The sequence below is a fragment of the Thunnus thynnus genome, chromosome 11, assembly GCF_963924715.1.
Source record: "Thunnus thynnus chromosome 11, fThuThy2.1, whole genome shotgun sequence".
In the NCBI taxonomy this organism is placed as follows: Eukaryota; Metazoa; Chordata; class Actinopteri; order Scombriformes; family Scombridae; genus Thunnus; species Thunnus thynnus.
In genome coordinates this window covers 20,018,232-20,147,387 of record NC_089527.1, presented here as the reverse complement: position 1 = coordinate 20,147,387, position 129,156 = coordinate 20,018,232, and the positions used below count along the sequence as shown (strand labels likewise).

The 129,156-nt window shown below is 37.7% G+C and overlaps 2 protein-coding genes across 2 annotated transcripts; one reads left to right on the top strand and one right to left on the bottom strand.

Annotated features, from left to right (window-relative positions):
• Positions 1 to 22,191: 22,191 nt before the first annotated feature.
• Positions 22,192 to 114,644, top strand: LOC137192744 (glypican-6-like). The gene is made up of 9 exons (XM_067603665.1): positions 22,192 to 22,700; positions 43,345 to 43,503; positions 58,132 to 58,523; positions 65,956 to 66,121; positions 87,103 to 87,233; positions 87,890 to 88,033; positions 109,427 to 109,563; positions 110,700 to 110,875; positions 111,853 to 114,644. The coding sequence occupies exons 1-9, from the start codon at positions 22,550 to 22,552 to the stop codon at positions 112,056 to 112,058; spliced, it is 1,662 nt and encodes a 553-aa protein (XP_067459766.1). The 5' UTR covers positions 22,192 to 22,549; the 3' UTR covers positions 112,059 to 114,644.
• A 94-nt stretch (positions 114,645 to 114,738) lies between these two features.
• dct (dopachrome tautomerase) lies at positions 114,739 to 120,286 on the bottom strand. The gene is made up of 8 exons (XM_067603666.1): positions 119,630 to 120,286; positions 119,194 to 119,493; positions 118,361 to 118,461; positions 117,521 to 117,687; positions 117,211 to 117,390; positions 116,534 to 116,669; positions 116,236 to 116,437; positions 114,739 to 115,205 (listed from the first exon to the last, which is right to left on the bottom strand). Exons 1-8 carry the CDS (start codon positions 119,916 to 119,918, stop codon positions 115,030 to 115,032), a joined length of 1,551 nt encoding a protein of 516 aa, XP_067459767.1. The 5' UTR covers positions 119,919 to 120,286; the 3' UTR covers positions 114,739 to 115,029.
• Positions 120,287 to 129,156: the final 8,870 nt, after the last annotated feature.

The window sequence follows — 129,156 nt, the reverse complement described above, 5'->3', positions numbered from 1 at the left end:
TCACAGTCAGACTCTGAAAAGCTGTTCCGTGCATTTATTTCTAATAGACTAGATTACTGTCATGCACTTTTTGCTAGAGTGACAAAGCAGGTGTTAAATAAAGTCCAGCTCATTCAGAATGCTGCAGGCAGAGTATTAACTAAAACCAAAAGGTTTGAACACAAATTTAACTTCTTTTTGCTGGCTCCTAGTAAAACAAAGAATTGATTTTAAAATACTTCTTTCTTTTTTTAATCTATGGACGGCTTAGTTCCTTCCTATGCTTTTCTTCAATTAAACAAAGACAAATCTGAATTAATTGTTTTTGGAGCCAAAGAAGAACAATTAAAAGTCACTCAGCTGCAACCAGTGATGTTAAAAACCACAATCAAACGCGAGAAATCTTGGTGTAGTTATGGACTCACCTGAATTTCAACAGCCACATGAAGATAATTACAAAGTCATCCCACTATCACTGTAAGAATATACCAAGGATTAAAGGACTTATGTCTCAGCAGGATTTGGAAAAAATTGTCCATGCCTTTATCTTCAGTAGACTCGACTACTATAGCAGTGTCTTCACAGGTCTCCCTAAAAAGTTGATCAGACAGCTGCTTCTGGATTCAGAACACTGCTGCTCAAGTCCTCACTAAGACCAAGAAAGTGGATCATATCACTCCAGTTCTCAGATCATTACATTGGCTTCCTGTCTGTCAAAGAATTGATAAAATACTGCTGTTGGTTAACAAACCACCGAATGGTTTATTTCTGATCTTCTGCTACTTTATGAACCAACCAGACCTCTCAGGGTGTCTGGGACAAACTCCCAGAAAAATGCAGGTCTGCTGTATCTCTGAGTTCTTTTAAATCAAGGCTGAAGACTTTTCTGTCTGCTGCCTTTTATTAAATCAAATAATTATTCATTTCTTACACTGCAGTGTAACTTTTATTCTTGTATTTTCTCTGTCTTATTCTATTTTATCTTGTTTTATCTATTTTATCTATGTTTTTAATCGATTCCCTTAACTATTTAATGACTGATTTTAAATGTATTTAAATGTCCTTATATGGTGTGTTCCTTTTGCACTTTATCTCAATGCTTTTAGCATTTCATGTAAAGCACACTGAATTGCCTTGCTGCTGAAATGTTCTATATAAATAAACTTGCCTTGCCTTATGTTGTTGACATGCTCACTGAGGACATACTGGATAGATTCCTTAGATCATCAAGCAAAGGTCTCCTCACTATACTGGGAATAAATTCTAAAGCAGTTTAAAGTGCCTTCAGTCATTATGGTCCTACTCTCTGGAATTCTCTACCACATAAAGTCTGCTACAATAGTGTCTTCTTTTAAAAGCAGATTAAAAACATATCTGTTTTCACAAGATTTTAGTTAGGTTTAAAGTATGTAGTTAATGGGTAAAACTTTTCTTTTAGAATCAGTATCATTATTATTATTTGCTTTTTAATAATAATAACGATACCTTCTTATCTTATTCACCTTTTTATTGTAATACCTTCTTATCTTATATGTTTTTATTCTATATGTTTTATATATGTAATACTTTCTTATCTTATTTTTTTGTCATGAATGATGTTCGTCTATTTTTTTAAAATCTTTAAGCACATTGAGTCTACATCTGTTATATGAATTACACTCTTCTCAACCCTAAAGGAAGCTAAAAGACATTTCATGAACGTCCATAAAAGAAATTGTCAAAAAGTCTAATTGCGGTAAAGAATAGTCTCACTTGATTGCTCTTGTCAGCCATATTAGAGTAGAAATCATAAGGGATGAAGAGTAATAGAGTCATACTGAACAAATCAAAACATCTGATGGCATTCTCAGGTTACTAAATATTTCAATATGTTTGGGACATGTCATCATATTACATTTGCTATGAGATGGTGATAAGAGAATATCTGTTCATGAGCTGTTAGTCATAACCACAAGAGATGAATGCTTGTCTCTTTGCAGATGCCATTTGTCTCAAGTCACTCAAAGGCAGAGTTTAATTGAGACACAATCCTCCTAGCACAAAAGTGCTCTTTGGTGGATGTGTTGGGCTTTCTGCTTGATTGTATTGTCCTATTTCAGCCTACTCTGTATTCAGAGTTCAGCCTCTCTCTCTCTCTTGCTCTCACTCTCTCTCTCTTTCTCTCTCCCTCTCTCTCTCTCTCTCTCTATCTTTCTCTCTTCATCCAGGGATAAAAATTTTACTTGCCCCTTAACACATGACTGGTATTTTTCAGCTCAGGCTTATGCAAAACTGACCTTTTATTGTGAGCAGTTACTGCCCTCACTGTCCTCTGCATTAGTGGAGATGACATAGGACACCACAGCCAAATTAACCACTGACTGTTCCTTCGTTGTTTGGATGAAATGTGCCCTCCTTTCCTCTTAGTAACAACCAAGATTAAACAAGAAACAAAAGAATCAATATGTTATGATTCCTTGAGGATTGGACTTATGGTTGTCCATTGGTGCATGATTAAATTTGTTCCCAGGTACAATTTTTGTTACAAATTTTTCAAGGATTATAGACAAAGAGCTATGCTTAAGTTTAATAATGAGTCTTTCTTCATGAAGGTTTGGCTGTTGTTGGTTTCATCAGCATTTAATAACCACCAGTGCAGACAGGGTCAAACCCTTAATCAACACATTGTAAGTCCAGAGTCTCATCCTGATAGTAATTACATAACCCCCACTGTGTCCACTCATAACTACCAATAACATTTGCCACTCATGATGGCCACAATTGAGCAGATTAATTTGTTTTTTATTCTGAAGAGTCTTAAACCGAGAGACCTCTGTACAAGTACTACTTTCATGGTTATCAGTATGTGACTGCTTTTAGAGAAACCTGGTTAGCTCCTCTAAGTACTTGTAAAACTAATTGAATATTCAGAGGGGACCTTGTGTGTGTGGATGTTATGTCTCAAGGGATTGTTTAATTCTGCTAACAGACACAAAAAAGCCTATGTCAGCCATGCTGCTGAGGTTGCAATTCACCGCTGGCATTCTCTCTGACAGGGGTCTGTACCTTCAGCTGACCTCTGTGAGTTAACCATGGCTCTATCTCCGGGATCGTGCCCGACCGGAGAATGAACTCCAATTTTACGCATGCATATGGCACACCGCAGCTGTCAATTTATGCTAATGCACTTTTGAATTAGCCATGAAAAACAATTAATTTTCTGAGCAGGTTGATGAGGAGTTTTCACAAGGAGCTTAATCACAATCTTTTGTGCCAGAACACTTGCTGACTACAGTATGTGGCTTGTGAAGCGAGACATGGATAGAATTCAAAGAATGTCCATCCGAGAATACTGTAGGAAACAATCTCTTGCCTGCTTAATATACTGTACACACATTTGATCTGTTACGATGTCAAGATCTACCCTTGTGATTTATTTCCAGTATTAATAACACTATTAGTAATGCTGAGTTGCTAATACAAACATAATCGAAAATAAATGATCTCTTAAAAAGTTACAATAGAAAAGTTTGAAAACCCTTGATAGCAGTACTATATCAAATGCACTTTTATATTGAATAGCTTTTAGAATTTGTATGAACTTATGTCACTTTCATAGCATAAGATTTCTGGAAAACAAGAAATCAGGCAGATGTTGGCACTTGATTTCACCAGTATTCTGTTTTATGCACTCTGTAGTGTCATGCTGTCGCTCTGTACTTATATTAAAATTGCTTCCGCAATGGTATTACAGTTTAATTACACCTATGTTGTGTAATAATAGAGTGGAAACAGGAACTGGGAGGAGAACAATGGTTTCAAGCTAAATATGGACATTGTTACATACATCTCCAAAAAACGTCCTTGTAAAATATAGGCCAGTTTGGGGATGATTGTGTGAAGCTTCACTCTCAAATAGGGCCCCAAAGGCAATGTGCACAAGAAAGAACACTGCTGTGGTTATATACTGGGCAGCTAAATCACGTAAAATGTCTTTAACCACACTACTTCACAGCTACCAATCTGTGTCCTATTTTCACTCACCCCTACTGTCACCTGTCTCTCATTCCCTGTCCTTGGGGAGTCAAAGTTCCCTTTGGCTTAAAAAACCTCTCCAATCTTTTTTCATCTGCTAAACTAATTCCCAGTAGGCAGGCCAGTAAGATCGTACTGGCAGAGGTTTCAGCACTGCAGATGTTGAAGCACCAAATCCTCTACAGTTTTCTGGCCCTGCAGTCTGAGAGACAATTTCAGGGCTCCCTGCAGTCTGAGAGACAATTTCAGGGCAATTACAGAATAGATAGTGGTATCTAGTCTGTACTATTACAGTGTTTTACTGTATTTGTGATTGTGTACTTCCTAAGCAGTCTTTTGTCAAACACATCAAATGGTGTTTTTTCAGGATATACCTGTAGTGTTGCATCTGTCTCTTTTGAGGGTTCTCTGTACAAACTGCAGTATAGAGGAACATAATGCCTTTTTATGGATTTAGAAAGGCTGGATAGTTATGAAATTGGCAACAATCTCTTGGGTTTTGGTTGTAGAAAGGCCGCACAGGGCAAATGCTGGTGAAACATCTGTGTGTATTCCATCAGTATTATATGGTGTGAACAATCCAAAATGTACCATCTGGGGCTTATGGTCCCATTCATGGACAGTGGCACCACAAAACTATCTTGTGCTGTTCCCACATTTGTGTTTTTCTGATGTGCAATAATCTTAATCAGTAAAATACTTCAAATTCTTATAAGAACTGACCCACTAAAGCCTATATATGTTATCTTTATGGAATTATATGAAATGCCAACTTCAACTTATATTAGCATTTTTCTAAACAGTGAGCTGAAAACCACTACCTGCTGCTGCTGGAAAAAAAGTTGATAAGAGCAGTGAGACTGAACCTTAACAGTAAAGTTGTCAGCTGTAAAACTAAAACAATCAACTGAAAGACACCAAAATGCTTAGGGGGGAACTGCAGAGTCAGGTGATAAATCTCTGTGCACATAACCAACCCAAAGCATGATCTTTTCCTAACTTTATTAAAAAGTATGTTTTTAGCTAACTCTAGCCAAACCAGAACAATAGTGGTGGTAGATCAGACGACAACATTTATAGCAGTTTTGGAAGGTACTGAAAAACAATCAGTCCTGCCAATAGGGGTGCCAGACCAGACAGCAGTTATATGTGTCATTTTGGAAGGCAACAACAAACACTGTCGCCAATTTTGTCATTTAGTTTGGGAGACTTGCTGGATTTATCTACTTAATGTTGATTGAAGTTCCTAATAGTGAATTTTGTAAGGAATCCCATGAGTAGCATGAGGGAAATATTTGTGTTCCCTGGGTCATTCCATGGTCATTTTCTATCCTGGGAGCAGTAGGTCATGATCTGTCTCTGTCAAAGTGGTTCATCTATCTGTCTACTGAGGTTAGCTTGGGTAAGCAGCTGTCTTGATAAAGCTGGCTGGGTCCTATGGAAACCAAGGTCGGGTGGAGATATGCTGTTCTTTGTGCAGACAGACTGGTCTCCTTGTCGAATGGATAGCATGTGATGTATGTACAGACTACTTGACTTCAGTTAACTGTAATCAGCATAGTGTCTTGTTTATAGTTCAATACCCAATATAAGCATAGATTAGTAAAGAATAACCTTTTTTGGAGGTAGTAAGGGTTTAGGGATTTGGTGAGGGGTTTAAATACTCCTTGTACTGTAACTCTGTTCCCCTTAATTGAGCTTCAATTAATGTTCCTGTGTAAGACATCCCAGTGTCCTGAAAAGTTCTTTCCTTTGGGTTAACCAAGTCTCCACCAGTTCCTTCACAAGTAGATTTTTCACTCAGATCAAGAGAGCAACAGTCACAGATAACAGCCATTACTGTGAATTGCAGTTATATGTCACTGTATAGTAAAAAGGCCTTGCTTGACCGCCAGAAAATGGCCTTCACACACAGCATGTTTATAGTATTCTGCCACCAGACATGGATTACTGTATAACACAAAACAGGAAGCTGTTTCCAGAACAAATACTGCAAATGTTTTCAGAGATTTTCTGAATGACAGATGGCGGATCAAGCAAAAGCCAATACAGAAATCCCCTCAATGTATTTCTTCTTTAGAATAATGAATTAATAGCCTACTTTGAAGTGAAATTACAAATTAAAACCAATAGTAAATTGATTTGTGGTAAATTTGGTCTTACATTTGATAAACTATTGCCATCATGAAATGGACGTAATCAATTACCTCAAACACTGTCTGTTATGGTAACATCAGCTTTATTAATGCATGATTACCACAGTCACATCACATTTTCTGTCCTGTCTCTATTTATTTGACTAGTTGGAAGCGTAGTTTAAACTGTATAAATTGAAATGTTAGATAAATGACAGAACATTATGTGCCACTGTGGCAGAGTGTCTACAAGACATGAAGGACGTTTTTTAAAAATTACATGTTTTTATGTTCCAACAGACAAAGAAGAGAAGACTGCAGCTAAGTCATTCCAAGCCATTCTTGTGTTTTATAATGGAAACATGAAACATTGGCTTAGTCTTATCTCACTCAAGGCATTTCAAGAGAAGCAAAGCTTTCTCTTCAGTTCTGAGCATAAATCATTCCTCCCTCAAAGGACAACCTCTCTCCAAACACGTACTGTATGACGTCTGCTTGAAGAAATATTCCTTTTGGTAAGTTTTGCATTCAAGGACAATAACCTATTTATCTGTGTTGTTTCTGGAAGTGTAAGTTGCACATAGTAGTTATAGCTACAGTACTTCAAAGTTGCTCTCTTGCTCTCCAAAGCTGAGCACTGCCTTATGACAGTTTGGAGGAGAGTTGTGAAGCTCACCTGAGGTAACATAACCCATTCAGATCTATGCAGGTTTGACCCACCTTACTGTATTGGTCTGACAGTGTATGTGGTATACCTACATTGTAAATCTGGGGGCTAATGTTTGTCTGCCATACTGAGTGTTGACAGACTTTATACCATCAACCATGATCATTACTTTTACCATTAAATGAAAACAGTGTAATATATAAGAAGTGGTTGAAAGTTCTTTCTGTCATGTGTCCTGATCTAAGTTTATCTGTGTTTTCATGTATGTGGTGTAGCAGCAGTCTTATCTCTTCATTTTCTTTTGTCTTTTCGCACTCTATATGAAAGGTTTGACACAGGGGTCTGTGTTTGTGAAATAAAACCTTGTGGTATTGAAAGCTGAAATGACACATTGATTTTCTCTGAGGAAACCAACTGAGAGGTGAAAGACATGAGCCTCTTAGCAGCATCTCATTAACAAATAAATTGTCTCGAAGGGGAAAAGAAGTGCTCTTGTAACACTGCACCTCATCTACTGTTGCGGCCACTGTTGGCAAGAAACAGAAGACATTAATGAGTTACTAAACTACTGTCAACTATAATTAAAAGGGACATCTTATGCTTTTTGTGGTTTTCTGTTATTTATATACTGTTATGATGTCAGATATCTATGTTAAATGTGGTTGAATTTCCAAAACTTGAGGTTAATGTATGTAGAGATGTTCCCTGCAAGTGAAAAGCAAGTGGGTAGCTTTGGGTCTGAAAAGTGAAGCCAATGTGGAAGTGCCTTAAACCTGTATTCTCTCTAATGGCCAGCAGGTGGTGACTCCACTGGCTCCAAAAAGAAGTCTGTTAGTATTCTATGAGAAAATTATCCTACTTCTCACTTGATTTATTACCCAAGTAAACCCTTTCCTAATGAGTTTATAGTCTCAATCGCTAGTTTCAAGTCTTCTTCAATACAGCATGATGTTCATTTTGTAAATTATGGTCCCATTTAGAGTAAAATAGACAATAAAGCAGGGTGTGCTTTAGAGCGTGGCTACCTTGTGATTGACAACTCGCTATCGGTATGAGGTGCATAAGGTGCTGTAGTTGGACCATGGGGTGCTCCTCTCCAGCTCCATGCTCTTGTCCATATATGGTCACTTCTTATCACTTCTGTCTCCTAAAAACCAAGATGGCAATGGTCAAAATGCCAAACTCGAGGCTTCAGAACGGGGGTGCACAAATCAATGGGTGACATCATGATGGCTATGTCCATTATTTTTGTACAGTCTATGGTCAAAAGCTAGGGCTTCAACATGCTCTGAAAACTTTGTTTGTAACGTTTTTTTCTACCTTGCCAACATCTTGTTTCACATGCCCATAAAAATCCTTTCCGTAGCCTTTGTTGCTAAGATTGTTGCTAAATTTTTCCTTGTGTTGTTTGTGTTGTCCACTCGCATATTTCTGATCGGATTTTGACTCGAACATGTACAGGTGTATTTGAGAAGTTGATATTTCAAGTAAAGCGTGAGAAAAAAAAGAAAATCCCACTACTATTGTTCGTTTATGTAGCTGCTGGAAGTCAGCAGATTCTGGAAATTAACTAATCAGAACAGAGTGGGCTCATTGAGACGGGGCCTTAAGGAGACAAACGGCCTGTTTCAGACAGAGGTTGAACTGAAGGGTTGCATAAAGGACTAGGAAGTTTAATAAGGAGTTTTCTTAACTGTAAATCATGCAAAGATATTCCAGTAGAGCCCCAGATTAAAAATAGAGACCTGTAAATGTGCATAATATGTCCACTTTAAGCAAAATTTTAATAATAGGATGATGCTCAGGTCATTTTTAGCCTTCAGTTTAGTGATCTGATTTTATTAGATTAACATATGGTTGGCTTCTAAATGTAAACTGGTTCATCCCATGCCATGTCCCAACTGTCACTGTTGTTGTACAGTGTACATGTAAATGCATATTGCTGATGACAGGTGTGTGCTCTGGTAATCCTCCTCCTTCCTCGCTCACAGTGAAAAGATACATTTACAGCTCTGCCGTGGCAAATGAATCATATAATTTGTCATCACAGAGTGATTCCCCTTTGAGCTACCATTAGATTACTATGTCTCCTAATTACTCAGTCTGAATTAGCATAATAATTCAGCTCCATCCTCTGAAAGTTTACAAAGTAAAGCTGCAAGCAATTATCTGTCACCATCTTCATACAGGAGAATTGATGGTTTGACCCCACTTGTCTGAAAATCTCGCTTGACACTCGTACTCCTGCAGGCAATGTCAAATGAGACAGCTGGGGCTAGCTCTGGATGACACACATCACTGACTACTGCTAAAGATGTACCATTTGTCAGAAATAAACTAATATTTCCTTTTAGCAACAGCTCTCTGTTCCACTACATTTCCTAATTGCTGCAAGGCAGTTCAGAATGTACGCTAGATGGGTAAGATCTCCTGTGGTACTCACAAAACTATGATACTGGCATGCACTTTGTCCTAGATGTAAGAACCAGTCTTCCTGCTGATGCGAGTGCTTATAGAGTCTGGTTGAGATTTACTGTTCGAAGACAGTTTTGACACGGAACTTGGCGATGCTGCCAGACTGAATTCTGAAAGGACTTAAGCGACTTACCCACCAGAGAGACAGCCATCGCAGTACATTGGGCCAGATACTATGAATGTGAAGGGTGCAGTAAAGTTTATCATAGCCTCCCTGACTGGTACAATAACAAACTCTTTTCACAACATACCGGAAAATATACTTTATACAGTTGACTCCACCATATCATAGCATGTTAACATAGAGATCTGCATTGCTTTATTCATGAATTTCATTGTAAAGGATCAAAGGAAATCAATGAAGAATTCCAACTATAGAAATACGTGGGATTACATGAAAACAGTAAGCTTGAGGAGCTTTATTGATGGATTAGTGGGTGGATTGTATTCCAGGCATATCTACATCTACCTAAACTCATATAGCATGTTTTATTTCAATGCTTTTCATTAGAAAACAAATTGACTTTATAACAGAAAGGACATTTCTGTAGATAGGTTAATTCACTAATAGCAGCTCATTAAACAGATGAGCAGTAGTGTACATATACACAAAGGTGGAATCTACCTTAAGGGTATTAGGACCTCTTAGGGGGCTTTTTTATTCTTCTGAATAGGAAGAGCCTCTGTCTTAACCCTCATCATCCCAGTACAAGTAATAAATGCTTTGAACTCTGTAGCAGCGTCATCTTGGTAATGGAGCATGGACTCAGCAAGTCTAATTGTAACTGAGCAAAAGGCCCAGAGAAACCAGATAAGTTTGCAAATGCAAATTGCAAATTTAGGCCAGAGTGTTTGTAGGTGAGGTACCAACACCACAGAGTGGGAGGAAGAGGAGGAGGCAGGGCTGAGCACGAGATCTGTCAGGCCTCCCACCTAACTGGGTTTTATGCCGCTAAATAACCTCATCTCTATGCCATCATTTAGAGATGACTGTGTTTTATCACTCTGCCAAAATTCAACCACAGCTTCAAGTCATCATTAAGGTTGATGATTTGATAGGTAAGATTACTCCTGCTTCACAGCACATTACCTTAATAGGTGCTGATTGTTATGGCTTCAAACCTCACTTTCAGAAAATGGCCAAGCATGAGGTTGTGAGAAATTTTCATTAAGATGTACATGGCTTCTTCATTAGATCTCTGCTCTGATCCATTGATTCTCTTCTTTAATTAGCTGGCTTACTGACTGGCTTATTTATTTCAATTACAGGCCACTGTAAACTGCCAGAAATCTGTCTATTGCTGATGCAATTTCTTGGCCATAGATGGAGGTCGATTAATGTACCATTTACTTTTTAATTCTATTATCTTCTTGCCCTTGAGTTACATCATTTCTTATTTTTGACTGCACCAGCATTGATTTCAACTACCGTATTAAAGAATTCAACTCTAATTTGCAATAGCAGTGGTTGTATATGAATATATATGTATATTCACCCATGACTTTTTTATATTTAACCATTATACCTTAACCAAGTGGTTTAGTTGCCTCACCTTAACTACTCATTAATCATACTACTTGCCATGGCAAAGATGTTTCACTAACCACAACAATTATTTGCCTAAACATAACCATAAATGGAGCAAATACTGAGAGTTAACTAACTTGAGTTACTGCAGGGTTAAGCTTAATGTATGGCTGTGGGGAGCAATGAGCTCTATAATGTGCTCTCCTGAAAAAGCAGGGAAAGTTAAGAAACTCTTAAATGTAAATGTCATGCTTGACAACATACGTTGTATATTCATTATACTGAATCTTGCACTTTGATGTACATGTAACAGGGTTTAGCCAAAGGCAGATATGTCAGTTGAAAGAGTACCACAGCACATGATTACAGCAATACTTTTCGCCTTACACTATACTATATACCAGAAATCTAATTACTAATATTTTGCATTCTGTCCAAGCCTTCATAAGTTTTATGACCTCCAAATGAAACATTATTCTATAAAACAAAATTTCCATGAACACAAATAAATATAGCCTGAATTGTCCATCTAATTAATAATTTGGATTATACATAAGATCAAGACACTGAAGCTGATAGTGTTTCAAAGTTGTCAAGAGTGATTCCTTAAGGGTTTCTCCCCACATCCAACTTCCCATTCATTCAAAGGAGTATTTTTTTTTTCATTTTTGTTGCAAGCAGTTTGATGTTTGAAATTGAATATATTCTTGATGAGGGAAGCTGGGAATTGGCTGGCTGTCAGATCAGCACTATTATCTGCCTTTTAGGTTTGAAGGAAATTAGACTTGGGGTCCCCAAGGTGCCTGGACCCTTGCATACTGGTGGTGAATTCTCAGAGCGTGTCACTTCCTTGATGAAAATGCACTTTAATCAGAAGAAGATTCACAGCCCTTCTGGACTTGTTCACAGCTTTTTGATTTGTTTTTGGGGTGTGCTAGATGGCATATTTTTTTCACCTGAAACTAGGAAATGTTCAAGTGTATCTTTGAAATATCCTGTGACATTCTTGACTAATTATTAATCTGATGCATGTAAAATTCTTTCTTGGGCCATCACACCCAATGAGGCACACACACAACCTCAACCTATAACAGGCCCACAAGTGAAGTAGAAATACTTTGACGTTGCAACATGCATCAATATTATGACATTATGACAGAAAAGTGAAACTCGTCTGCATTTGCTCTGAAAATAAATGAGTGTAAGTCATACAGAAGTGGAAACTTTTCTTTCTTTTCATCAAAGTTAGTGTGTAGTCAGTGTATGTCAAAACAGTTTGATGCAGTGCCATGGGTTACAACAACGTACACAAAATTCTCTTGCTGGTGTGTCTGTGAAATATGCAATCAAGTTTTCAATGGTGGCCTTTGTTGAGGCACAGAAAGGTAGACAATTATATTTTTTATGACGATTCTTGCAAAGGAAAGAAAGATGCTGTCGCCCTCTGACAATAGAGTGAAGTTGTCCCCAGTGAAAATGTAGATATATCTTTGGATCTGAATTTTAATCTTAAACTTCAAGCACATATGCACTTTGACTTCAAAAATGAAAGAAAATAATATTGTTGATAGACGGAAACATTTTTATTTGTTTTCTAATACGACATTCAGTTTCAATTACAGGAGACCTTTTCATTGACCATCATAAATGTTTCTCATAAAGAAACAATAAATTCAAGTGTTCAGCTTCAGTTAAAACAGTGCCGTTAACAGAGGTAAGTAAATGCTTGTGATGGGCCGGTCTTGATTGTTGGGGTATAAAATACATGTTTGGACAAAAATGAACCCCAACCCCTCTAGACGCACACAAACACACAATCACTCATACAACAATGTACACATGCTCTCTAAACAGACATCATCATCAGTCTGCTTTAAAGTTTTGATAACATCAGAGCTGGTGAAAGATTTAAAACAGTTTAATATCAGTTTGTTTATTACATCCTAATACTCTAATGAGAAAAAGATCCTTGCAATGCATCATTAGTGGACAATGATGTACAAATGAAAATATGCACAAAAAGTGAATTTAAATTGAATTAAAGAATCATTTTCGAAGAAATTCCTTGATGGCTTTATTTTCTGATTTTTGTTTTGGAAACTACCTCGCTGACCTTGGTGACAAAAATGAAACCCCACCCCATGAACACACAAACACAAATACATGCACACATGCTGTTTTCCACTTTTTTTTCTATCCGGTCTCTGCTTTTTCAAAAACATGCCTGTGCTCTCTCCAACAAAGAAACACAACGCTATCAGTGTGTTAACTTGGACATTTCAGTAATAGCATAGTTTGGATCTCAGCGCTCCATCTCTGTTCCCATCCATCTTGCCTTATCTGTGTTTATAAGCCATCAGGTGTGTTGTGTCTTACTGATTCCCACAGGTAATTTGACTTGCAATATATTTTCAGAACATCTTCCAGGCGCAGAGAATAGTCCAAATCATTATGGTTTCTGGCAGATGCAGAACTAGCGAAGGATTAAACCAGAGAGGAGCCAAGGAGTGTCAGGATTTGGTTTGTTTGTCCCAGCTGTGTTGTTTACAACCCCCAGTGCTATAGTCTGCTCAGCCCAGCACAACACGCCTCAGACAGCAAAGAGGTGTCGGACTCCAGGAGCTTTGTCAAGCCTATCTCACACTCATTTGCAGGCTCTGTGTGTCCAACACTGGAGAGTGATTGACCACCATTCTTAGATTGAAATTGATTGCATAAGGGCTATAACAATGAAATGCCGTTGGTATTCTGGGAGTAGCAGCGGAGGACTGTCAAAGGATGGGATACTGCTGTCACTAGAACAACTGGGTTCTTTATTAACGTGTTGTCTAGTAGTCAGATTCCTAAGAACAGAGTAGGCCTTTGATCCGAGAGATACTGTGTTTCTAACTGGGTTGTATTGATCCATCCTGCTCCTGTTCATGACGGCACAGTCATGATGAATGTCAGTCTACTGTGCTGAAAGAAAAACTGGAGTAACCAGCCGAATGTTGCCTCCAGTACAGCTGGGTTGTCTGGGTGATGTGTGGTGCCAGATCCCAGACATTTAGAAAAGAATGAAGCTTAAGCTTCAGAGAGTCTGCTTTAAAGTTTTTGATCACAGTTGTTGGAAGATGTGTTTATTGTAATAACTCCAAATATTACATCCTAATGCCCTTATGAGAAAAAGTTGATCCCTGATCAACTTCTCATATCTATTGTATTGATCTGCCACTTTAAATGAATAAATAAAACAAAGAGTCTTATCACATCAATCAATATTTTGTAATAATATGAGGTATTTAAACAAAAAGGTGGCTTGGTTTGTTGGAAATATTTGTTGTTTTAAGGTTAGACAGCAGTAATAGGTTAGTTTTTCTATTTAAATAAAATTTAAATAGGCCATAATGCCTGAAAACCAAAACTGATTTTTCAGTCTAGTTTGAGTGTTTGTTTCCCTAAACAAACACAAAGTGCTTTATATTCTGTATTTCAGAACATTGAGTACTTATTGTATAATATAAGGCAATTATGACCAGATGAAGATGTGAATGAGAAAAGAAGGAAACCTCATCTTGCCCTCAAGCCTATTGATTATATGCATTTATTATATTGACATTTGTGTGCGAGTGTGGAGCTACACAATCATTTTTATGTTATGTGGCATTTATTGTAGTTTCTCTGAGCAAATGACATTAAGTAATTAGTCAGCTCAGTGCATAACATTGAAAATTCACCTGACATTTAGAACAAGGATCGCATCGGTATACAAATGCACAGCATGTTTTGGATCATTTATGAAAATTTTATACAGTATATCCATTGCATTGACGTTGACACAGGCTTCATCTAAGAGTATCTGCCACTGATTCATTATGCTGCATTAGATGCCCTGGGAGGAGGGAAGGGGCAAAGCTTGAAGGATTGCACTGCATATTAAATCTGTATTGCTGAACATCAGTAGCATGAAGAAATCCCATGAAGATCCAGATTCAGATATGAAATAACAAGTCGCTGGTTTGAAAACTTTTTTAACTCATATGCCAATCCCAGGAAATGGAGGGTAGCATAAATTGCAGGCATTGATATTAAAGCTGAAAAGCAGGTTAATGGATAATGGATGATTTAATTCATGTATATTTGTTGCCTGCAGTATTTTAAAATAACCTGTGCATGTTCTTCTGCAGACTTATGCATGATACTGAGTCACTATCCTGCATGTAGAAATAATTAGAGAGATGTATTTCTCATTGTTAAATTTAAATTAGTTAAATACAACAGATGTTTTAGAAATCAATCTTCTGATATAATCTGCAGCAACATAATGGGAAGTTCTTAATTATGACCAACCAAGTGTTTGTACTTGAAACAAACTGTGGTCTTTAAACGCCACTACCCATAAAAGACTCCAGACTAGACTGGGGCAGCCAAGGCCATCAGACAAGAGATAAAATCATTGAAATGGTCAGGTCTAATGACAGCACACTTATCTTTATGTGCTAATCTACCCAGCTTTATTGCTTTACCCTGGCTGTTTGCTAGTGTTTGCAAGCTCTGTCAGGTGGAATTCCTTTCAGATTGGTCTGCAACCCAATGTTACAAGAATGCTAATTAATTTTCTAAGTCAGCAAGCCCCAGGGAGGAAGGAATTTGATATTAGCATCGCACAAGACTGGAAAAGATAATGATTTAAAGCTGAACATTTTGTAAATGTCTGAATTTCAAATGTTTGTGAAACTGGAGAACATTTTCGTTTTGGTACTGCATGAACTGGGCTGAGCTACAGTCGATTAGAGCAAATGCGGGATTTATCACAGGGACAATTTGTTTTGTTGTTTGCTGTATTTGCATACTGTAACTGTTGATTGTTTTTTTTATTATATAATAGATTCATTTCTCATAGTCAGCCTGTGACATGCCCCAAAGTCATGTTTGTTTCTAATGCAATGAACAGTTGGTGAGGTGATGAAGAATGAGCAGTGAAAATATATTCAGCATCTTCTCTTGCCTCAGGCTTGTGGAGAATGTGTGGGACCTCTATGGCCATGCTTTACACAAAAGCTTCATTGGTGAAGCTTGTGTAAAGAGCAAGACACACCAGAGAGAGGAGTGATGATACTATAAGAGATTTTATCGCACATGCCTTGATTTTCAGACGTTCATATCTGCCTGTAAGGTGTTGCCAGGTATAAATGTAATATTTTATCTGCATCATTACGAGTCAGAAGAATTGACTCTTGGAGAATTAATAAACCACCTTAGAGTGCACAAGTATTATTCTTGTACCGGATTGTGTTGGTCTTTCTATAATGACTAATGTATTTCAGCAGCATTAACATATATACAATACAGACAATGCTACTATACAGCAGTTTCATCACAGCCATGTAATGAAAGATTTAAAAAAAGATGTATTCATCTGCATTACTATAGAGCTTAATTGAAATAGATGTCTTTCCTACTGTATCAGTTACAACTGCTTCAGGTGTCTCTTTCATTTTTCAGTCTTCTTCATATGAATGAAGATAAGGTAACCCCTGACACCTTTCATTCATGATAGCATGTTATTTTGCATTTCATATCAATAAGAAGCGTACAGTATGTGCTCGCTGAAGAGAAGCAGCCTCATATCATGCTTTACAGTAGTTACCGTGCTCTTTGTTTGCTGGGCTGTACTGGTTTTATGCCTTTAGGAGAGTGTCTTCTTACATAATTATGACAGGAATAAAGGTTCACCACAAAGCCCAGAAAAGAAGATACACATGGACTGGCTTGACTTTCTTCCAATCAATAGTGTATTTTAGGTTTGTAGGTATTTTTAAAGTTGTTATTTGGTCCTTGATGATAAGTTTCATCTTTGCACAGCCATCCATCATATGAGGAACAGCCTAATATTATCACAGGTCTTGTGCCCTCCACATATTTCCTCCACTTCATTATGGTTTTTATAATCAAGGTCTGTAAAATATCTTAATTTCTTTGTCCCAACCTGTACTTTTTGGAAATCAAACCATAAAAATCAGACAATAATAGATTATTACTCCTCTATGGAGAGTCTGTACAGTGAATTATGCAATAAGTAATCCCTCAGTGAAAGTTTAGACAGATTTAATTAGAATCACTTGACTTCAGGTGACAGCAATTAACTTTGCATCTGTTATTCAATGTGATCATTTTGTTAAGTAATTAAAATAAATGTGTATTAGTTTTCAGTTTTTTATGAATCTTGTTATCCCTCCAGGAATACTGTTAATACTGATAATAATAATAATAATAATAATAATAATAATAATAATAATAATAATATATAATATAATAATATATAATAATATATAATAATATATAATATAATATAATATAATATAATATAATATAATATAATATAATATAATATAATAATATGTTATATTATATTACATTATATTATATCATATCATATTATATTATATTACATTATATCATATCATATCATATCATATCATATCATATCATATCATATCATATCATATCATATCATATCATATCATATCATATCATATCATATTATATTATATATTATGTATGTGTGAGATACCTTATTAAAATAAACAAATGGATGGATGGAGGGATGGAGAGAAGATGATTCTGCTTAGTACAGTATTTTTCTAAAACAACATAATTTGCAAATTGTGAGTAATGAAAACTCATTGATGACATCTTGTATTTTGTGTGTTTTAGACACATTGGTGAGTCAGAATAAGACTAAATTAGTGTGTTTACACTGTTATTTTGTGTATGGTGTACTGTTGAGCCTCATGCTCCCAGGATGCTGAGAGTGAAGTGGTCTCAGATGGAGCTTCGCGGAACAACAATTCAAGAAGAGCTCTACAAGTGGTTTAATGAAACCTAAGTGAATCTCACTTGAAGTAAAGACACTGGTGCTCACTCCAGGTGAGGCTTGGGAGTGATTCACACAGTCAGGGGTTTGGTGACTGGGTAACCCCTTTATCTCAAGAACTGCCAATTTATTTGGATTACTAATTCAGCATTGGTGAAGCCTGTGTTTGTTTATTTCTGTCTCTGTGGGTCTGCCTCCCTGCTCTGCTGAAACACAGCAGCGTGTTTCACTGGGAGTGGATTAACAGTCCCTGTCCTCTGAGCATCTGTTCAGTGCAGCAGGAGATGTTATGTCCCCCCACAGCTCCAGACTACTCATGCGAAAGCCTGTTTTCACATCTCAGAGAGATCTGAATGGAGACACAGTCGCAAAAAGATATAGACTGATACAGACTATCTCTCCAAGGAAACATTTCAAATGTTCAATGCCAGAAAATGCAAGAAAAAAATAGACATCAAACAAGATTTTTTTTAGGAGACTGATAGAAAAAAACAAAACAAAACAAATGCAAACACTAAAACTTTTTCATATTCACTTATTTCCCAGTTCATAAATGTTCAGCGTCCCCCAGTGAGGGATGTAGCGGTTTGGCAGGTTGAAGAGTTCACTGCATAAAATATTTGAAGGAATATATATATTATATTAGAATTTACAACTGACTGTTCAGTGGCTCCCAGTTCAGAGTGGGTTGGTTTGTTGTGTTGTTCTGTCATTTTCACTACTTCAGAGTGAGATTGAAAAATATATTTTAATCTTTAAAAAGTATTTTTGGATTGGACGTTTAGTAGGAGGTTCACAGAGTTTGTTTTCAATTGAAAACAGGTTTTATATTACTTACATATATAATTTTTTATGGCTACAGTTGTTTATTGCTTAGCTCTCTGCCCCATAGTCTTATCTTTTATGAATGATCTCCAGGGCCAGAAATCTAAAGGTAGCTCAGGATATAATACTTCAACAATATTTTGCCCATAACGATGAAGATATTATGAAAAAGGAAGCACATATTATTGTCTATAAAACAGTTATCTAATTCTATTCAATTCTACCCTGAAATAGCGAAAAAAAAAAATTCAAAATAAAGAAACCAATGTCTGCATTGTGAATTTCCAAGTGTTATATATATATATATATATATATATATATATATATATATATATATATATATATATATATATATACATATGTATCTTTTAACTTATTCTATCTTTATTTAACCTGGACATCTCTTGAGATGCATTATCTCTTTATCTCAAGCCTATTTTAAACAAATTAATTTCACTGCCTGATGAAATGACAGTGTTTTCAAAGTATTTGTTTACATGGCTTTAAGCTTTTCCCTTGATAAATGACCTCTTACTTGTGTGAATAACAGCAACGGTCATTTTGTTCAAATAGCTGAACTCACTGTTCATAATCTGACACAAGATTCTGAAAATAATGACCATCTTCAGGTTCTAGGAATTGCCATGTCTCTTTGTATTGGTGTTGAAAAGATTTCAGAACAATACCTTTAGACTAGCAGAAAAAAGGGTGAACCACGAATGACTGAAAAATTATACTTGCAATTACACAGCCTCCTTTTGCACACAACTCTCTAGGAGATTCAGGCTGTTGAACCTTGGATTCAGGACTAATGTAAGATGGGAGAACAATACAGCAGGTTTTCACTCCATAACCAATAATTAAGGGATCAACACGGATAAGCTGACTTTTTACAGCCTTTTAGTACAATTGTTTTGTACAAATTTCAGCCCTTTTAGGACAAATGTCCCTATTTTTTAATACTTCCACTGCTGCTCAACAGGGAAACACAAAGGTGGACTTTTCTACATAAAGACTTCAACTTTGGAAGATATCTACTTGATTAGACTAATTATTTCAATGTTCATATGGATGCCTGTTGTTTTAAAACAGACTTGAAAATTGTGAATCTATACTTTAAGGGTTGGGTGAAGACACAAGAGTTCTTCTGAGTCATTTTGTCCCCATACATTCAGAGAACTGTGTTCTTTCATTCTTTAAGTCAAGTATGTTCAGTGCTGTATATGCCATTAGAATCAGATGAGTATGTCACATGTCCTCTTTTTTTGTCTGTGAATATATTCCAGGATATCAAACAGCAATAGAAGTTTGGAGTCTCACTGATGTGGCATTTTCTGCTGAAACATGATGTTCTGGTTTCATTAGATGATGATATCATCCACAACTCCAACTCTAACACCTTGTTTTTTGTCTTGAATAAACGTGGCTTTTTCTCATCCACAGGAGGAGTGAGCAGATGTTGTAGGTGGAGACATTCAGTTGGTGTAGGGGTGAAATCTAAGCCCATTAGGATGCCAGTCAGGTATAGAATATTTATACTTGCATTCAAATGTTCAGTAATTTACATGTTTCCGTTGTCTTGGCTCCAAGGAGGGGTTGAGATCAGGTGATCTCAGTGTGACAGTTTATATAAATTTTCAATTTATCAATCCATTCAATTTTTTGATCCATCAAAAAATGTAAATCCCTCTGAGCTTTTCTGAAAAAAAGAACATTGGTTTATTTCTCCACTCTCACTCTAACATATAAGCTGTGCTTCCAGCCAGCATCATTACAAGATCACCATCATTAACCACCAATTGAAGACTGATCATCAGCTGACAGTTAGGGATCTTAACTGCGGTGATACTTGCCGGACCATGATGGAGAATCAAAGCGCCTCTGGAAGGAGCCAGATGAGGTGGTTTACCTGGTAAGGATGTGCTGCTCTCCAAGGTGCTGATCAGCTGTCAGTTGTGAAGGAACTGTCCTAGGTACTCGCTCTGATTCATGCAGCTACTGCCAGCGGGAAGTTCCCACACAATGACTGTTTAATCATTGGATGTGTTATTTCTCAGTCTTGAGTCTTGACTAGCTGTTTGTGTCACAGCTCAAAGAATGTTTCCGTGTGTTTAGTCACCTTGATGGCAGCCGTGTTTACTGTTTTGTCAAGTAGCATAGTGTTGTGCTTTTGCCAAGACAATGAAACTCAATTTTAATGACTCTTCAGCTCCCCGCCTTTTAACTCCACATGAGTCTGTGTCTGACTATTGTTTACATCCTGTTGTGGAGGTGTACTGGTACAACCAGCTGGAAAGAGACACCAAGATAAACTCAGAACATACAAAAGGGAGTACATCTCTAGCTGGTGTTGTAGTGCCTGGAAACCCCAAAAGAGCTGTTCTGCAGAAAAAAACAACATGTCTTTGCAATTCACTGTATCTGAAAATGGCAAATACGTACATTATGACACACACAGGCAGCAGTGAACACACACATGCATACAGAAACCTTTAAAGTGCACTGTGCACATGAAAAAACACATCAACCAAGAGACAGAGATATGTGGGGGAGTAAGTTTGGTTCGTATACGTGTTTACTGATTCATGCATGTAGTGTCCTTTTGAAGTGTTTATCTTAATGCCAGAGCAGTGGCCAACAAGGATTCTGGATATGTGATGCCTATGACAGCAATGGTACATTTGAGTGATCAAGCGAAGACACTATTTATATATGTTTTAAGTCAGAATCATTGGCATCTTTTCATGTGTCTGTGAGGCAAATACAGAGCTGCTCATTTGACCTGTCAAAGGACCTTGAAACATCATGAACATACACAAGTAATTTAAAAATAACCCTACAACAATGACTGTCTTTCCAAAAATCAATACAATATTACCCTCATAAAAGCAGAATAAAGGTTCCCCTGTAGTCACAAAAAGGAAAACCTGTCACACTATTTTCCTCCTAAACCTGCACCTGCACCTGTGGATTTGGATATGTGATCCACAATCTCGCAGTGCAGTCAATGTCACGTTAACTCACCTGCACAAAATGTGGTATCCCATACCAATAGGATTCCTTTGCACGGTGATGGCAGCCATGTTAATCCACTGTTGAGCTACCCAAGGATCAAGCTGTTCCAAAATCAATAATGCCATGAAAGCTTGCCTTCTGTTCTTTATCACATCCTTTACATCCTCGACTTAATACAGTTTGATACTGTGTTGATGATATTTCCTTTTGGTGTCAAATGAATGTGGAAAAAAAAAAATTAAATGCACATTTTCTGGTTCAACAAAATCAGCAGTTTCATCACGATATAGGTGTAAAAAAAAGCATGGTTAATTGTTTTAAATCATATAGACACAGAAGGTAAATCAAGAATAATATTAATCTTATGTCAATGTATAACACTTAATCATAAATATCCCCTGATAAAAGTAATATAGCATAGCGAATAGATGTAATAGGGATAGTTATATTATATTACTAATACTCCCAAATATTCCCACGGGGCCGTACCACATGATGTTTTTATCGTATTTCATTTTATACTCCACAGTTCACCTGCCCACATATAATTCATTTATTTCCACTGGTAGGTGTTTGGCCTGCAGGCAGCACTCACTAACTGGATGAGACTGTATTCCAGTCCATGTTTTGTATCCTACTCTGCCTTTGCCAATGCATCTGATCTGAACACAACGCGCTCCCCTCCACACACGGCATTTCCACTTCAACACAGCGACCAGGGGCTCCGTCTGCTGAGCGAAGTTGAGTCAACACGCCGGGAAACGCGCTGCCTGGATTCATGTGGCACCTCAACACTCGCAGTCCTCTTTACTGCGGCGCCGGGGGACTTTTAATCATTCTCGGTTGCGATATAAACCCGTTTTCCTTCAGGAAATGTGTTGGTAGACACTAACACGCCGTAATAATTGAGTTGCAACCATTAAACGCCCAGTCATTAAGTACTACCTGCGGATCTATTGCAGGGGAGTTTTTTTTTTTTTTTTTTTTTTTTTTTTTAAACCAAGCGGGATACTGCAGAGAACATTTAACAATAAGGATCTTCAAACAAGTGAACAATGCTCAGACTAGAGACCATCATTTGCACTTTTTCCGTGCTGTCTGTTGCAGCGAGAGCAGATTTTAAAGCACGGAACTGCAGCGAGGTGAGAGAGGCTTGCATCGGGAAAGGCTTCAGCTTCGCACATGTTCCTGTTCAGGAGATCCCAGGTAAGGCTGGACTCAGTCAGTGCGACCCGTCAATATGGGCTCACGACCTGCGAAATACAGCGTCATAGCCTCGGGAATAAACACGAACTGTGGTGAAATAAACACATCTGTATTAGCTGTGGGTGAAGAAGTTAGACATTATAGCCTAATATCCCATTGCAACTCAATTATGATGCAAATGTATCCCTATTATCATTGTAGGTGTTAAATGCCGCAGGGGTAGCCTGACTGCAGATGCAACACATCACTAATATGTCACACAGCTCCTCAGCCACCTGTCACTCAAGTGAAGTTGCTGCGAGTCTAACTAACCAAAGTTTTAAACCTCACACGAAGGGATGCCAAATGCTCCTAATTGACTTGACTAAGGAGCGAGCAACATCTGGAGCAGTCTCCTGCAGAGCCTGCACCAATAAAGTGACAGGCCTGCTGTAATCAGGAAACCTGATTTAAAACGCCTGAACCCATGTGAGCTGGTTTACTGAATACATAGCCCATCCATGCCGCGATAACAATTTGGTATCAGAAAGCATCAATACTGAATGTAAAAAAGAGTCCCCCAAGGCAGCTGTGGTTAGATCTATTTGCATGTTGCCAGAAGTGGTCTCCGACTGTGCTAACCAAGCAGAGATAATGAATGGTCAACTCTGCAGATTAACTCCTGTCCTGCGAAAATCAAGTGATAGGGTGAAGTGGAACTGCTGGTCTCTCTTAAGTAAATCCTGTAGCAGTGAAAGGTAGGGTCATACATGCAAATTATGCTGCTTTAATAATGCTGGATTGCATAGTGGTTGTCAAGGCTTGGACACTGAAATAAGGTCTTTTAAATACCACTTTTAAAACACTTAGATGTACTTTAAATATATAGTTAATCATATGATACCAATAAAATGAATCCTGTAAAGTGTGTTTTACAGCAATAATACGCCTATTTAACTGACAGTTAATCAATTATTAAGTGGTACAGAATTAGTGTTAGTTCAGTTTTGTAATTTCACTGGATATTTTTCTGGTCACATATTAGCATAGTGCTATATTATTAATGTATAAATGTCTACATCTGAGGAAAAGTAATTATAGACGATGTATGCATATATTGTATATACACATATATTTTCTCCATATTATCTGAGCTGAGTTTTCACTCCAGGAAATCATTATTATGCTTCAGGGCCAGGTATTCTTTCTATAAAGCAGGAAATCTGGCACATGCAAAAGGCTGCATATTTGATAACAGGCACACCTGTTCAGAGATCGGTTGAATAACGAACTGATTAAATCCTTTGAATCCATGTCCCTGACATCACAACTAATCTACCAAATGAGTGAGAAATTCAGTCTCTCTCATCTCTGAATGATGTCACCCTGAATAAACGGCTTTTGATCTGGTCTTTGAATGAGTCATACATGTCTGCTGGAGAGACAAGGCATTATCAACACCTCAGCAGATTCACATGTGCCCATTCACATGGACTTGCCCTCCAGGCTTGCGATTTACGTGCCTCTCACTCTTGCAAATATCATTAAGAGCTGAGCCAATTCGTGGCTAAAGTGGAAGTGGAAACATCTTTATTTAAAAGTTAATTTAAAAGTATAAGAAGTGGAAATACAGCATATATTCTCTATAGAGATCTTCCATCTTTAATTTGTTAATCTTTGGAGATTCACATTATGTTGGCCTGACTGAGCTGACGTGATTTTGATTTTTATACTATTTTTATTGAAAATTGTTGCTTTTGTTTAATATTTTGTTATTTTACACACTATATTACTCTATCTTAATACAATTACTGATTATAGCTGCAGTATCTGTCAAAGAAAAAAAGATGATAATGCCTTATGATGTACTTTTTTCAGGGGTTTTTCTAACACGGCATGAAGACTGCACACAATGATTTGCATGGACTATATATTTGCACATAGCAGGTTTTTAGTATAAGCTGTTTAGCAGGTTTCAATGAAGGGGTTAAGAGTGTATGCGTGGCAGCTAGGGAGCATCTTCACTGACGACATTACCTTGGAGTTAATATTCCAGTACTTGTAGATTAGTTAGTCCTTGTGGGACTCTGTGAAGAGCAGCTCTTAAAGCTGCCTGTGTAGCTTATTGTTTCTGTCAGGCTTACAGCTGCCATCACACTCTATTAACTCACTGATGATTTGGGCAAATGGCAGCCTTCACTGGTTACTGGTCCCCGTCTACAAATGATGCTTTTCACTCCTTCAATGTAACGATTTGCGTTTAATGACTGCGCTTTGCGATTTGATTCCTTGAAATCTTAGTCATCATCTGACAGCCTTCAACATTAAATTGTAGTGACAGACGATTGTGTGTGCTCTTGCTGCTTTTGATGTAAGATGCCTTAGAGATCATGTTAGACAGCAAATAAGACAGAAAATGCAAGGTTTCTCTTACATATATGGCACATTTTATGACTTTATGATTCCAATGATCTTATCCAAAGTTTTAATCATAACTATGTTAATGAATACTATTTATTTCCATTATATCCTATTTGCCTTTTCAGATTTTACTGTTTTTTTAAATTACTTGATACCTTTCCCATTATGATCAAGTGGTTTTTTTTGGCCATTATAAGGTATTCATTATGACCATTACAAACATAATGGAGAAATAACAGCTGTATATTATTGCAAGAGTAATGTTCTCATCACCATTTACAATGATCAATCACAGCTTCAGCATGTTTTTACAGAGCAAAATCTGAAGATCTTGGAATCCCAGAGTTTTGCTGTTGTGTTTGGTCAAACAGAAGGAATCAGGTCAGGTGGAATGACAGCAGTGGAGTCAGTGTTATTGACAGAAATGTTGTTATGATCCAAAGCTTAAAGGCTCCACTGGTACAGTAATTCTGCAAGACTTTGGCAGTGACTCTGCCTGCTGACCTTCAGGCTGGAGGCTGTCAGCGGCTACGTGGTGAAAGTATTCTAAACCATGGGGGCACGAACTTGTGGATTGCTCTAATAGTCTCGGAGTGTCGGCACATCTGAAAATGCCCCGAGTTTCTCCCTCTCTGCACAGCAGACTTTCATAGTATGTATTTAGTAAGACTGTAAGCTAAATCCAATTCTTCATTGCTCTAGTTAAAGACCAGACCTGCCCTCAGTCTTGCTCCTGCTGTCTCAGTTTCCACTCAGTGGAGTCTGAGACTAGATGGGGAGATATGGAAAGTGACTCATATAGCAGACTGCTAGATTCAATGGAACTTCATAGCATGTCATATGCTATGGTATCATTTGACGTCCATCTCTGTTGACTCCCAGCCACGAGGTGGACACGGAACAGAAATAATGGTGCTGATATTTTATGTGGTCCTTGGCTGCTTGCATAACGAGGCAAATGAGCTGAAGCGTGTAATGTGCACAGTTTCTCCACTGTCATGTAATGGGATGGAGAGGATTAAAAAGGGCTAAACGGGAGAGCCTGCAGAGGGAATGGCCAGGTGACTTTGTTTTCCCCCCTGCAGCATACGCCAGTTTTGCTGTGACATATTGTCAGATCATTGTGACCTTCCTGTCAGTCACACATGTGGAGATAGATCCGGGAGTGAAGTCCATAGAAATTTGATGTTTATGTTTATGGTGTGTTTATGCTTTTACATTTACAGTAATTCTGATAAAATTGCAGATAATTGGACTTTTTGGGAATGGCAGTTATTGTCTGAATTTGTATATGGTAGCACCAGTATTTGTGGCTGCCTTCTGCTATATAATGTAATGTGAATGTGTCCCACTGCGAAGCAGAGGGGGGCACTATCAGGGAAGAAGAATCCAAACAAATCATCGTTTTTCCTGCGGCAGAGGGGATTTCTCAAACACTGCCTCCATCTCTGTGTCATCAATCATGCTCATGAATGCCAAAATGGCCTCATGATGGGCTCTCTCTGCGGGTGTTCCCTCTGAGAGCTGTAAGAAACATTGTGTCCTGCAAGTGTTTTTAGGGTTGCAGCATAGGGAGCAGAACAAAACAATGGCATTCACTCAGAGCACATCAAAAAGCCGAAGCCGCTTGATTATTATTTCTCTCTGTTTTCACTTTAAATTGATGAGATATAATTACCTTTGAATAAAGTTTTATGTGACATTGTATGAATTGGAAAGGTGTTTTAGGTACACTGCACAATCTAATGCTATCCAACACAGTAGTCCTACATTAAAGGCCTTGAAAACCTATTTTCTTAGTCACTCTCTTACTAGCAGGGATGTGGGCTGACATGATCACACAATTTTCTGCCAAAGTTTGAAGAGTTGTTATTTTTTTTCCCCGAGAGATTTCTGTACTCATGGTTTTGTCCTTGCTTTTCTCACTGGTTTGAAGTGGGCTTGGCTGAGTTGGAAAAAGGTGATGTCGCATATTTCTGCGCACCAATGAGTAACATTTCAATCAAAATCTCAATGACAGTTGTGGGGTTATTTGCTTATGTTGCCAGGACTGGAAAAATCTGATCAGGCAGGCTGTGTTTTTGAGTGTCAAGCTCCTAATAAATAATTAACTATAATGGAATATTTTGCCTAACTTTAACTTTTATTGTTGCTTATTTAGTCATAAATATTTAATGTCATAGAGACATCTGAAACTAAGTTTTCAGGCTTTAAACTCTATCATTGTGAAGCTTATAATATGCAGTTTTCATTGACACGTGTCAGAGAGGTGTCATTTTTAGGCTGCAATGTATAGGGCTCCATTATAATGAAAGATCTTTATATGACAGGGACAGGTGAACCTACAGTGTATGTTTCATTTGATTTATTATCAGCAGATGTTCACAGTAGTCCTGTTAGTTAATGTATATTCCCAATACAGTCCATTTAATTTGTTAAAATGCAATATAGAACTGGAATTGCCCATGATCGTCTCAATAGAGCAATGCAAATTAGCATTATTGAGTTATTTTACTCTACAAGTCTGGAAATGCAATGTTCCAGCTGCCAAAGGGGAGATATATTCAGATGTGAATATTGATGTGTTTGGGTATCTTTAGGAAGGAGGGAAACTCATGTCTTCAGGGTTACTTTTTTTTTTTTTTTTAACAGCAAAAGTACTTTCTGGATGATATTTCTAAACCTTAATCCTGTCTGTGGCCAAAGCTTTCTGTTTATTTTGTTTGTGGCCTTCAGCAAGATTTACATCCAACTTTCTGTTGCCCAAAACCATAGTTACTGAAATCTGAATACAGTCTACACATTCAACACAGACAGGATTTTAGCTGGCAGTTCGGCAGCTATTAACAATGTTTGTTTTGTTACATTACAGTGCATGTTATGTGTATTAGGCAATCATTATTTAGATATTTTTAGTTGACTTGCAATGTTTTAATGTGGTAACAAAGCTTGTTTCTTTACTTGCAAAGTGTAATTTGTGAATACATTAAGAAGGAAAACACAAATACTTGAAAGACAGACGGTGGGTTATTGAAGCTTAGCCAAATACAGTAAGCTTGATGTGCTTTGTTTATACCACTGATAAGCAGCTGTTGTCATATAGGATACTAAAGGAATGGTGCTGCTAACACAGCCATGAAGAATTAATGTTTGTCAAACTCATTTGAGATAAATCTAGTGTGAAAAATAAGGAAATGGATTGAAGTGATTCTCCTGAGACAGCATGGCACTAGCCGTTTAATGGTTTAGGAATCATTTGAAATGTGAAAGAATGAGTGCTCCTATTGTCGACAAGAGATTGAATAGATGTTATTTTGATCTAATAGTTCTTGTCAACAACTGTCCAATTAAATTCTAACCTGGAGCCACTGAGAACAAGCTTTTTCATTCCTCATTTTAGAAGCTGGCATAAACACACTTCCACTAGTTACTGATCATATTTTTTTTCTTTCTTCCTTTCTTTTTTGACCAGTAGTGGGACTATACAGAGTGCATATGCTGCATACTACATGCCTGATTTGTTACAAAAATAGAAACCTTCACCTCCTGTTGGTAGGTTACGTCTATGGTGCATCAGTAATGATGAAATAATCTCTTTCAACAAAATTGTATTGATACAGTGAAAATCATTCTGTTCCCATACTACCACTTTAAAGTAGCTCAAAATGGGATTATTCATTTCCTCAAATAGGAGTCTAAATAAATTGAGAGGTGTTATTTTGTCATATGTTTTTCTTGCCTGAAAATTCCACATAATGCCAACAGAGTTATGTTCTTCTGGATGTGTGAGATTATAAGATGTGTTGTTGTTCAGACATGTTTGGCACATATCTCTTACTTGATACCAAATACCATCTTGTCTGTTATGAAATATTTATATTTTCGGAATTGTTTACACAGTTTCCAGAAAGTGACAAATCTCCTTGTCTCTTTTCAAGCTGTCCACAAATGATCACTGACTTTCAGAAAACAATCTTCAGGATCTATGTGCTTTTGTTCATTGACACCAGGATCAGACTTTGGCTTTTGGCTGTGACGTAAAGCTGGTACTTTTTCCCCCCCTGACGCCTCATCTGCTTGTCAAAACCTAGCCATCGTGAAACAAAGCCCCCCTCGAATGCCTTGTTGCTGTCGTTGGATCTATCTTTAGCCACACGTCTGCCACTCCTGTCTTGTCGACAACGTCTGACTAGACATGATGTGCAACTGGAGAGGATGTTTGCACTTTACACTGCTCCTGAGGAAAGTTCAGTGTGGTGTGTCTCAGGAAGCCGCCGTGGGGAGCTTTGTGTTGTGTTGTGCAGCTCAGTTGTCTCCTCTCCTTCTCAGTAAAGTAGTTTGCTGACTAGAGGACACTTGCACTGTAACAAGCTATCAGGGCTAATAATGGCCAGTGTCTGTAAGCTAAGCTGTAAGTGCTTAAGTGAAAGGTAATGATCAGTGCAGGTCTCAGGGCCCTCCAGGTCTCCAAACAGCCACCAGCTTCTACCTGTAGTGCAGTCCCCTGCCACGCTCCACTTAGCAAGTTGACGCAGAAGAGAGTGGCTTGTCTGCTCACTTCTCATTCTCAGGGGCTTCTAAGCGTGCTGCCCACGTGGATCGAATATCCGCACTGGTCTTCTCATGCCTCCACAAGGATTTTTATTACATACTCCTCAATAAATATCAAAGCCAGACATAGTGCTACATATGCTGATTATGCGGTGCTTGTCATTCCTAAATGGGCTGCACATGGTGTTAGAGAAATCCATACATTAATCTTAGCCGTAATGATATTGGTGCACCTTGCAGCAGGATATAGCACATGAATATTCCATAGCTATTAATCTCTAGGTCAAACATATCATACTTTTTGTTGTATATTTATCTTCTTGGCAAAGACTTATACAGGGATAAATTCAGTCTTAGCCTCAATGTACAGTATAATGTAGGATTAAAACTACAGATTATTTTGATTGTAGATTATTCTTCTCTACTAAAACATTTGGACAATGAAATGTCAGATATTGGGGGAAAATGCCCATCAAAATTTTCCAGAGCTTAAGGTGACATATTCAAATTGCTCCAAAACCAACAAATAAGTCTGTTTATTATATGACAAAGAAAGGAGATAAATCTCCACATTTGATAAGCTGAAACCATAAAATATTTGTGCTGGAAAATAGACCAAAACAATTAATCAATTATCAAAATGGTTGCTTATTAATTCTCTGTAGATTGAGTAAATGATTAATCTAAAAATATGTTCAGCTCGAGTGGAATGCAATCACTTTTAATTTATGGTTATCTCCCCTGCACTAGAACACCTAGAAGTGTGTCTTTGAATCGAAAGGTATCAGCTGCAGCCTCAGACATTGTTTTATGTCAGATTTCAGTCAGTGAAGCCCAGTCTTGGGAAAGATCAATTTGAAAACGAAATATATTGTCTAAAAAACCTATTTCTCCACAACAGTTTCTTCAAAGCATCTTTAAAATAAATGTTCAGAAGTTGACAAAGGGCAGTTATGCATTTATATTTCTCCCCTGAAAGAGTTTTTTTAAAAGTACATTTAAAAAACATTTCCATATGAAACGCTAAACCGTTGAGTCAACACTTGGCTGTTTTATCATGCACACAGCCTTACACTTGGCATGTAGCAGTGGACTATCTTGACACATTAAAAAAAAAAAAAATACTGACATATTTGCTAGCAGTATGAAACTGTTCCAACATCTTTATTCCTGTCCTTTTTTTCCTTCACGCTGACTCTCCTGAGGATGAAGAATACCATCATACCATGTACTCTGCTGCTTTTATTGTAGACTGTTTTATGTCAGCGAGAATTCATTTCCTCTTGAACCTGTCCTCATTCAGCCAAGGACATAGACTCTTCTGTATTAGCATCCTACAGTTATTTAAAAAGCGAGCATGTCTTTCATTATGACTTCTGACATGACCCAAAATGCGATAGGAATAATGTCATTCAATTTTAATTGATGCAAGTTCTAACTTCAGGAAGAAACTTGGCTATTCTGTACACAAAACCCTCTAGAGACATTATTAAAAGTGTGAAGGAAAGACTTTGAGGAATACACAGATTTATGGAACCATACTGATGTTCATATCCATTGGAATGCATTCTCATGTACCTGAGGATATGACCTTATGTATATATATTAAAAAATGCAGTTTTCATGAAAAGGTTATCAGTCAGAGGACATGTTGTAGTGAAGCATAAGGGGTAAAAGAGAAAAAGTGAAAGCCTGTTACATTCAAACTACATACTGTACATTAAGTGCCTTGGTTGTATGAAAGCTTATGACATATGAGTGAATATGATGGGTGTTAGATAGAAGTGTGATGTACAGCAACTGCCTGCTAACCTCTTGATTTATTTTTAACAATTATATGAAAAGAGTGAACTAACCTCGTCTGTTTAGGATCAGATGTAATGAGATCCTAACAGTCTATTATTTCTAGATGTGATGCTCATGGATCCAGAAAATAATTAAATATTAATTTATTCATACAGTCTATCCACCCACTTACTTACTTGCTGTTAGACTAATACATTTATTCATTTGCAACAAATGCATTTGTTCATTTACTCATAGTTAGCCTTTCACTGCATATGTCTTGACATCACTATCAACCAGCATCATTAATCCATATCTTTGTAGCAAGATATTTGTCACTGAAAATATCCACTGAGAATCACTTGAGCCCAGCAGCTGGAGGCACTACAGATGTTTTATAAAAAATGTTTATATGATAACAGAAATGAGCAGCACTGTATTTTGGATGTGAATTGAGTGCAGTGTTTTGGGTGCAGGTCGGATTGGTTGATCCAACTTTCCATCTGGCAAGGGAAGGGGAATTGGATCAGGCTCGGATAGGCTTGGACAGCCTTTAGTTTGGGTTAGGCTAACTGAAACAAACCCAAGCAAATGTCAGCCGAGGCATTTCAGACCACAGCAAGCAAAGCAAAATTTAAAATATAAAATGGCTTTATCCCAATTATCTCCGTGCAGTTTTACCTGTTTTGAGACTTTGGATAATGGACTTTTGATAAAGTGACAATGCGCCTCGTGCAAGAACCACTCATACGGACAGATTTTTTGTGAAACTTATGAGTGATTGAAAATTGATTGATTTATGATTGAGAATATTCACCAATTTTCTCATACTTTTCTAGAAGGTAAGTGGTGACACAGAGGGATCTTCCTGATGAACTTTAGAGATAAACAGACAAAGCAAGAGTAATGCTTGAGGAGGATTTTCTACAACCTGGCAACCCAAAAGTTATTCTTATCAAAGGCTTATTTATGTACAATAAAGCATTAGCAGATGATTTAACCATTAATAAATCCATCAATTAATGCTTATCAACCTTTGTAAAAGGGTGACTTATTAGAAAGTGAATCCATATTGTCGAATTGTCTCTGGTCCTCTAATATGATATTGACTCTGCTAAATTTGTCTTGATTTTGTCTGCTGATACACGACAGCAGGACTTGGAGCTCTGCAGAGTGAAACTCTTTTTTTTTTACTCAATTGGTAACATTTTTGTGAATCAAACTTGCCCACAAAAGGAACGGAACAGGTGGCAATTTTAGGGGCGTTGATTATGCTAATGATTAAATTTCACATGCACGTACCTCCTTATGAACAGGTGGCTTACAACAGCCTGAAACGAGTGATTTACAACAACTTTGTGTGTTTAAAAGATGCTTGTTGAACTCTCGTACGAGGAAACCTCACAGAGGAAAGTAAGAGAAATTTAGCAGAAGAAAATGTTCCTGCATGAGGAACATTGTCTTTGTCGAAACATCTGCCAAAATAAAGACTATTTTGCGGTTGCCTTTTGGAGATGAAATGACATGACAGAGAAGAAGAAACTGCATTGACGCTAGGAATGTTGATCTCATTAGTACTGAGTATGGCTTCAAGTGTGAATCCATAAAAAGTTTGTCAGGGAGAAGCATGGGACACAGCAGATGGCAGAGCACATATGCTGCGGGTCTCTTTGGCCAGGTACACTGATGAATACCTCTGAAAGTAGGTCTACCTTGCTGGTATGCACAGGAAGTCGGACACTTTATTCTCCAAGCTGCTCCAAGGTTGAGTAGTGTCATATTAATTTGTGAAAGATGTACTGGTTATAATGTCTTCATATAGACTGGAAAAACAGACAGAGAATATTACAGATCTAAGTATTTCTTAAGTCATGTAGGCAGCAGGCAAGTATAAAAATTTGCTAAGAGGCTTTTTTTCCATGAGCTTTTAGCACAGGCACACTTGAGCCAAAACAGTTACCAAGATGTCTTGTGCAGTCAAGCACACCTTCCTACAGTTTTGAGTGTGTTAGCTACACAATGGACTTTTTGTAAAGTCGGGATGAGCTGATGTGTAAGCACTGAAAGTTGTTAAAATGGCAGTTCAAGTGTTAAGTACTGAAATAAGCTGGAGTGTGCTGGCAGGAAGTGAAGTATAAGTGAAATTGTGATTAGAGGAAAAAATGACTGTTGAATGTAAACAATGAAAGCAGCTGGGTTAAATATAACCACTGAAGTGAGCTGCAGTGCATGAAAAGGAGTTTGTGTCCATTGGATGGTATTAGCTGAGAGGAGATGATGAAGTATCAAAGCACTGAGAGTGAGTTAAAATTTAAGGGACAGTATAAAAATTACAGGAGTGGGGAATCTTGGGGCATTTTCAACCAAACATAAAAACAAGATGAAAATACAGCCACCCTTTTTTCTTTTTTTTTTTTACCACCAAATAGCCTAAAAATAAATATGAATTAGATCAGAGCAGGGGTGTTATTAAATCATGTGTTGTTTTTAATGTTAATGTTCGCACCAAACCAAGTTGGTGAACTACGTAGAACTATAGTTGAGTGAGACGTATTAACATTATATTGCATTTAATAGCAATATTGAACAAGAAAATGTTAGTGAAAAGACTTGGAACTCAGGGTTAATGTTAACTAGTTAGCTAGACAGCGCCACTGATTATTTAATGTCAGGAAAGAAACCTCACAAACATGTAAAAAAAACTGTCATGTGATGATTTTACTTCAAAGAACATGAACATGATAAGTATTTGGCAATTGCATCATAGCTATTATTGCCCTCCCTCTTTAATTTGTCCCGTTTCAGTTGCTTTACCTGTGTGCTTCTGCAAGACTGATCATGACAACCATATGGCACTGATGCTCTATATTGTTGTAAACTTTTTATTCAGCATCAAAAAAGTGGGAATATTTACATACAAAATGTTGTTGTGTTGGTAATTTGGGCTGGCTGAGGTGCAGGGCTGCGTCACCTGAGAGAAGACAGCTAAATATGTTTTGATTTGAATTCAACTTTGATCTGGTATTTAGAGTGGATAATCACAACATGATATGTTTGGTAGCTGTAAAATTAGTTTTTAAATCGTAATTTGCTACATTTGTTATTGTGGAATAGAAAGGGGGAACAGGGAAACTTGCAGTTTCGATATTAACACAGAATAAGACAACTCTTTCTTAGTGACACGGAACTAACATTAGTGCCTGACATTTAAAAAAATGAACATGAAACATATAAACATCAGTAAGTATATCTAAGACAGAAACAGAAATACAAATTCTGCTCTGTTTGTATCATTGCACAAACAAATCCCCTCAGCTTGCTGCCAGCAGGCCAACATGGAGAAGCATTACATTTGAAAACTACTTAACCCTGGTGAACGATGGGGAAAGGGTCACCATTGTTTAGAACATAAGAAATCCTGAACTTAGGGTGTTTGTAGTCCATGGGGAAAAGAAAAAAAATATTGCTAAAATACCACTATTAAATGGCACGTCTACATAGTAAAATGTGAGCACATCTCAGCAGAAAGAAGGTAGAATTTAAATATCTTTAGAGCTTCACTAGCAGTGACAATAAGCCAGCTGATTTGACTGACAGTACATTTGATTACAGACATGAGAGTTACATGAAGTAATTGCAACCTATGATGGCAGCTTGTATAAGTGATAGTAAATGACTGAGTGCATGCATAAACCTCTGTCATTAAAACTCTTTACATTTTTCATAGTGCTGGTGCATAGTAAACATTGGTGAAATCTGAAATCTGTTACTTGTTTTGCTGTCATTAAAATGTTAATGTGAGAGGGACCGCCTGCTCTATATGCATGTTAAACATGTGCTGTGCTGTGGCTAGATGGAAACTTAAGTTATGCATCTTCCCATTAGCCCTGGACAAATAGACGACAGGGAGTGGGTTAGTACAGCAAGGTTAGACTGGGACAAGTCTCTTTGTTTCACCCTCACGGTCCTCTTAATACTAAATGACTTGCCAAAGGCCAGTTTTTATACAAGGCTAATAGTAAGAAATAATTCTCCCTTAGCTGCTAAAGTGTGGCTTGTTCAAGATCATAGACAGCTTCAGGTGGAAATCATACTTGCCACCATAGCAGCCAAAAGAAAGCAAAACCCCCATCTGCATAAGACTTGGCTCAGTCAGCACAGATTCATGGAGTAAATAAACAAGGAAGGCTCTCCCAAAGCTGTGCTGAGACATTTTACTTGAAGAACTATTTTTGTTTTCACAAGTGTTTCCAAAAACCCATTGCAGCTCCCATGGACCACACTCATATCGTTCTATTTTTCAGTGGAAAATATGGGACATGGGGTGAAAACCTGTTAAAGGCTTAAAGCTAAAAACTTCATCATAGGAAATATTTTTAAACCTACATGCCGTTATACCACCCTCAAAAAGCTCACCATTTTATGATGTGTCTCTACATGTCTACATGTCTGTGTGTGTGTGTGTGTGTGAGTGTGAGAGAGTGAAAGACAGGAGAGAAGGACAGACAGAGAGAGAGAGAGAGCATTATTCTGACAATTTGTCATGCCAACAAGCTGTTTAATGCCTTACCTCTTCCCGAAGCTACAGCTACAGCAACACAACAGTAGATTATGTGTCTGTGTTGTACTTGTATACTTGAATGGTAGGAAATACAGAACTATGTCACTGCCAATTAACAGTTTATTAGGAGAAACTCGCTGAGTTCCATAGAAATGGCAGCAACGGAACTATATTCAGCTGATAATGAGGACACCACTGACTCAAATCTCCAACCGTAGGAAAAAAGGATGTGTTATATGTGAAAGGGAGTGTTATGAAGGCAGAAATGAAAGCGAGCTGATGTGTAAGCACTGGAAGTTGTTAAAATGGCAGTTCAAGTGCTGAAATAAGCTGCTGTGCTGACAGGAAATGAAGTGTAAGTGAAATTGTGATTAGAGAAAAAAAAATTGACTGTTGAATGTAAATAATGAAAGCAGCTAGGATAAATATAACCACTAAAGTGAGCTGCAGTGCACAAAAAGGAGTTTGTGTCCATTGGATTGTGTTAGCTGAGAGGAGATGAAGTACTAGTCTAAGCCATAGACTGTAAAAAAATAATGGATGCAGCCACCATGATGTCACCCATTGGATTGTGGACTATTGTTTTGAAGCCTCAGCATCTTGTTTTTTTGGAGCCAGAAGTGATGAGAAGTGACCATATTTGGATGAGAGCGTGGAGCTTGGGAGGAGATCCCCAGGGTCCAACCACAGCACCTCATGCACCGCTGTGGTAGCAACTTGTCAATCACAAGGTAGCCGCGCCCTAAAGCAGACTGTGCTTTATCGTCTATTTTACTCTAAATGGGACCATAAAATACTAAATGAACATCATGCTGTAGTGAAGAAGACTTGAAACTAGCGATTGAGACCATAAACTCATTAGGAAAGTGTTTACTGAGGTAAGGGAAGGCAAGTTTATTTGTATAGCACATTTCACCAACAAGGCAATTCAAAGTGCTTTACATAGAGCATAAAAGGCATCAAGACAGAATATAAAAGCAACATGAGGCAATGTGAAAAGACATTTAAATACAATTAAAAAGTGTTAAATTTGAACATAAAAAGTGGTAATAAATCAAGTGAGAAGTAGGGTCATTTTGTCATAGACTTCCATATAATCGGACCTATTTTTACAACCAGTGAAGTCGCTCCCGCTGGCCATTAGAGAGAATGCAGGTTTAAGGCACATCCGCATTGGCTTCACTTTTCAGACCTGGAACTACCTGCTTGGTAGGCATTGAGATATACGCACTTACACACTGAGAGTGAGTTAAACCTTAACAGAACATATGAAAATTACTGGAGTGGGCAATCTTAGGGCCTTTTCTCTAGAATTTGTTTGCTCTGATGTTAATATTGATGTTAATATTAATACCAAGTGGTTACCAATAATTATCTACTTTGACTTCTATGTTTATGATCAAATCAAAAACTGTGTAAACTAAAAACTAATGACACTTATTCACACTAATTTAATAGCAATATTGAACAAGAAAATGTAAGCAAAAAGGCTTTGAACACAGGAGTAATGTTACCTGGTTAGTTAACCAGCACTGTTGATTATTTAATATTAGGTAAACAAAAGCTCACAAACATGTAGCTACTGTTTTTACTTACTCTATAACTCTTGACTCCTTATGTGCTTCTCCTGCTTTGTAGGTAGCATTTAAGTGCGGCAAATTTGTTTTGACAAAAACAATAATTTAGCTACCAATAAGGTATCATATACACACGTAGATACCTCATTGTGTCAATGTTAATATTGATATATTATATATATGATTGGAACGGGGTAGTCACCTCTCAGAATGTGTACTTACAGCTATCATAACAGAGACTCAATATGTTCTTTTTAATTGTATACTTGACAATATTCACAATGCTGTTTTTTATATCTATACTTCCACACACACTCTACTGACATTTCTCACACTACTTACAAAAATTATGCTGCATGTTTGTGTATGAGAGAGATGAAGAGCTTAGTCAATGTAGAAATACTGTTTATTCATTGAGTCTTTGAGGGACATCAGCAGATAGGTGCTTGGGCACTGGTGGTTGCTCCTATGTGTGCATGTGGCTGTATCCAGGTTTGTCGTCAATATGGAAACTACAAGTTCTCACTCAAAAATTCACAATATCAAAGTTCTGCTACAATAATAACCTTGGAACAACACTACTTAGCATAGCTGTTTTCTTAAAATGCCACTCTGTAGTTGCAGAGTATGGACTTGGCTGCTCGCAATCAAAGGTATGAGGCTAAAGTGATGGTTGTCACTGCCATCCTGAGTTTCCACAATATGTTCACCAAGATCAAACACATCTTCCAAGGTGACAACCGCATATTAAATTCATCATGTCTGTGACAGTAAAATGTTATAAAATAACCAATCCGCCTCTGAAATGTTCCTCGTTCCTTTCTTTTGGTATTTCTCTCAGTAGCACATCCAAACGCAGCATTAAAATCTGGCAATCAGGCAGATCCATGCTGCAATATGGTGACGGTTGAGGCCCGTCCCACAGACCAGATGTGTGTCTATCTATGGTAAGGTATAAAGACAACAAGTTCACACTAATGTTAATTACTTGTGGGTTATAGTTATCTAAAGTCACTTTAAATAGGGAAAATCTGAAGCTTTAAGTGATTTATAAATTCATTCAAGTCTCCTGTTTTATGATGCCTCTGGATCAGAGATTGTTAGCCTGATGTGTATGAGATCAGATGTCTGACTGTCCATCATAATCAAAGCAATAACATGATGCTAAGTCCCGCGGCCATGCATATTGAAGACATTTCCTCCAGACAGCTGTTAACACCCGTTAACACCATCTGTAAATTAAAATAAAAGCTGCAGCATGCGCTCTCGCTCAGTAGATCAGCAAACTCTTTTATGCACAGCCGAGTTGGCTTTTTATGTCTGGTGACATAAAGAGTTGTTATCACTGTAGCTGAATGAGGGAAAGAGGCAAACACACCCTCACAATATTGTGTCCCTAGAAAATAGAAAATAAATTATATCAGATTATATTGTAGCATGTATGAGTTCAGATATTTAAATAAACCAATTACAGGATGCCTGAATTGCATAACTAGGCGTGTTGGAGACAACCTTGATAAAAAATTAATGAAATTTAAACAGAACATTAAAAAAAGATTAAATAGGGAGCAGTATATTAAGGGGCAATATGAATATGATTTTCTCCCTTTGTCATAACACATACTATTCCAGTGTCTCTTATAGTGCAATTGACAGTCAAATTTGAATCAGTACAAGCTGGCAACTGACCCACAGCCTCATATCAGATAAAAAAGAAAAACAGCACAATACCCAAGGAATCTACCATGAAGCTTCCTAAAATAACATTGATCTCAGTCTGAAACAACATTTTTTTTTTTTAACTGATCAAGACTCTGATCTATGAGAATCCTACTGATTAGCATTCATTTACACAGCCCACACAAGTGCTGTTGTTGATGGCTGGGATGTTCCAGATGTGTCCCAAACGATACATGGATACAGCAAGTTCACGCAGCTGGAGATGTTGTTTTGAAGACTTAAAAAATAGTTAATTGATTCATTTCAAGCTCCATGAATTGAGCAATGGATTGACTCCAAATAAGTGCATGTTCATCATATAGATAGAACATATCACCAGTGCAACATTATGGCTCACTGATGTGTTTTTAATAGTTTAATAGTTTTTGGACAACAATGGAGGTCTACGACTGAAAGGAATATGCAAAATCTGGCTATTGCTCCTCAGGCACTACTTGTTAGTAGAATTAATTTATTGTTGATTTCAGTCTTTTCATGCCACAGACAATAAAAACTATAAATAAAATAAGTTATTTTGCTATTAACCTTTATATTACACTACAGCCATCTAATGTGGCTGATGCAAAAGTCTGTTTTTCTTTGCTGTGAAAGAACTGTCTCCGTGCTGTCTGTTGCTGTTGTGTGGTCTGCGCTCTAGCAGATAGATTATCTGTGAGGCCACAGTGCTGTTTTAACTTTGGCTAGGAAGGTCATGGCACTTTGCTGAGTGGTGAAGTCCCTTGAAAGCTCCTTCCCATATGTTGATGTACGACAGGCTTATTTTTAAGTGATGTTTTGCTCTGTTGAGACTGCTGGAGCACACAGTAGGGTTGTTGTGTCAAGATGGATTTTCTCTCTCCCTCTCCTTGACATATCTGATGAAAAAAGGCTGCACTCAAAACTTGTAGCCCGAGAGACTTGCCACTAACATCCATCCTACCAGGTCTTGTTTAGAGACATAATGTAATAACAAGGAAATTCCTAAATCAATTATTTTTATAACTTTATTTTTAAATAAAGTTAGTGGTGATTTGAAATATTTCAGCTGCTTTCCAGTCAGAGCAGGTCTGATTGGTTGAGGAAGAGTGCAAAGAAAGAGGGGCTTATTGTGAGCTTATTGGGGGTCCTTATTCAACAAATGTCCATTCTCTGATGATGACCGTGAGATGTGTTTGAAAGCTCCAAAAAGGCTGATAAGGGGACTATGAGTTAAGATTATTTTGTCACACACTGTAGTTACCATTCTGTATGTATTTTCTGATCTATTCTCTGACCAGGTAGCACACGCTTGTCCATTGTCTGAGGTCAGTCTGCATTTGCAAATGCTGACCCTCTTTGGTGCTGATATTCACTATAAGGTGAACAAAAGCAGCTGCAGCATTCTTTGACAGCCATAGTAGTAGCAACTGGATGAAGTTATTATAAATAGTGCTATTTTCTGTCGTGCTTTGTCCAGAGAAACCACCTGGACACCTGCATGCTTTCTATATTTTCCTCTTTGGTCATTTTTGGGACAAAGCTGCTGACTGGGATGTTAACATGGGTGTCCTGGGTGCAGTTTGGTCACAACATATCACATGAAATCTGAGCGGTGAAGTCTACACTTTTAAAATGTTACCTCATGTCACCATTTGTAGACACCAATATGCAAGACTATTTTCTGCTCATACCGTAATGTTGCTCCCTCAGTGTGATGATGACTCGGTGAAACCTATTTCTTTTTCCGATGCTGTGCAATCTATCTGTTGCATGCGGTGAGAATTTTACAGCTGCCATCTGCTCACAGCTGCTTGCCTGATTGGAGGCTCATACTCATTGTAGACAATGTACAGCACTGAGGAGAAGGAGAAAAGAGGGGAGCTGAAATCTGGTTTTAGTGTGCCTTATAAGGGGACGAGAAATCAGAGTGTTATGTGTGTGCAGGAGACACAGTTGAACAATAGGGAAATGTAATCCAATTACAGTTGCGGATTTTAATTCCACTTGTAAAGAGAACTTCGGGGTCTTGTTGAAATGCACCAAAACTATCAGCAACACACATGCACGTTGCACACTACATGACATCCTCTCTAGAAATGATTTCTCTAAGTCTTACGGGTTTGTTTTGAGAAGTCGTGTCAGTTTCTGTTCACGGTTAGGCTGAATTTCAGTAGCTGATCTCTTTCATCATGTTTATCAGCGGTTGATCATTTTATCATATGATTGTATTTCCATTTGATTTCCTGTTGTGTTCACCCTCCCGCAGTGATATTGGCTTTTAGACTGTGAAATGAAGAAATTAATGCTGTTATAGACTGAGTCTGCATTATCTGTGGCTCTTTTTAAAATGGCTGCTTGGGAAAATGGAATGATGTAGATCATTAACTTTTGATTCACTCCAGTATTTCCCCAATGTCATCAATTATGTAATGAGTGAGAATATTTTAAAGGAATGTATTATCTGTTCTCCCCACTGATTCAGCTTTGATAACCCCTAGTCAATGAGACTCCTTATTGTCAGACCAAATGGAAAAACACCACTATTGTTCCTCTTCTGCACGAAATCATGTTTTCTTAAAAAAAAAAAAAAGCTCATTGTCTGTACAGTGGAATTACAGTGAAGATTCAGATCTCATTCCATGTGGGGATAAATGGTCCCTGACTGGAGCTCCATGTTGGACAGCTGACACTTTGAATGTCAGTTGCTTAATGAGCTGCAGTTAGAAGAAATCAAAGTTATGTAGAATAGGACTAAATAATCAGTAGCTTTAAAAAAATTGATAGTTTACTGATTTTAACCATTTTAAACACAGACTGTGTTTTAAGGTGTTCAAATCAGTTTATTATTCAAGCATATTGAAATCATGTTATCAGTTTTGTGTAGTATTGTCATGACAACTTACTACATAATTTTTAATGATACTACTGTATGTGCACAGTTCATCTCAAAATGGTTGTTAAAAGATACAATATTTGTTTGCTATTTCATTACCAGCTGTTAATATTTTTCAAGGGACACTAAATTTTGCACTACGTTTTTGATTTCACTGTATATTTAAGCAGTTTGAATATGTATATGGTAATAGTTACAGCTGTTTTAAATGCTGTGCTGTTCATTTAGACCTGAGGCTGAGATTTTGGAAGTGCAGTCCCACACACCTTTCTTGCAACATAGAAGGCTATATGGGAGAACATAGCTAATGTAATCAGCTCAAATGATTATGGGACTAAAACACAACCTTCCTTTAAGCACCCTTCTTACTGGAGTGAGAGCTTGATTGGGATTTTTGTGTAACTGCATTTCCTGTGAACTTCCATAACAGTCAGAGCTTTGAGGTGAATGCTAACATACTACAATGCTCACAATGACCATGCTAACATGTTGATGTTTAGCAGTTTAGCATGTTCACCATTTTAGTTTTGCACCTTAGCATGCTATATTTTGCTAATTGGTACAACCATGGATGTATAAAGAGAACTGGAAACAGCGTCGGAGGCAGGGCCTCATTCCTAAGTTGCCACTTCCCGTTGTAAAGAAATGACCCAGATGAAAACATACTGCTCATGCTCTATGAGCCGCATGCACCCATAGAGCATGCTCAGTAGAGACTTCTGCCGGCTGAGACGTCTAACTTCCAGTTTAGCCCTCCAGCTAACTTGTATTGGGATAAAACAATTCAATCTTGCATCTTTTCAAGACTTTCTAAATGTGATCGGACCGAATGGATCAAATTCTAATAAAAAGAGTCATTTCGTGGGGGTTGTTACGCTCACAAAAAATTTACAGACATCTCATTCACAATGTAAGTCTATGGGACTTACATTGGGCCAGTGTGCATCACGTGACATTGTAACGCACAGTTTGGTCGCAATGTAAAATTTGCTTCAAAGCCCAGCACTATTCCTGTATCTAGTTATCTTTATACATCCATGTAGTGGTGACCATGAATGTCTGAATAAAATTTCATGGCCACTAGTTGCAAGATAATTTGTGTGAGAATGGTGGACCATGGTCAGTGTCATTTTTTATTTATGAATACTGTACAAAAACTTTTTTTGGTCTGTTTTACAGGTGAACATCTTCGTGTATGTCCTCAGGGAACCACATGTTGCACCCAAGAAATGGAAGACGGATTTGGCCAACAGAGTAAACAGGACTTTGGGAATCTGGTTGATGAAATGAGTCATGAATTAAGAAGCACCTTTGTTTCCAGACATCAGAGGTTTGATGGTAAGTCTTTGTTGCTGAATGCACAATGCTGATTTAACCCATAAGAACCCATGGTGACACAGGTGTCACCAACCCTTTCAATGTTCTGGAAAATTCCTTACACAGCTTTATCCTTGATTTTAACTCATGAAGTCCCTAAGTGACATCTACTGAACATCCTGGTGCAGTCATGTGACAATGTGTGAATCTGTGTACCCATGACATCACTTCAAAAATGGCAGTGTGGCTGGTCAGCAAATGTGACATAACTAGCTAATTTTAAAAAGCTTGTTTTTTGTTACTAAAGGTAGGTTTCAACGCATTTAACAATTCTGATTCTTTAATAAGATGTCCTGTATTACATTTAATCTGTTCTGACCACATTTCTTGAACAAATTGATATAAAACAAGTTAGGGAAATATCGTTATGACATATATGTTACATTACAGATCTTTGACACTGAAGGTAGAATTTCAAAAAAAAATTCAGAAATGTGTTCCTTGTGGTCCATTTGGTCTGTTTTATATTCCCCATAATTTTCCTTTAAGGAGAAATGGGTTAATTTCTCTGTTTTGTCTTTTTAAAAACTTTTTATAATGGTCAGTCAGTGTAGAACAAAATGCTGCACAAACGAAAATCAAAGAATTGAAACTGTATGTGTTAATTTGAAAGGGTTCACTGTTTGTAGCTCTGTAGCTGTCCTCCCTCAAGAGGAGACGAGATGTGAAAATCTCATTAATATGCTTTCGAGTTGAGAACCCTCTTGTTGGATTAGACAAACATGGCTTCTTGCACAGCAGATTGACAGCTTGAACAGCAGCACAGAGCCAAACTCTGCATTATTAAGGTTGTTTGGTGGTCTTGTGCTGTGTGTGATCTTGTCTTAGCCCGATAGTGACTGTCTTGACCACCACACATCCACTGAGACTCTGCTAAGGGAGGGGATGCGCTCATTACTGAACCCAGTCTCACTCTGCCTCTCTACCTCACCCACTTATGGAGTCAGCTCCTTCTAGTTAGCATTTAATGAGATATAATAATCCCTCCAGCTCCCTATGGGATGACTATCATGTCATATTTCGAAACTGAAAAAAAAAAAGCTTCGAAAGGTTGAAACTCAGTGTTTGAAAGCTTGAAATCTAATAAAAAGGTTTTGTAAGATTGAAACCAAATTTTGAAGGCTTGCATAATGTTTTGATACGCTGAAAAAAATGATCAAATCTCTGCAAGCATTATTTTGTATTTTACTTTTCCTTCTTCACAACTGCAGCACTCTTTACAGTGTTTCTCCCACACATTTTCAGAATTTCAGATTTGTCTTTTCTCCCGGTGTATTAGTTTGTTTTCCAGGTTTGAAACCTTGTAAACAGTGATCTGAAAACTGGTGCATATGTCGGGAAAAAAAGCTTTGAAACGTTTAATCTTGAGTTTCGAAAGTGTGAATCTTTATTTTGAAGCTTTTGTGGAAGTACATTTGCACTCCTATTGTATACTGTTCTTTCAGAGCTGAGTTTATAACACCCACTTTCCAGAAATCTGCCCACAAAGTTGCGAGTCATGTGATTTGTGGCAGCGTCAAAAAAACCAAAAACGCTGGGATCCTGGAGTCAGGGGCATTTGCGCACTGTTTGCTCCCTGCTGAAGTACAGTCCAATCACATGTCACATTTACCTGCTTAGGTGGGATTGACAGATTGCTCTGCCAATGACTGACATGAACAAGATCCACATACAGGATGCATGGTTTTCTGTGGCTGTCCTCGAGCAGTGCCTTTTTTATTAGAGTTCAAGTTTTCAAACACCGAGTTCCAACCTTTCGAAGCTTCTCTTTTCAATTTCAAAATATGACATGATATAACTCTCAACATTAGATGTGTTGCACAGTGGTGAAGGGTGGTGGAGCTGAAAATTCTCAAACATAGCGAACTGTCTTTAAATGAGTTATCACTCAAAAACCTTTTAGATTATCTGAATCATAATTCTCTCAGTGAATGGCAGGACAAAAACTTCCCTCTTCTGTAAAAGAAATAATAATAGAGTATTTTATGCCCACCATGTTGTCATCTGCAAGTACTGTAGCAGCGCTGGTGATTGAAGTTTACAAATGATATTATTAAACCCATTAAGGAATCATATTTAGTATGATTAATACATAATCTTGTTCTCTTGCGGCATGTTATATATGTACAGTTGCATAAAAACAAGCATGCTTTAATTTAGGATTACATGCACATAAACATAAATCTGTTTATGTTATGTGTGATTTGCAAATAATATAGCTGCCAACATTTTTCTGCTCTTTATTATAAATTACATGTATAGAGCATTTTGCACATGCACACTGAGGTGGCTTAGCCTGAGTCTGATTTGACAGCCCCTCACCTCACAAGATACCATCTTACTTTTCTTGATTTTTTTCTTTTTTATTCATGCCTAACACCAACACAGTGCAAAATCATAAAACATGCATAAGACAGACAACATTAAACAACCACGTGTGAACAATACAACAACATTAACATTGAAACAAGAAGAATATAGCATCAAAGAGAAAACAAGAGATAAGTTCTGTAGGCAGATGATAGGATATGATAACAAGGTGGGTCCAGGGGTATGACGCACAGCATGTAAGAACTGTTTTTTTTTCCCTTTTCTTCCCCATTCTCCTTCTTCTCCCCTTCCTTTTTCCTTTGTTCTCCCTTTCTTTCTTCCCTTTTTAACCAATAGCAAATCACATAATGAGGGTGCAGGTAGAGGTAATGATGACAATGACAATAGTGCTAAGAAATAGAGATAGTGATAAATATTACCTGCCTATAGTTGTTCTATGGCTAACAATAACAATAACTACTACTACTGTACAATAATAGAAGGCCACCTTACACCTTCTCACCATTGAGAGCTTGTTGTATAATCTGTTAACATACTTTAAATTTAAAGTCAGATATATTAAATTAGCATAATTGAGTAGCAACATTCCCAATGATTCTGTCAATGAAAGTATTTGATTAACTGAACCAAGATTAGAATTACTCATTTGGATTAGATTTAACCCAAAAGTAGCTCTAATCTTGGTTCAAAAGTAGGAGGTTGAATCTTAGATTTTCACTGGGCTACCGAATACTCCATGTCAACAACTGAATAATGTTTAAGTGATTAATAGCGCAATGTAATACTCAGCAGTCAATGTCTTGTCTTTCTGTGCCCATTCTTTTCAAACTATTCAACATATTGTATGAAACAAATATTATTGAGTTACAGCATTGCCCAGAAACTCAATGCCACAATGCCTGGGTAATGCCTGTCTATCTGTTTTTTTTTCCAGGAATATAGTACACTTCTTTAGCCGCCCACATGTGATTCCTGGAAGTGTCCATAAATAAATAAGTGTTATTTTGATCAGCTGCTGTCAGGATAGTGAATGTCATAAGGAGGACTCCAGTAAGGGTGGAAGTGGGGCTTGTCCAGCAGCACTTAGATGCATGACTCCAGGCTCTCCTCTTGGGATTTGCTGCCACTCTCCATTATTTCATCAGCGACGAACCAGATGCCATATGCAGGTTTCAACTCTGCAGCCTTTTGCTGTACAGAGACTTTGTGGCTGTTGAGGGTCTCTATTGACCACCCGTTCGGGAAATATTGATTGCTAGATTTGAATTTCCCCCTTATCTTTATATGTCAATTATTGAACCAGAGCGTTAAAAATTGTCATTATTAGTTTTGAGCAGACATAAACCAACCAGTGTCAGAAAATATGACATATATGAAGTATTTTCATGCATTTTTTCTGACTCCATGTTCCAGTATTAAATGGTATTTTCTCTTCATGAAGCAGTATTACCAAATTAATTTTCTTGGCCTTGATACTTAAGGAGCACTCTTCATGCAATGGTGAAAGATACCAGTCTGGAGTTTACTACTGACAATATGCCATCTGTTAAAAAATTAAAAACAGATTTGAAAAAAGGATGCTGTAAGTGGATCAAGGGGGCTGGTGGAGGATTTAAGTTCTCTGCAGTTGATCTCATGCTCTTCAAAGCTTGTCTAACAAATAAATACAAAGTATCAAACGATGCTGCGGCCTGTTCAAAGATCTGTAGATAATTTTTAAAAGTCACGCTTTTTAAAAGTTTTTATAACTTTATTTTATATCATGTGGTATTTCAGACAAACTACTCTTGAAGTAAATGATAATAAATAATATATAAAGTTGCAAGAAATCTATGAGGCTGTGTTCACATCTATTTTTATTTGACTATATCTGAGTAATGGCAGCACAGCAGAAACTTGGCTGAGCTTCAAATAACATGATTAAATACTAACATAATATTGACAGCTTAGTAATTAATTACTGTTTTCCATAAATCTGTTTATATGTTGCAAGCATATCTTTACTGGTGTCACTGACTGCCATAGATCAAGGAATCTGTTCAGCTGGACGTCTTCTACTCGTTGACATCAGACAAACACCGTGGCTCCTTGTAGTTCACTCTGAATACAACACAGAAAAGACTTTAGTGATCAGTTCACTGAAGGTTTTAGGTCCTAAATACATACAGCTATAGGCAAATCTAAAGTATCCCACTGCAGTAGGTATAAAGTGGTGAAGGTTGTATACATTAACCTAAAAAGTAAAATTCATGTAACCATCTATTTTTTCCAGTACCAGACAGCTGATGTGCTTATTGCCTGTAAAGTTAAACTGCCATAGCATGCAGTCAGTAAGGATTAGTCTGGTGCAGCTTACTAAAATATAGTTAAACATGCAAGCTGTAGTTTATCTTGGCATCTCTGTCACTAACGTAAGCCGTTTTCTCATATGAACTCGGGAAAATGTCCAGAGAATCAGGTCCGGACATTGTTTCCCTTTCAGACATCTAGCACACAGCAGGAGATTGTCCATGTAAGACGTGTTCACACCTATTGGAAATACTCCGTTTAGGTGAGGGGTGGTGCCTGGGTAGAGCGAGCAGGATGCAGGACATGATACAAAAAGTAACTGGGCTTACGTAGCCGGTTCATAATTTCCTCTTAACCGAGTCTCTTGCCGTTCCTTGAATTTGTCTGACGATTTTGGGTGTCGGCCCTTACCAACAGAAGATCCCAAATCTTGTTGTCTCTCCAGTTAGACATTTTCGTTTGCATCTTCATGTAAATGACCCTTCTTCTTCACTCTCAGATATTTGTATTCTTCCTGTTTCACGCCAGTCGCATGATAGAAATGTAATCAACACACCCACTTGCTCGTTGTGAATTCTCCAGAGAATGACAGGGTAAAGTCCATTTAATGTCCAGGTTCAACTGATTCGCACATTTGCGTTCTCACATACAGCTCCTCCGCATAATGTTCGGATAACTTCAAGGTTGCAGTGCATGTGTGAAATGTACAGCCTATTTGTTTCCTGCAGGCTCTAATGTTACTGTAACTCACATACACGTTTGTTTACAGAGATATTCTCTAAATGCTAGTGCTAGCTAACTCCTAACAGTAAAATACAAATGAGGATCACCCACAGGCATTGTAATAATATTAGCAACAAACAGAATATTTCATTTATGATATCAGCGTTCTGATCCTGCTGCAGTAACATTGGTCTCTAACTCTAAGGGGTAAAAAAGACATCACAGGGCGGGACACTTAGCTACCATCAGTGTAGGAAATTAAAAAAAATTTGAGGGGCAACTTTTTCCCCCACTGTCTAAAAAATTGGGGCATTTACTAAATTTTGGGGGCAAAAATAGTAATTAGTGCATAAAGTTGCTGTTTTTAATGTGAAATGAGTGCAGATTCAAATCAATACAGTAATCATCACCTTGTGTAACCAAAACCTCCTCAGTAAACACCGTCTCATTTGTAATAATTGTCTTCATGTTCTAACTACAATGATAAGCACATGAAAAGCAAATTAATGCATCAATTTCCTTTCAACAACTTTTCAACAAGATTTTATTTGGGAAGAACCTTCAGTATAAAAAACTAGATGACAGTATAACATAATGATCTTGAGATCATGACGATATTTAATTGGTTTGATCTAATTAAATTGACCAAAAGTTCTTGTTGGGGGGGATAATGTCATATTCAGACCTCCTACAAGTCAAAGCCAGTCTACCGTTGTCATTGTGGGTCTAATGCGTTGTATGCCATAGTTTTACAATATTACAGACTAGTAGCTACAAGTGCTGTCAAGAGAGCCTAAACGAGTGTAATATTCTAATATTCTAGATTTGGGAATAAAAGCTCATTTCACTCGATGCACTGAGCCCATTAATGTTAGTTGCTGCCCTTTTTACACAGCCTGTTCAAGGCGGGAATGCTGCGTCTTTACTCCGCTTCGCTGTTCTGTATAAAAGGTATGGACACCCAGTGGGGGGCAGAGTTGCTCCTCCAATAAGCCGGCTACGGAGGTAGTCATAGCCGGATGGACGTCTGTGTGAAGCTTCGGGATAACTGGCATGGCTGGACAGGGAGCTGACACTATTGTGTTACACATCATGCCGGGATGCTATGTAAAAGCACACACAGTGGCATTATGCCAGTTTTGTTTGGTTCAGTGAAAAAAAAAAAAAAAAAGCGAAGGTGGCTTAGTGACGGATTTCCTTTACAGCTATAATGAGATATATCTGTAAAAAAAGTGAGAATATATTAGATGAGAGTATAAAACAGCCTCTGTAAAACTGCAATGATCACCCCACCAGTCGGCAAGACCCACATATATGTATTAACATTAACGTTAGTTAGCCAAATTGCTAACACTATATTGGCTAACGTGCCAGACAAAAGACACTAGCGTTAGCGTTAATATTACTTATCATAAGCAAATCCAAACACTTTTTTGACCTGTTCGCTTCCTTTGATAAAGGCGTGATTACTTTTTCCCGGTTCCAGGCTATTTTTGGGTGGGTGAGCCCTGCATGCCTTGCAGTAGAGGAGAGTCGTCTTATTCATTTATTCGACACCAAGCCAGTCTATTTTCCATTTTTCAATAGTTGAAGCCGCAACTTTCTTTGGCGTCTTATTCGTCTTTTTTTTGCTTGCTGGTGGTGGTGTTGGTGATGGCCTGGGACTTAGGTTGCTTTCATCGGGTGGAGCAGTTAGAGTTTTTGTAAGGAGGTGGCGGTCCATCCTGGCAGTGAACTTCACTGCAGGTGCAGCAGGAGTGCAACACCTCTGTCAGGTATCGTAGTGTGTAGTGTGAACAACAGCGCTGTTTGTGTTTGTGTGTTGAAATTGAAATTAAATGAATTTGATGAAAATAAAATGATGGCATTATGTAGAATTAGGATATTGACCTAAACTGGTAAAGATAAAATTATTTTTTTCAAATTTTTGGGGGCAATTTCTGCCCCTCGATCACGGTTTTTAGGGGCATTCTGAGATTTCCTGGGGCATTTTTGCCCTTGCCCTTGCCCCCCGCTAATTTCTGACGCTGGCTACCATTAACTAGCTAGCTAACACGACCTCTGCCAAAACCACCATACCGTTATTAAACTGGTTAAAACTTTAACCCAGCTCAGTTCTGTGTGAAAACAAATACAAAGAGAAACAGACTTAGCTCCTTGCCGTATGGGAGTCCCGTCCAAACTCATGAAGGTCAAGCTGAAAGTTATGCAGGCATGCAGAGTCTCTGTAGTATGCAGATTATATGCAAATCATGTTCTCATTAGCCCCTCCCCTTAACCCCTATCCACCACCCCCATGCCAAAACAGTTAGAGAAAGCTGAAACTGAAAACCACTGTCAACATAAAAAGAGTGACATTGAAGAAAAAAATCTAAAAATTGTCATTGCAAAACACATCAGAATTCAAAAAATATCAAAATGAAATAAGATGATAAAATTGCAAGTATGTTACATTTTTTATTTTATTAAAAGCTTAATTGTTTTTTTTAATGACTATGTTTTATTTTTCACTGCAACAGTTTTCAGTGCCAATACAACTTTTGAGTGTTTCAATGCCAGTGTTTCTTTTTTCAGCTCAGGTTTTGCTTTCAATGCCAAAACTTATATTCACTGTTCTGGCTCCATAGATACTGAGCCAGAACACAAGCTCCAAACAATACAGTGCTGTTAGTTCATGTAGATGCTCTTTACCATCTACTTAGCACCTGGCTTTGGAGTTTCACCTACACAGAGTCTGCATCTGTGTATTTTCTTCTCTTTATGTAGAGTTTATGATAAGTGTTACTGCAGCTGACAGTAGCTGGCCAGCCCACACACACCTGACACCACAGCCTATGTGTCACGGTGAGAGGGCACAGTTTCGACTATGCCAAGATCATCAGAGCAGAGATACAGAAATATCCACAATGCCCCAGTTATACAGTACAGCTGTATGAATCTAACAGAGAAACAGCAAAATCTGAAAAATCAATGCCACAAAGATGCAGCAGTTACTGCCATTTGTTAATACATGTATCAAATAGCAGGTCTGTATATTATCAATCTTAATATGTATCCTATGAAACAACTGTTCAGAGAAATTAGACAAATGGCTGGCACAGAGACTTATTTTCCACCTCACTCATTAAAGACTAAGTCAAGGGTCTTAATTACTAATCAATTGTTGGCCTTTCTCTGACCACGAACAGTATGCTGCTTAGTAGTCAAACAGAATAGTAATGTGGTCCACCCTCCACAATTGATCTTTGTTGGAGTCACTGACTCACACACTTTCTTTTTTTATATCGCTGCTCAAAATTCTGCTGGCAGTCTACTAAGAAAATATTTTGCAACTGGCACCAAATGGCATCAGTTGCATTGTTGGAAGGTTGTAAAATTATTGTTGAATTATGTATCCTTATAAAAGCTGTATCCTTATCCAAGAGTATAAAAAGAGAGAGAGGAATTTCTTCTCCCTCAGCAGCCATTGTTGAGGTGCCCTTGAGCAAAGCACTTAACCTAAAATTACTCCACAAAAGCTGCCAACTATGGAAGACCATACAGTTCTGGCTAGCTACCAGGTGTGGATGTGTGTGACGAGATGAATGTTAAGCTGGGCAGTGCTGAAAATGGCATGCTTGCTCCTATTGGACTATCTGGTTGGAGACTGTAAGAGTATGTAGTAGGACTCAGGGAGAAATGCCACAGTGCTGCATCTCCGTACACTGTGGGGTACACTGTGGAAATATCTGGAACTTTAGCTAATGGACAAGCTTTTATGTTTTTGGAAATACAGAAAATTCAAAACTATATACCGCTTTAATTTTTTCAAATTATATATATTCTAAAATTTTCACAGGTGCTAAAAAGCAGTAATGACATCCCACAACCATTTATAAACCAGCACCCTATCAAAAGTATTCCTCTTTTCCCAATTTTTCAAGTCTGTCTTAAAACAACAGTCAGGTGCCCATATAAACACTGAGAGAGGTTTTCCTCACTGTAATCTATCCTCCTGTTCACACTGGCCATTAATAGATCCCCTTCAAAGGTGCTTTCAATGTAAGTGATGGGGGCCAAAATCCACAGTGTGTCCACACAGTCATTTTGCGCAAAAATGCATTTGAAAGTTTATCTGAAGCTTATATGAGTCTTCAGCCGTCTGAGTTAGTCATATCAAGTGGATATCTGCCACTTTTACAGTCTTTTTATCATCAAATTCCCTGTTGAGCTGCGGTGGAAGTATAGTAACAAGAAGAGGGACTTTGGCACTAAAAAGACGGTACTTGATTTGACTAATACGGACATCTGAGGCTTTGTATTAGCACAGAAGGAGGATTGTGGATTTTGGCCCCCATCACTTACATTGTAAGTGCATTATGAAGGGATCTTCTAATGGCCAGTATGAACAGAAGGAATGATTAAAGCAAGAAAAACCTATTTCAGTGTTAATTTGGGCACCTGACTGTTGTTTTAAGATAGACTCAAAAAATTATGAACCTGTCCTTTAAATAATTGAATATGGTTTGAGAACCTTCAAAACTGAAATTAGATTAGGTTAGATTAGACCTTTATGTCAGATATCTTTGTCTTGACTCACCAGCACACCATTTCCCTTTTTATTTAGCAGCTGTGATTTTATGTTTTGTGCCTCTGCTTTTATTGCTACTGTGACTCACAATAAGAAGGCCGCAGGAATTAACAGAAGGAAATGGAGACATAAAAGGTCAGCCTGTCATGTTCTCTACAGCAGCATAGCACTCAGAGCAGCCCTCTGTAGACTAGCACTTCCTGTCAGACCAATTAATGACATCTTACGATTGACATGTGGAATTCAAAGTGCTCTCCTTGGCAACAAAATTGCTAGTTTCATGTGCAGATATGAGCGCTCAAGGAGGTTGCAAATCAGACTCTGTGCATTATATTATGCAGTTTCAATGATCACAAAGTGGGAGATGGCTTCTTTCTTTGATTGGCTGTAGTCCTTTAGGAGAAGACCCAGAGTGTCTCTGCTGGAGATAACAGGCTGTTTACTCTGTTTGCATGAGTGCCAACAAACCATGTAATTTTCGTAGTTTGCTCTGGATACCTTCACTGATGAATTACAAATATATTTGACACTGTGTTGCTTGCAGGAATGTGTTTTACCTGGAAGACATCTGACAAAGTACCAGGAAAATCTTCTTTTATTGAATTTGTTACATTTTTATTGATGTGTGGCCTTGAAATCAAATGCTGCACTCAAAGTAATATGTTATGAAATTGTCACCACACATAAATATCTTTGCATAGGAACTGCCAAATACAGGGTTATTCTTATTTTATTTCATTATATTTTATTTTTTGGCCGGTGGGAGGGTGGCATTTTAGTAAGATTTAATGCAAATTTAACCATTTCCTTGCAACTGTGCGTAGTTATTCTTATTTTTGCAAGACAGTAGTCAAACTGGGAGAATGCTTACACATTTTTCCAATCGGTTGTGAATTTTCCACATAAAATAAACCAATTTAGAACCAATCTTACAAACCACGAAAACAAACAAATCAAATCAAATCACACAAAGTCAACCCTGGACCTCATCAACCTACTATCTTGCAAATCTCCTCCATTTATCAAAAATAGATAAAAAAAAAAAATTGCATTGCATTTGTATCAAAAAAGATACTGCATTTATATTTGAAATGATCACAAAGCCCAATCTTTGACAACTGAAGGTTAAATTATCTACTGTTTTTTTGCAGTAATAACATAGCCTCAGTGAGATTCTCAAGTTGCATTCTAATCTGAGGCCCTTGAATGTGGTCCATGAATCTAATGTTGCATTGTTCTGAATTAACAGTGATTTGTTGGTTGATTACAAACAAACCCTTTTTATCCACTTAAGTTATGGCTGGTCACAGTTCAGGAGACTCTGCAGTAATTAATTCTGCAGACCATCTTCCCACGCGGGTCATCAAGGTCGATGTCATTCTATCCACTGCTACCTCAGTTGGCTATGTGTTTAAAGGACAGTTTGAGAGCTGTGGATTATGGCCCCCATCTTTTACAGTGTAGTTGCGTTCCCAGAGAATAGCTTCAGGGTCAGTATGGAGAGTAGGAATTTCTGCGTACATCTTGTCATGTCAGTATTGTCAGTATAAGACAGAAAAAACCTGAACCTATCCTTCAAGATCAAATCAGTTTGACTCTATAGTCTTCATTGTGTCCAAAAATCTATGGTCTGATAAATGAAAAGCCCCCAACTCAAAGATTTAAAATGTGAGCACTCAGTTTCAAGATTGCTGAAATAGAGACTACTGACATTTCTGACATGTAGGAGAGCATCCATCAGTGGGTTTCTGTGACAGCAAGCACAGAAACACTGGCTTTCTCCTTATCACAGAGGGAAAGGCTCTGTATAACCTCTGTGCACAGTGAAGAATTGGAGCCAAACTGAGCTTTATCAGTGAAATGTAATGAACTCTCTATAAGTTGAGTGTATTATAATCACCACTGTCCAGCATTTCAGCATCGTTATCCTCCGTTTGCAGCTCTTGCAGACCTCTTAATTACTGAGATGTGTTAAGGATTTATGTGAGCTTTCCTGATAATGTTCTTAATGTCTCTGACATTTCACTAAATTTTGAATGTATTGTTGTAAAATATGATGCCACTCATGAGTTTTCACTAATTAAATTGAGTTGTCTTTTTTAAGTGAATGTTGTGAAAATGTTTCACTGAAGTATACTAAGATCATCAATAATATAATTAATCTCTCAGCAACGCTTGGAATTATGTCAAATACTAACAATAAATCCTTCCTTAATTACAGTGGTTATATTCAATTAATATCTCAGTTGACGCATTGGGGAAAGAACTTGACTACATTCTTAAAATGCATATTTTTTAAATGAAATTTGTTTTGAGACTGTCATTAATCAGTGTGCATATCGCTCAGCACCACTGACGAGTCGCTGAAGCACAACTCATGCTTGAAGCTGTGCATATTTAAATTACTGCTCACTGTAGTCTTTGATTACTGTACTGTATTCTCAAGAATACTGAAGAATAAATATACTTGGAACATCAGAAGTCCTGCATGCTGTATGTACTAATAAAAGAAAAACTCATATCCTCTTAAAATAGAAAAACAAATGTAAAACTTAGATCCCCAAAGGAAGTTGTATACTTAACACTGTCACTGGTGGGTGATAAGAAGTGTTAATAAGCAATAATTAATTCTGATAATATAATAGAGAAATGAAATATTAAGCAAGCCTGCAGTGTGTGATAAAACACAAACAGTTTTGGACTAAATAGATTTAGGTAATCACATTATAAAATAATGTTTTGAGTCTTGTACTACCTTGCAGATAAGGCGTATTTGTTCTGTTGGTGTGCAATAAGGCCAGCTATGATTTAGTGTGGTATCATGCCATTTTGTTTCTCATGCTGTAGTCTGTAATTTCATCAGCATTACTGAGCACTATTGACCTCTTCAAATCCATTACAGTTTTATCGGGGCAATACTGACAAGTGACTGTAATGTGCATTGCTCAGAGGAGCAGGACGGATCTCTTAGTGGTTATGTGGTCTTGAATATGTCATTTGACCTACCTACCATGAATTACTTCAGATGCTAATTCAGGACATACTTTATATAAGCTGTACAAGGGTGATAGTTACTGTAAAATGCACTTACTCATCTACAAAGTCTCGGTAGTCTTAATAGTCTACAAAGCTGTCATGCTGGTACCGGGACAATCCATGCAGCTTTATGGCTTTGTCCATACTGTACTAAAACTAGAAACTTTATAGCTGCACTAATAAATATTTTTGTGTAACAGTGGATCAAATTACTAACAATGTAAAAGGGGAAACCTGTAGTGACTATGCAATATCCCTCAGCTCTACAGAGTGTTTTAGAGTCTTTAAGCTCATTGTTTTGTTTTTACAACCTGCAACTTTCAGTTTTCAGTGAAAAAGCTCTGATAAACCCGATGTAAGCTACCTGCCCAGCACCAAATGGCACACATGCCAAAGTTACTAGAAACTACTGACTAGCTTGTTTCCAGTGCCTCCAAGTTGCCAGGAAACCCAATTAATGCTGCTTTAAAGTTTCAAATTGAACATGTTGCCCTGTAAAAGGCAATAACCAAAGAATATAAATGGAATGTGTGTAATCTCCAGCACCATTTATTATAGGACTGAAGTCCCCTCTGCCTAGTCTTGAACTATTACACTTTGCACTTTGCTGTTAAATGTGCAGAGTTTTGAATCCTGTTTACATTTTAGTCTTGGTCCTTGAAAGCCAGAACCGTCATTATGAATAGCAGATGGTCAGAATCATTATCATCTCATCCCAATTTCTGATGAGTCATAGAGGTAATGAAGCAAACAACAAGTGGTGTCTAAAAGTGAGAATGCAGAGTGTCTGGAAACCCTACAGACAGAATATATAGTGGACTCATATTTATGTTGAAGGATAATTTGCTGCACTTCCTCTGACAGCCCTGTGCTACCAGCATCTGCATATAGGAAATTGTTCAGCAATATATACCCTTTCTACCAAGGTACAGGAATGTATTTTGAGTTTACAGGCAAGATATGGACAATACAAACCTCATACACTGCAAACACAGAACTTATTGCTTTCCAGAAATATATGTGGAGGCCTCCCTTTGCAATGTCAAAAGTAGTTCATCAGAGATAAAAAAAAAAAATCAACAAATCTGTGAAGTCTCTTTAAAATGAAATCAACATCAGACGCCCTAATTGATCTGATATTTTGGAATTTTTTGGTTGTTGGCATATTTGCTGTTGATAGCATTGCAATCAAGCAGGTGTCCTTTTTAGAGAGCAGCTGTGGCTCAGGAGGTAAATAGGTAGATATCCACTAATCAGAAGGTTAGTGGTTCAATCCCCGACTCCTCCTGTCTGCATGTCGAAGTGTCCTTGGGCAAGTTACTGAACCTCAAATTGCTCTTTATGGTTGTGCCAGCACCCTGTGTGGTAGCTTGCCACCATCAGTGTGTGAGTGTGTGTGTGTGAATGGGTGTGTGAGCAGCAGAAATATTGTTAAGCCCTTTAAAGGATAAAAGCACTATATAAATGCAGCCATTTAAGCAGCATTCTATCTCGCAATCAGAGACATAGTTTTGCTGCATTTCTATTTTAATCATAACTGTAGTCTCTGTACTTGTATCAAGGCATTATTTGTACCAACACACTGCTTATAAAAGAAAATCAGACAATAAGTGTTACTTTTTCTTTTCTTCTTTACCCAGAATTCTTCCTTGAGCTGCTCGAGAACACCGAGAGGTCCCTGAATGAGATGTTTGTGAGGACGTACGGCAAGCCTTACATGCAGAACTCGGAGGTCTTTGAGAACCTGTTTGCCGAGCTGAAGCGCTATTACACGGGAGGAAATGTTAACCTGGAGGAAATGCTTAATGACTTTTGGTCACGGCTGCTGGAGCGTATGTTCACACTGCTCAACTCCCAGTACGTCATCACCGAGGACTATCTGGAGTGTATTAGTAAGTACACTGACCAGCTCAAGCCCTTCGGAGATGTGCCCAGGAAGCTCAAGGCTCAGGTTACCCGGGCATTCATCGCAGCACGCACATTTGTCCAAGGACTCTCTGTTGGCCGGGAGGTGGCTCAGAGAGTGTCTAAGGTAAACACGCTCCCCATTTAAGTAAAATTCAGATTTAAACTGGGTCATTATACACCCAATCAACTGCTTGTTTCTGCCAAAATGATACAGTACAATTTCATTTTATTCCACACACTGATTCCGTTGGAAAATATTCAGCATTTGATCTCAGGTGAAATTAAGATTTGCTGCAAATTTCAACAAGGCCAAGGTCTTGTTTGGTGTTTCTGCCACAAGCACACTTTTCCCCCTGGTTTTTCATCGCAAACAAGTTGATGATACTTTTCTGTGTGCTCTCTTGGTGCATGTCTTCAGATAGCTGGGCCTCAGGCAGCTTGTTCAGGTGCTGCCTAGAACACAGCGTGCAAATTGCTCAGGAGAAATGCCCAGACATTGAAAGAGGAGAGAAAAGAAATTGTTTAATAAATTGTCAGTGTTTATTGCTTTATTGGCTAATATTTGTTCACGCGGTATACAGAAGCCATTAATCATACTGTAGCCTTAGTATTCTGTTTGATGCAATCGTAATGCTGCTTCTGCAGTATATCATACTGCCCTGGGAGTGTGTGTAGTTTTGATCATGTACAAAGTAAGATTAAAGGAAAAGAAAGAGGCTAAGGCTTTCAATTTAGTCACACTCAACAACAACAGGGCTGTTTCTACATGCCTTCTCATGTGTTGAGAGAAGAACTGATAAGCACTATGCTGCAAATCCCTAGCCACCCTGGCATTACATTCACTACTGTTGTGATATCAGTTAGATAGGATTATCAACACTATTATAAATATTTATAGACCTACTATACAGAATATAAACAGAAGGCAATGAAAATATAGTAACCCTTGATCATCAGAGACAGGGAAAATCACTAAAGAGAACTGCTGTCCTGTATATAATATTCATTATCCACTTTCTGTTTGACCCACCATAGTGCACTCGATGAACTTTGAACATGTTCCCACTATCAGTTTCCCTCCCTCCAGTAGTAGTGGTGAGGCTCGTTTATAAGCAGCCACAGAGGATGTGTTGTTAGCATGCGTTTACTGAGTTACACTCTGCGTTTCTTGTAAGTGAGCATGTCCCAGCTTCACCTCTTGACATTTCATTGGGACCTGAGATCCAGGTCATGTGTCTGAGACTGTAGCCCTTTGATCCCCAGGGTATAAACTCATCATGAGGGATTGGGTGTAAGCATAATGAAATAAGACACTTTGCTTGAGGTGTCTGTTGCAAAGCGCCTTTAAGATGTGACATCCATGCTTATTGCAGCTGGGATATATGTTGAATTAAAGTAGATAATTTAGTATTTTTATATCTTTCACAGCTAAAGAGCCAAAAAAAAGCAGGAGAGCTTTGAGGAACCAAAGACTCATGTTTGGAGTCTGCATCTCACAAACAAAGCTCACACTTATCCCTGATGATTAAACAAACAGAGTATCTGCTTCTGTTTATTTGAAGTGATTAAAATCTTCTATCTGCTTATTAATTCTTAGCGTGTTTAAATTCTCATGTGGGTAACTGACTGGAACAGTTTTATTAAATGAATGCAGTGCACTTACTGAAGCTAGACAGCAATGCACTGTAGAGATGCAAAGGCGTAGAAAATATGACAACATTATGCTGTATTTCCGTTAGAGCCATGGTGGTCATTAATGGGCTACATTAACTTTATAAAATGAATAGGTGATGATATTACACAGGATGTTGCCAATGCATATCACCACAGAGTGACTCATTCATACAATCAGTCGCTTAATTGCATTTCTAGTTTTATACAATAGAATAAAAATAATGAGTCATCTGGTGCATTCACTTCTTTTGTTTCTATATTGTTGGTTATTATTTGTAAGATTTTTGTAACTGTGTAAACTGTGAGAAAATGTGAAGGGACTATGCTGTATTTGTGTAGAGTTATTAAAGAGAGGAGCGGAAAAAAATACATTTTAATGAAAAAATCATCATTGTTACCTTATTGGTGAAAGTACCACAATATTACTAATTAATATGATAATTGATGTCACAGAGAAAAAAAGTTATGTTTTTAAAGTCACATAATTCTAATTTAGAGGTTAGAGATTTAACAATATTTTTACAAAATGAATGAATTAACTATTATTATTATCACTATTATTAGTAGTGGTATTAACAATAATAATTAGTAAAAAAAATATTCATTATAACCTTTAAATCTACTGTAACAGATTCCGGTCTATTTTTTGTAATGCTGCCCTACTCATGTGTCAGGTGTGATAGATGTGGACAGGAACATTTCTAGAATATTCAGTTTCAACTTAGTATGTGACAAGTCGCGGCAGTAGTCTGCCACTTGATGTGTGAGGTTGTCAGGGCAGGTCTGCCCTTCCTAGGAGCCCGACTCTGCGGGGCTACAAAATAGCCCTTCTCCTCTCTTTATGATACTTACCACTGGGTTTAGAAAGAGGTAGGGGTCCAGGCGCGTCAAACATTAACACATTAACACATATCACTAGGATCAGGTCATTTCTCTCATTTGCAAACCTGGAGAAGGACACTTGTATTTTTATCTCCTCCAGGCTTGACTACTGTCAAGGCTGTTATTTCTATGTACAACCCCTACACCAGCGATGCGCCACACTTCCCACCACTGTCCTATTTCCAGTGTTGCTGCCCCTGAAAAGACGCATTTTTTTCCAGAGAAAAAGCTGTTTTATACGTCAATATAATGTTGGTCCAACTACAGATGTTATTTACTAGTGTGTTACTTGCTTTCACTGTAGTTTTAACTATTTCACTTGTGTCTGTATCTACAAGGCAAAAATTAATTACTTGTTGGTTCATCTGCTGCTTTTAAAACATAATCTCACTGTTCAGATTATTATTTTTTCAAGTTACTAATCAATAATAGACAAATACAATGGGTGACTTACCCATGGCATTTCATTGTCCCATGCTGCACTCATGGAACTCAAAGCTTCCTATTGGTGCTAGGGGCGGCACTTGATGTGCGTCATAAGATGCACTGCAGTGCTACAGTCGTGCTGTGGCACTGTGGCACTGCTGTGGCGGTGTGTTTTCAGCTTAATTCACTTAATTCCGGTCTTTGCCAGCAAAATGCCTGCTGACTGCAGCTAAGATAGCACGCTGTTGCCAGACTTTATCACGTTCCAAGAGAAACCATTCTTTGGAGCCCTTCACCTACCTGTCAGTTTCAGATTTTATGGCTTGTTCATAACTTTTGCTTGATCAATCTTATATCTGTGATCTGCTAATTCCCTAAGTATGAGCCTGATCGCTGATCTTCTGGCAGGGCCCTTTTAGCCTTTTAGTGGTTCCAAAATTTTGCTTTGCCACAAATGTGAATGGGCATTTGCTGTATAAGGCTCTCAGGCAGGCAAGGATAGTACATTTTTTTAAATCTTTTTTTCTTTAAATCTTTTTATCATTCCTTTTTTTTATTGTCATCTTATTTTTATTTATTTTTAACCATCTGTTGCTCCATTATCCTTATTTTACTGCAAAACACTATTGCAATATACACTCACAAGCACTTTATTAGGAACACCTGTGCAATCTAATGCAATCCAATACAACAGCTCTGCCATAAATTCTACTTTTACGAAGCTTATACATTTTCAGTTTTTGATGACGTTGTCAGAAAGGTGATATTTCTACTTTATGTTTATTATTGAGGTGGTAGTGGGTAGTGGTGTTGGTGGTGTACTGGTGTGCATTAAACTGAGAAGTGTTCCTGTACAAAATATTTTGTCCACCCCACATGGGGTCATAAAAGTAGAATTTATGGCAGACCTGTTGTTTTGGATTGCATTAGATTGCACAGGTGTTCCTAATAAAGTGCTTGGAGAGTGTAGTTTTGCTATATAAAATAATAACTTAAGAGTTACTACATTCAGAAGCCACCCAGAGAGAAACTTTCAGCAAAGTATAAACTTTCTTCTCATTTTACCTACTTACTTTCCATAGTTTAAGCTTGAACAACTTGCTTTACAACAATACAATCACATTACAAGTTTCTTTAATAATTAGAGGCAGACAGTGAACCTGAAAATATCATGTTACTTTAAAGTAAAGTACTCCTGCTTTTCCCTCTCATTTCTTTCCTTTATGAAGCAGATCCTTAAAGCCCTGGGATACGTGCAAATGTTTTGTTCAAGTTTAACCCATGCAGATGCGTCAGGTTGCGCTGCCCCAGGAAAAATCACATGAAATTGCCCGTTTACTTTCTTTGTATTCAATCACACCACCTCAAAAATTCACTTTGCCTTTTGTCTGAATACACAGTAAGCTAATCTAGATAGCACAGAAGACAAGAATGGCGATGGCGTAGCCAAATGTTATGTCTATAACGGCCAAGTACAAGAACCAAAGCCTATTTAATACAATTTTTCCATGTTTTGTTTTGTTTTTTTTTCAGGTATATTGTGGGAGTATAGTCCATAACCTTTTCAAACTGCAACAACTGTATGATATGACATAACAATTTTAATATCAATCAATATGTTTTTTTCTAATTAAATGAGTAATATACAGGAATAGCAGTTTCTGTTTCTGGTGAAGCCCACTAAGAAATGTATTTCTCTTTTTTTCTTTCATTGTAATTTGTATTTATGATCTATTCATACATAGTACACCTTTATATCTTCAGCTAGTTAAGAACTCATCAACTGATTATATGGTGGCCTACACCACCACAACACTCCGGCAGGTTGTTCTGCTTTATATCCATGAACAAGAATTTCAGACTCAAAATGAATTCCTGTGTGATCGGGCTGAAAGTTTTCCTCTGAAAGATTGAAAAATGATGTTCCTCCCCCTGCTGAGATATTAAGATATAGTTATACTGACTTTTCATTTAACATACTCCACTCATTCATTGTCTTTTTGTGGCTTGAGGTGTGTTATCCTACCTTAGTTTTCATTCAATTAAAGAAACCGCTGACTTTTTTTGCAGTCTCACATAAGATACCAGAAGTTAGTAGGAATTTCTCCTCTTCAAGTCTTTTTTTACATTACATAAATTTAGCAGATGCCATAGAAACAAGAATTAGATGTTGTCAAAAATTGTTAGTGCATCTCTTCAAAAGAAACAGTCAAGTTCAGTGTTCAGTGCTATAGTACAAGTGTGTAGTGTTTTTATTTTTTCAGAGTAAATGAGATGTTGGTAATTCCTAGCATAGCAGGTCTGGGTGTAGTCCAAAAAGGTGGGTTTTCAGCCTGATAGATGCTTAATAAGATGTTTGTTGGTGCTTCATGGAACACAAAAAAAGGCCATCAGCTGCGACCCAGGAGCTTTCACTTCACACATCTTGACAAGGCTACAGAGTACAAACAGCTGAGTGTTGAGAGCAAGAATGTTGAATGCTTTATGCTCTTTAGAAATCATCTAATAAAATCAGTTTTACTAGGTCACACAGACAAGTTTGTATTTACTATCTGAAATGTCACAATGCCAGCCTACAGCCGAACAGACAGTCACGGGTAAGATGTTGTACTTGTGCATTTGAAACACAATCTATTGTTTACATGTGGCCTGAATGTAATAAGCAGAGCAGCCGATACCTCACTGTCACTATATTGTACCTCCTAAATCAGACAGATGATAATATTTCTTTATAGTTTGTGCAAATCCCTGCTGTTCACTGAAGGGACCAACAGTTGATTCAAATCACAACAGTTAAGTCAAGTGCGTCTGTTTAAAACCACTTGAATGTGCCTCAAGTTATAGTTATGACTTGTGAAGCGAGTTAATGTGCGGCCAGAGCGCAGCCTCAGATCGTCAGGCAGGGCCCTTCTGGCTGTTCCTATGTCACGGCTGAAGACTCAAGGTGACCGGGCTTTTACAGTCAAGGCTCCACAGCTCTGGAGCTCCCAGCCTGAAGATTTGAGGCTTGCAGAATCAGAGACATTTTTTAAATCACTTCTCAAAATATATCTTTCTAGAAAGGCCTTTATTTTATCTTTTAACTTTTATCTATTTTATTATTACTGCTGATTTATTGTTTTATTTTTTGTAGTGCTGCATAAATAAAGTTTATTATTATTATTATTGTCATAATGTAGTTTAACTATACAAAGAGCTCTTAAATTCAGTAGTGGATTATCTGTGAAAACACTTGAGAAATATTATGTCAGTGATATTTCTGCTTATCTTTCCTACAGCATGTGTTATTTATTATTTGGGCCTTTGTGCATGTTTATAGCTTGACGAGACCTTACCACCCTCTAACTCCTGAAATCAGGGAAAAGAAAAATATATGGAAAGATGAAAAATGAAAGCGTGACAGTTCATTCTGGCTGATGAGAGGGCAAAAGAATATTTGACTCTGTTTAATATTTGACATTTAAATGCTGGTCAAATTGCCTGACTGTCGTGACTGATCAAATGAAGGAGTCATGATTGCATGCTTTGAAAGTACCTGGTCAGCAAAAACTCTCTTTTCTGGGCTCTTGTGTCATTTCTGAATGTGCAAACTAAAAAAATTTTACATCTGCATTAAGCGATTCCATTCCTAAGGTGGCTACATGTGTAGGCTCCAAAGATACACTGTAGTGTACACAATAGATGATATGCGCCTCCTCAAAAACATAACTACACACTGGGGCTGATACAGCTATACTACGTGGAGACTGCAAGAACTGTGATTAGTCAGCTTGTGCTGCTTGTGTTTTCTCCTACAAGTTTCTGATGCCGGAGGAGATTATTGATAGTGAAGACGATGTTAAGGAACTTGAAGAAAGACTCAGTAGTCATTTTGTTTTCATTAATTCACATCTAGCATAACCAGCTCCACTGCAAACCTTCTGCTCACCATGACCCTGCTCTCTATTGGAGCAAATAAATGAATATAAACATGGTGACTGCACAGCAGTAGTCTCCTATTCAGTAATGAGACAAAGCCAAATAGAAATTACCTACAACTGTAACTCAAGTACATGTGTAGCCCACTGTCACTACATCACATGAAATGTAACAGTTACTGTGGGGAATATAATTAAAGCAGGAAATTATCTGATCATGTGAGATACATCTGTCTAGTGTTATGGTGGGGTGATCATTGGGTGAAATCCGAACTATAAATAAAAACCTAGGTTGTACATATCTACAATGGGATTCCCATGAATCACTTTCATCAAGCATAAATCCAGCTAAATACTTTATGAACCTTTGATTGCAACTTTTTTTTTTAGACTTGCAGTAGTATTCTGATCAAATTTAGCTAAACTTTCAAAATTATTGAGACAATATTTTCTGTGGACATCTCACTTTGGATGCTTATTTAGAAACGTCAAATGTGGTGCATTCAGGCACAATAAGTAAGAAATATAAAGAGGGCCAGCATTCAAATCCTCTTGAATTTATGTAACAGTTGGGACTATCATATGACAGAATGTGATTCAAATGGATTTAAAAGTGGCTGTCTGAGTGTCAATGACTCACACTTTGTGTTTTTGCAGGTAAGCAGCAGTCCAGCATGTATCCGAGCGCTGACAAAGATGCTGTACTGCCCCTTTTGTCAGGGCATGCCAGCAGTTAAACCCTGTAAGAACTACTGCCTGAATGTCATGAAGGGGTGCCTGGCCAATCAAGCTGATCTGGATCCAGAGTGGAACCAGTACATTGGTAAGTCTTTTCAAGCGACACTCCAGCCATTTTTCCCTTGGATCCTGCTGTTCTGTCATTTCCTGTCAGGGCGTATGGCTCTACAAAATGGTTAAAATTGCACTAATGGAAGTGGTGGATGTGGGGGGGAAAAAAGTACATGAAGCATGTTACATCATATTAGCACTTACAAAAATGAGACATGTTTAGATTCAATTTTCACATTCACCATTATCAGACAGCTACAGCAACTTGCTGTTTTAAACAATGCTGCATGTTAATAGCAGACAGGACCCAGCTTTTGACATAAATTGCCTTGAAATTGTTTAAAACTGTACCAAGAATACTATAATATAATAATCTTTTAAGCTACATTATTGCAGACCAGCAAACTACAACAATGAGTTAAATGTAGCTGAAAGCCTCATACTGTGGTGTTGATTGGCAATGGCTGCAAGTAGCCCTTCTACATTACATTTTAATATCACAAATATTGATGTAGCTTAACACATTTCTGTCATGCTCATGAAAGAGTAAAAACCTCAGTGTTGAAACATAAATGTTTTGGGCACTTTGAGGCGGATGTTTTATGGAAGCAAAGAAAGGTCGTAATAAATTCAATCTCTCAAGAAACTGAAAACCTAATGGTAAAACTTAACCACTACATACTACTGTTAAAAATTTAAATAGTCTTAAATTATTTTTAACTTTATAAACCATCTTTCTGAATTTATGTGGTTTGAATTTCCAGAAGGTTTAGGTATTCAGTTGCTTATAGGATTCAAATTATTATGGCCTTTTTATGCTTCCATACAGTTTGATGTTTCTTGTGGCCTAAGCAAGCTTAATGTAACTGTATAGTAAGTCACAATGGTTTTGTTCAAAATCGTTTGATATGGTAAATGATAATAAATGTGATAAAAAAGATTGTTCAGGTGAATATGCTTAACTTGTAAATCCGATGGATTTCATAGAATCGGTGTGTTATAGAATTTTACTTTCTATTTTAAGAGAGGTTATAGCTGCTGCTGTGTAGTTATCATGTTGACAATATCAGTTCCATTGCAACATGTTGGGCCTCAGATTAGAAGATGCTTTATTTGTCATTCTTCTATCAACAGTTTCCTGCATGAAAAGATTTTATTCATGGGATTCTGCTCTCCTACTGGGCTAAATGGGGACTCGTAATAGGGCAGAAGTGCACCGCAGGGAGTGTCAAGTTTTCTGAAGAGAAGTTCAATAGGAACTTGTTCAGCTCAGAGAGAAAGAGAACAAACATGAATGTAACATTTATATATTTTTTAATATTTTATAGAATGCCTTACACAGATGATTCCTGCTGTCATGTAGATAGGCTCGTCCTGTAGGATTGAACTGAAGTGGTGACAGTGAAAACGTGACAAGGCTGCTGTGAGAAACATGAGAAGGAGCTCTGGTTGTTCTTTGCCAGCCTGTGGCAAATAAAACATTGAAACCCACGCACCACCACCAAAATCCCAAGAAATTGGAATTTTTAAGACACAGTAAGATTATAGATACAAATCCTAGTCCCACATTCCTGCATTAACAGTTATGTCATCTCATAGTAAATGCCAAATATATGCAAAAAAGCATTTTTGTGTTTTGATGTATATCAAAATCATTCTAATTTTTCTTCTTGTGAGATAAATCAAATATGATTTGGGGAAACCAGCTACAGTAACCCCTCCCATCATAGAAAACTGCACATGACATGGGTCACAGTTTGTTGAATGATATCATAGGTCAGAGATGTGTCCTCAGATGTCAGTTGGCAAAAGCTGTCTTTACATTTCCAAAGAGCAGTAGTTGAGATCTACCTCATTAACCTCTTCCTCGTCCCTCCCCAGGCTAATCTAACAAAACTAGTGAGGATCCTCCAGAGACTAATGCTCGCAAGACACGGTTACTTTTGAGCGACCAAATCAAATCCCTGAAAGATTTGATTAAGTCTATCTTGAAATGATACTTAGCCCACATATACGCTTTCACTCAGAAAAAAATATCACATAACAGACACTAAAGAGGTTGTGTTTCTTTGGGACTTTTACATGTTGATGTTTGACCAGTGTAGGTCAGAAAGACTATCCGCTTATTAAGTGTGTGTTAGCAAGCAAGAGCTTTCAAATCCAGCAGATTCAGAGCATGTGACAATGGTACTTCCAGTATTCACCCCCCCTTTTAGCTTTTGTTTGATCCTTGCTTGCTGTTCAGTCGTCCTTATCAACCCCTTATGGCCAATGTCACATTCCAGCTCAGTCTGGCAAATGAATTAAAATATATTTTCAATTAAGCATTTGTTTCTTACTGTTGCTTCACTCTTACACTCATACATTGTATTTCTAGTTAGTGAGAGAGAGAGACAGAGAAGGAGAAAAGCAAGGGATGAAGATGGCCCATTAAACCTCCATTCTGTCTCGTTCTGCTCTCTGTGGTCACATAAACTGTGTTTTAATGCAGAATGAATTCCAAATGTAGTTTTGCTTATTTACTTTTTTTCTGTTTCTCTTGTCAGATAATGGAAGAAATATGAAATTTGCTCATAAATACAATGTTGACCAGCAGTCATTACCTGGCTGCTGAGCTGCAGATAAAATCATTTTTTCATGATCACGACATTGTCAGACAAAATATACAAAAATACAGGTTAATGACAGCAGCTGTGCTGTGAGATCGGTTATGTTGACATTTAAAATGAGATCACAGAGAAAGTAAGAAGCAACTAAAGGTTGTCATATTCAGGAAAAGCCACAAAGCATTTGCTACTGCTAAACTACCTCTAAACGAGCTGCAAATATGTTTTTATGCTTGTAAAACACATGATGATTTATGCTGAAGATATCCTGTAATGCATTAAATAACTGTATGGACCAGTGAACCACAACAATGAGCTCAAAAAGGTTGAAAAATGCTGCAGGGTGAAGTGTTGATTCTCAGTGGGACATGTAGCACTACCAAAACTTTCACATTATAGGGGGTCATTAAATTCAGTGTCATTATCAAGAATATCTCTTAACGGAGCATTAATTATATATTTGATACCCACATACATGCAGGCTTTGAAGACAATGGTGACGAATGAGTTTCATCAGCAATGACCTCAGAGATGTCTAAAAAGAGCAAGTGTACAGTGGAAAATAAAAAGGAATCTTTTATCTTCTCAGTGGATAATAATGTCATTATTTAATGTCTATGAAAACATATAAGTCTTCTTATTTGACTTTTTTTAAGTCAAATGTTTTTTTGGTCGCAATGAATGAGGTCAGGCGTAGTTTTGCTTGTTTTGCAGCACAATAGAAAACAACCAGTTTCAACACATTAACAAGATAATGTAGCACAATGTGTACTGTACCTCCATCCATTTTGTTTTGACGGTTTATTTCTGTGACTGTACATTGCATGACAGGAAAGAAGGAAAAAATTGTGGGTCTGAAGCAGATCTGTTTCAAGATCCATGATGACCTAGAGTGCTCTATGTGTTCAACAAGAGCAGTGCTGAGCAGCTGCAGTGCGGCATGAGAAAAGATGAGACTGACAGGTGCCAACATTTACGTACCTGTAGGGGCACTTTCTTCTAAAAGCAGGGGCCTGGTGGGGTATAAACACACATTAATCAAGTTTACCAACCTTTCAAAGTCTGCAAGTTGTATATGTAGATCCCAGTACTCTCAGTACACCGTCTTGCACTTTTTCTTTTGTAAATTCTGGGGTCTGTCTTCCAACGAATCATAGTATCCTCATGTGAACATCGAGAATAAGTGTCACCCATAAGTGGGAATAAAAACAAACACCTGACACAAAAAACAAAACGTCTGATTTGCATAAAGTGATTCTAAGCAAGATATTTTGATGATGTGTTGTACATGTGTGAAAGATAAAAAAAATCCAGAATCTTTGAATATGCAAATATTTTCATTTAAAAATTTTAACTACAGACTGTCTCAAGCTTCACTGAGTGAAAGTGCATTCTCAGTGTGTATGTACTGGAGATGTTGAGTATCTACATCACATCTTTTGTAAGTCGCACACTGGACCATGATTGACTGTGATCATCTAGTACATACATGTCTTAAACTCGATTTAACATTTAAGATTATCTATTAGCTTTCATCATTAATTTTATTTGTTAATATATAAGATAAAACATACAATACAATTTCAACATAGAATAATTGTGGGAATGCTTTTAGTTAACCTTTTGAATTTAAATTAACATTTAATTAAGTGCTGTTGCCATACTAGCTCAATATTAAGCTGTAAATCTTTACTTCACTCACATTGCATAACAGCAGTAAACTATTGATAGAGCCTCTTCCAGGCTTGTGATATTTTACGACAACAGCACATGACCTCTCATGGGGGGAGGGATGCTGGAATACATCCTAGCTTTGGGTAAAAGGGGAAAGTCCATTACAGGACTGGCGACCTATTGAGGCACGGGGCTCTACAATAACCATACTTCAAAATGATATTTGATTAGTCGACAGTGCTCACTTTGGTAAGCTAATATTATGATTGATAAGCCAAGATCAGCCAGACAAATTAGCAGAAGATGATGGTGCACGGCCACTTTGTGAACCTGTTGACCTGGATATTTAGAGATTTATTGCCTCAGTCATGTATTTAATAATACCTGCACCCAGATCTTGGATCAAATTTCACCATTTAAGCAGAAAAAACTTCTAAAGTTTCCCTGCCATGAATAACTGACAGCATAGTGCAGAGCAGAAGTGGAAAGCCTCTAAACTAACAGTGCACCTCGACATTTTAAGAGATTCTATGAGAAATTTTAATACAGAGGTTAAAAATGCCAGAGCACCTTATTTTTCGGACCTTATTGAAAAGAACCAACACAACTCCAGGGTTTTGTGCAGTGTAATTAACTGTGCCACAGAGGTTCCTCCAAGTGTCAGTATGAACTCCTCCCCTGAGAAATGTGAAGAATTTTTAACCCTCTTCATCAACAAAGTCTCTAGCATCAGAATGCACATTCCCCCTCCTGCACAGGACACAATGATTTCTTTTAAAAGTACTGCCTTCATTGAGTCCTTTGACACAATATCTATTGGCACGCTCACTGAGGTGATTAATAAAATGAAGCCCTCTTCGTGTGCTCTTGACAAACTGCCTAGGGGATTTCTAAAAGAAGTATATGGATCTGTCAGCCCCTATATTCTCTCCATAATTAACATGTCACTATTGACTTGTTCTGTCCCTGCTTATTTTAAGAATGCAATTGTTCAACCCCTTCTAAAAAAATCCTCCTTAGACCCTAACTCCCTGGATAATTTCAGACCAATTTCCAAACTGCCCTTTCTTTCTAAGGTTCTAGGAAAAGTTGTTGCTGAACAATTGATTGCTTTTTTAAACAGCAATTGACTCTTTTGGACATTTCAGTCAGGATTTTAGCTGATGCTGGGAAATCTTAAGTTTTAGTTCTCTTTGATCTAAATGCTTCATTCGACACTGTTGATAATTCTTTTTTATTGGAACATCTCAAACACTGGGTTGGCATCTCTGGTTCAGTTTTAAAGTGGTTTTATTCTTACTTACAAGATACACCTTTTACTGTAGCCATGGTCACAGTCATCCTCAGTGAAGATGACCTGTGGGGTACCTTAGGGGTCTGTCCTAGGACCACTCTTGTTCTCTCTCTGCATGTTACCCTTAGGTAACGTCATCCGCAGGCATAATGTGAGCTTCCGTTCGTATGCAAATGACACTCAATTATACCCCTCTTTAAACTCCAATGATTTTTTTTATCAAATCAATACACTCAACGACTGCATCCTTGACCTCAAATGCTGGATGGCCCAGAACTTTCTGCAGCAGATAAGGCTGCGGTAATTATTATTGTCCCTGGCACAGTTAATGCTAATACTTCAAAATATCTGGGCTCTCTGTCCCAAAATATAGCCCACAAGTGCAAAGATCTTGGTGTCATCTTTGATAACCACCTCAGCTTGAACAAGCATGTTAACACAGTTGTTAAGAGACTCTCCAAGAACAGTTCAATTTTATCCAATAGAAATCTAGAGACTATCATACATTCCTTAATTTACTCTCATTTGGTAAGTCTTTCTACACGTCTGAGCCAACAGAGTCCACATAAATTACAACTTGTCCAAAATGCAGCAGCCAGACTCCTCGCCAAAACCAAAAAAAGAGAGCACACTACTCCTATTTTCGGAATAGTGTGCTCTCATTGGCTTTGTTATAATTATATACTATTTTAAGATATTATTGATAACTTTTAAGGCTGGACTTAAACAGTCAAGTACATCTCAGATCTTCTGACACTTGAGGTCCTAAGCCAAAAGCTCTGCTAGCCATTCTACAATTTCGACTGAGGACCAAGGGTGCTTTTCTGTTAGGGACCCCACTCTCTGAAACGAGTCACTTTTTAAAACCAATTTTTATACAAAGTCATTCTCTGTCGTTCTCTGACAATATAAAATAATTAAATAATTACTGATTGTTTTAATTATTTTATATTGTTTTATTTAATTAGGGACCAAGCCCAAAAGGCAGAGTCTACAGGCGAGGACCCTATTATTTTTCGTGTGTTTGTTTCTTTCTTTCTTTATTATGACACCACATAAACCCTAAAACTCACCAAATTTGGCGAGGTCTGGTGAAAATTTGATAAAATATAAAAATTAACCCCTATAGTGCCAAAATGTGCTCTCTAGCGCCACCTATGTAACTAAAATGGCCACCACGGCCCGTAGGAATGTCGTAGAGAGATCAAACCAAAACTCAATTATTCATCTCATCAAAACCTACAAATCATACACTGACACCCCTGACCTAAATCCTACAGGAAGTCTGCAATTAGCCTCTCAAAATAAGACTTTGCCCCAATTTTGGCCCCCGAACAAATGCTATCTCCTCCAAGGGCATTAATGGTATAGGCTTCAAACTTTAATAAGGTAACTTATGACACTGTGCTGAAAATTTTATTTATAAGCCCTGAGAGTTGCAGTGCTGCATCACACCTTACAATGTAGACCAAGGTGGAGGCAATCTATGGGCATGGACTTTGTGTCAAACTGAGGCTTCTGACATCTAAACTATAAGTCTGACCCCTTTCAAACCTGTATCAATGGATTCTCAACGAAATTTCCTACTAAAAAAATATAATTTTTAATGTAAGATTTGGCCAAAGTCATGGGAATTACAAGGAGATTTCACAAGAAGTGTTTTCTAAAATCCTCCTCTCCAACTGCTCCTGGTGATGTCACTCCCTCAGTGCTGTGAAACATTCCGCAATACACACTCATTATAAAATCACAGGAGGAGCAACAAAAGACTTTAAAACTCAGACTCTAATATCTCAAAAACAATAAAAGATAGATAGAAAAAACATGTAAATTCAAGATTTGTAGGTCAAAGTCTCATAACTCATTTAAAGTTCAAATGAAGTTTGTATCTAAAACTATGTGGAAGCAGTAAATGTTCAAAAAGGTGTGGGTTCACTCACACTTTCCATTCAATTATATGAGTATTTTTCTGTGTCCAGCTGCAGTTACTTATTGTCTCTACACACCTGACAGTACACATGTCAATCAAACTTTGACCAGGTCATGTGGGTTAAAAGTCTTTCCTTTCCAAAAATAGACTTGATGAAAATTAGGAAAATAATTTGTTTTGCACACAAACTCATCAAGAGTTTTCAATTTACTAATTGAAATTCAAGTGAATGGACCCAAAACTTGCATGATTTTGATGCTACAGGTGTGAGCAAGACAGACATGTCTCACCCTGCAGAAAATTCTCATCCTGTCAATCAAACTTTCAAAATAAAAGCACACCACACTTGTAAGAAATATCCCTCGTTTTTAAAAACCAAAATGATCTGATCCCGATGGCCAGAGGGCGAGGTCCCGACCAGCACTGCTTGCAGCTTTAATTTATTTTACTCTTTCTCATATGAAGCTCATTTGGCCCCTAAATTTCATTTCCAAAGTTGTATAACTTTTAAAACATTTTAAATTGTTTTTACTATTGTTTGTCTACCATTATTATTTTTTATTTATTAGTAGTAGTACTATTATTATGTGTATTTCACATGGTGTATCAGAGTTAGCAGTATGTTAACTGTAGTTAATATAATGCTTTAACAGTCCTCCTTAACTCCTCACTAGTTGGTCACAGCATTTGGGGTTGTTACAACAACAACACTATATCCAACAACACTTTTGGAACCAACGATGTGATACATGTGATCGCCATGTGATCATGTGATCTCGCAAGGGGAAGGCTATATGTGACGAAATATAAATTCAGTTCAATTAAAATTTTATTTGTATAGCACCATCTCATACAAAAGCAGTTCAAAGTGCCTTAAAATAATAAAACAAAATGTAGGTTCATTGAAAAGGTTAAAAATCCCCTCCAGACATGTTTTAAGACTTAAAAATACTCTGCTTTGAGTTGCTTCCGCTTCTGTTGCTATTGAAGCCCTGTAATGTACAGAACTGGTTGCAAAGTAATACCTGTCACAGCTTACATTCAACAAGAAAGCATGGCACCATTACAAGCAGCAGTCTCTTTTTGTACGTAAATATTGCAATGTTGACGTGCAATGAAAGAACACATAGACAAACATTAAAAGTCACCATTTCACCTAACGTTCATGTCTTTGTACTACATGAGAAAAAACACACAGAAACAGGGAGAACATACTTAAACTCTCAATATATCTGTACATCTAAACACTATATTGCTTCATTTAAGTACACGCAATATGGTTTGCATTGTACATGCACAGACTAATGAGTAGCTACTTCTACATTAACTCCACAACAATGAATACAGTTCAGATACAGCTACTCTTGAATTTGACAACTTGGCGTTTCTGACATGAATCCTGGAGCTAACGTTCATTCTGTCTTTATCATAATTCTTGTCAATTGGATTATTGTGCCTTGGTGTAGATTAAATACCAGGTCTATATCTTTTGGCTCTGACATTTCATGCTCATTATAGGATGAAAGATTTTCTATTAGCTTAAGGTCTAACCACAAAAGAAGGTATTGACTTGGCTCTTGATGTAAAATTGTCAGGACGGCTCTTTCATGTTCAGCATAGGTGTATTGTGTAATGCCATATAGATGATCAATCCTCATGACAGTTAGTCATTTTGCCTTTATTTACATGGTGCAGTCAACTTAAAAACAGGTTGCATCTGTTCTCTCAACAGCAATGAGAAGCTTTAGCTTGAGGGCTTAGAGAGAAATTGTGAGAAACTCCTGAGAGTACTGACACAGAGGTGTTACAGACTTAAAGCTACGATAGTCATCTTGATTCCCGTGGCATCCATTCAGACGAACATCATATGCCTGCTCCACTGACCAGAGAAGACAAGATATTGGGGAAGCAAAAACTAATCCAACCAAAGAGTGGGAAATCCTTTAAACCTGGAGGCTGTGCCCCTGATAGCAACGATTTTTCCCTACAACACCTTCTCACCACACTACTCCACTGGCAGGAAATCACACCCACTGATTAAATAAATTCCAACTTGTGCCATAAAAAACAAAAAAAATGCAACACTTTAAATTGGCCAAGGCCTCACCTTCATTTATCAGTAATGTGGGTGTGATGCAGAGTGGGACTGTTGTGGCACTGCCGAAGGCAAGCTAAAACAGATGTGTTCATGAGGAGCAGCTGCACTGCTATATATTCCTCAGAAATGTGAAATGTTTCAAAATGTCAGTGAATTTATTTACCAGTTTATTCACAGTCACAGTGGAAGAAAAAGTACTGGTTTATGTTTCTCATTATTGGGCATTTTGCCTTGAATTTTCGGTTTCTATGCCATTAATATTTTACTTTTAGGACCATTGTAACATAAATGATTGAAAAATTTGGCATTCTAAATCACATCATTCCTCTGTATTTGCTCTCATGTGATATGTGCATATGTATGCATCTTGGTATTATTATTGAGGAGAAGTTTTGGCTACTGACAACCTTAGATCAAATGTCCTTGCACATATGCTTGTTTTTCTTGCCCCTAAGCAAGAGATTAATTATACAAGCAAATGAAATATGACCAAGAAATTTTTATTTAAAACACAAGCTGACTGTGGGCTCCAAAAGTGTGATGTCAAATTTAAATGCGTTGGTCTCACATTGTCATTTCAGATTAATTTGGAAAGGTGCTGTTGCTGTTGCTGAGACTGATATAGCTTTAGGGGGGGGGGGGGGTCATCTCATTATAAATATTAATGTGAAAGACATTCTTTTGCTCAGTAGTGTTTCTATAGATTTGCTAATTTTCACAACGCTAAAACAGCAGCTAGAACGATACCTATTGTTTTCAAGATACATGAATTTAACAGAGCTGGAATGTCATTCTAATCTGCATTTCTTCCTTAATGTTACACTGAATAAATCAAATCCGAATAAATCATACAGTAGATTAAATTGGCTCTGCTGAGTAGCCAGTCTCTAATCCATTTGCTCCCACTGGACGACAAATCCTTGCTGACCTGTGCCTAGTCTGCAGGACAAGATTTGCTCAGTGAATTAATTATGGAAACAAATGCAAATTTAAGCATTTTTTAAGCAGTGTGTTGTTTTCAGTCTTATTTTGTAATAAATTAATTGCTGCAGATACCATCATTTAATTTAATTAGTCATAAATGTTATTTTCTATTCACTTCTATCATTTAACAGGGCAGTTTACAAAAGCAGTCAAATGTACAATTTGATGAGATTAAAAGTTGGATTAGATTTTAATTACATGAATTAGCTGAAGCGGCTGATGAACAGCTGTCAGTCTGTTCACCGCACCTGACAACACCACCCTGAACATTAATCAGGACCCGTATGCCAAGCCTTCTGGGATATAGAGCATTACTCTTTATGCATAAATCACTTGAAGTCTGTTTTCAACAGTGTTTTCTTGTCTGTCTGTTGTTTAAAAACTTTTCCGGTTGAGAATTCCTTTTGTTGAAGAATGTTGTGAAGCAGGCTGTTTTTAACCATTCTTGATGTTATTTATCAGGCTGTCTGCACAAATTGATGTCTTCTTCCTCTTAGGTCGTTTGAATATCAGTCACATGCTTGTGGTGATGAATATTGTCCTCTGCAGTTTTACACCCTACGTGTCATTATCATTTTTTTGTGTTGACAGGTAGTTGACACCGGTGATGGAACTTTTCCCCCTGCACCTTCGCAGTATTCACAGTTGGTTTAAGGTCATTCTTAAGTGAAGTGGTTGCAGCAGCTTTATTTGCAATCTTGTTGCATTACTGTTTACAGGCTGTTATTGTTCTCTCTGGAGAGACATGTCACCATATTGGGAGAGATCTGCATCGATTCTATCTGCTCATTTCTTTTTAATTAGGTGATTTGTTTCACTTGGTAACTGAAGCCAGCTACAGCCTTGCTGTTTATGAAAATTCAAGCCAGCAACATATCTTTTCCCTTGTGAAAAAATCCTCCTAGATAGAATATTGACGGGAGAAATCTTCCAAACACACAGCCTATGGATGCTGAGGGGTTTTGAATTTTGTGCTTTAAACGAGCATGAATTCAACCATTGATATGTCTCACACCATTAACACTGTAATATAATTAAGCTAACATAATTTAACTTAATTTAACTTAACTACTTCTTTCACACCAACAAGGTGGGTTAAATTTGTGTTGGCAGTCAATCTGACACGCATGATCTGACCTGGATAGTGACCCACCTCCTGACCAGCCTTGATTGTGGTTCAGACAATAGTAGGCTGTAGTGAACAGGTATTACTATCAGGGACTGGAATTAATTTGACACCATTAATGTTTTATATAGACTTAACCTGCTCTCCTACTCATCTGACAAAGAAAGAGGGAGACAGAGAGCACATGAGTGGGCGAGTGAGAGAGAGCAAGTGCACAGAAAGAGCTGAAGCTGAAACTTATCTCTATTTGGTGCTTATATAATGTAATTGTGTGTTGAACTGCAGTTTCAGACTTGAGTCTCTGTGAGTGGTGACAGTAGTCTCATATGAAATAATGGGTTACAGTTCATTGAAAACATTTTCAATTATTTCTGTCTTTGTTTTTCTTGATAGACAAAGATAGAGAAACTAGGGGTGGCAGTTTGCTCTTACTAAATATCATGAACTAGTTTCTTCAAAAACATGGCCTTAATGCCACTTTTGATCACATAATAATTACACAATAATCCCAGTTTCTTGGTTCATCATGGAAGACTTAATCAGTATTTATACCTTTTTAAATAATTATTATCTAGCACACTGTCACTGATTTCTATGAATGTTTACAGAATTCTTGATGAGCCTCTATGCTTTGCTATGCTAGCATTCTCCATCATCAAGCATTTATTAGATGACCGCCAGGAAAAAGGGAGAAAACTTTCTTGCATCTGATGTGAGCCTAATAACACATCTGATTGTGCAATCAGACCTACAGTAGACTGGAAATCAGAGAACTTGAACTCTCACAAGCAGCAAAATCCAGCCACACGTCTTCATTTTTAGCATTTCAGCTCACCATACTCGCAACACCCACAGGGAAAGGAATGGAAGCGTAAATTGTATATGTACACTCCTCCTACAACAAGCCATCGTCTTCATTCATTCTGTGATGTAACGTCAGAAGAAAGTTGACATCAAGTACCTGCCAACAAGCTGCATCCTCTGTTCTATTAGTCTTTTTCCTTCCTGTGTGTGCTCTGATTTTCCATTGAGAGAATAGATGCTTTTGAAGGGCGGTGATTAAGAACAGTGGTGCCTAAAAGCCATTTCACCCACACCTCTGAAGTTAAATGGATTTATAATGGCTGTTTGCACTGTCTAATCTCTGCAGCTTGTTTCACTACCCATGGGCAAAAGGTTAAGAAAATACCAAGCTGAACTGCACAAAAATCACCTTCTTCAAGCAAGACAAATATTCTGTAATCTACTAAAATGTGCTAGGATCATGTCAAAAATCTGAAATTAGGGCAAATAATACAACAACTTGATAAGATTTACTGAAACTACTGCAGCATAAAACTCTGCATAGATTATCTGATCTAAAATGTAATAAAGACTTGATATTCAGACCTTTAAGATAAAGGTGCTTGAAACTTTTTTCTAGTCTTCAGCACAATTTAGGATCTTGAGGAGCTTCACTGGGATGGTGTAATACATTCTGTAGAAATGGTGTCCTCTTAAAATAAGGCTCAATCAATTTGTTTCAAATATTTTCTATAAGGAAGTTCCATTTTTTAATACTAGTGCAGCAATCTGCCTTAGTACAAAACTCACATGCTAGATCGTTATTGGTCGCTGTGATGATTATTGCTGTTCATACTGGCCATGAAGTGATCCCTCTACTGAAATAACTATAAGATGGGGATGAATCCAAAGTCTGCTGAGAGGAGTAACATCCTGGAGTCTGGTTATCCGGTAACTGGTCCTGGACAAAAAAGTGTCTGGCACAAATTGTCATTTTTATATTTTGGTTTTTGTACACATTAAATGAGCAAAATATTATGTGTTGTTAAGTTTTAGAGGTTCTGGTGGGCATCCCTTCTTACCGCTGGACAGAGCCAGGCTAGCTATTTCCACGTGTTTCCAGTCTTAATGCCTTTTTAACAGAGAGATTATGAGAGTACTATCAATCTTCTCATCTAAATCTCCACCAGAATGCAAACAAGTGTATGTTCCAAAATGTTGAACCGTTCCTTTAAGTTCAGCCAACACTAATATGAGGCTTTAATCAAATCAAGTGGGCATCTTCATTCTGGCAGGTGCGTGTAGCTCTTGGCTGGAGTTGTGTCCCAGCAATAAAAGTATAGGCAGTTCCCAGAAAATATCCATCCGCCACATCTCAGCAAGGAAACACTGTACAGGGAAACACTAAAAGGGCTTCAACACAAGACTGCTGAATTATTAAGACGACTTGAAAAAATCTGAGCATGACTTTAAGATTTTTAACCTTAAGATTATCCTGCTTACTTAGATACATAGTTTCAGCAATGAAGACTGTGCCTTAAAGCAATAAATTGTCCTCCTGTATCTAGTTTGGTCTGATTCTTAAAATAAGCAAAACCACCCAGTCCTCTTAAAACAACAAGTGCTGGCCAGTTTCAGAGGACCAATATCTGTAATCAGAAAAACACTGTGCAAGCCTGATACCTGATTGATCTGCTAGTCTTTCATCCAGCCCTGATCCATGATAGTGTAGTACTGTGGATCATAATGAGTGAATTGAATTTAAAGTGCGACTTGCTCCAGGCATTATTTAGCCAGCATCACACAATCACAAATCAAATCCGAACATCTTCCCTCTGACCAACAATGCAAAACAGAGCTGCTTGAAAAAACTCTTTCCTGAAGTAATTAACTACACAAATAAGATGTGAGCACAGATATAGCATCAAAATCACTGTGGCAACCTGCTGCAAAAACCACAAGAAGCAGTTACTGAACAAATTAAAACTGATTCACCAGTCTGTCTTGATTTAAGAGGACCAGCTGACAAAATCAGAAAAGCTCTGCAAAAGTGTTCATTTCATGAGTAAAAATATCCATAACAGCTCACAAACACAGTCATTAATTTTTCACCAGATGGCTTAAAAATTAGCAACTGTTAAAAGTTCTTGCTAAAGTATTTCACTGTAAAATAAAAATCCAAACCACAGCAGCAACCCGCAGGTGTCTCCACACCTGTCTAGAGTTCAGGGATGAGGTGGGCCTATCAGTTAAGGTCTAATAGACTATGACATAGATTTATATGAATAGATTTTAAATACTATATATTTTCTTTTCATATTATTATTGCCTCTTAAAATACACTCAGTATCATGTCATCATGTGATATGATATGGGAACATTAATGTCATAATGTGCTCCTATTACATTTAATATAATCAATCAATTAATTAGTTTTCTTTTGTTTTGTAACTCATTTCTGTTTTGTTCTGTGCAACTTGTAGTGTTTGTGTATTTTTACTTGTTTTCTGTATTTGTAGCACATTTGTGTATTTGGTTGTATTTTCTTTTTTTTGTTGTATTTTCTATATTTTCAAGATGTTTTTTCTCTCCTTGAAGCATTTTTTTTTTTCTAAATGCGGTGCATGTTGTCAGATAAATGAAAATGTTTTCTTCAGTTACTTGTGTTTTGTCTTTATGCATGTGTTTTCTGAAGTTGCAGTGCATTGAGCTTTCAGGCCCGCTATATATATCATTCACACACAGGATTTAGTCATGACAGAATATAGGCAGAGCCCACACCACACGTCGTCTGTCGACAAAAATCAAACAAATTTTGTCGAACATATTGCGCTCCTTCACAAGGCGACACCTGGTGAACATTGTACTCTCTCTCTCTCACTCACTTTTATATGAAAAGGCAGGCTGTAGCGACTACATTAATTTTCATTTAGTTTTATAGTTTTTTGCTTACCTAATCACCCGCAGTTACATGAAAATGTGGTTGAGTGGCTCTAATTACAGATTCACTTCCCACCTGTGCAATTATGAATCTGCAGAAATGGAGAAATTTTGTGAAGAGAGAGAAAGTATTCTCTCTGGTGTATCTATGAGCAGCGAGGCAAATCATTGTCTTTGTTTGGAGCTGCTCGGCCGTTCAGCCTGTCCAGATCACAGTTGAGTTTTATGGTGGTGATGTGCTCCGTAACATGTGGCTTTTACAAAGTGCAAACAAGGATGCTGACAGGAGGGAAGGATTTCTTCAACATATTTGTGCACAAAATAGTTGAAACACTCCTGTCAGCATCAATAGATTGAAATTCCATGACATCTCCAACCACATTAGTAACACAATCTGCTTGCGAATGGCTCATTATTGGATTATGCTGCTTAGTTTCATTAGCACTGTAGTACTATGTCAGTGCTGCTCTATGGCTTTTACAATACATTAGAAGCCTTACATACTGTTTAATGTGCTTTTGTCACTCCATTGCAAAGTTGTACTGTAGTATTGGAAAAAGAATGATGAAGATTAAAGATTAAATAAAAATAGTCTTCAGCCACACTAGCGGCTCTATGAGGCTAACATCAGCATGCTAACATGCTCACAGGCACAATGTTAATATGCTGATGTTCACCATCTTAGTTTAGCCTGTTAGCATGCTCAAATGTCCTAATAGCACTAAACACAAAGTACAGCTGAGACTGATGAGAAAGACATTAGTTTTGCAGGTATTTGGTCATAAACCAAAGTATTGGATAAACTGAAATTTGACCTTATGATGGTGCTAGATGAAAAGTCAAGGGATAGCCAAAGTGGTTATTCATTCAATTCAATTCAATTCATCCTGAGGGGAACAGAAATGTCTGGACAAAATTTCATGGGAATCCGTCCAATACTTGTTGAGATATTTCACTCAAAACCACAAATATCAACCCAATGGTGGCAAACTCAAGGGGTCACCAAAATCCTAAAATACATTCTCTGGGAACCATGCATGTCTGTGCAACATTTTGAGCAAATCCAATAAGTAGATGTGAAAATATTTAATTGGATTTGTAAAATGAAAAAAATGACCTGCTGGTGGTGGGGAGGGGGGGGGGTTCACCTTGATTGGTATCTACAGCATAGATCATCATCATGGCAATCCATCCAACAGTTGTCAACATGTTTCTGAATCACAAATGTGAACCTGCTGGTGGCGCTAGAAGAAAAGTTATGAGATCAATGGTAGTCAGTAGAATTCATCCTCTGGGGACCATAAATGTCTTTACAAAATTAATGGAAATCATTCAAATCAATAGTTTTATAGATATTTCAGAATGCACCAAAGTGGTTGACTGACCAGATCCATGGTGCTAGAATGACAACAATCCTTCTAAAAGCAGGTCTTTGTAAAATCAAAATAAATATGCCTTGTGTGTGTGCCCTGTATTTGATGTCCTTTTCTGTGATTGCCCTTAATAAGTCACTGGAGGTTGGCTGGGAGGACCATCACCACCAGCAAAATTCAGGTTCTATATGAAGGCTTTTTATAGAGGAAGAAATTTTCATTTTTCAAAAGCTTTTAAGGTTTGATAGAATAATGTATTATTCGTGGTCTGAGTGTGTCATCTGTGTTTTATTGCTATTAATTCTTTAAAAGGGAAAGTCTGTCTAACATGTGAAAATGTGTCTCTGTGCACAAATTTACAGCACCAGTCAAAAGTTTGGACACACCTTCCCATTCGTTTGAATGAGAAAGTGTGTGTGTGTGTGTGTGTGTGTGTGTGTGTGTGTGTGTGTGTGTGTGTGTGTGTGTGTGTGTGTGTGTGTGTCTGTGCAGATGTGTGTATGTCCAAGGACCTTTTTCTTTATCAGGACAAAGTGTGACCAAAGGACAACATGTGTTTTCTTTTTCTTTTTTCCTTTCCATTTTTATACAGTTTCATATTGCACCATTAGTTGGTTGACTGAGCCACAGATGAGCTATGCTTTACAGAATCCAAATTACACCAGAGCCATTTTTCATCCTGTGGAGCTTTTCACAGGCAAACAGCCATAGATGGGCCTTTTCACTTTCCTTATTTGTCCTTGTCTGCTGGAGGTTGCCGCCGGCTGACATAGCCTAAATTTAAGTGGACATCAATCTCGATAAAGAGGCAGAGCCCAGCGTAATATTGCCTCCTCCGATTTTTTTCAGCTGTTTAGCAAGACGGCGCAAATAAGCATGTTTCACATCACGAACTGAAACATTAAACTCCAATATGAAACTAAATATTGGAATCACATTGTGGTTTCACAATGTGGTGTCTTTTAATTTTTACATGTCTATACCCGTTGAGGCACAGTCACAGATGTTTTTAAAAACCTCCGCTCAGAATAGGACAAGATGCGTCTATTTGCATGGCTGTGTTGTGATGATAACAAGATTTCCTGCGGCTGGCCGGTGGCCTATCTCTGCGCTGCAAAAATGATGCAGGGAAAATTTGGCTCAGAGTGGCAGCCATGCCACAGCGGACTGGACTTCATGCACTCCTCATAAATGAGAGTCATTAATTCTCCATGTAGGTAGAGTTTTCCATGTGCAGTGCAGAAGCCCCTCTTCCTCTGGGACACAGCCGTACCCTGGCCTGACTCAACCCAGTCAGCCCCACTTCTCATTCTCTCTGGCTCTCTTCTTCCTCTCTCTCTCTTCTTGTTTCTCTTTTGTCTCTGTCTGCACTCCCTGTGTTATGTATGAAGACAAAGTTCCCGGCTCCCTCTGTTTGTTGAATCCATCTGATAAGTCGCAGATAAGTAACCATTGTTGGGAACGATTGCCATCATCTCTGATGCTAGAGGCACTCTTCTTTTTCTTCTTATTATAAAATATGAGTTTTTCCCACCTGGCTCCCTCGACCCAAATTTCCAGTATTTGCTCTTGACAGTTTTCAAGTTTATGCTTGAATTTATATTTGTGTGTGTGTTTGTTATAGAGTAAGCAGACATACCTGAGGCAGTTGAATCAATTTGCATCTTAATTAGATTAAACAGTAAGCTGAATGGCAATGCCAAATTCAAATTATTTTCAAGAAACAAAAGGAAAAAACAAAGGACTTTGCCTTAATTGCAGTTTAGTGTCAAGACACACATTATGACAACTGATCAGCATCAATGCTGTAGGCAAGTAGTAGCAATCTTAACTTTTCTAAGATTTTTCTCCTGGAGCCGGTGTCATTTACAGTTAGACCATATGGTTGCACAGTGGTGCAATTGAAGTGCTACTGTAGAAAAACATTTGGCGATGACGGGCTGTGTATATTAAAAGCTCAGTGAGCATCACAGGCTATTTGCAATCCACAGTGTAAACAAACAGAAGAGCTCTTCAAAGGCTCAGGCTTCAACATAATTGGAAAGGAAATGGAGCCCGAGCTGAGCTAATGTTTCTCAGCTCTTTTCCTCTGCCATTAGTGATCTCAGGTCCCACAAGAATGAAGAGCTGGACAGGTCTGCTATCAAAGATCTGTAGTGTAATTTGGATTATTTTTAAATGTACAGTATTTTTCTTTGGCATACACAAAATATTACATTTTCCAATAAATATCCATTGTTTTCAGATATATTGTCTTAGAGTTTCAGCCACAGTTTTTTTTTGGTCTGTTCTCTGGAGTATTATCTGGTCCTTCATGGCTTGAGATTAATTATACCATTCTCCTGTGATGGGTGGAGCAGCAAGCCAAAAGAAAAATATATGATATGTTCTTCAAACAACATGCTGCATTTTAGTGCAGATTGAATAAACTGTTAAGGCAGTCATGAGCATGTAAGAATTTGTGGTCTCTGTAGTCTCCAAATGACAGGATGACCTAATTCTAGAGCCATTATGACAGCCTACTGGTGAGGTCCTGGGAGGTCTGTGGATTGAGGAACGTCTCCTGACGGACGGCCTAAGTACTGTCTTCAGGTCTGGTGTTCGCTCAGTTATGAGTTAGTGGTTTGGTGATGTCCAACCCCCTGTGGCACGCCATTCAAATTCAGAACTGTCACTGAAGAGACTGTGGCACATTAATATAAAAGCCCTCAGGAGTTGAGAGCACTTTCGCACTGTTTCGTGGCAATATCAATTAAGTCACTTAGTCTTTAAAGGGCAACAAGAGTTGCCTAACAAGTTTTATAGCATCTGAAATCTGTGCCGCCACTGTTGTAAATATTACATATTTTGAATGCACCATTTTTTGAAAGCAATCAGAGGTGTTAACTGAAAGTGATGAAAACAAATGAGCTCTGCGGAGATGGCAATGGAGAGTCTCTCATGTTCAACAAGGCCTTCTGGCTTGTGTCCACGCTGTGATATTAATGAGCCATTGACCTTATAGTAGTCATTGCCAGCAGCGGATGTAAATAAGCGCTTGGCTTTCAAAAGTTCTATTAAATCATGACTCATCAGTGCTATTTGTTGCATGCAGCATAACTAAATTTTGTTGACTTGATTGAGTTGATCTACATAAAAATTGAATTTGCCCCAAGAAGCATTCATGCTTCATAACTGCCTGTTGGTGTACTGTGATGAGGAGACGGAGATAATTGACAACACTGTGTAGTAATCAGAAGACACAATATTTTGCACTTTGATCTTTACTTGATGTGATTAATAGTGAACAGTGTCATTTTAATCTGCACTTTTCTTTTTTTTTCTTTTTTCTTTTTGTCAGTTGAATCAGTTTACAGTGAAATAAAACAGAGAAAGGCAACAAACCATCCCTAGAACCAGTTTCTAATACATTCATTGACTAATTGTTTCAGTGCAAATTAGGTAGATTTAGGTCTAATAAATGGAAATCTGCAATGTGGAAATGAACATGTTATTCCTTTGTTCATCAGTAAAATCAATCCTTTTTTATTTTGCTTTCTATGCAAGCTGACAGTGGCTGACACAGCCTGACATAGTGTAACAAATGAAGAAATCATATTCACTAGTTTGACAACATTTACAGAAACACAAGCAAATACAGACGCACATGAAATAAAACACAGACAGAAAATATGCACAGAAACACTGCAGATGCACTGAACATAATGGAAATGTATGCAGGGACATGTGCAGAATTGTTTTTGCTTGTTTCCTGAGATTGTGTTTTCTGCTTTTTCATTGATCATCGTGCAAATATATTTTCTCCATCTGCCTATTTTTTTTTTGAAGTTGCAGTGCACTAGGCTCTCTGTAGTTCTACTAATAATGGACTCCTGCCATATCAAACATGATGCATGACTAAGCATGTGAACAGGACCACATAATGCTTTTTGGTAAAACTACTGAGAGAACATAGAGATGGTCAGTTAAATTCAAATGCAGTAATTTACTGAGTTAATTAAAATCACTGCACAGAGTGTTTAAAACATCTGACTTGAAAATTGCAGCATTATAGGTTACCTTTGTGTGTGAGTGCTTGACCACTTATCAGTTTTTTCAGCTTCCCTTTAACTGATTGTGTGTCTCTATTTGCACCTCTGCTCCCCTCCCCACCCCACCCCACCCCCCCTCTCCAACACCCCACCTTTTTCTACCACTGTTATGACAGATGCCATGCTGCTGGTGGCACAGAGGCTGGAGGGACCTTTCAACATTGAATCTGTCATGGAGCCTATTGATGTCAAGATTTCAGAGGCCATCATGAATATGCAAGATAACAGTGCCCAGGTCTCCTACAGGGTATGTCAATTAGGTTTATTCTCTAGAGAACAAGAGTAACGTGTCAGACAGGTCGTTGAAGTCCAACTTTTCACAAACTGAATAAGGGAACTTGGTATAAGTCATACTGGTGTGCAGTAAGGTGTGCAGTACAACACGTTCTAATTATGTCCAAGTTTAGGTCTTGTATTTGAATTATATGTTTCAATTTGGTCAGATAATCTTAGTTCAACTAACAGTAGTTAATGTGTTTCCTGTGTTTTACTGCATTTTTCTTCAGCCACAAAATTGTAGTCAGAAAGAAGAAAAAAAATGTAGGCGGTTGTGAAGAATTTTTCAGCCTACACAGTGTTGGATGCCAGTTCTCATTTAAAGCTAAATGCTCTGTTGGCGTTCCCATGCAACAGATGCAGTTTTGTTTATGGTTTAAGTATATGTGGTGTTTTCCCAAAATCCCTAAAAACTTAAGTCTGTCATCTTAAATAGCATTGGTCACAGCCGAGTTGAATCACCTATCAGCGTGGTTACCTCAACTTGACGTAGCGCACTGTCATACCGGTAATGTGGGGTGAATGCTTTACGAGACCTTAACAAAACATCATGTTTTCCCCTTATTTTCAGCATCCCAAGTAATTTAAGCCCCTGACAATTGGGTGCCCATGTTTTTGTAATTGCAGGTTTTTCAAGGCTGTGGCCAGCCAAAACCCTCAGGAATGACTAGGTCTACCCGCGGTGTTTCGGATGTGTTCAACGCCCGCTTCAGGCCATACAGCCCAGAGGAGCGGCCTACCACTGCAGCTGGCACAAGCCTAGACAGACTGGTAAGGAGACAGAGCCAATGCTGCTGTTTTCAGGCGGGACACCGCTTCAGTGTAAACATCATTTGTCTTTCTCACTTGATACCGTTGATTAAAGCTGGTGATTTGCCATCGTAAGCCCCTGGAGCCGGAAATTAATTCTTTGTACTTGTCCTCCATTCAGGCCCCTCTATCGATTTGTGTTTGTTAACGAATCAACAGCATCACCCCAAGAGAGCAGGGGATGGTGTGGTGCACTGCGTTCATTGGCCCTTCTCATCTCTGTGTACTGGGCAAACAGAAAAGAAAGGGATGAAAGGAGAGATGGATAGATTTTGCGAGGCTGACCATATCAATTGTTTGCCGTAAAGCAAACCTATATTTTCCATCAGATTAGCCTTGTGTTTGTTGGATTGGATCTTGATACATGGATTTCCATCTCAAACAACCTTGAAACCTAAAATGCTGCATTGGGCTAAAGGTTAACACGGAGCTGACAGTCCAATTCAGCTGAGAGACAGTTCTCATCATGGATTACCTTTGCAGCCACAGTGCCCTTCCTTTCTCCCCTCCAGCCCTTTTCAAAGTGAATCTTTTCAAATTGTGTGTTGGTCATGTTGGTGTTTACAGTATTTTTTTAAATTAGAAATAAAATTTTTACCATTATTTTTTTAAAGTGACCCTTCAAAAGTACCAAATTCATTAAATCAGTTTAGTGAAACAATGAGTTGTCAGTCTCACCCACAGTGTTTAAAAAATGCTAAATCGAATGTCTCAGTGCTTTGTTAATGCTAAGTTATTTAGTTAATGAATTAATGATTTGAAAAGCAGCCAATTTTGGGTTTTTTTTTTACCATCTGGCTTTTGGGATCCCAAAACAATAATGAGTTATTTGTTTTATTCAATACTAATTATGTTTTTGCACAATCTAATTCATTCTCCACGCATTTTTGATGTGTTATATACAGCATTTGCCTTTTTAGCTTTGTATGTCCATCAACAATTCTCCATCCTCCACCTACACTGAATTAATTAAGACTTTCTGTTTCCCTGCCTTTATGCTGCGAACCAGAGGATTATTTGGAATGCGATGCAACACAGTGTAAGGTTCAAAATTTTATACTCTTTTCAGTTAATTTTGCTGCAACTATTGTCTCATTTTGCCATTTCATGCACCATGATTGGAAGTAGTAATGATGGTTCAATATTGTGTGGTTGGGGATGCATGGGATTTTATTCTTAGCATTAGAGATTTACTGTAAACAAGCACTGTGACATGTAAATCCCAGTGGTATGCAGCACCTGCTGTGCTAAGTGTCAGTCATAGTCTTATTTTCATCTCTCATAAGATTTAATATCACCATAGTGTCATTGAATTTGCCATATTTGTTTTTAATTTACTAGAGGGTGTAATGCTAGAACTCTTTAGACCTTGATAACTCCTGCAGTGGTGTATTATGACATCAAAGCATCAGCTGTCAGTATTTTACAGTCGAGTTGCTAACACATCAAGAATTGTTGAACACATGCCATGGTGTCCTCAGCTCGTGAGGATTCCTCTCTGGAAATCTACCATATCTATTCTAGAAACATCCCAGTCTAAAACCCTCATTGCCTTAGCTTATAGAATCAACTCCTTTAGGAAGCCAAATCAGCAGGTGACCTGCTGCATCAGAGCTGGGAGAGGGGAGAGGGAGGTGTGGGAGTGTTGCAACCAGCATCTGCTCTAATGGCACAGTGACGTGGGGGCTCCAGACTGCTCATGAATAACTGGGCAATTAGCCTGCAAGGAGAATCTCACAAGATGGAGCTCAGTGACAAGGAGCTTATTTTTGACATACGGTAACAAGACCAGCGTACCTGACCAGGAAATACCATTATCAGCATCGATGTGCCCAAGGAATCCACGCTGATCATAGTGGCTACAGGAAGCTGCTAATTGTGATGTAATGTACTGTTATGTAATATAATGTGCTGTGATGGGGGTTGCGTTTTGGATTTCGGCTCAGTCTGCTTCACACCCATTATTGCAGGTACAGATTTCAGCTGAGAATTTCAGTCAGCATTTAAATGCTGATGAGAGCGGTGAGAATGAACTATGAGCTGAAAGATGCTGAAGCGGTCCCTATTGCTGAGGGGAACTGCAGAGTCAAGTGACAATTCTCTGTAGGTTTATCACTACAAGTGGCCCCTCTTACATATAAGTAGTAATGTGATCCATTGTAAATATAACAATATTGATTATAGTCAATTTAATATTTATACGTCTCTATATTTTCCCTGTGAGACATTTAAGTATGAATGAATGAATGAGACTGCCTACCCACCCACATTTTACCATATGTATCTATTAAGCTATTAGCTACTGTGTAAAGTGACACAGCATATGGCAATCACTGCAGCCGAATGCTAAAGTCAGTGTGGAAATATAGCTGGATACTGGCTTTACGAGTACCCAAACTATAAATTCAGTAAGTAAACCTCCAACCCAACAGTTAATATATAATAAATTACAATAAGGATATAAACATTGTAAACAACAAACAACAGCTGTGTTTTCTTGGTAGTCGGTTTGTAGTCCCTCCGCATTAGGTTCCTGATAATGAGCTCTGAAATAAAGTGTTAAATACTGCAGACATTGCCAAACTAAAGCCGTGCAGCATCTGTAAACATGCAAAGGTTAAACTCACTGAGTTAGGACTATTTTATGAAGTTTTAGTTTCGATTAGTAATTAACTCAGGGGGGTCCTTCTGGTTGAGTGGTTAAGACACAGCCAACTGCCACTGTTGCATGCCATCACACCCTTCTGTCTCCCTATGCAGTTATACAGTAGGACAAAGGCAAAAATGGCATCATTTTTTTTATGTTTATCATTCAAAGCAGAAAGATAAAGGTGAAGCAACTGGCATTTTTTTTAACTTTTGTGAGCTGTCTCCCTTATACATCATGTAACAGACTAATTATTTGCTACTCCCTACTAAAGGTGGCAAAAGTTATGTTCAGACAGTGAAATACAACTGTCATCAGTGTGATGACAGTAATGTAATGTAATGAAAATATGGAGCTACTTAAATGGTGGCAGTGTGGTTTTCAGCTGTTGAATTATGTCGCTTGAGGCCATATGTTTTAGATACCACACACATCTGCTGTGAACTCACTCCTGCTTAACTCCAGCTGCCAGATTTTAAACTGCAAAACACTGAGTGTTGATAACAGCAAGGAAGCTAATGTAAGGCAAGAACATGCACCAAACTGTCCTAAAAATTAATGGTGTAGTCATAGCCTACATTTATATATCACTCACATGTGAAAAGTTTGACGTACAATACCAGTCAAAGGTTTGGGCACACTTTCTAATTCAAGTGAATGTGAAGGTGTGTCCAAAATGGTGCTGTATTTCTACTGAGGTCCTGTAGTGGACATCACAGGCTCTAATAGTCACCATACTAGCAGGCAGAAAATATGCTCTTCTCTGTACTGCAGCACACAGGCGCATTAATACTGACTGCTGAGGTAACTATTCACATGAGATAATCTTAACAAATGTTTTTTTTTACTATGGTAGCCGCATAAAACCCCCAAAAGACTGAACAGAGGAAGTATCTTCTCAATGATCATTTTATAAATAATAAATTGGTTTTTATATTTCAAAAGTAAACTGTAGACACTCCTCAAAAAACAGCATTTGGATTCATTATAGATGTGTAGTAAAAATGAATCAGGAAACATACATGTACAACAGGCTACTCAACTAAATAGAATCAGTTAAGGTCCACTGCTCACAATATGGTGTGCATCATAACTGGTCTTTGTACAAGTGCGACTACTGGATGCCAAAATCATGTTTGGCCACATGAGTTTGGTCATAATTTTTAGCCAAATGAGGCGTCCAGCAGGATTTGGTGGTGTGGTGTTTGGTTTTGTGGTTTGGACTCATCAATAGCCACTCATTATATGTGTGATTTAGCAATTATTTCATTTATGTGGTTGCATGAGAATATGCTATTATTTTTTGGCATGTAATCAACTGTAAATTCCCCAAGGAGAAGTGACTGGAAACCGGCTCGATGTAGTGACTGATTTCCTAAAGAAAAAAGGCAATGAACTACCCCTTATTATTTATGCATTTTTCCTACCGCCCCTCCCTTCCCTCAATATTTTTAAAAGGGACCCAGTGTGTCTTATGGTGTTTTGTATGAATCTATACAATATTTTGTTGGGGTTGGGAAGTTTTTCCAGCAATCACAAAATGTTCAGATGCAGTGCCAATTGCAGGTCTTTGGAAGCCTGACATACATGAGAAATATCACTAAAATACAGAAAGCATAGTAATTTTTGTTTTTACCTAAATGCCTAATGTCATTATGGATGTCTTAATTGAAATTGCTGTCTGTTATTTATTTCTTCATGCCTCTATACGCTACATTGCAAACAGGTGTTATAGTGTTAGTCTCATCTAGCAGCTGCTTTGTGCAATCATTAGTGTGGCAGCATTTAACTGTTTATCCTGCAGCAGGGACATGACTGGGCTCCCTGTGAGAGCACATCTTTGTTGTCCCACACACTGTCCTCGTTTACATTCTGGCACAGAATAATTACCCGTGACAGTGACACTGCTCAGGCTTGTGAAAGTTGACAGTAGTTTAAAGTGTCCTTTGATAAGAACTTCTTGTCTGGATTTACCGCTAAGTTTGCGAGTCAAAGAATGTGGAAGGGATGGCAGGGAGGGCATTCATTCATTTCTGGAGGAGCGGCTCCACCTCCAGCTCAATGAGCCATGACTGTTTAATTGCCTGACATTCTGTCAGAGCACACACCCTCAAAGCTCTGAGAGAAATGGAGATTTGAAAGTCCAAAGAGGGGATAAAGGCACAACAGACGGCTGGGCTCAGAGGCGCTTTTTAGATAAGAGGTGGAGCTTTTAATTTGACATTTGTAACAAGTTTGGTGCAGTTCAATTTAGTGGAGTTTTATTGGTGCTTTTTGTCCCCCTTGTGTAATACACAGTTAACATTTTATCAGTATTGCACTATTAACAATGAGAGGAAGACACAAACAAGACTAGACTGTAGAAAGAGCCTGTAGGGAACATTTTTTGTCATAGAATGAACCATTTGACCCATGACTTTATATCCATAAATGATATTGGAACCTTTTTCATGTAGTTTGCAGAAAATATTTCCTGAAAGTCAATTAGATGCATTAGATTTTTTTGAAATAGACATTACCAGTGACTCCAAGGTTATTCATGAACATGCTTCTCCCTCAATAAATTTAAACCGAAGTCAGCAGCTCCAACATCTTCAATTAACTCAGAAAGCTCCTTAACATCGACTAAAACTGTCATCCACTCAGAACAGCTAGATCAATTAATTTATATGTATATAGATAACGCGCATGATCACTTTTTACACTATTTTCCAGAAACAATTTTCTTTAGACTTGCCAACGCTTCCAGTAATAGAAGAGACAAAATTTGAGGAAATACAATTCAGGTGCAGATAATTGATTAGTCCCTTTATGTATTACAGATGTTAGTTATAATATCTGATTTTCACTAAAATACTTGTATTTTCTTAAATTCAATGTTAACCTGTTTCTTAATATTCAAAATCAGCAATGATATTTTTGTTTTTCTGTGCAGAAGCTTGATTATTGTGACTATACATCAAATGTAAAAGCTGTAATTGTAAACAAATTATAGCTCCTCTTTCATCTGCACAGATATAATTTATCCCTGCCTCTCTCCTTTTCCGTCTCACCAAGTCAAACATTTTTTGTATCGTTGGATAAAGTAAACACTTCTGAAAACCAAAGTCCACAATCATCAGGCCTACACCCTAAATTTAGTCCAAACTTGCCACAGCAATTTCAGACTTGAAGTTCTGCTTGTAATAGAAAAACACAAAATATACAAAATATTAGAGGAAACACTCTTCATTCAAACTGCTGGACACTTTTGAAAACACACTTGCAGTGGTTTCCACCCTGAGGCCACATGAGGATTAAAGGATAGGTTCACAAATTTTAAAGTCTGTATTAAAACAACAGTCAGATACCTTTATGAACACTGAAAAAGGTTTTCCTTGCTGTAATCATTCCTCCTGTTCATACTGGCCATTAAAAGATCCCCTTCAAATGCTCTTTTAATGTAAGTGATGGCCAAAATCCACAGTGTGACCACAAAGTCATTTTGTGCAAAAATGCATTTAAAAGTTTATCTGAAGCTTACATGAGTTTATATGTTTCCTCAGACAGTGTTTCCCTGTTGAGCTGCAGTGAAATTATAGTGACACAAAGAGGGACCTTGGCACTAAAAAGGCTGTAACCTTGAAAGATATCTACTTGATTTGACTCATTTGAGTCAAAGCAAATCAAGCAAATCAAGCTTCATAATAGCTTCAGATAAACTTTTTAACATATTTTTGTACAGAAGCAAGACTATGGATTTTGTGCCCCATCACTTACATTGTAAGTTAATTATGAAGGGATCTTCTAATGGCCAGTATGAAAGGGAGGAATGATTATGGCAAGAAAAACCTATTTCAATGTTCATTTGGGCAGACATACTTGAAAAATTGTGAACCTACCCTTTAAGACAAACAAACATTTGGTTTATTTTTTCTATGTTTTGTCAGACCTTTTTTTCTTGTGAAATTCTGCATAGTTTAACTTCTTCAAATAAAACCACCTAAAACAGAAAAAGCACTCTTTGGTTGAACTATTCATTATTTTTTTTGGCCCTGTTCCCTATTGGAATCAAATTAGCAACCCTTGGTGCCCACCGCCTACCCCACCCACTCCAGATTCTGAATGTGATACGTAAATGGCTTGTGATTATTAATGTAGAACCCTGTAGTGTAGTTAAGAGACAGAAGTAACTTGTGGCATGAGGTCACAAGTGGTTTCATATTTAGGGATTTAAGCCAAAAGGTTGGAAACCACTGCTGGTGTGAGGTGTGAAATATTAATGACTTTGCTGATTTGAATTGTTTTGTTCAGTTCAGTTTCAGTATGACAATATACTGTAGTTTGTTCACTTTTTTCCTCACTAAGTGATCACTTCACCTGTTCAGTTCCAACTTCAAACTGTTAAGATCAGTTCAGTACAAAACTAGGCCTAAATACAAGCATCGTATAGCAGTGTGTCATCATGATTGTTTACGTGATGATGAAGATTCAGGATAATCAGTTCAATTTGAAGATTCTGTGTCAAAGATTTATTAATTTATGTACACAACACCTCTACCAGAAAGCCAAAGATACTGTAGATACACCTCAGAATTTCTGAGTCAGTCATACAGTAAATACTTCACAAGTTTAATGTACTGTGCTGTATAACACGGCCATGCACTGCCCATTTCCAAATCAGCCCTCTCGCTGTGACAACGGATGATTTCTTGTTATATCCTCAGGTCTGCTGCATGCTGTCTTGCCCATGTGCATTTTAGCAGCAGGGAGACAGTCAAGTCAGAAAGAGGCAGCCACTAGACTCTTGGTTTAGCCCTCTTACCAAGAAAAGGTAGCAGCATGGTGGATCAATTTACAATTGCTGCCTCACAAAATTTTGCACTTGAGTTTTGGTTTTTGCCGTGTTCGCCTATTTTTCCCTCTAAGTGCTCCAGTTTCCTACCACCACGCCATGCAGCTGTTACCAAAGGTGTACTGTATTAGGTGTGACTGTGTTTTGCCTTCTCATGGAGCAGCAATCTCTTCAGAGTTTTTTCTTTTTTTTTTTTTTCAACCAGCATGGGCTCAACTAGCCTTCCATGACCACTGATTAGAAGGAATGAGTGCATGAAGAGTGTGACTGAATTAATAAATAAATAAATGAATGAAAGGTGCAGAAAGGACATTTTTCAGCAAAATGCTGATGATTTGACTGGATTGCCCAGAACAGTCTATCAAGCAGCATACTAAATCATATCTACATATGGTGTGTGATAGAAACTGCAATATTACTTTTATTCTCTGGCTACTTTTTAATTATTCATTCCTATAGTCAGTACACTTACAATATCTTAACATTAAGTAAAACTGAATATTCATAAACACATTCTTTTTTTTCTCTCTTATTCTTGAGCCATGTTCAGTAGGAAACACTGAGTAAAACATCCGTATGTGGTTTGTGAAGTCAGTTGTCAGGAAAAAGCACAACCACTTCTTTCCCAAAATCTTGACCCTGGCATTATGTTTCTGCAGTCCAGGAACATGTCAAGCCACTGAGACATTCTTGTTTTGGATACAGCTTAATGGAAGTAAAGTGGGCCTATCCACAGTTCCTTTCTCTGTGTTGTTGTATCTACTGACTTTTGCCCAAGCCGTGCAATTATGTAGATTCCACAGATTCTAACAAAACTCATACTTTTTCTTTAGACCACACAAAAATAAATAGTCTAAAAGTGCACATGTGGCACGATCCTTCAGCATACTGTTAACATTTGACAGTCAATTTAACAATTTCCTCAGTCAGGGGGGTACCCAAGCATGACTATGTTTCTGCAGAAAATGATAACCTGACAAATTCCACATTTAACTAAATCATCACCTCAGCACCACCTGTAAATGGATTGGAAATGATTTGGTCTGACTTTGTGTGCAATCCAAACACTTTTTTAATAATTTATTGGCAGAGAAATATGGAGAAACCAATAGATCAAACAGGAGTTTAAATGGTTCATTTGTGACTGGATGAAAGATATTATGAAAGGGCTATAACCTTGCTTACATTATAAACACATGAATGATCATTTCCCTTTTCAAACTAACCACCTGTGCAGTACACATTAGTCATGCCAGTATACTATAGTTAGTGGTCTTTGCAATCTATTTTGAAGATGTGAGAGCAAAACAAAGTGCTTACCAAAGCCGGCATGATGTCAAGGCACAATTTTCTTAGTCAAATAGCTCAGTTTACTGTGAGCTAGAGGAGAAAGTAACTTTCTTTTCAAAGTGTGATACTCTGATGTTCTTGGAAATATGAAAAGCTGTGATATGGCATCGCAAGCAGATATTGCACATTTCACAATGGGCAGAGACCTTAAGGCATTGGCATATGTGCATCTGCGTGGTTTGTCCCCACACAGCAGTGATAGTACTGTATGTCCTCTTTTTCAAGCATTCACATTAGTGTCTCAGAACAGCCAACAGAAGCATCATTTACTTATGGTTTGACTCAACGTCAGCCATCACCCACAGATCTGTACAGGGACACTTTGAAGCTTGGTGGTGGGTTTAGTGTTTGCAAGAGCAAGTCGCAATCACGATGGCTGAATGTGACTGAAACACCTGTGAACATGCAGCAAACACTCCCAGTGTGTTAATATCTTTTAATTGTATTTATTAGAACTCTTTTTAAAATTGTCAACAAGATGCACATTAGGCTGAATGAAACTACTTGTTGAGAAAGAAAATTTGATTTTTCTTGGAGCCAGTGCATAGCGGTGATGATAAGATAAAATCCCATTAAAGGTAAACAGATCTTAAAATGTAATGGATTAATTGAGCTTTGTGCAGAGCAGTTTGGACAATATCCTCTGAATACTAATTCTGCCACAATGCAGGAGTAACATGTAGCAGACCTTTTGGTCCCCCCTCAGAAGAAGTGCTTGCATTATTTATGCTACAGTTTGGTCTTTATTTTTGTCTGTGTTTCTGTCATTAAAATTAGCATAACTAGAATTTTGAAGGATGTACAAGTTAATATTTAAATCAATTAATACTGTACCTGTTGCAGTATTCAGTATTCAATATACAATATACAGTATACAGTATTCTTAACGTTCTTAACGTATCATAGAAGACCTACATAAAGTTTTTATCCTTAACTTTATCATACAAAAATACATTTTATTCTTTTTCTTGCTGGTAGACATACAGTGTATTCATGTTCTGTAATGTTCTGCGCATACAGCAAGGCAAAGGAATGTACAGGAAATGATGAAAGCATGCACAGTTTAATGCGCATGTCTGCCTGTCAAATTCAGATGTGGAAAACCGCAGGCTATTAGTGGCTACAGACAGCCTGTTGTTGCTAACAAGCAGTGAGATATGGTATATTTTGAGGAGGACAATGAGCCACATTGTCTCCTTGGTCAAAAATGGTGCCATAGCAGGTCTATTTAAAAGTCAGTTACAGTCAGTTACCGATTTGATCCCTACAGCAGCAGTAGGACGGTAGAACACTAAAAGATCACATGCATCTCATACCCATTAACTCAATCAGTACCAATGTTGACATCTACTTGAGCAAGACACACACACAGCTGCTCCAGTGGAGCCAGTTGGGGGTTATATGGACAGATTACACTGTCGTTGCACTGGGCAGCTCCCTGATGTCAAACTCAGGTCAAGTCAGTTTTATTTATATAGCATCAAATTACAATAGAAGTTATCTCAGGGCACTTTTCACATAGAGCAGGTCTAGACCGTTCTCTTTAATTTACAGAGACCCAACATTCCCCCATGAGCAAGCACTTGGCGACAGCGGCAAGAAAAACTACCCTTTAATGGGAAGAAACCTCGAGCAGAACCGGCCTCTGTGTGGGCGGCCATCTGTCTTGACCGGTTGAAAGAGAAAAAGGGAGGGGGGAGGTGAGAGAGCGAGCACTACACAGAGAGAGAGACAGACAGAGATGCACAGCAACAACAATAACAATAACAACAACAATGATAATAATAAAAATATAACTGATAATAATTGTAGCAGTGGGTGTCAAGCAGGGGTCAGCAAGTGGCTCGCATCCACAGTTCCAGATTCTACAACTCCAGAGGCAGAAATACCTACGAGACGAGAAAGCACAAGACTATGGGAGAGAGAAGATGCCAAGTTAATAACATGTATTAATGGGATATGAAGGTGAACAGATGGAGAGAGAGATAAGGAGACAGTATGTATGTATGTAACTGTGTGAGTATGGAGTAACACGTTCCTTAAAAAGAGCATTCGACCAATAACTAAGAAAAGGTTTCAGAAGGCCCATTTGTGTGGGTTCTGTAACCATGCAGATGAGTCTCTCTTCTTGCATACTTCATATTGTACAGGTCAATACTGCACACACAAGCAGATGAGCACATCAGGGTCTGTTCATAAATGTATTACACATAAGTGTAATAAAAGCAGACACAGTTGTGTCTGTAGGCATTAGTAAGCACATGTGAAAAGTCTCACCTTTTGACAGAAACCTTTTTCCTATTTATGAAGATACATAGGAAGTAGAGCCCTGCTTCATCACATAACCATCATCTTTGTGTCAAGATGTAAGGCATGATTAAATAATGTGTCTGACAAACATGCACAGAGACATAACCCATAGCATCACATCACAATCAGACTATCAGAGAACTGGGGTTACAGCCATACGGTACACCAAAGCTTTATGACCCTGGTCCTGTAGTGAGATAAAGACATCACACATGCTGTGAGCCAAAAGGTGTAACAACTGATGAATACTTATTATCCACAGTTCACTGTTGTCATTCACAAGGCAACAGAATGCAGACGCTGCAGTTATGTGGTATGTGTTTTAACCAGTCGGCTACAAGGAGGCCTCTTGATTTAAATTTTAAGGTTGATTTTATTTGTTTATTATTTATCAATAGTTCAAAAATGTTCTACCGAGCTGCAGTGATGCATTAGGAGTGAAAAGTCGAAGCTACAATGAATAAATCTGTCAGGAATCATGTCAGGGATAAAAGACATTCAAAGTATTTAACATGCAATAGTAAATGCTTCTCATCAACAGTATGTCAACTGTAATCCACTATATATGGTCAACTATTATGCTGCTGTTTGTTAGAAGACTTGTTTAAAAACCAGTTTCCCAACATTTATATCTTGAAAACATTCTTCCTTATTGGGAAACATATTAATCCTTTTAATGACTCTATGCACATAGAGCTCAGTATATTACCAAGCTTCACGTCATGTGCTTTGTATTTGGTTTATGATGGCTAAGGCCTATTATTTCTTTTGAATTGACACTCTACTATGGATACTGATAGGTGATCTTGAACCCCTGTGAGATTTAATCACATCTGCCTCTTGGTTTCCACCTGCACACTGATGGGACACATTCATTGACAAGTGCACCTTAAAATTCATTTTAACGCTCAGAAAAAAAATTCTTTGCTGAGACAATGTAAGTTAATAATGACTTTCTATTAATGGACTCAGAGTGCCTTGGAACTATATATATACATACATATATACATATATATACATACACACACACACATATATATATATGTGTGTGTGTGTGTGTGTGTGTGTGTGTGTATATATATATATATATATATATATATATAAATGTTAGCCCGAAAAAACATCTTAAAACTTAAAACATCTTATTCTAGACTGACTACTGACTACTCTGATTCTGATGGCTGTTTCAATGAATGTTGATTGACAGCGATGGGATATGACTATGTTTATTTCAATATTTCATCCAACAAATGAGATTCTTGAATCCCAACCCAGGTGTCTTTACTGTAAAGTCATTTTTACATACTCATTCAAAACCAAGACAGATGCAAATTATGTTTGTGATCAGACTTACAAAGACACACATACTATAAGTGTAAACAAAGGTGTATTAAATTGCATCTGGATTTCATCCAGATGGATGTAAGGCCTTTGAGGACTGTAAATGGGACCCACCTTTCTGAAATAGATAGACACCATACAACTGACCTTTTTGCAGTTGTAAATAAATGCTTAGAAACTATAACTCTGGTCTATCAAATAAAGGCAAGAGAGAGAGAGGGATACAGTAGGGAAGGAATTTACATTTTTTATGTATTAAACTGAAAAATAATTTCAGTCACTTTAATAAATTAGCTACTATTGTTCCATTTTTACCTTTTTCATATGCTATTATCATGATGATGATCAATTAAACTTGTGAATGTAATTCATCCCTTTATTAAGGGTAAATGACAGGAGGAAGTCAAACAGCTGCTATAATGCCAAGAGTGCAATTATTTCACAAAAAGATCAGTGATTTTTTTAAATAAGTGTGTTAAACAGTGTTATTTTATTCTTTCAGTTGGAATCATTCCATTCAAAGTCCCTTACTGCACTGTACTAATGCTGGTGCCATAGAGGCTCTGCTACTTTTCATATCTGTCAATACATTAATGAGGTACATTGGCCCCATTACACTCTAGGCTGCCTGCCTCTCTGGGGAACAAGGGCAGCAGGGAGAGAGCAGGCCTGCTGATGATTGCTCTGTTCTCCACAGAGCATAGCTTCCCTTTAATCATCTCCCTTTTTCAAACTTCTCCTGTCATAGCCTTGGGTGAATCACAAGCACAAACTCACCACTGTTTCATCAATATTCTGTCATTTCTTTTCACTATGGGATCATTGTGTGATAAATTTTGCTCACCATGATAAACCATATTGCCTAAGTGCGTAGTTACCCTGGGATCAAGCGAATGGTTTGAGGCAATATGTAAAACAGGCTTCTGAATATGACCTACTGCCCACTGACAGTATGTAAATACAACATAAAGCAAAACAACATACTGCAGTTTGTCATTTATGAGAGGAGAGACTTGATGAAGTTGTACATGTGGCATGTGAAATACTGTATGGGAACCTGATCAAACCTGATCAAATTAATCTCTAAGTTGTTAGTTGGTAATTATGTATCTCAACGCACGTTCTGCTATTTTTGGAGCCAACATTCTTTTTTTTCTTTCTTTCGTGGTTTTTTTTTTCAGGGAAGACAGAGATTCGCCATCACATTAAATTAAAGGCATGATGAATTATTACTCCTACAACAGTTATGAAAGTTGAAAATAAAGCTGTGTCTCCAGGGTGTTGAAAAACTAAGTGTTCAAAAAAAAGTATAAGATTAAAACTAAATGTGACAGTATGACAGCAAATCCATTATAATATACTTGTGCAATTACATCAACATACTTTACAGTATGTCTTTGAGGCAGCAGTTTTTAAATCTTACAGTATCTGTAGCACTGTGATAGTGATACATATTCATTACTTTTGTTTATTGCCTCAGTAGTATCTGCCTCTTGCCCTCAGTTCCTGTCAGATACACCACTGAGATAGAGCTTGCAGCATTTCTGCTACTGGTAAAAACCGGGGCGGCAAAATCAAAACAAATGCAAAATAATAGGCGGTTTTGAATAACAATAGAATTTCACTTGAAGTCAAGTATCCATTCCCAAGAAGCAGCGTAATAACAATCTCACAGTGCTGTCACTGACAGTGCTGTCACCAGGAGATATAAGAAAGATATATACGCTGCCCAGGCTGAGGCTTTGTTCAGATGTCTGTGTTAAATCATCTTGTAGTGTTCTGCTGTGGCAGATTTATGCTAGGACATAATCAGTTGTAATCAAGGGAAACAAGGAGGGCGGCTCCAGCTGAGAATTGAAGAAAGCGCGATGACCCACAGAACGGGGCTAAAAATGGGTTTACCGTGACTGCAGCGGCGGCAGTGGAGAACAGAAACCACCGCTGTGCTGTCATATCAAACCACATTTTAGTTTGTATGTGGTTGCACTGTTTTCTAAACATGACTTGCCTTGGTGTAACATTCCCATCCGTGTGAATACTGCAAGATAAACAGTTCGGTGATGCCATTCTGGTCTCATCTATTGTGAAGTCACAGAGGGGAAACATGTTTGCTTTTGTCCTCTGTTGATGGGTATTGATTGGATGAACGCAGTCCACATCTATATGCACTCTGGTAGTAACCTGCTCTAAGCAAGTCACCTTTGAGGTGAATGTTTCCAGACAAGGGCAAAAGGCTAACACAAAAGACCTGACAAAGCGAAGACAACTGCTACTCAAAACATTATCACCGAGGTAATTTTCTTGGTATTCTTTGGGCTTGCCAATATTATTTCTACTCTACTGATTTTTTTAAATGTGCTTTGCAGCCAGATGGAAGTTCTCGGTTGAGAGAATCTGCTGTTTATGGGTAGACCTGAACCAACGAGGAGGACTTTATGACATGTTAGACACTGGATTAAATAGCCGTGTTCAGGGACACACACCCGCAGGGCCTCAGCACCCTGATACTCGACACTGTGGCTGTTGATCTGTTGGCTGCGTTACCACATAGTGCACCTACAGTAGCCCTAGAGGAGAGTGTATTAGTTTTTAGGACTGGCTCAGTCAACAATATAACTATCAAGAATGTGATGAAGAGGCAGAGTTATTCTTGCTGTGGCCTTCCTCCTTGTGAGAAACTATTCGGCCTGTCCTCAAAGCGGTCACTGGTCAGGGAGAGACTTATGGCAGACCCAGAGGTCTGGTATGAGCAGAACCGACTCCCTGACCTCTGTAATTGAGATGCAGGAAGAATACTGCATTCGTATCAAATGAAAAACTATTTTAACGCAGACAGGAGGAGCAGTTGCCAGGGAAAATAAGTTGATCGAGGAGTTGTCTGCCCCTTGTGGTTTAGTGGTGAGACCTGCTGCCGAGTCTATGATTAGATTGAACATGCACTAATTTAGCTCAGAGTCGCAGCAGAGGGATATGCTCCATGTCAAGCAGGGATGACATCCCCAGATGGTTGCTTGAAAAAGGACTAATTGTTAATTTAACAAGATAGCGGTGTTTTAACTAGCAGGAGACAGAACAGAACGCTCAATAAGCTGTTTTTTTGTGTTCTTGAGAGGAAAAAAAAAGGAGATTTACCATCTGGCAGAACAGCCAGGGGAGACAATGATCACTGTAGGTCAGCTTTGGCAGCGTTGTCAGGGTGATGTGTGTGTGTGTGTGTGTGTGTGTGTGTGTGTGTGTGTGTGTGTGTGTTTTCAGACTAAAAGTTAGAGAGATTGTCTGGCCACATATTTCTTTTCTTTTCTTTTTTTTTTTTATTGAAAGGCAGATAGCGCGTCAGGGCATCATCCCACAACCAGATAAGCGCTTAGGCTCCTGACATTGTGCCGTTGCCAGGAGTGTGACTGCAGCTTCAAAGCCAGTGACACGTCAGCTTTTGATCTGAGAATAAGCAAGGGCATCTGAAAACCACTAGTCCAAGTACAGCTCACTCCACATGTCTACGGTGAGCTGAAAGGTGGCACACAGCTCCCACCCTGTTTGCATGCATGCAGAGAGCCACAGAGACTCATGACCTGCCTGTGTGCGCACTCAGCCACATGCACACACACAAGACAGATGATAAATATTGTAAGAAATACTTTGAGTGTCTGTAAACACACAGATTTTAAGCCCGCAAACGTCATTATCTCATTGACTCATGCTGCTGTTTTTGGAAATAATTATTCTATGTAAACATTTGCCCACGTTTGTCTATTCGAGCTAGCCAATTACTTTTTTACAGTGAGTAAATATTGTACTGTATATCTAATATGTTTGGGTGGATTTCATTTGTGATGAAAATAGTAAGTTTAAAGGTGTAGTTGTGTTCCAATCATCACAGGCTAGCTGTGTGAGCTGTAATACATTACGGGCTATTTTCAGTGATGTTTACTGCAGAATTAATCTTCTGTGTTGTGGTTTAGTGCTGTTCAGTAAACTTCCTGTTTTCCTGTTCCTGAAGAAACAAGAACAGGAATAATTTATAGCTTATGGATTTGATTAAATTTGTAATTGAATTAGGTTTATTAAAACAGGCGTAATTTTTTAAGCATGCCCTGCAGCTCATTTTAATAGTGGTGCTCAAGAAATATATAAAATGAAAACACGGAGAAAAGGTGGAAGAGGACAGTTGTAAGAACAATCCAGAGACGACTGAGCGTATACCTATATATCACAGTGAGAGAGAGAGAGAAAGAGAGAGAGAGAGGGGGGCTTTATTCTTAAAGCTCCTTAGAATAGGAGTTCTGGTATAAGATCACGGGTGAGGTAGCCATGAAACCTTCACTTTCACTTAGGACTGAGGTAACAGAGAGAAAGACCAAAGAGAAAGGAGACCAGAGTCATAGCGAGAGGGGAAGAGAGAGAGAGAAACACAATGGAGTAATATATGGTTCATGACAGGAAGCAGGGAAACAGAGGGCAAAAGAGAAAAAATATGGCTGAGGTGAGGAGAGAGAGGGCAAAACTACACCTTGCTGTAGATTTTCATCCTTTAAATTGATGATTAACCATGAATAATTTATCTCCTTTTTTAAGAACTTTTAAAGGAGAACTGTGGTGATACTCTAGATTTTCATCATCAAATCCCAAGAAAATACCAAAACCAACAATGAATTGATCCTGGGTAGCTGAATCTTGATACAGGTGAATTCTCTATACATTCATTTTTAGACAAAAACTAATTAAAAAAAATATACATCAATTATCCACACGGTCGCACTGGATTGCACTTAAGGCTGAGAACCACAGACAAGATAGTCGGAAAGTACTGAGAGACGAACTAACACATTATAGGTTTCGTTTGGTTGTTTGTTTTTTCATTGGATTTGTTGTCTATAAGAAAAATATAAAATAACACCAGACTTATCATTTAAATGTCCTTTTTCAAAGGTTTGTTCAGTATATTGTGCAAAGTGTGAGACAAATATCTCCACTGAAACCTTTAGCACTTCCAAATTTGAAACAACTTTACATTTACTAACATTTGCATTTTTTCTGAACATGAATATCTGTCAGTGCTTTTAAGAATAAAACCATAAATCTAATTCCCTTTGCCTTTCTAAATATCGTACTATTTCTATGTCTGATAACCTTCACAGTCCTTTATATGAACCAGAATCATCTATGTCTGTTCGTTCTGAAACATTTCTAGGCACTCATTTCCACAAAGTTCTAAGAAACCACATACATATAACACATTGTGCCTTTAAGAAAAAATCAAATATAGATGATGTGATGCATAAAACAGATATGAGCCTTCCTCACTAAGACATGACAGTGTAGAAATATATTCATTTCTTCTGTCTTTTTTGTGCAAAACAGCACATAGGAAGTGACATAACACAAAAATCAGATAACACAATTACAAGATACAAGACATGGAGGAACGTTTTTAAAATAAAGAAAGAAAAAAGAAGATGATATAAAAGAAAAATGAACAAGTGTGCTAAGTTACTGCTGGGATACAGTTAGGTCATCTATATCCACTGTGTAAACCAAAACATCATCTTCTCCAAAACAACTCTTCATTAGTTGATAAAAACTGATCTTTTTTTGTAACATCTATATGTTATGTATACATCTATATAGCTTTGTAACAATGCACTTTTCAAATATTCTAAAGGGATTTTAAATTGTTTATTTAGCTTAAGAAATATGTGAATATCAGTTTATCAACTGATAAAGGAACAAAATCCTTCAGCTTATCTGAAATATTAAAAATCACCACGATATATATGATTCATGTGCTAAGTGTGAGTATTTGTGTCTTTGTGTCATTTAGAAGATGCCTATCTTTCCCCATCTTTTTTAATACATTAAGATGCATGTTTGAAATTGTTGATACTCTGCTCAAGTTCACAAGATCATGTAGTCCTGTGCAAGAAATAATCTAATAGAAATCATCATGGCTTTCACATCCAGCAAGTGGATGCTTCTATCAACTGCCCTTATTACAGAACCAGAGGTATCACACACTAATAACACATTTGATGTGATCAGGAAGAGCTATCACACATAAAGGTAATAATCATCTGTTAGGATGTCATTGAGAGCAAATAATGTAATATCCTGATGCGAGGTGAGGAGGAGTTTTGTCTGTGATCGTCATTGTGATTTTTAATGAGACTATTCACCCTGTCAGTAATAGGCAGCTGATTATAATGAGGACCTCTGCTCTTTACATACACACACACTCTCCCTATCTCCGTCCTCACTTAACCAACATACTGGAGTGATAACGTGGACTTTATCCGTTTAAGATGTAGATTTTTGTGTAATTAATTATTTCATTAGTCTTCCTAATTACACTTGTTTTCATGGCAGGTAGACTCTCTGTGTTAGAGCACATGGAGATTAATGTGAACTTAAGGTCTGATATGAAAGTAAACCTAATTGGGTTCAATTTGAAATGCATTTTCACTCTTTGATTTCCTCACTGTACTTTTCCACTGCTTCCTCTCAACTCTCCATTTCTTAAAGACATAGTGCCATCTAGTGTAGATTGCAGCTGGTTGCATTCAAGGGTTGCTTGTAGCATTCATATTATTTATTCATGGGCAATGCGCAATGAAGTGAGAGGCTGACTTTTCCCACAGGAATATTTATCATTTTGAGAAAAGGCTTGCCTTTTCCTCGGCTTTTTAAACTCCCCTCCATCAACCATCAGACATTTGAGGTTTTAGGTTCATTGGGTACTTTTATTTTATTCCCAGCGGATGTCTTTTAGTGTTCTCAATGGGGAGTTTTACATTTCTGCAAAAGACTATGTGTTGGTAATGGTTGGTTGAAATAGGAAAGCATTCAACATTCACTGCCTCAGTACAGCTTTATGTGTAAGTTAGAGAATATCATGAAATGTAAAAAGATTTAAAACTTTGTTAGTCATCTCAATCCACTTGTTATGTGTTTAAAGACATTTTTTAAAATATATACAAATACCCTGCTTGGGATAACAATTTATGTTTTTGGTTAACAAAAACACAAAAAAGTTCAATTATCTCATTAATTCCGTAAATTTACGTATTGTCTTTCTCCCTCATTGAAAAAATAAATAAATCTATGAATATGCAAATATTGTTCATTGTTCAAGTTGCATCCTGAACCACTATTGCCTCCAAACTAGCTCAGAAAATCATGCTTGTCGGTGCACGCATTAAACTCAAATTTAAGGTGAGCAAAGAGAAACTTTCCACTTTCAGCAGATGTGAAAACAGCTTTCTAGTGTCAAACTCTGCACAGTGAAGCTCATCCAAGTGAAGTAACAATAAGAGTGGAGGAGGACTTTAAATAATTTGGAAGAAGTTAACTGTTTATCTATTTTCAGATATTTGCATCACTAAAATGTGAGTTTGTTACTCCCAGTTTAATTCACACTTGTTTCACAGGGCTGATTTTGCCAGCAGATGCCGAGAAAAACTCTCACTTGTTAGGCTAAACTTAACGTGTGAGGTTTAGTCAAACACTGCCAGTCAGTCTCTTGCATTGAGTACAGCCTTGACCCTCTGGGCAGTATCAGAGCTGCTGAAGTGCCTTGGCATCAGTGTGACAGGATTAACACATCAAAAGCAGTGTGGAGGCCTACAGCAGCGTCACACAGTCAGTACAGCACCTTTCATGTTCTGCTCAGGTTCACTACAATTTCACGTAAGCCAACAGCAAGTCAGACGGAAAAAGATAATGGGGCCAACCTGCTGCTATCAGGCTTTCCCTCAGCTTCAGTGAAATATGTCAAATTCTGTGTGTTTGATGAAAGATTGGAGTTCAACAGGCTCAAGTCAAGAAACGATATCTGACTATGTCACATGGCTGCGATGCAAAGGAGCATTTAAGTCTGACATTCAAGCTGAAAGTATTGCTGCAAGCCTGCATGGTCTTACTTTTCATGATGCAAACCTTCGATAGTTAACAGAAGGAAAATTAAACCCCTTTTTTTTCTCGGAGTCAGTGAGTTAAAATGTCTCAGTTTCAAATTATAACGATATACAATCCATTTCATAAGATGTGGTGATAAGTGAGGGCAGGGTAGTTTATTACAAGTCTCCAAATTAGATAAATGGACTGCACTTACATAGCACCTTTCTAATCTTCTGATCACTCAAAGCACTTATTACACTACAAGCCTTATTCACCCATTCATACACACATTCATATGCTGATGGCACAGCCATCAGGTGCAATTTGAGGTTCAGTATCTTGTCCAAGGACACTTTGGCATGTGGACTGGAGGAGCCGGGAATCAAACCAACTATCTTCCCATTAGTGGACAACCCACTCTACCTCCTGAGCCACAGCCGCCCCACTAGAGATGCATGCACGAGTAACTGGGCATTTAAAAAAAGCTCAGTTAGGACATAATTAACTCTGGCTTAGAAGCTAGATTTGTACCTACATTTATCAGAAACAATGAGGAAATCTTTAAGTACCAGTATTTCCTCTCAGACGCTCTTTCAAGGATTTAGGGTAATAAGTAATATTGTATAAGGTTTCGAGGCCTACACAATCGAAGCCCTTGAAGTTTGAACCTTGAGGAAGGGGGTTGTGTGGGATGGTTGTTATTAACTTAAAAGAAAAGTCATTGGTCACACTATGTGCTATCTTTTGTACTTGATTTCTAGCCTTAGAAGAAATAATGTCTTCTAAATTGGTTACAAATGTGCAACCAATTAATGTTTCACCTCAAATCATTTTCTGTCCACAGTGCTCATCTTTCCTGTATTATTATTATGTATTATTTCTTGTATAAAGAATATATAATATGTACACTGAATCATTGGCTTGATTTGTGTTTATACAAGTGTTTTTCTCCCTCGTAACATTCCCTGTCTTTGCTTAGGTGGTTGACATAAAAGAGAAACTGAAAATGTCCAAGAAATTTTGGTCCAGCCTGCCTGAGGCGATGTGCGTCGAGGACAGAGTGACCGCTGGAAATGCCAGCGATGAGGAGTGCTGGAATGGACACACCAAGGGCAGGTAAGGTTGCCAGGGATGAATGCAAGCTGATACGAAAGGTTACTTAGAAGTCCAAAGTCTGTTCAACTCAATCCGTGCTAATCAATGTAATCCTAGAATTAAGCATCAGATTATTTACTTTTACAGATTTAGACTCAGCTTTGCAGGAGTTTGGCATTCCTCGACGGCAATTCGCCAACTAAACAAACAGGACTCTCGTGGTCTCTCAAATACTCATGAGTTTCTATGGACACTCCCTTTAATAGATGGTGCAATATGCTTTGCTGCTGTTCGCATCATTGTGTATGAAATTGTGTTTTCATTCTCCTTTAATAGTGCAACCAGCATGGGTATTTCAGTGTTCATCTGATTTCATTTTCAAGGAAAATGTCTGCATGAGCGCCCCTCATGCCTGCAGCCATTACAGAGGTCACGGTTAATTGATGGGTGCTACTTTTATTCATAACATCATCGGTGTGATCAAAATATGTTCAGTATTCATATTTTAAATTATTTAAATAAACCTTAAAGCTAATAATTTAACCCTGTGTGGGATCTGACTGCTTCTGCTATTTTCTATGAAGGGAGAAAAAAAAAACATGAGTGAAATCAGTCAAGGACATTACATGTTACCTCTTAAATGTTACCTCTTTTATTAAACGTGTCAGAGATTTCAGATGTTGTTATCCGCAGTGACCTGGGCTTATGGTAAACAAATGCTGTTGTGTCATATGGTTTGTGGAATGCCCTCACGTGATGCCCTGCTGCTTATTTATCAAATACGAATGCAGGCAGCTGACATGTTTTCCCTGGAGAAATATCACACAAGTATGTCAGAACGTTACCCAACATGATTAGGTCAAACGTTCAGTCTTCCAATGCTGTTTTCGTTCTCACAGAGCTATTTTCACATGCTGCATGAGACCGAGACCCATAAATCCATTAATTAAAACACTTGTGTATTCAGTCCACCGTTAGCCTTTTTCTGGTCTTAGGACTTCTGATTATGATAATTCTTTACACATCAGAAAGCTCAGAGTCTATAATAAGGCTGTCATGAATATTATTTTGATTATTGACTAATGAGCACGCACAGGATTTGTTGTCCTTTTAACAAGACCTCCTTCAAGTTTTTTTTCTTTTTTTCAATCTGAAAGGTACTTCCCTGAAGTCCAAAAGGATGGACTGACCAACCAGGTGAATAACCCTGAGGTGGGCGTGGACATCACCCGCCCAGACACCTTAATCCGTCAGCAGATCATGGCTCTGAGGGTGATGACCAACAAGTTGAAAAATGCCTACAATGGCAATGATATCTACTTTCAGGACTCAAGTAAGCTATTTGCCACTTTTCCCATACAGACACAAGTGACAATGTGACTTATTTTCTTCAGGCAGAAAATGTATTTTTAGTCTCACCCTCCCCACCCTAGTTGGCCAAGTTCATGCTCCAACTTGTCACTCATCTTGATAAGCTGTCTACTTTGAATTGCTACCTTACCTTGAGGCAGCGGTAATCAGCATCAGAGAAGCCACAGGAGGCATTGAAGGAGCAAGTAACCAACACAGGCAGTGTGCAGTAAACAACAATGCTTACAATCCCAGTGTTTATCAAGGTTTGTAAAACCCTGATGAAGACTGTTATGGAACTAGTAGCACGTTAAGTGACTTCCATTTAAAGTAATAGGTTGACATTTTGAGTAATACACTAATTTGCTTTCCTGCCAAGAGTTAGATGAGGAGATTGATACCACTCACATGTCTGTACTGTAAATATGAAGTTGCATCTAGCAGCCCATTAGCTTACCTTAGCATAAAGACTGGAAACAGGCAGAACCCCCACCCATAAAACCGTGATTTGTGTTGCATGTTAATTAGTGAGCTTTAGAGCTGCTGGTAGGCAGATTTTGTTACCTTTGGACAGAGCCAGACTATCCCTTTCTCCCGTTTCCAGACTTTGTGATAAGCTAAGCTAGCTAGCTGCTGGCTGCAGCTTTATATTTACCAGACAGATATGAGAGTGGTATCAATTTTCACATCTAACTCTCGGCAAGAAAGGGAAAAACTTTTCCTTTTTAATACCCTCCAAAATAATCTAACCATCAAAGAAAAAAAGGTTTTGCTCAGCAGTCACATTTGGATTTAAAGAAAGTACAAGAGTCACAGACATAGACTGTTATTGTATAATGTTTCCTACTTTTTATTGTTACTTTTTTGTTTTAAAATATGGTGTGAAGCTACAATACATACAAAACCCTACATTTTCAGTGATGTGCTCAGTCTTGCTTGTGTTTTGTTATCATGTTGCAGGTGATGAAGGCAGTGGCTCAGGCAGTGGCAGCGGCTACACAGAGGTCTACCCCACAGACATGGACGGTGCTGCCACCGAAGCCCCAATAGTGGAAGCCGACCGGAGCGGGCCTGTGGATGACTCTGCCCTGCTCTGTGCACCCTCTGTAGCCCTGCCAACCATGCTGGCCCTCTCAGCCCTGGCACTCCACCGACAATGGAGATAATGCTGGAGGAACCAGCTAAACATGGACAGCAGGGTTAAAAAAAAAATTTTTTCTTTTTTGCAGTTTTTTGTATTCAGGCAGATTGGAGCTACAGTCGAGCAAACAGTATTCAGGCTGGCAGCCTCGAGGCTAGAGGAGTCTGCTCTGAAAAAAAGAGCAGTCATGCATCATGATTTCCCACTTTCCCAAAGATCATGCAGTGCCATCTGTAGACTTGATATTTTATGGCATCACTTCACCATCTAACACAGATGCCAACCCAACAAACTCTGCTTCAGAGATTGAAAAGAAAAAGTATTTCTTGCACATATTGCAGGTATTAATGTAGGTCTCCGTGTGGAAAAATATAACACGCACTTTGATTGTTTTGAGGTTTTTTTTAAAGCAAAATTTGTTTGTGTGTTGAACAATGTTGAGAATGTGGTTATTGATGCACCTAAAAGAGGCATAATAGGTTTACTATATGTTGAATATTATATTTTAAAACAAACACAAAGGATAATGATCTAAATGAGAGAAAATTCAGGAACAAATTGTTTCCTAAAGTTTTAATTGAATCCTTGTTCCATTGTCATTAAATCACATGCCAATAATTGATTTTGGATGAGAAGTGATTGAATATTCAATCAGAATTGGGTTGTTTTTTTTTTTAACAGATGCAGCCACTGAATCTCATCTTCTGTTTTACAGTAATTACAACCCATGATGTTCGGTAAGATTTTAGGTTTCAGTATATCATGGGTTGGTCATGGATCTGCTCTGCTCCTAGCTATTCACTCAAACGGTTCAACAGCCTCCTTGTGCTCATGTGTTGAACTCACACTTTGTTAAAAAGGATAAGATTGACATTTTTATATACTCATTTGCCTCGCAACAAATTAATTATCTGCAAAATATTTTCATATCATGCTGGTTTCATAGACTTGGCTTCGAGAGTAGACAGCCTGGACGGAATTATTACGGAGCAATTATCGTCATACAGAAATGACACCACATACAGCAGTGCCAAGATAGTCATGCTGGTTCTGTTTTGTTCTGGGGTGCATGTCCTGCTGTGCAATCAATTCATTCATGTTTGAGAGGGCTAAACAAATTCTAATTATCACTAATATACAATATAGAGATTGATTCATATTACTACATTTCTGTTTCTTTGTCATTAGGGTTTATGTCTCCATTAAGTGAATGGTTATCCAGTGAATTCAGCATTAAGTGACCTGCATGCAAAGACACTCAATGAGGAGATTCTACTGGCATTATAAAGGAAATCATACACAGTACTTGGCCGTGTTCTGTATGTGTTTAAATGTACATGCACATCGCACTAGGAGAAGCACATCCATTCAATACAGAATCACCATCACCAAATGGAGTCTTGCTGCTCCTGTAATGCTGTAATCTTTATATTAATTTACAGCATTAGGGCTTATAATTTTTCTGCTGCCTCCTCAGAAGTATTTCCACAAATTTAGATTTTGTCAGAAGTTCCAGAAATCCTGGATTTGCATATACAGGAACTTCAGGAACAAAGAAAAGTTCCATAAAGTGCCACTTTTGCATGTGTTATTAAATAGCCAAAGCTTATTCTGTAACTGCTGTCACGGTTTGGATAAAACAGTCATTAAAATGTGCACTGTAGTGCTTGAAAAGCAACAAAAGTGAAATACTGTCAAACAGTATTAAAAAGCCAAGTTGTAAATCTCAAAATTTCTGGAAATTCATTCCCACAATAATGTAAAAGGTGAGGGGAATTATTAAAGAGAAGAAGCAGCAAACAGAACACAGTGGTTACTCGAAATGCAAAGAAAGGGGCCCTAAATGTATCTGTAAAGCTTGAATGGTTATGTCTGCAGCACAGACAGGCTTGAAGCCGACCACAGTCACCTGTGAAATGAGAATCTGTGGAGACTGGACAGGGCTGAATGCTCCGGTGAAGCTCCTCAGTAGAGCGTACTTACAGAGAATGTGAGAGGCCTGGCACTGCTGAGGGGGGCGGACAAAACCAGCCTGTATGTATGTCCACTGTTCTCTGAGAGCCCGTCAGCTCCATAGCCACCAGGCCAGCTAATCTTACTTATCCAAGGAATTAACCTGTGTTATACCTTTTCGCAGTATATCAATGAATAATTGTTGAGCTTTTACTTTATAGCATTTAAGTCAGCATTAGCATCCACATTACAAAAACAAAAATATAGAGAAAATATATCAAATGTGTCATTTAAAAGGATTCTTTATTATGAATATTGATCTTGCAGGATGCCCTTTTTATGTTTTGTATCATTGAACTTTTAATGGTAATATTTTTGCAAGAAAATATTGAAAACTGAGGTCCGGTCAGACACATTATCTGAAAAATAGAATTAGCAGGAAACGCTATACTGTAAGTCAACATTTTTTACAATCAATGCATTGCTGTATGAATTTAAATCCTAATGAAGTCAGTTTGTTTGGAGTTTGAATATCATTTCAAACTGCGAAGGGTGAAGAACCAGATAAGCAAATATGCCTTACCGTTTTTCAGTGCAATTAAGATTATTGCATTTGTGTTTTGTTACTGTTCTTGAGAATAAATATTTATTAAAAACATTCCAATAGATTTGCATTTGTGGTGACTGCTGGACAAATTGTATAAGGTACATAATACAGAAGGAAAGTGCTGGAAATGAGGTCAAGTTTTGGTAAGTTTGTTAAAAAGTCTGTTTCCACACCACTTAAAGTATACATTCATTTTGATTGGTTTCACTTGCAACTTAGTAGGGTTCAATCGATATTTTTTAATGAATATTACATGATTCACATCACTATTTTAATATGGAGTTTGATTTAATATCTAAAAAGTACCAGTGTCATTCTTCTACAAGATTAATATTTTCGTCTTGTTTCACAGTCTACAGAACATTGTAGATTGCCTGCTCAATCTCTCTTAGGCATGTATGAGTGCTGAGGTGCTTTTCAAAACAACTTGCGAAATCTACGCATCCTCTGTATACTTCCTATTTGTGAAATCTGCTTTTATTAGAGGTTCAAAGCCTCTGTTTTTCCGTTGACGCAGGTAGAGCACAAAGATAAGGAGAAGCACCAGGAGACCGATGAAGACTCCCCCAAGAGTGGAGCCCAGCACAAACACAGTGGGCCCTCCATCTGCATCTGTAAAGATGAAGTAGAGATATTCATAGAAACCTTTCCACAGCAGAAACACTATGCAAATTTCATTCTTTGTGTTAAAACAAAATGTTAAAGGTTTTTGCTCCCATATAAAAAAGAGGGATGTGAAGCAGTGAATCAGCATCAGTGACTCAACATTACTCAGCTATGAAATGATACTTTGTGACTTGTGCCTAAACCCTCTTATGGCAATTTTAAAACACTGAATTGCCCAAGAATAGAGGACAGTGCAATTAGCAAGTATGTATTCCCAACACAAACATAGAAAAGCAGGATAATTATAGTATTTTGCACCATGATGTTGTGCATTCACAACATTTTACCTCATGTGTATCTGCTCATATCAGCTTTCACATCTGTAGTGAAGAGAAATTACTTTTTTCTCAATAATAGGCTGCCATTAGCAAAACAGCGAGGGCAGGAAGTCTGTGCTCGTGTTGGAAAATAAAATGTCTAGAGCTCAGTAAATGTCAGAGATTACTTTGTGCCTCTGTAGTTGTGGTGGATGAAGTCTTCAGATCCTTTACTTTAGTTGATGTACCACAGTTTGAAAATACTCTATTACAAGCAAATGTCCAATATTGAAAATGGTACAACTTTGTAAGTATTATTCACAAAACATATTTAAAGAATGAAAAGTAAAAGTACTCTATGCATAACAATGTAGAGTATATTATATCACTGACTTATTACTGATGCATTAATGTAAGAGTAACCTTTTACTACTGTAGTTGGTTGAGGTGGAACTGGTTTTAACTACTTTGTATATTGTTGGGTAGTTTATTCTGTAACAAAACCTTCTTTATAAGCTCATCATATGTTGTCTGTAAAATCCTAATTTGTAAAATAACTAGTAACTATATCTGAAAAATAAATGTAGTGAAGTTGAAGTATGAAATGGTATAAAATAGAAATACTAAAAATTTTACTTATGCACAATACCTGAGTACATGTACTTAGTTACATTCCACCACTGCTTTCGATCAAAGGTTATATAAACTCATTTGCTCACCATCCAAGGCAATGGAGTAGGTATATCCCAGCTGCTCAGATGTAATGTAGATCTCCTCATTGGTGATTGGAGGGAAGAAGGGAACCATGTTGTAGTCTCTGTTGTGACCAATGGGGGCCATCTCATCTGGGAAAGTGGCGTTGGATGGAACAAACCTCTTCATCCACTCGTCAAAAATGGCATCGGTGAAAGCATGGAGCACCTGCAAGGCAAACAACCAGAAACACACAGTGGTTATTTTTATGTCAACAAATCCTACCGTGTCATTTCATAGAAACCGGTGAAATCAGATTCTGACCAGAAAGATGGGGTCGTTGGCTGCAGAGTGAGACAAAGCGCTGGTTCCATTGAGCATGGAGTGTACGAGGTTGTGAAGGTTATTGACTGATTCATCCAGTTCTCCATCTGGTTTATCGTACCCTTCGAGAGCGTTTCTGTGAGTTACAAAGCACAATAATTGTAAACAGTAGTTCAGTCAGACAGGCTCTCTTCAAACCTGAAGGATAAGGCTGGCAATTTTCTATATTTTTTTGTTGACAAATGTCATGTGCAGAGCCAAACTAACAGTGGCGCAGTGGTGTCTGCCTTACACTGAACTACTCTCCGGAGACTGAAAATGTGATCACTGTTATTAGTCTTTGGAGACGTTTTTACATGTCAGGAACATGTCACCCAGTGCAACAGTGAGGCTGATTGAGGTGTTTTTAATAGTTTTTGGATGACAGCAGAGGTCTACAGTACACAGGAATGAGATATAAGGCTTTGGATACACACACAATACTTGTAAGTAGGATCAATTAATTGTTGGTTTGGCTCTGCACATGACTTTTTTTGACAACAAGAAAAATATAGAAAATTGCCAGCCTTATCCTTTAGGTTCAAGTGGAATGCAGAGAATTGCGGAGCACTTCAGTCAGAGTGAGACAGTAGGTATGAATTCAAATTGATTATTGATGCCAAATAGTAGAGCTGTACCTAAAACTAAAGGACGAGTTGGTGAAGTAGGGAGGGCTGTCAAAGTCCCTGATTCCAAGACAGCTTCTGACGTCATTCATGGTGGGCAGAGACGTGTTAGCTCCCTCCATTATCCCTCTCTGAATGAAACCCTCACTGGTGCCATTGCAAAGAGTCACCAGGCGATTGTAGTCATCCAAACTGGAAAGAAAAAAACAGTTAACTGATTTGTGCCAGTCAAAACATAAATTTGCCTCCACAATGTTTATTTCGCTATAATCCAACCAATAACTATTGAGTCTTTTCCCCTCCTCCTGTGGTGTGTGCAGACCTGTTACACACCACCCCCCATCTGGAGAATCTGGACTGGTTACTGATGAGGGAGGGGTTGTCAGGGTTTCGGCCCCCCAGCATAGAGTCGGTGCACACGTCACAGTCACTCTGCCCCGTGGCAAAGTTCCAGTAAGGGATTGCAAAGTTCTCATTGCCAGACAGTCTCTGCAGGGAACAGACACATTTTTATTGGATGATATTGGTTGACATTAGTATCAGAAGTTTTTATTTTGAGCGGCCACATTTTAGGGCCAATAGCAGTTCTGATTGCCACTGTAACTGTGATTTGCTTGATATATTTTCTCCCTCTCTTCCCCTATTGTCAGCTATTATCTGTCATTCTTCCAATCATTTTTTAATGTTTTGGCCCACTACTTGTGTTTTTTTTCCAGATTGTGTTCTTAGAAGGACAGCATGTGGCATTAAAAACTCTCTCTCGGTATGTGACACAAATACTCTCTATTTCTTTTAGGTTATCTGCTCGTTAAGGCAGAGTGAATGGGATGTATTTGTGCTTTTAAGAATTTATTCACCAAAATGTTATTGATCATTTAACCAAAAGGATTAATTGTACAAAAAATATATCAGAGACTATTGTACCTGATATTAAACAATAACCAATTTATCATGTAAAATTAATGACAAAAGCAAATATAATAAACAAGATAATAACACATTTAGAAGATGATGACCCTTAATAAGAAATATGAATTCCCTACTAGCCTACTCATATCTTCCCAACAATAAAAAAAAAGAAAAACACCTCTGTGCATAGAGTACTGTATTGACCTGATCCAGTCATGCAAAAAATTTTATTTTTTCAGAAATTGACACATACCTGTAGCTCTCTCTCCAAGCTGAGAATGTGATATCTGTGCCAGGTAATGAATGCTGGTCCTTTGTGTGAGAAATCAATGGCTTTGAATGGACGACCGGGACCTACAGAGAAATTGCATGTTTGACTTTTATGTAGGATTCACAAGGCAATAATGTGCATAACACACGCTATTATATGTAAAGGAAATATGGAGACTATTTATCCATGTATAAATAAGCAAATGAATTTGTCTTGTAAAAGTGGTAACATTAAAACTCAGTCCACAATTTCAACAAAAGGGTCACCAAAAATCAAAACACTAATTTTTTTTTATACAGGGAGACTAACACTAAACGACAACTTGATATTTACATATATAATAACATTTCCTGATACTGTTCAAAGTACTTCACTAATGATTTAAACTCAGTAATACTAGTCCATATTTTCAATTATGATCATCTGAGAAACTAGATATTTTTGAGTTTGAATTTTAAGGTCAAACCACAGGTCAAACGCAAAACAACTATGGATTAGGATAATAACTTGAATGAAATAGTAAAGACATCAGTGATCCAACTCATATGTAACTCACTGTATTTAAAAATGTCAGGAGCCATATTAAATAGCACTACAAAAAAGGTAATATAGCTCATACATATGATCAGTATCGGTCATACATCACCAGAGCTAATTTAAATAAATTGTGATGTTCCTGTTAATATATTCCTATTTTCTTATATTTTTATTATTATTATATCCCTATTATATTCCTAATAAACAGAGTCAACCTCATGAACTAACCATGAACTTATCATGGTTTTATATCAAGAAATGTGACCAAGCTCATTTACCAAGAAGAGTGTCTCGGACAGAGTAGTAGTGTTGCCAGACAAAGAAGTCGTAGATGGAGATGTTGGCAATCTGAGGCTCAGTTCCATTTGGTCCAAGGAGTCCCAGCCAGTGCTGGGTGGCAATCACGTAGTCTGGGTGGACGGTGGTCTTAGCCAGTTCTAGAACATTAAGGAACTCCTGGAGCTCTTCGGGGGTCAGTGAGTGGATGTTCTTACGTACCACAGGGGCTCTCCTCTGGTCACAGTTTGGTCCGGTCCAGCCGAACTTACATTGACCACAGTCATATCCTGCAAAGTTACCTGCAACACAAAGGGCAAACTAAAGGTGTCAAATCATGTTGATGATATTCCAGGTTCAACACGAGCCATGACTGAATATAGCTCTCCTTCATCTGCTCACTGACAAAGCATCGTAATAAAAGTTCACACCACTCACCAATACACCTGCAAGTCTGGTTGAAGAATTTGGTCGGCCACCTCTCTCTGTCATCAACATTTCTCAGCCTGTAAGGTCCTCCCCAGGGTTTGCTGTCGACTCGAACAGCGGAGCAGCTTCCTCTCCCCGACAGAGAGCCGCACACATTTCCAGGATCAGAGCCCAGAGCAGGGCAGCATTGCTTGGACTGGATCCCCTCCACGGTGCAACACACTCGAGGAAACTGAGACTCTGCAGCTTCAGGCCAGAGAAGTAAACAAAAAAGGCCAAGACCCAATGCGTTCATCATATTTCACCTGTTTGTTTCCTCCAGTCAGTTGTAACAAATCAGTTTGTAGATCAACTTTCAGCTATAATTCGGTCAATTAGTTTCCCCAGAAATGTGTGGAATCTCACTCTGCTACGGTCCCCCGTTGTGTATCTTCAAATTAGATACAGTGATAGTTTTAACATCTGTGGAAACAACACTTAAAACCAAATCATGTTGTGTTCCAGTTGGTGGCATGCACAGTTAGAAAACCACTCATTTCTGTTCTTGCTTTTGTATAGCATGGGAGGATTAACCCATCGGTCTTGTGATGATCACCTGACAGCAGGGCTGTGAACTGGAAGATCTGAATGAATACCAAGAAACTGCCTGAGGGGCCATCAAGTTTTGCATAGCCACTTTGTGCAAAAAGACAAAAATATTTCTCATTTATTACTTTAAGTGATTCAGGAAAGAAGAGAACAAAATAGACAAACACATCTGTTTTGCCTCAAACAGAACAGATGAGAACCTGGAGAGATATTTGGTCAAATAAAAAATTGAGTATGCATTTGTGTGTGAACAAGTACAATTAATAAAAATTCGGATTAAAATTGAATTGAAATAGAAACATCGTCTTAACACTTTATTTGATTTGTTGTGTCATTCTAACAAATGAAAAAATCTGCTTTTCTGCTAGTGCCCCTAGATCTCTTGTGTAAATCATGGGGGACTAATCACCTAAATCCAGACAGAAGTTAAAGTTTGTGGAGTTTGTTTTTGTAGCCATTCAGTTCTCAGCTTTTTTTTTTGTGACATTAATCAGACTTTTCACACTGTTTCCCCTCATCAGAAAGGTCTCAGCTGCCAGCCTATGCTGTGCAAGTGAGAAAAGAACAAATGTTGAAATTACAGGACTTGAAGTTGTATTATAGAAGAACTGTGAATCTTGTATTCTTCACACACTATTTATACTGGTATATGACGATGTAATTCACAAAAATATTGAATTTTTTAATTATTTGAAATATGTAGCTCAGTCTACATTGACACCTACATGACAGTGCAAGCATACTAACTTGATGTGTCTTAAGAGATGGTTAGCAGGTATGTAAAGAATATGCAATTTGTTTTAAATCGAATAGAACAGGCTTAAGACACTGGCATGGTCCTTTAAGAACAGAGGGCTTCTCTGAAAGAATGAACCATGAAAACGCCCTCAAGGCAGAAGAGCCCTACTCTGTGAATGACTGGTGGAATACTGATTCTAACTGCGTCAAAGAGTGAATGATGCTGAGGCAACATGACCGGATTTCATGTGACCAAATGTCTCATTGAACACTACAGCAACACATATGACACTGAGATGTGCAGTGTCAAACTGTTTATGGATTATCTTGTATTATTATCTATGTGTATGTTGTTTAATCATGTATTTTGGCACTCGCAACCCAGTTAATTTCCTTTTTTTAAATTAAAAAACATTTTTACCGGTTTTTATTGATTTTATTTGTCATTATTTTTTTCTGTTTTATCTAGTTTTTATTTTTTTAAATCTAATTTATAGGTTTTTTTGTTACATTTTCATAATTTTTATTTCTTGTGTGCATTGGTCTCAGATTGTTTTACTGTTTACATTTGTTCTGTTTTATAATCAGCTTGTCTGTCAGCTGTGAAACACTTTGAATTGCACTAATCTGCATGGAGGGCACTATACAAAGTTTGATTGATTGATTCATTGAATAAAGTTAAACTTGACTTTAACTGGAGTGACATGGTCAAAGGTAGAAAATATAAATTCTACTTATTATGTCTTTAACACTCTCATTATGGTCAAATCCATCACAACCCACACATACTCACTTGAGTATCCGTGAGGTTGCACTTGTGACTAAGAACGTGATCATTACTTGTGTTTTTGCCAGAAGTCACCGCTGATGATGGTATTGGTTGATCATATGGGAATGGTTTGTTCCTCACTTCCCTCTAGAAATAATACTTTGCAGCTTCTTTACAGTTTTTCTTTAAGCAGCCTTTGTTCAGAAGCAGACTCCATACCTATCAAAGAGGCTTTATAACCAATGAACCCCCTGAAGCTTAGATTTGCCTCTTTGACCCACACTCCTGATGCATTCCAGTGAACTGGCATGTGACTGCTGAAAGTTTAAGTACATGTAGGATTTAGAGTTATGGGGAGTCTGTATTCTACCACACCAACGAGAATGTTTTTAACTCATCACTGTTGTTATGAAAGCTATATATTGACAGGCTTGGCTTATCATAATTGAGGTAAGCTATAAAGAAACATCTGGAATTTTCTTTCCAAAGTGAATTTACTCTCAAATTCTCAATAATTATTTTTTAACCTTGGCAACCTGCTTACACCAAGATGCATCAAGATGTCTTCTTAAGAAAAGTCAGTGACAAATTTTAAATTTAGTGTCCATGTAAAAAAATACCTCTAAAGATGTAACGTGAGAGATAAACGTGAGAATCTGTGCACAGAGTAGACATAAACACGGCCCCATGAGAAAACTCATGTGTGACCACTGAGTCCTTTACACAACAGGCCCTGTGAGGTTCACTGCACTTGATTAGTGAGGAGAATTCCTGCAAATGGAACGTCTCTTCACATTTATTTCAGCAAACAAGTCTGTGAGCAAGTGTGAGGAAAATTAACGACGAGGGTGAATATGACTCTGATGAATGATTCAATTGTTGTTCATCACAGTCATGGTTTGTCATGTGAGTGAAAATTTGATCTTTTGCCCGCTAAAATTGTAATCCATTTCAAATCAGTACACAGTTTTAAAATCAAATCAACAACAAGATAACATCAAATACTTTCAAATGAAAAATAGACTTAACAGGTATCACAAACTAAATAGGGAAATAAAAAAAAAAAATACAAGTAAATGTGCACAGACATGAATAATTACCTCCAATATGAATTCACACAGGTGCATGCTAACACCTACTAAAATACATGCTAAAATACATTTACTGTAAGTGTGGGCTACACTGTACACTTATATGTATATGCGAGCATGTCTGGATTATAAATATTAAAAAAATATGCAATTTGGACATGATTTTTAAAGAAATCACTGTTTTTGTTTCTTTTATATTCAACTTTGCACATTTACACTTCCATACATTTTAAGATTAAATTGCTTTTTTCTTTTCTTTTTTTTCGCAGTTTTGCATTTTAGTAATATGTTCAAAATGAGAACATTAGACAAAAATCAATAACCCTACAGTAGAACTACAGTAGCAGATCATCTTATGGACCCTATGTGAAGCTACCTGCTGAAAAGCAGCTCCATATATATCAGCATAATGTGAAATTCTCTCAACAAAATAATTATTTTTCTTTAAGACATTTTGGCTAACTGGCTACTGGAAATTTATTCTGCCCACAACTGACATCTAAAACATGTTTAAATAACAGAGTCCATTATTCCTACTGAAACACAGGATGGTGCCAGAGAGCCATGGAGAAATAAGGTATATGTATAATGACATGCAAGACATAACTGTGAGAGGGAAAAATAGGCTATTTTAATAAAAAAAGGAAGGGGCTTGATAATTAAAATCTATTATCTGGATCCCCTCTGCTGATCAGTTTCATAAAATAATACCTTTCATATGGGATCACTGTCACACATGTTTCTGCTTTATTATACAAGAAAATTTTGACAAGATGGAAATTTATTTATGATACAAAACAAATGAGAAGTGGTTGGAATTCATTTTGATTTGCATATCACTCAGCTAAAACTCACAGCATCTATTCACTGTCATTTGTCTTTTCATATGGACTTCCCCTTCTCAGTTTCAACTTAAGGACATACACAATAGTCCATAATGCATCTTTGAAGTAAAGGACAAATTAAACAATTCTGTTAATAGTCTTTCAATGAGTGTTGCAAATGGAGGTGGTTATTCATTTGTGAAATTATCTACTTGTTACCATGTGGATGAAGAAATGCATCCATTTTCTTGAAAGCTTTGTGAATATTGCACTGAACACCTAACCCACTCTGCATATGTTTCCAGGAATATGTGTTGTCTAAGTAATAGAAGGTCTTTTCAGTTTCTAATTGAGGCCACTTCAGTTACATTTAGAGGTATGGAGAACTGAGCTCACTGTGAAAAGCAACTGATTCAAATGTTTTTGCTTGTTTGTTATTTATTAATGATGTGTAATGTGAGGAGCCACTCGACAAACCCTACTGGGTTTGGGGGGTTTCTCCTCCATATTCATACTAGATTTTTAAATGAGCACATAACGAATTTAAAGTATTTATACTCCCGTGTAGGGGTTACTACACTTGAAAATAAATATTATGCACTCATAAAATTAATTAATTAGGAGGAAAAATAATTACATCAAATGAATCAGTCTTATATCTGAAAGTTGTGAACTCTGAATACAGGGATCCTCATCTCTGCTGTAAACACAAACACAACCACTTGACAATAAATCAAGATATTTATTGAACTAACAAGGAATAGGGATGAATAGGGAATAAATGCACATATACACATATATACAAATAGAATTAATGAATGCATACATGAATGAATGAATGAATGAATGAATGAATTTTAAAAAATCATTTAGAATTAGCTCTTTGCATCAACTCTCAAGATGGTTAGTTCCTACTGTTTGATGAGGGGCTGATGATGAGGCGAACTTCCCAAAGAGTGCCAGGCATGATGAAGCAGACTCGTTGATCCTCAGGTCGCCAAGGTGACAACCAGATGAGAACCTCTGCAGGTTCAGTGAAGCACTTTGGTCCAGCTCTTCCCAGGAGAGCGAATCCAACGCTGGACAGTCTCAGATGAGCTGGACACACAGCAAACACACAGCAGGGGTGTGTGTTCCAGTCTTGGTGCATTCAATGGCAGGCTGGAGAGTTGAAGCTGGAGCTCTAACTACTAAAAAGTCTATAAAAAAAAACAAAACGTTTGACTACACAATAAAAACAGGAGATTACAAATTTAATAGATGATTCATATGGGAAACGGCATGCAATGGCTAATGGTACTTGGTCCGTGGCTTTAGGCATCTTTTTAATCTTCTTAGTTGAAAGTTTCTTTTCTGGAGCTCTCAGCCAGAATAAAGAGGAACAATCCCTAAACACCATGATGGGCCATCATGGCTAGCAAGGCCAAAAGGGAGGAAGCAGCGGCAATGGCCAGCAAGCAGCAAAAAGCCACAAACAAACAGCTGTAAAAACTTCTTATAGTCTAGGACATGTGTTTTTTACGTGTTTTGGAAGAAATAGGATCCTTGGCGCTTGTTTGGGTGAACACCCCTGATTTCTTTGTGTGAAAAGAAAACTGGCCTTCAACTTGAAGGGGAATCATTTTAAAGCTACACACTTGCAAACTGGACACTCACTCATTTCTGTTGTCAATGCCGACACATAATGAAAACCAGTGGGAACACACAGAAATTGCTATACTGATTAACCAAATAAATAAAGAATAAAATCACTAACTTCATTCTCTAATATGTAAGAACTATCAAGAAAGGTCTACATGATCTTAGCACTCAAACCATAGCTAAATAATACACTTAGACTGGTTAATATCAAATACACTCACATGATACCATGTAAATTAGCAAATTTTGAGTTTGAATTTCCTATTATGTCAAAATAATTAAATTGTTCTGAAACAAAATAAAGGTTAACATTGGATAGACAAGTCAAAATCATAGACTAAAAAATAATGGACATAGCCATTGTGACGTCACCCATTGGTTTGTAGACTCCCACTTTGAAGCCCTTTGCATTTTGACCATGGCCATCTTGAATTTTTGGAGCCAGAAGTGACCATATATGAATGAGAGGTTGGGGCTGACCCTAACACTAGCTGCTAGCTTGGTTAGCATGGTGTATTTAATTGTGATAATGCTAACGCTAATTTTCATTAGCAAAAAACAGGCTTAAAACCATTAAAACAAAATGCACTTACCAAATAAATAACTGAACATCTGACTCCTTAGAGGGTCTTTTAGTACAATCAAATGCTGAACAAGACTTTTTTGGTAACTTAAATGTTACAGTCAACTTTCATGAGCTGAAAACACACAGAAATAGTGACAGCTATGGCTTCAGCTGTACCCTGAATCTAGGGCATGGATGTATTACAAGATCTGGGGTTATGCCATGGTTACATTACCTAACCAACGTTGTCACGTGGTAGCGACTTGCCTGTGACGGCACCCACCTGTCTCTGAAGGCGGCCACGCCCTCAATTAAGCATAACTTCAAACCTTAATAAAATTTAAACAAGTGAGTTATATAAAAATTCACCCCCTGTACAGTTGTCATGAACAAGGAAATTAATTATAGTTACCAAAACCGTTTTTTGTACCAGGCTGTATGAATGTTTATTTCTGCTGTAAAGTTGGGCATTTTAACATGGGGGTCTATGGGGATTGACTCACTTTTGGAGCCAGCCTCAAGTGGCCATTCAAGGAACTTCTTAGTACTTCCATGTTGGCTTCATTTTTCAGCCCGGAGATTGCCACTTGATCAAAATACATGATATTATTCATTTTAGTAGCATTTTGACTATCCTAGGTACTCATTGTGAATAAAAAGAGGAGAGGATGATAGGAACAAACTCTCAAAGGAATGTGGACTTCTTCCAAAATGTATGATTTCAGAGATAGTGTGTGTGGAGGGTGGTTCATCCAGGTTAGCGCATTCTGTTTGTATTTGAAAAGAAAAACAAAGTTGTTAATTCCAACCTAACGTCTATATAAGGCAGGATTTTTAGTTCTGTTCAATGTCTTTTCCTCACATCCTTCATGCCTTTAGGTTAGAGGTCACAGGGTCTGCGTGTGTGTGCTTCTGCACTTACACAGACTGTTAGACCTAAAGAAATCATAATTTTTTTGAATGAATTTTAGCTTCGTCTTATATTCCTTTGTTCATCCCCTACACCTGTGCAAATGCACACAAACTAAACTAAAAAAAAAAAAAAAAAAAAAGGAGAATGGACCACAGGTTACATAAACCTTGTTGTGATTCAGTTGTTTGCATGGAACCTATCCAAATTAAATTATTATAAAGCAACAGATAAGATGAAATTAAAAATTATACTTATAAATGTTCAAATTATAAGCTCCCTGAAGTACATTATAAATTTAAAAACATAACACAGGTCTTACATCAACTCTAATTTAGACAATTACTCGTACTACTTTTATCACAACTGAATAATTAACACACTAACAAACAATGTATGTAATAATTTCTATATTTGGTTTATTAAAACTCTTTAAATACATCCCGTTATGCTAATTCTTGAGAACTTCTCCAAATCCACATACCTCTCTATTACTGAAAATTATGGTTTGAAAATGTCATATCCATCTTGTTTGATTAATCTCACTTTTGTCTCATTTAAATATTTTAATGTTTTTCCTGATAAGACGCTGACATTTCTAGTTGTGGCAATTTTTAAGCATTACATTTTGTCTTTGTTGTGAATGTTATACACAACTTAATCAAAAAGCATGCCTTCTAAAAGGCGCAATGCAAACATTACCAGTAGTTCTGGTGGTATCTCTCCTTTATATTCAATATGACGGTATATATAAGTGTGAGGGAAAGAATGATACTGTTGATACCTAATGATACAGAGAGGGAGATGCAGTATCTGTAGACAATAGGAGGGGGGCAGTGTTGCTGTTTCTGGTGGCCCTGGCTGGCTGGAATGACTGGCCCTAACAGTTTGCATTTCCTTCAGGATGCGCTACCAAATATGCCATGAAATAGTCTAGGATTGGACATCTTTGTACTTTAACTGTCACCATTTCAAATCTCAACCATGCCAAGCAGTGACTGACAGTATATACAGTGGACTGGGTGGTATGCAGTCATGTGAAATGAGTAGCCTGTATAGAGTTTTAATCCTCTTTAAGACTCCTATCCATCTCCAAATTAATATCTAGGGGCCACATATACCTCTTCACTAGTTTGTAGTCTGTATAAGCCACTTCTCTGGCAAACTGATCAAATTATTCACTGGAAAATAAGATTAATAGTTATGCCGCAAAACATGCTTGAAGTCAATTATTTGGGAGATTCCGATGATATACTCATTACACTATAAAGCCAATTCAAGGACAAACAGCATGAAAAACTGTGTTGTAGATTAATTGCCATTAAAGGTCAACATGCGTTCAAATTGATGAAGATGCTATCCATTTTCATCAGTATGAAGTGCACAGTATATGGGAAACCTATAATGCTCATTACATGCATTTAAATGGGTCTGTCCTAATTACTAATCAGTCTCTTGTACCATTAGAGATGGAAATTAGAAATACAAAACAGACCCTTGGGCATCATTCACTCAGAATATATTAGAGTTTCATTTTACAAGGATAAGTGTTGGCATTTTGAAAATGAAAACCTATAAACCTTGAAACTTTGTTGTATGTAACAGAATTTTGAATGCAGGCGTTTCACTTTTTATACTTAAGCTAAAATCACTGAAAATGTGCAACACTAAAGAACAATTGTTTGAGAATATAACAGAGTAGTGTGATATATTTTTGTTCAGCCGGCTTCTAAAAAACAAAACTATACTGTTTATTCCGCTATGCCCCAATCAGAATATTGGCTAGACCCTTCAGTGATTCTTTCTTCAGCGATTCCCGCCCACCTCTCTGGCAGCTTACCGATTTACATTTGAGCATAATGCAAGCATTAGAGGAGGCACAAGGCAGCCCTGATAAGTTACAAAGTGCTCCAGGGGTAAACCTCGTAAGAGAGGGTTTGGAGTTATTTACAGCGTTCAAATCCTTCAAAAATTCATGTCTGGAGGATGAGATTGGTTTTGCAGTTGATGCTTTGCACACAAAGCAAACACAATGCATATGGAGGGTGTTTAGCCGTAAATGACCAGATGACATTAATTCTAATTGACTGATCTCATCCCATGCGTAGGACCAGTGTGTATGATACTGCTCAGGACACAAGGGTCCTGTCAAGGCACAATGTTACATACAAAGCAACAAAACAGAAACACTAAGAGTGGCTTAAAAAAGGGAAGGAATACAGAGGACTAAAAAATGATTTTTAAATGCAATTTAATTTTCAATGAAGCAATACTTAAGTTGTATGGCATTTTCTATTCAAAGATATGTTTTGATTGTGCAACTCTCATAATAAGAGTGCTCAAAAATTGCAAAGCCATTACAAAGGAGGTTAAAGGCAATGGAATTCCTTCTTATCAGAAATGCTTTCTG

Bases quoted from the DNA above. Each gene is read 5' to 3' on its own strand.
- LOC137192744 (XM_067603665.1), top strand. From the start codon at position 22,550: ATGCTCAGACTAGAGACCATCATTTGCACTTTTTCCGTGCTGTCTGTT. The intron at 43,504-58,131 runs GTAAGTCTTTGT...TTCTTTACCCAG, and splicing joins CAGACATCAGAGGTTTGATG to AATTCTTCCTTGAGCTGCTC. The intron at 110,876-111,852 runs GTAAGCTATTTG...ATCATGTTGCAG, and splicing joins TATCTACTTTCAGGACTCAA to GTGATGAAGGCAGTGGCTCA.
- dct (XM_067603666.1), bottom strand. From the start codon at position 119,918: ATGATGAACGCATTGGGTCTTGGCCTTTTTTGTTTACTTCTCTGGCCT. The intron at 118,462-119,193 runs GTAAATGAGCTT...ATTTCTCTGTAG, and splicing joins TGTCCGAGACACTCTTCTTG to GTCCCGGTCGTCCATTCAAA. The intron at 117,688-118,360 runs GTATGTGTCAAT...TGTTCCCTGCAG, and splicing joins GCTTGGAGAGAGAGCTACAG to AGACTGTCTGGCAATGAGAA.